This window comes from Python bivittatus, unplaced genomic scaffold (genome assembly GCF_059951505.1).
Source record: "Python bivittatus isolate LINGU-HERP-01145 unplaced genomic scaffold, Pbiv_v1 ctg000810_np1212, whole genome shotgun sequence".
Lineage (NCBI taxonomy): Eukaryota > Metazoa > Chordata > Lepidosauria > Squamata > Pythonidae > Python > Python bivittatus.
The window spans coordinates 1,657,447-1,797,541 of NW_028277111.1; the positions used below are offsets into that span (position 1 = coordinate 1,657,447).

Sequence of the window (140,095 nt, forward strand, 5' to 3'; positions counted from 1 at the left end):
GGCTTGCTTACTTCGCTTTCTACTGCTGCTGTGGAAATGCTGCTTGCAGATTGGCAGTCGCTTTTTGGCATGATTTTAACCCCTGCTCAATATGTAATTTGGAATTCGGAGTACGGCAAACAGGCTGCCGTTGCCATAAATGCTGGCCTCCCTCAAAATGTTACTGCTGACGATGTCCTGGGGACTGGCACCGTCAGCACTATCGCACAACAGCAAAACTCCGATAGAGCTGCTTTTCCTATTATTAAAAATTGTGCCTTAGCGGCCTTACGAAAGGTTGATGACAATCAGGGCAAACCTTTGCAAACCTTTTCTAAAATAATTCAATCGCCTACAGAAGACTATTCTTCCTTTATTAGTCGCCTTCAAGTTGCATTAGAACGCCAAATTGACAACGTAGATGCTAGAGGTGAACTGTGTATGAAATTGGCTTATGAAAACGCTAATTCGGACTGTCAAAAGGTGCTCCAGCCCATAGCTAACAAACCTGGCATCACCCTGGCTGATTTTCTCCAAGCATGTTGTATTGTCGGAACCACCAGCCACAAAATGGCTGCGCTGGCCTCCGCCATTACCACAACCTTGCTTCCGCCTTCTTCTTCCTCCCTCGCGCCACAAGACGCACTTCCTGTGTCACGCCCTGCCGGAAATTGCTTCAATTGCGGGAAACCTGGTCATTTCAAATCTCAGTGCAGGGCACCAGGAGGGGGCGCACATCGCAGTTTCTCCCAACAGGCAGTCAAACCTAAGACCGTTTGTCCAAAATGCAAAAAAGGATTTCATTGGGCCAACCAATGCAGGTCCTTTAATCAAAGTCAGCAGAATTCGGGAAACTGATTGTGGGGCATGCAGCCAGCCCCACCCCCAAGGCTGAATTACCCAATGAGGACCCGTCCCCTCACTCTGTAGAGATGACTGTGGACGAGACCGTGACCTATTCTTTACCCGCTCATGTTTATCATCTTTTTATATCGCCTCGCTTGTCTTTGACACTGCCCCCCGAAATGCCGGTGCTTGTTTTCCCTAACTTGGACCTTACCACTCAAGGAGTCATAGCTGCCCCCTTTTTGCGCAGTGCTGACTCCTTTTCTGATCTCGCCTTGGCAATTATGGTTAATTCTCCGGTAACCATCAAACAGGGAGATGTGGTGGCGACAATGATCCCCCTCTATCGAACCAACTCTTCTATCTTTGTTTCTGTCCTTACAACACCTCATTTCTCAAAGGACTCATTCTTTCCATGTTGCACACATTCGTAGTCACCAACCGTTCTCTGGTATCCTCCAGGAAGGGAATGGCGTGGCCGACACTGCGGCCGCGGCTGCATCCTCCTCCCCACTCATTTTTGCCTTTTCCTCTCCCACTCCGTGGGAAAGTCATTCCTATTTCCACCAGAATAAAAAGGCGCTCATTAAGCAGTTCAAAATTTCTGCTACAGAGGCCACCGCAATTTTACAGCAATGCCCCACCTGTAGCAAACAAGCGCACTCTGTGCCCATGGGAGTTAACCCCAGGGGGACAGAGTGCAACCAAATTTGGCAAATGGATGTTACCCAATATGCTTCCTTTTCCCCATGGAAGTACTTATACGTTTCCATTGACACTTACTCGGGGTTCATCATGGCCACCCCTCAAAGGGGTGAAGCCTCTAAACACATTATTAATCATTGTATTCGAACCTTTGCAACGCTGGGACGCCCAAAAGAACTTAAAACAGACAATGGGCCTGGCTATACAGGCAGTGCTTTTGCCGCCTTTTGCCAGAAATGGGGAATCACACACAAATTCGGCATACCATACAACAGCAAAGGTCAAGCCATAATTGAAAGAGCAAATCAGACCTTAAAACATGCTCTTGACAGATATATAGAAACAAAGGGGAAAGGGCCCCCTAGCCTCCCAGCGGTGCAAGACATTCTCAACCTTTGCCTCTATACTCTTAACTTTCTCAACTTGACCGGACTACCTGCCACTTCTGCTGCTTGTCGTCACTTTGCCTCACAACCTGCCGCTGACCACCAACGACCACTTGTCTACTATCGTTGCCTGCCAGACCCCGCCTGGAGAGGGCCTGCGCAACTCATCACCTGGGGTCGAGGTTACGCGGCAATTCAGCTTCCCGATAAGGTTCTGTGGGTCCCTGGTCGCTGCGTCCGTCCTTGTCATCTCCCGCTTTCGCCGGACGCCCAAGACGCCCCTCCTCCTCCCCACATAAGAGGCCTTACTGGTGTCACTCCGGAAGCTGACCCTCAACGTACGGCCGAGGAAGAGGACAGCAGGGACAACAGAAGGTAGACCAAGGGAAGGGCCTCAGTCAAAATGTCACATCTGCCTCAATTGGGAAGAATACTGTGGTTCCCGGTTGCCCTTCAGCTACTGAGCATTGCCCTCTGCGCACCTAACTATGCGCAGCACAATCCCCATCAACCCCAGAACCTAACGTGGGTGGTATTGGACGCACACGCAGACATCCTGAACTCCACTTCATCTATGGCGGTGCCGGGGTCCTGGTTTCCTGACCTGTACTTTGACTTTGGAGTGATGATGGACACCACCACTTCTCCCAACAGACCGGGTATGGTTAGCCACAGATGGATCAAGAGATGGCCCCTTTATGTCTGCCCCGGCCATGTCAGGGCAACAACATACCGGAAGAAGTATGGTGGGGAAAACGATTACTTTTGTGCGGACTGGAGCTGCGTCTCCACGGGAGAAATAACATGGAACCCTCCTTTCAGAGGTGATTTTATTACGCTCAGACGGACTGGTGGGAACGTACGATGTGAGCAAAACCAATTTGGAACATATGTTAATTGTAATCCGGTTAAAATCTCTTTCACCGCTGAGGGAAAACGACACACGGGGTGGCAGTCAGGGGTCACTTGGGTAGGCCGGGTTCATGATAAAACCGGGGAGCCGGGGAATATTTTTACTATACGCCTAACACAAACCCCCATAGAACCCCCGGTACCGGTGGGCCCCAAGACAATACCAGCCAACCGCAGGGAGCCACCCCCACAACCCACCCCCACTCCCGGGAAAAGTTCGCCTACTTCCATCGGCTATTCCTTTTCCCCTTCACAGAGCCGCCCTGGGAACCCTCTTTGGGACATCGTCACAGCCACCTATCACATGGTCAATGACACCAATCCCAACCTTACTACAGCCTGCTGGTTTTGCTACGATGTTCGACCCCCATATTATGAGGCTGTAGGGCTTGTTTCTCCATACAACACTTCCTCGAATGACAAGGCATGCAGATGGAAACATGGCTCACAAACATTGCAGTCAATCTCAGGCAAGGGAACCTGCCTTGGACAGGTACCCACACAGTACGAACAATACTGCAACACAACACATAGTGAGGTTGATACAACACTCTTTTACATACCACCCACAGATGGATGGTGGGCTTGCTCTACAGGCCTCACGGCCTGTGCCCATGGTCATGTAATAAGCACCAAAGGTTTTTGCATCCTTGTCCAGGTCATGCCACGCATATACTACCACACAGAAGAAGAAGTTTACAACATTCACTCAGGGTCAGAACTCACAAGACACAAGCGTGAACCCATTTCCACCCTCACAGTAGCTCTCTTGGTAGGACTTGGCCTAACAGGAGCAGGAACTGGGATAGCATCCTTTGCAAATCAGTATGTCCAATACCACCACCTTAGGGCAGCCATCGATGAAGACTTAGAGAGAATAGAAACTTCGATCTCTCACTTACAAAAATCCCTAACCTCCCTCTCAGAAATGGTCTTGCAGAACAGAAGAGGCCTTGATTTACTTTTTCTAAAAGAGGGGGGGTTATGTGTGGCTTTAAGAGAAGAATGTTGCTTCTATGCAGATCACTCTGGCATAGTGCAGGACTCCATGACCAAACTCAGGGAGGGCCTGGATAAACGTAAAAAGGAGAGGGAGGGTCAGCAAGGATGGTCTCAATCCTGGTTCAACTTTTCCCCATGGTTGACCACCCTGATAGGTACCATAGCAGGACCACTGATATTGCTACTCCTTGCATGTACATTTGGCCCCTGCATTCTATCTCGCCTAACAAAATTTGTGGAAACTAAAATAGGTGCCTTGGAAAATATGGTACTGGAACGCCACCATTACCAACCAATACGGTCTGGAGAAAATATGGAAAAAGCATCCCTCCGCATATTAGACTCTGACGAAGAGTTGGAATCCACCAGTTTTATACAATCACATAGGTCTATGCTCACCCTGGAAGGGAAGGAGTCGGTAGACCACAACCCACAGAACAGCACACCTACTTTTAAAACAAAAACGGAGGAGATGTTGGAATAAAATGCTTGCTTATCAGAAACTTGATTCAGGCTTCTACAGTGTGGCCAGGCCAGTGGCCGACACACGAACCAGAAACCTAGGATGAGGGAAGGTACCATATAATAAAAGCACCTAAAAGCACGATAAGGCGATCACTGCTTGAAAAATACCTGATGCTACGTAAGCAAGTAGGGAAACGTATAACCATGACAGGCTATACAGGAAACATAGAATAAACCAATAGTGTTGCTTAAAGCTGTTGCATGACTATAAAAGGCTATATGCCCCCACAACCTGCCCCCACCACCTGCTTCCTGATTTGTAATACCCAATAAAAGAGTAATTCAAAACACGCTCTGGGCTCACTCACCTCGAGGAAAACCTGCGTGTTTGTCTTCACTCTCGCCTGTCGAGACCCCATGAGTGGCCCACCCTGATGCGGACAGCAAAACCGCACTCAATATGGCACTTCAAGGATAATGACTTTTAAAGTCTACATTAACCTTCAGTTTATCGTACCATAACAAACCATGCCATCCAAACCTCAGGTCGTGCCCTTCTAGTTTTAATATTCTCTTATTTCTCAGCAACACCCACTCTTTCATCTAAACCAAACAGGAGGCTGCAACCTACAATCTCCACTCAGGCAATCCCAATCCTCCTCTTTCCTTTGCGTCTTGAAGAGTTTTAAATTTAATTCTCAGTTTGTTCCCTTGCCATATAAACCTAGATATATCTTCCTGCCATTGCTTAAAGGGTGCATCAGTTGTCAGGATAGGTATTGTTAGAAACAGAAACATCATTCTAGGTAATACATTCATTTTTATCATAGAAATTCTCCCCAACAATGACAGCTGTAATTTTTCCTTTCTTAACATATCCTTCTTGATTTCATTCCACGCCTTCATATAATTATTTTGAAATAACATACAATTCATATTAATCATAACAACATCCAAGTGTTTTACTTTTCTCTCAGTCTTAAAAGCAGTTTTCCCATCAATTCTATTTGGTCTTCAATTTTCATATTTCTTGTTAAATCTTTTAACAAAATCAAAATCCATTAATAATTCTATTCCTTCCAAATTACCACCAAGTGATCAGCAAATGCCCTTAGTTTATCTATTTCTCTTGTCATCTTCACTCTAGCTATTCTCTCATCCTATCTTATATCTCTATTCAATACTTCAAGGGCTAGAATGACGTGTTCAGGAATTTTAAAAAATAAAAATAAATTCAGTTTTTATGTCATCAGTGGGGACTATTGTTCTTCAATCTTTATTCTTCTTTTTGCTGGGTTTTCCTACTCGCTAACATGAGCAGATGTTTGCCCTTTAATTCAGCCCTACATTGATATGGCTTTTCTAATTCCTATCTCCATGTTTATATTTCCTGCTCGTAGAATAACAAAAGAAGGGAATTCATTAAACAACCCACTTCCTGGTGGATAAAAATTTTCATACCCAGCAATTTCAAACCCCGCCACCTGGGGTAAAACAGGAAGAAAAGGGGAACAAAATCACTATTTTAAAAAAATATTCAATGGAGACTTTACAGCATGGACATTGCGCATGTGGTCTTTCTGGTGCAAGGTAGACCCTCCCTGGCTGGAATTTTTGTCCTTTTCCTTAAGCATGTGATCCTGAAGATCTCCTTATCAGGAAAAACGTCTGCCACATTGATAAGGTTATTCTCAAGTGTGAATTCTCTGATGCTGCAAAAGACCACCTGAGAAAAACTCGCTCCAAGAATGGATGGGGCGTCTCTGGTATATGCATTAGACAGCTGGGATTTCTAAGGGATGACTGACAAGCAAATCCTCTCCCACTGTCTAAACATTTGTAATTTTTTCCCCTGTGTGAACTTTCATATGATTTCTAAGAGCTGATCCACTACAAAAAATGTTCCACAGATAGGACTTTTCCTCTGTGTGAGTTTTCTGAAGTTCACAAAGTCCTCCCTTTTGAACAAAACATTTCCCACAATCTACGCATCTCTATGGCTTCACTCCTGTATGGACCCTCTGATGCTTTCCAAGGTGTTGTTTTTGGGAAAAGCATTTCCCACACTCCCCACATTTGTACGGCTTCTCCCCCGTGTGGATCCTCTGATGAATCCGAACCTGCGTTGCTGAGGTAAAACTTTTCTCACACTCTCCACATTTATAGGGTTTTTCTCCCCTGTGCCTCCTGAATTGATGTCTCCGAAGTTCAGAAGACTCCACAAATCGCTTCTCACATTCTGGGCATTCATAGGGTCTGTCTCCAGTGTGAAGTCTCTGATGTCGTACCAGGTGTGCTTTCTTGGAAAAACATCTCCCACATTCTAAGCACTTTTCATTTTTTTCTTTGTTGTGTGTTTTCTTATGCCTCTGAAGTGATGAATTTTGAGCGAAACCTTTCCCACACTGAAGGCATGTATAAGGTTTTATCCCTGTGTGAATCTTCTCATGGGCATGAAGGTGTGAGTTGCAAGTAAAGCACTTCCCACAGTGCCCACACTTGTAAGGTTTCTCTCCTGTGTGAATTCTTCCGTGGTTTCTAAGATATTCCTTGTGAGGAAAAGATTTCCCACACTCCAGACACTGATAAGGTTTTTCTCCAATATGAATTCTTTGATGATTCAAAAGAGTTGCTTTCCCAGAAAAACATTTATTGCACTCCAAGCATTTATAGGGGGTCTCCCCTATATGTGTTAGGTGGCTGTGATTTCTAAGGGAAGATTGAGAAGCAAATGCTCTCCCACAGTCTAAACATTTGTAATTTTTTTCCCCTGTGTGAACTTTCACATGATGTCTGAGGCCTGATCTTGTACGAAAAAATGTTTCACACTCAATGCATTGATAGGGCTTCTCCCCTGTGTGAATTTTCTGATGTTCCCAAAGTCCTCCCTTTTGAGCAAAACATTTCCCACATTCCACACAATTATATGGTTTCTCTCCTGTGTGAATTCGCTGATGAATCAGAATCTGAGCTGGCGAAATAAAACTTTTGCCACACTCCTCACATTTATACGGTTTCTCTGCTCTGTGCCTCATTTGGTGTCTCTGAAGTTGAGAAGAATCCACAAATTGTTTTTCACATTCTGGGCATTCATATGGTGTATCTCTGGTGTGAATTCTCTGATGTCGCACCAGATTTGATTTGGTAGACAAACATTTCCCACATTCTAGGCACTTTTCATTTTTCTCCCCTCTGTGTGTTTTCTCATGGCTCCGAAGATATGAACTTCGAGTGAAACATTTTCCACACTCGAAGCATTTATAAGATTTTTTTCCTGCGTGAAGTTTCTCATGGACCCAAAGCTGCGGATTACCAGCAACGCTCTTTCCACATTGCATGTATTTGTAAGGTTTCTCTCCTGTGTGACGTTTCTCATGGGTCTTAAGGGTCGATTTTTCATTGAATGATTTGCCATACTCCAGACTTTTATAAGGTTGTTCTCTGGTATGGATTTGCTGATGTTTAAGAAACTCTGACATTTGAGAAAAGCACAGCCCACACTGCACACACTTGCAGGGCTTCTCTTCAGTTGGGCTGTTCTGAGGCCTAGAAAGACACCATCTCTCAGGAAAACTTTTGCGGCGCTTCCAGCATTCCTGAGGCCTCTTTTCCCGGTGGATTCGCTGATGGGCTCCAAGGTCCGAGCCTTTAGCAAAACGCTTTCCGCACTCTCTGCATTTGTAGGGCCTTAGTCCGGGGTGGCTCCTGAGATGCTTGGCAAAGCCCCACACTCCAGGAAAGGATTTCCCACACTCCAAACACAGATGCGATCCATTCCCCGTGTGCCCCTTCCGGTGGATCAAAAGGAGGGACCGGTGAGTAAAGGATTTCCCACACTCGGAGCATGTGGCCAGTCTCCGCAGCTTCCCCTGAGGGGACCTTCGGTCGAAGGCTTCCCCCCCCTGCATGGTTTCCGGGGGCTGCTCCCTTGCAGGGCTTTCTAACCAGAGACAATTTGCAAGCAAAACTTTGGCCACAGGTTTTTCCAGGCGGCACCTGTTGGATGAAGGAAAAAGAAGTGAAAAATAGAGGAAGTTTGGTTTTCTAGCTCTAAAAATAGCCCAAACCAAACTAGAAGATACCTTACGTGAGCCACCAAGGTGCCCCTAAACCTCGATTCCCCCCACGTGAGTCAAAGCAATGCTGGGGACCCCCTGAAGCTGACCTGAGATCTCCCCTCCTCATTTCTTAGTAATATTAATAGAGTCCCTGTCATTCCCAATTTGCTTGCCTGAATTGTTATGATCTCCATCTTTTCCTTTCACTCGGTTGGGAGGTAATATAGATTACTTGTGATACACACTGCAAGGACCACTGCAGGACCTGTAAGTGTTAGGGAGGTCCATACATATACATTGTACATCCCACGTAGCCATATGTAGACACAATTCTTTTTGCCACCACAGACTAACATGGCCCTCCTAGAATGGCTTCCTGTTCTTTCTTTATGCTTTAGGGAGGGTGTAAATCTATTCCTCGAGGTCTGCAAAGCTTCGTGTTGGGGGCCAATTCAGCCCTCCATTTTCTGAAAGGCAGGTTCATCGCATCCTTTGACCAAAACCTCCCCGAGATGGTCCTACCTGCCCAGGTCAGGCTTTGGGCTCAGTCCTCAAGCAGTTTCTTTTGGCTTAATTTCTTGCATCCACCCAACCCCTAGAATTGCTCCACCAAGGATGGTAGCTCCACAAATCATGGTTAAACTAATCATGGTTTAGCCGAGGGAGGTATAACTTCCCAGCTGAAAACAGCTCCCAGCCTTGCAGGAGCACACTGGGGCAAAACCCAGTTTTACCATTATTGCCTTTATGTTTTATAAAAATTAAATGTGATTAACGTGGTTTTTCCCCAGGCTCAGATCTCACCATTTCCCCCTCAGTTCCTTTCCTGGGACGCTCTGCAGGTCTCTGGGGCTGTCCCGGGCAAGGCCGCCGACTGCCACGGACCGCCCCCTCCCCTCCTCTTCCTCTGGCTCCCTCCTCCTCCCTCCCCTCCCTCACACCTCAGCTGCTGCTTCCCTCCCTTTCCCCCAGTCTCTCCAGGGCTTCTCCCACCGCTCGCCAGCAGGGCCGGTTTTACTGGCCTGAAAGCGGGGAAATCCTCCCTCTCCGTCCAGACGAGGCGCCGAGGAAGGGGGTCCCGCCCGGGCCCCCGAAGCCCCTCCTCCCCTCCGAGGACCCCCGACGGACATGGGAGGCCCGCAGGGGCCGCCGGGACCCTCCGCTCCGCCCTCCAGCGCCGAGGCCTCCCCCCCTCCCCTCCCCTCCCCTCCCGCGGGCCAGGCTCGCTCGGCGCCCCTCAGAGGCTCCGCGTCCGCCCGGCCCGGGCAGCCCCCCGGCAGGCCTCGCAGCCCCGCAGCCTCCGGGGACGCGGGCCGAGGCGCGGCGCCGCAGCCGCGGTCCTGCCGGCGGGGAAGGCGCTCCGGGCGGGCGGGCGGGCGAGCGGGGCGGGCTGGCGCCGCGGGAGGGGAGCCCTACCTGCCCGCAGCCGGGGCCCAGCGAGCCCTCCGATGGTCCGGCGCCGAGGCGGGGGGCGGGGCTTCGGGGCTGCGCTCGGGCCCCGCCTCCTCTGGCAGCCCCGCCCCTTTGAGGCCTCAGCTCCTTCTCCCCCTCCCCCTTCCCTGCAAGCCCGGCCAGGGTCGAGCGCGCTGGAACATCGCCTGTTCCCCCGGGGCGACCCTGTCGGGTGTTCCTCTGCGCATGGGAAGAGCGTCCTGCTCTGCCCTCCTGCTCCAGTGTCTGCGTGAGTCAGCCGAAGCGCTGCGGATGGCCGATCAACGTTGCGGGAAAGGGTTGTGGGGTCCTGGGTGGGTTCCGCTCGCGAGGCAGACGAGGGGTCTCTTGCCGTCGGCGGACGGGGGGCAGGCTGGGGAAGGGGCCCTTTCCCCAGTGCGAAGCAAAGGTCCGGGCGCAGAGGGGGCTGGAGCCCGGGGAGGCCGCCCCCACCCGGAGACCGCCCACTGCCGGGTCCCGGCCGAGTCCCCTCTCCGGAGGGTGGGCAAGAGAGGCGGGGGGCGCCCCCGGGGCCGGATCCTGACGCAGAGGAAGAGCCTTTGCAAACGCTTGAAATAAAGTTTTACTGCTGATCAACCCAGAAAAAGTTTGTTACGCTTCGTTTCGTACAAGAGCAATTAACACATCCTTGAGATTTTGAAAAGTGTTAAAGGTCTCATCCTCAAGAATGCAACCTTTTGATAATCTAAAGTGAGCTCAACCATACATACAGGAAAGGGAATATTGGCATTCTGCTTTTACTTGGGCCTGCTTTTACTTCATGTTATACAATATATAAAACATCTAAATGTCTTAATATATAAAAATATCTCTAAATGTCTTAATATATAAAAATGTCTACACGTCCCAACCTTCTAACACAGGACTCCCTGGCGCGGGGAGGAAGAAATCCTCCCGACCTCTCGACGTATGTGCAAAGGGCAAGTTTGATTATTTTATTTATTTACTTATTTATACATCACACGGGATAAGGCGTCCACAGCATCACTTACTTCGCCAGGGGCGGAGATGTATACAGTGGTACCTCGGGATACGAACGCATCTGCTTGAGAATTTTTCGGGTTACGACCAGCTCCGGCCCCAAAAATTTACCTCGGTTTGCGAACTCCGCCTCGGGGTACGAACCGGATCGGCGGCCATTTTCCACCGTGACACGTGGTCCGTGGCCATTTTCCGCCCGTGCCATGTGGTCCGCGGCCATTTTCTGCCCGTGCCACGTGGTCCGCGGCTGTTTTTCCGGCCCTGCCGCGTGGTTCGCGGCCGTTTTCGCGCCGCACCGCGCCGCGCTGGGCCGTTTTCGCGCCGCGCCAGGCCGTTTTCGCACCGGGCCGTTTTCCCTTCGCGCCGCGCCGTTTTCCCTTCGCGCCGCGCTGCGCCGCACCCGGCCGTTTTCGCGCCGCACCATGCCGCGCCCGGCCACTTTCCCGCCCGATGCGTGGTCCGTGGACGCCAGAACGGATTAACGGTAATTACATTGAACCTTATGGGAAATTGCCTTGGGTTGCGACCAAATTCGGGCGGAGGGCGGAACGGATTAACCGGATTTACATTGAACCCTATGGGGAAATTTCCTTCGGGTTACGACCAACTCGGGATACGCCCAGAGTCACGGAACGGATTAAGTTCGTATCCCGAGGTACCACTGTAATTGGGTATCATCAGCATAGTGATGATACCTCACCCCATGGCGACGGATGAGCTCATCCAGCGGCCTCATGTAGATGTTAAATAGGAGGGGGGAGAGTACTGAACCCTGTGGCACCCCACGTAATGTCACGTTCGGCCGGCACCGCACCATGCTAACTCCGCTACCGGCTGCAAGCCGAGGAAAAGAGGAACTGAAAGCGCGGTTGATTAATGGGCCACCTGCGTCTAGCCAAACAGGAAAACCGCAAAGTGGAAGCTTTGACTTTACACTGATAAGCGGCGCGAGCTAACAATGAGCGGGGCCGTGGGCAGAGAAGCGAGATCACCGCGCAATCCAGAAGCCTTGGGTTTTGCACGTAACTGGAGGACCCCAAGGGAACCAACCCACGCCGGAGGGGGCAACCAATCAAGGACAATGGGACCCGGCCCGAACCTGCCATTCTGGACACTTAAGGGAGATTATTGGGGTGCTGATAATCCGCAGCGGTAACGCAATCGCGGGGCGAAAACGCAGGAAGGGGAGAAGTATAAATGAGCAATGTAAATGTGCCAAGCCAGTCCTGGCTATGTTTGTAACTGTTGCGTTACGCTTGAGTAAACCTCTTTTGTGAACCACACGTGTCACGGGAGTTTCTCTTGTCGAACGGGGCATTCCTTATACGTAACAGGCCAAGGGCAGGATCTCTCCTCCCCAGCCACCACCGACTGGAATTGGCCCCGGAAGAAGCTGAACCAGCACAACACAGTGCTGCTCGCCCCAATCCTCTGAGCCGATCCAGAAGGATACCACAGTCGATGGTATCGAAAGCTGCCGAGAGGTCAAGGAGGGATGCACAGCCCCCATCCCACCCCCGCCAGAGATCATCCAGAAGTGCGACCAATGCTGTTTCTCTCCCATACCCAGGTCTGAATCCCGACTGAAAGGGATCCAGAGAATCTGCTCCATCCCTCTGACCTCTGAAGCTGTCGCGCAAACGCCTTCTCAACTACCCTACCCAAAAAAGGGAGGTTAGATACTGGATGAAAGTTGTCCGGTATGGTGGGATCTAGCGATGGCTTCTTTAGGGGATGCACCAGAGCCTCTCTAAGGGGGAACTGAACTACCCCTCCCTCAAAGAAGAATTAAGCACTGCTAGAGCCCACTCACCTGACACCCCCCAGGCCGCTTTCACAAGCCGGAGGGGGCATGGAGCCAGGGAGCAGGTGGCTGAGCTCACAGCCCCAAGGACCCTGTCCAGTTCCTCAGGTCCAACAGGTTCAAACTGTTCCCAAATAACAAGGCGAGACTCCTCCCTAGGCACCTCCACTGGACCTGCAGTAAAGCCAGCGTCCAACTGAGGACGAATCCGAGCGATTTTATCCGACAGATGCCGAGAAAATTCCTCCGCACGTCCCTGCAAAAAGTGCTCCGGGCCCCCTTTACCCAAGAGGGCCTGTGTCACTCGAAACAGGGCTGCAAGCGGCAATCTATGGATGCAATAAGGGTGCAGAGTATTGTCGCTTTGGTGCCCTTGCTGCCACCAGGTAGGCCTTAACAGCAGCTCTAACCCATGTCTGGTCAAGCTCATCCTTGGTGGAGCGCCAGCGACGCTCTAGACATCTCTCCTCGTTTCATCTCCCTCAGCTCCTCCATAAACCACGGGGAGTGACGGAATCCATGGGAGGGGAGAGGTTGCACGGATGCGATCCGATCCAAGGCCTCAGCCGCCCTCTTATTCCAAGATTACCTTCCTTGCATTTTATCATTTCCCAGGAACTCCATCTTCAGTCAATGCAGGGGCGCCTCTTCCCGTGTCCATTGTGCTAAAGTGGGAAATTGGGGGGTGAGGTGGGAGCCACAGAGTAGATGGAGCCACGTTACGCATATGCGCAAGGGATTGTTTGGGATGGTGATTGCCCAGTTTTAGAACCTAGGCTATAATTTTCAGCTATTGTCCACCTCAGAATGGCTGGAAACTTCATTCTATAAGCTTTTGCTTTAATCATGGTTTGTTGACCATGCTGTAATTGGTTGGGTTTGTACAATCTGCCAATCCACAAACAAGCAAGCTGCAAAACCCCAAAACTGGTCTTTCACCCAACCTGGAACTTTTCATGAAGTTCATGAAGAAACTTTAAAAACACCGGGATGGTTGCAAAGAAATCCCAATGATAGGACCTGGGAGATGGGGCCTTGCTATCTCACAATCTTTGGATATATGTTAGTCTTCAACTAACAACCATTCGTTTAGTGACTGTTCAAAGTTACAACAGTGCTGAACAAAGGGACCTACAACTGGTCCTCACACTTCCAACCGCCGCAGTGCCCCCACAATCCCATGATCATGATCTGGATGCTTGGCAACCAGCTCACACTTATGATGGTTGCAGTGTCCTGGGGTCGCGATTGCCATTTGCGGCCTTCTCAGCTGGCTTCCAGCAAGCAAAATCAATGGGGAACTGTGCGATTTGCTTAACGACTGCATGATTTGATTAATGGCCGTGATGATTTGCTTAATGATCGCTGCAAAAAAGGTTGTAAAATCAGGCACAACTCACTTAACAGCCACCTCACTTAACAATGAATTTTCCAGTCCCTATTGTGTTTGTTAAGCGAGGACTACCTTTATAGAGACTCCCACCATCATTGGGAGTTTCAAGAAACATTAAGTTGCAAAGATTGGATTTTGCCTCAAATCAGATAAAAAAATCAGGTTGAGAACCGGCAAAACATTTAAGCCCCCTGCTGTGCTTCCTCTAACTCAGGGGTGTGCACCCAATTTTTACATAGTGGCTTATAAACTATTTGTAGGGCCCTGACTAGGCCATTTCTTCTACTCCCCATGACCCTTAATTTTGTTTTAGCCCCCTTAACAACAAAGCATATTTGAACTCAGAAGCTTAACTGATTATTGGGTGTGGCTTTTGATCCCTTCAGAACAGGTTTCCCTGCCTGGGGGCTCTAAAGTTGCTTGATCACAACTCCCATCTAGAGATAATGGGAGTAGAAATCCAACCTAACTCACCTCACCCCAGATTAGAAAAACGACTCACCGCCATTCCCTTTAATTAATGCTAGCCCACCTCCTGGTGGCAAGACAAGCATTGGACATAGGAGGCAAGAAACACAACATTGGCTGCTGTATATAGATAATGTAATTTTATTTACTCAGCAATCCAAAATAATTTTCTTTCTGAGATACAAAAATAATTAGAAGCATTTAGAACAGCAGCCAGGTTTAAAGAACTGGACCGCAAAGCAGGATTGATACAGGTCAATCCAGCGAGAGCGAGGAGATTCCCTCCGGCAACCTTGCCCCAGCTGGTGTCCTCCAGATGTTTGGGACTTCAACTCCCAACACATCTAGAGGACACCAGATTGGGAAAGGCCATTCTGGGGCATAACTGGCCACATTCGGTTGGAAAGCATTGAGTGGGGGACGTGGGACAGGGAGTCGCTTCAGAGAAACCAGTGTTTTTTGACCTTGGCAACTTTAAGAGGTGTGGACTTCAAATCCCAGAATTCCCCAGCCAGCATTCTGGGGAATTCTGGGAGAATGAAGTCCACACCTCTTAAAGTTGCCAAGGTCAAAAAACACCGATAGAAACAGACGAGTTAGTTCTCTGATGAACTATTTGGGAATTGCCGCTCAGCCAGGAGACAGCAGCTCTCCTTGATGGTGGTTCCAACCATGCAGGGTCTTCTTGTTGATGACCTCCCACTTCTGGAACTTTCCACAAAAATGGGTGCAAACTGCCACTGCCCTGTTGGCTTTTCAAGATGCAGATGGCAGGTACGTATATATTACATACATATATTACATTTAAATACCTTGGCCTTTCTAAGGTGCATAAGAGATTGCAGCCCCTCCCCCCGACATTTTATGGTCACAGTCACACAAAGGGCAATTAAGGCTGAAGAACTGTGATGGCCAAGATCAACTAGCTATACTCTAAATTATAAATATATATTTAAGATGAAGAACTTATCTGTCGGCCCCAAATCTCGTCCACATGTTTCTCGGCCAGCTGCTTTCAAACAGTGTTTCTGGAGGGCACCAAGTTGAGAAAGGCAGATCTATAGTGTTAGATATGGTCCCCTTTAAGGGTTTAATTTATTTCCTTTTTTAACTGTAGGATTCAAAACCACTCAGAGAGAGAGTTTTGGCACATAGCAGGAAATAAGATATGAAGGCAAGGAGATGACCATTCTGGAAAACTTGTTTTCTGCCCAAGAAATCTTGATTGTAATTCCTAGAAAAAAATGGAAAATCATGTTTTATTTCTGTTTTATCAGTTCTCAACAACTCATAGCAACATGCCCGGTCTTATCCTTCTATGCTATTCTACCTTCACAACAACCTGCTTAACAGCTGGTGAGAGAAAAAAAAATGTCTGAAAAGTGCTTTAAAAGAGCTTGTAAAAGATTTAAAACCAGGATTGGCTATATTATAGTCCTGTTCACACAACATGCTTAACTGAGCCATGGAAGCAGAAAGTCTTATGAACAGGAAACTCCAGAAGAAGAAAGAAGTGGGAATGCCTGTTAAAAGATGCTGGCTCTTTGGATGATCTGGCTGTGGACTGAAATATAATGGTTTGAATTGCTGTTTGGAATTCTTGTCAATACAATTTTTAAAAGTAGCATTAAAAAAAATGATCTGAAATTGGATGCATCTTTTGAATGGATTTAAATGATGTTAGAAAATGTTTATTATTTAATTGTACATTGTTCATCCTCTGGAGTCTTTAGATTAAATTAATCGATCAGAGCACCACTAGCTGCAAGGTGGATGGACTCAATTAGAGTGTTGATGGGGGCACCGTTGGAAGCTCTGAAGACTCAGGCAGGGGAGTCTTTTTTCATCCTGGAAAAAATCTGTCACTGAGGTCACTAAGTCAACACTGACTTGATGGCACATAATCAAATCAAAATCTGATTAAAATATGGTTTAATTTTTAGGAATACTCATTATTGACTAATTGAGAGTTTGATTGATGTACATGCCATCAAGTTGGTGTTGACTCTTGGTGACCACATAGATTTTCTCCAGGATGATCTGTCCCCAGCCTGGTCCTCCTGGTCTTCCAACGGTGTGCCCATCACCGCTGTAACTGAGTCCATCCCCCTTGCTGCTTGCTGTCCTCTTCTCCTCTTTCCTTCCACCTTTCCCAGCATCAGAGCATTCTCCAGAGAGCTGGTTCCTCGCATCATGTGTCCAAAGTAGGATAATTTGAGCCTGGTCCAGTGTTGTCCAAACTTGGCCACTTTAAGATGAGTGGACTTCAACTCCCAGAATTCCTCAGCCAGCCATTCCCAGAATTCTGGGAGTTGAAGTCCACTCATCTTAAAGTGGCCAAATTTGGACAACACTGGCCTGGTCCTTTGTGCCTTGCCTGAGGAACTCTGGGTTCGTTTGTTTGATGTCTTGGCTGCCCAGGGTATTCCCTGGAATCTTCTCCAACACCAAAGTTCAAAGGCGTCAATATTCTTCCTATTCAGCTTCTTCAAAGTCCAGCTTTCACTTCCACAAGGTGTCACAGGGAATACCATCACCTGCACAGATCTGATCTTTGTAGGTACTGACACATCACGGCATCTGAATCTCTTTTCCAAGGCCTTCATGACCGCTCTGCCAAGCGGTAGTCTGTGGTGTATTTCTTGACATTTTGTTCCTTTACTGTTGACATTATGGGCTAAATCCATCCTTTAAAAATGATTTATGTTACTTCTTTGAGAGAACAATGATTGGGGTCCTGGGGAATCAAAAAAGGAACTTACCCAAACTTAGTGTCTCGGTGTAGACAATGCAGCTCTATACAGTAGTTTGTACGAGGAATAAGTTCCCATCCACACTTATCTGAAAGAATAAAAATCAGAATAAGAGATTTCTGTTGATCATGAAACACAGAGACTTTAATTTGAGCAGAAGAGCCAGTGATTTGACTCAACCAACCAATTTAACACCTATTAGGAACATAAAGCATAACCTAAGCGGTGTCCTGCTGGATCAGACCCCTGGCCCATCTACTCCAGCAGCCTGTTCTCCAAAGGAGGCCCACTGGTCTCCCAGCAGATGGCCTTCAGAGGCAGCCACCCTGCCATCCAGGCCAATAGCCATGGGTTCCCAGGACTTCCATGAACTGGTCCAAGCCTTTTTTGAAGCCACCAAGCTGGTGGCCAGCACAAACCAAAGTAAACCTTAAGCCTTTGGGGTCAGTCAGAAAACACCAGTGGGCATAGCATTAACCATGGGATCCTCAGTTCAACTCTTTTAAATGACTGCTGTTTTGTTCCTTTTTTTAATGTGTGCCTTTGAGTCCCTGTTGAATCCTGTCCACTTGGCAAGATTTCGGAAATGCTTTGCCATTGCCTGCTTCCTAGGGCTGAGAGAGAGGGACTGGCCCAGGGTCACCCAGCTGGCTTCGTGCCCAAGGCAGGACTGGGACTCACGGTCCCCCAGTTTTTATCCTGGTGCCGTCACCACTACACCAAACTGGCTCCTTTTTGCACGAGATCCTGCCAAAATCTTTTAAGACCTGCCAGATTTCAGACATTTATTGACGTAGGAAATGTATACACTGCCTCAGCCCAATTGGACTCTAGGGAGCTTTGTAGGTAATATAGTAAAGTACAACGACAATAATAATCATCCTGATATCAATTTATTCAATAAAGTAAAACTAAATCTTAAATTGATGACTCCCTAATCCAGTGGTTCTCAACCTTGGCCACTTGAAGATGTGTGGGCTTCAACTCCCAGAATTCTTTAGCTTTTAAACCTAAACCTGGACAGTATTATGAACATCAACCTTTTTTTCTCTCTCCCACGCTTAGTCCCTACATTTTCAGTGCATTCGAATGCAACTGTGATGGAATGGAATTATGAAGGCCAGGCTCAGAGAGATAAACATTTTCTTAGATCGTCAGAAAAGGGTGGGAGGAACAAGAGGATGAGACTGGCACCTCCCTGAGGAATTCACACTGTTGTGGCTGGCTGACTTTGGGAGCTGGGGTTTCAGTCTGGGAAGATTCTTGCTGGAGGTTGTAGCTAATAAACATAGCTGGACTGAATTTGCATTGTCTCTTGGAGTTCCTTGGGCTAGGCCTGACATCAATCTTCCCAGACTCAAACCCCAACTCCCAAAGTCAGCCAGCCACAACAGTGTGAATTCCTTAGGGAGGTGCCAGTCTCATCCTTTTGTTCCTCCCACGCTCTTCTGAGGAGCTAAGAAAATGTTTATCTCCCTGAGCCTGGCCTTCATAATTCCATTCCATCACAGCAACTGAAGGATCCCCTCATGCCATGCCATGCCATGCCATGCCATGCCATGCCATGCCATGCCATGCCATGCCATCTGAATACCCCCCAATTCCGGCACAGTCTAGGTGGCTCACAGTCTACATTGTAAAATATAAAACATGAAGGAAAAGGAGAGGGGAAAAAAAGGGATAGAAAAATCCATAAAGGGATCGATCCAAAAAACAAAAAAACAAAACCCACATTAAACCAGCCTAAATACAGGTACTCTGAACAGATACTGGAGTCTTCCTGATGGATTTACTTTTGCCCCAAAGAAAATGGTTTCGTTCTTACCACAGCTGTGCTAATGGCTTCCATAGAAAGTTCGGTCAGTTCTGTAGGTTCAGCCGTTTCCACCAGCAATTCTGAAAATTTGGGGACAGTGCACAGGGTGGGTGGATGGGAAGAGAAGAGATGGATTTGTCAAAAGATGAAAAGCCGAAGAGAATATTATATATCTAGAGCAGTGTCTCTCAAACTTGGCCACTTTAAGACATGTGGACTTTAACTCCCAGAATTCCCCAGCCAGCATGGCTGGCTGGGGAATTCTGGGAGTTAAAGTCCACATGTCTTAAAGTGGCCAGGTTTGAGACACACTGATTTAGAGCATTCAGCTGTTCATAACTGAGGTTTGCAAGCTGTTATGCCTTGTGATCCATGAGGACGCAAGAAAAATCTTTAGGCCCAGAAACAGAGCAAGCCACTTTCTACGGAGGGAAGCGTCTACAGCACAGACTGGCATGGGCTCACTGAACTTTCCAATGGATTGTTTTTCCTGACGATAGCTGGGGCTTCCACACACCAAGGCTGCATCCCAGCTGCTGGACTGGGAATTCAAGGTGTTCCAGTCCCAACACTCCAGATTGGAGAAGGAAAACAAGCTTTACGTAGACAAGTTGAAGGGATGAGGGATGAAAAGAAAGGTCAAAAAGGGCGAGTTAGGACTTTTCCCCAAAGATCTTAACGTTCTTAGCAGAGGGCAACGCTTCTGGACTAGATTACATCTCAGAAGGGGAGACTTGTGAGTGAATAAGGGGTGAATAAGAGGAGAACGTTTTTAACAGGATGAGAAGCTTATCTGGAGAACCAATTACCTAAAGAGGTGGTGGGCTCTTCTTCAGTGAAGATCTTCACCTCTTGGGGAGGGTCTATCTCTGGATTTCCTGCAAGGAATAGAAGTTTAAACAGGATGGCCCACCGACCCTCCACTTTCCATTCATATTATCCCAAAGGTTTTCCTCTCTCCCCATATTCCATTTCTCAACCATGGTCTACCAAATGCCTCCAGGAATTTCAGAAGTTGGTGTTGAAGTCAACAGCCTTTTTCCTGTGGCACTTCTATGGGGGATCCCAGTTCTCCCAAAGGCAAAAGTGTGTAACTTTGTCGGGGGGGGGTCTGAGCATTGTACTTTGTTTCTGAATTGTGTCCTTGGGGACCGAATTCCAAACTGCGTAAGGCTAGGACAGAGAAGGCGGCAATCCATCTCAAAAACATACATTCGGTTTCATTTAATGCAGATGCAGTTAACATTTAAGAGAGTTTGCCTTATTACTCCGTTTGCAAAAGGGGCAGGATTTGGGTTGAGCTGTCTGATACGCACATTCTGTCATTTGGCTTTCTTGGGGTATGAACATGAGCTCTAGACACCCATAAAAATTGTCTGGTTTTTAATTGGAATTCTTGCTTGGTTTTCTTTGGTCTGTCCTAAGCTGCCAGGAGTTGAACGCTGGAGTTGGGGGGCCATATACAGTCATCAAGTGATGATAAAAAAAACAGACGCCACCTCACGACGTCTACTCTTCCCCAAGAGACACAGAGGGAACCTGCGTCCACCTTGGCTCCCCGCAGCCCCTCACCTGCATGTGCCTTTTCATGCCTCCGCAGCTGAGAGCGTCGGATGAACCTTTTCTCGCACTGGGAGCAGGCGTAGGGTTTCTCCCCCGTGTGAGTCCTCTGGTGGGTGAGGAGCGACATTTTCAGCTTGAATGTTTTGCCGCAGTCGGCGCAGGAGAAGGGGTTCTCCTTGCTGTGCGTGGCTTTATGAGCTTCCAAGGAAGCCTTCTGGATGAAACTCTTCCCGCACTCTGGGCACGCAAAGGGCTTTTCCCCCGTGTGGATCCGCTGGTGCCGGGCCAGGTTGCTTTTATTGTGAAAACTTTTCCCGCACTCTGTACACAAAGAGGGTTTCTCGCCGGTGTGGACTCGCTGGTGCGTGTTGAGGGAGGACTGTTGGCTGAAGCTTTTCCCGCACTCTGGGCACTGATATGGCTTCTCCCCCGTGTGGGTCCTTTGGTGCATGATGAGATGACATCTCGAGTGGAAACTTTTCCCGCATTCCAGGCACGGATGGCATCTCTCCTTCGCCGGGGTCTTGCCGTCTGCAGCCGAGGGATCTCCGCCATTGATGCTCTTCTTGGTGGAATCTTGCAGCGTCTCCCCTCTGTGCATTCTCAGGTGCAGAAGGAAACCTCTTTTCCGCTTGAACTTCTTCCCACAGTCGGGACAGATGAATGGCTTTTCCTTGCTGTGGGTCGGCTCGTGTTCAATAAGGCATACTTTCTGTATAAAACCTTTCCCGCATATGGGGCAGCTGTAGGGTTTCTCTCCCGTGTGGATCTTCGTGTGCCTGATCAGGTTACCTTTATTGGAGAACCTTCTCCCACAGACGTTGCACAAATATCTCCTCTCTCCTGTATGGACCGTCTTGTGTTTACTAAGGGCCTGCTTCTTAATGAAGCTTTTCCCACATTCAGGGCACTTATAGGGCCTCTCTCCGGTGTGGATCCTCTTGTGAACAATGAGGGACACACGGCTCATGAAACTCTTCCCACATTCCGTGCATTTAAAGGGTTTATCTCCCATGTGGGCCCTCTCGTGCAAGATGAAGCTCCGTCTCCAGCGGAAACTTTTGCCACAAATTGAGCACTGATAGATCCTCTCTCCAACCACCCGTGTCCTCTCATGCGTGTTCCTTTTGTGCTTGGTCAAATTGTTTCTGTAACGGAAGCTTTCGCCACACTCTGAGCACTGATAGGGCATCTCCCCTGTATGCACCCTCTCGTGCAAAATGAGGCGATGTTTCCAGTAGAAGCTTTTGTCGCAGTGTGAACATTTATGGGGTTTCTCTCCTTTGTGGCTTTTCTCGTGACCCGTCAAGGCACATTTGGTTTTGAAGCTCTTGCCACACTCGGGGCACAGATAGGATTTCTGTCCTCCGTGGGTATTTTTGTGGACCACCAGGGCGGCTTTTCCATTGTAGCGTTTGCCACACTCGGAGCATTCGTAAGGCCTCTCATCTGTGTGCATTCGCTCGTGTTCAATGAGAGAATATTTAAAAATGAAGGTTTTGTCACACTGGGAGCAGGCATGTGGTCGCTCCCGGGTGTGAGCCCTCACCCTGTGTGCATTAAGGTATTTTTCAAGAGTAAAACTCTGGTCGCAGTCCGAGCATTTGTACAGTTTTTCAGCCGTGTGGATCCTCTTGTGTATCCTAAGTAAAGACTTCTGATTGAAGGTTTTATCACACACAGGGCACGAGTAGGTCTCTCCAGCGTGAATCTTCTGATGTACTGCCAGAGATGTTTTCCAAGGGTAGCTCTTCCCACATTCCGAGCATTCATAGGGTTTCTCCCCAGTGTGGGTTCTCTGGTGTGTAATGAGAGAGGCTTCCTGCCCAAAAGCCTTGCCACAATCTGAACACCGGTAAGGTTTGTCTCCTGTGTGAGATCTCTCGTGTGCAAGAAGACAAGCTTTCTTATTGAACCTCTTCTCACACATGGAGCATCCGTATCGCCTCTCCCCCGGATGTGATCTTCTGTGTTCGAGAAGAAACGATTTATTGGTGAAACTCTCCCCACACTTGGAGCAACTATAGGGCTTCTCGCCTTCAGGAGACTCCTCTTGTACCGTACAACCCTCTTCTACTACTTCCAAGGAAACCCTCCCAGGATCCACCTCCACCGCTTCTTCCAGCTGGCACTCTTGCTCTTCCTTCTCCTGTTCATGCTTGTCATCTGCTGAATGAAACAAGGGATTATCACCAGGGCTGGATGGACTCCATTGCTGATAAGAGAAAAAAGTTTAAAAGAAATGAAATCTTTTGACAAAGCACTCCAAATTGGGCATCACAGCGGAAGTCAGGGATTTGCTGGAAGGAAGAGAAAAGATGGATGCCAATAAAATTTCCATCCAGCGAAGGAACCATTAGACAAGTAATTTGTCCCCTATTCGAAGGTTGCTCAAAGAACTCCCATGAGATCTGGAAACAAACAAACAAACATTTATGCCTCTTTCAGTGTCAGGGTTTCAGGCAGTTTACTAAATTAAAACCCAACAAAAATGTGCCAGCTCCTATATACAAGATTTAGTTCTTCTTGCACTATGATCTGATAGCAACAGAACTCTATTTACACCGCTGACACCAGTTGCCTCTCAGCTTCTGGGCTTCCTTTCCAGCTGCCAATCAGAACAATAATATACAGCTTTTAAAAACCTGTAACCAGGGTTTGTTGTTTTTCTCTGTCTCTCTCCTCTCTGGGCTTTGGGTATTTTATGCAATTGTGGTCCAGCTTGGCGTGTTTTCAGCCAAGTCAAGCTTGCTCAATTGAGCCAAGCTGTCGTGAAGCGTCAGGAGATCAGGCTGGGAAGCGTGATAAGAAACTACAAATGAAGAAAGGCAACCATTTTAAAAAAGAGGGCATTTCAGAAGCTCCATAAAGTTATTGATGGCTTTTAGATGTTCTGATTATAAAGCAGCCATCCTTAGGCTGATACCCTCCAAAAATTGGGGTAACCGTTTCCCATAACTCCAGCGATCATAGGCAGTGTTAATATTCTTTAGTGCAGTTCCCTTTAATAAATTATTATTATTGTTCTTCTTATGAAGGTGGCTAGCAAAGAAATAATTCAGACGAAGATAAAAGAGACAATACCTATCTGAAACAAAGTATTTAACGCGGTGTTGTCCAAACTTGGTCACTTTAAGATGAGTGCAGGCTGGGGAATTCTGGGAGTTGAAGTCCACTCATCTTAAAGTGGCCAAGTTTGGACAACACTGATTTAACAAATGCTCAGTCAGATTGGAGCTGTTTCTAAATGCTGTAACGTATGTGTGTGCGTGTTTGCAGGTGTTATGTGTATCAGCCCTTAAATACTGTTCACTGGGGAAATCAGTGTTTAGCTTGTGAGCAACACTGTGTATGATTCATCTTTTGGAGAACACAGAGTTCAGTGTTCTGCGAGAAGAGCTTTTTATTAGCATAAAAATGTCCAGTGATCAGTGTAAAACAAATAAATAAATACAGTGGAACCTCGAGTTATGAATTTAATCCGTTCCGTGACTCTGGTTGCAACTCGAATTCGTCGCAACACGAGGCAAATTTTCCCATAAGGTTCAATGTAATTACCGTTAATCTGTTCCGGCGTCCGCGGACCACGCATCAGGGCGGAAAAATGGCTGCGGACCACGTGTCGGGGAGGAAAAATGGCCACGGACCACGTGTCAGGGGCGGAAAAATGGCCACGGACCACGTGGAATGGGTGGAAAATGGCCGCGGACCATGTGGCATGGGCGGAAAAATGGCTGCGGACCACGTGGAATGGGCGAAAAATGGCCGCGGATCCGGTTCGTAAGTCGAGTCGAGTTTGCAAGTCGAGGTAAATTTTTGGGGCCGGAGCTGGTCGTATCTCGAAAAATTCATAAGGAGGGGCGTTTGTAACTAGTTTGTAACTAGTTTGTAACTTTATACTGTATGTATAAAAAATAATCACACATAAAAGTAAAAAAGTCTTTCAAAGCTTTTTCTAAAATTGATTTATGTTGTTTCTAATTTTGGTTGTGGTTTACCCTGTTTTTATTCTATTTGAACTGTTAGCTGCCCAGAGTCACGCATATGAGATGGGCAGCCAAATAAAGAAGAGAAAAAGGAGGGGAGGGAGAGGAGGGAGGGAATTTGGGAAATCCTTCATGCGCCCCCAGGAGAGAATGCCACAATTTGATGTCACAGTTGGACAGGTTCTAAAAACGGTCTTACCCTCCACCTTCCTGAGGGAGAGTGAGCCCACCTTGATAGTCATTTATTTATTTAGTTATCCGTAGGAAAGTGGGATAAAGAATTTTAATAGCGGATAGATAACTACATATATAAAAAAATACAGTAATACCACGGTTCACGAACGCTTCTGTTCACGAACAATTCAGTTCGCGAACAGCACTGTTCGCAAAATTTTGCTTCCGTTCGCGAACTCCGCATTGGGTGACGAACACGACCCGTGGCCATCTTCCCTGCTCTGACACGTGGTCGTGGCTTCCTGTAGGCGAGGGGGACTCTCCCTCCAAACAATAACCGCCTCCCCACCCGCCTTCCTGTCCTCTACGCCTCAAGCAAGGTTAGCGTTCTCTCTCTTCATACTGTACTGGACTGTACTTTGTGTCTTATTTTTGTGGTTTAAAAAAAAAACATATGGTTCAGAATGGATTAACCGTATTTACATTGAACCTTATGGGAAAATTTGATTCGGTTCGTGACCAGAGTCGTGAAACGAATTAAGTTCGTGAACCGAAGTACCACTGTACATAGATATATAGATACATGCATGTGCAAACACACATACACATGGAATGAAAATCCTCCAGGAGGCTTCTGGGCTGATTGTGGCAGCACAATCCTGGGCAGCCTCCAGTAATGTTTGGCAGCCAGAGTTGAGCCTGCTGTCCAGTCCAGTCCCTTGGAGAGGGCCTGCTGACGGCCCCCCACTCCCCTCCCCTTGAGGTCCGTGAGTTGTGGATCAGACCTCTTGGGGAGGGGAGGGTGCCCAGAATACAACACACTCTTTTGTGTGCATGCTATATGTTCCACTGCAGAATAGAGAGGAGGTATGACTTCCCTTGATCCCTCCAATACTGTGGAGGCAGCCAAGGATCGTATTTGCTCTTTCGTACAGCTGCGTCACACTGCTGGCTCGTGTGTGACTGTGTCTGTCTTCAAGTCAGTGATGACTCCTGGTGACTATCTGGTCTAGTCCCTGCAGTTTTTTATCACAATTTCAGAAGTAGTTTGCCATTGGCTCCTTCCTAGGGCTGAGAGAGAGGGACTGGCCCAAGGTCACCCAGCTGGTTTTGTGCCTAAGGCAGGACCAGAACTCACAGTCTCCCGGTTTCTAGCCTGATGCCTTCACCACTACACCAAACTGGCTCTGAATGTAATATACAATATATAAAATAATTCATAATTATTTTATATTATATATAGTTTATTAAAATTAATACTTTAAAATACTTTAATAGAATATATAAAATATAAAACAATATGGAATAATATAAAATATAGAATTGTGGATATACAAAATATAAAATAGTGAGATAATATACAAAGTGAACAATAAATAAAATACAAACAAAAAAATAATAATATAATGCACATTTTCATACCATTCTAAATAACTGTCTACAAGACCCGGGAAGAATGTCTTCCTTCCTGCAGGAACCAGCATCAGCCAAGGCCGAAATAATTCTATATATTATAGAATATACTGAGTTGGCTTTAGGTATTATAGAAAGGCATGAAAGCTAGCTGGGTCACTGTCTCAGCCCAACCCACCTTCACAGGGTTGTTGTTGTGGGGAAAATAGGAGGAGGAAGGAGTATTATGTATGTTCACCACCTTGAGTTTTGGGAAGGGAAGGGAAGGGAAGGGAAGGGAAGGGAAGGGAAGGGAAGGGAAGGGAAGGGAAGGGAAGGGGTTAGTTTTGTGTCTATCTAGTGAATTAAAGTTAGTATCACTTCTTTTTTTTAGATACGAGGTTATTTTCAATCTGGAAACCGTTTATGGTTTGTAATTCCGCATACAGCCTCCTGCCACATTGGAAGTTTGGGTTTCTTCTAACAGGAGGTTTTTAAAACACCAGATTTTATCCCACTGGTCCTAAAATTAAGAATGGCCTGCTTCACGGTGGTTAGAAAAACATACTATTTTTGCACTTTTTGTCAGCCTCTGATTCAATTGCAACAGTCATTCTTAATGTGCTCCAGCGGCCACGTGATTATCTTTGCTCCAACCTAATATGATTTATAAAAATAGTTGTGAGCATTTCCTTCTTTCTTTCAATATTTTGTAAACGTTTCGTGTCATTTTCCTATTTTGTAAACCCTTGTTGCATTTTCGTTTCCTCTCTTTCTTTTCTTACCCTTTCGGTATCTTGAGAAATAGCATTCTAAAAATTATTCACTTAGCCACAGCAAACAAGCAAACAAGCAAAGACCGCCCCCAGCCACCGGTTCCCCATCGTCCACTACCTGCCAGGCCCTCCTGAGTGGCTTCGCTGCCTTCCGGATTCCCGGGGTTTTCTTGCCCCTCCCCACCGTCGCCTGCGGTGGCCCCGATCGGGCAAGGGCTGGGCTGGTCCTGGCTCTCCCCCGTGGCTCCCGCTAAGTTCACCAAAAGATAAGATGGGAATCAAGATCTTTTTCAGCACTTGGATCTTCTCTTTGGCCCTGCTATTTTGTCCCTCCTGCGGCAAGGTTCAGCAGAGAGGGAGTGCTGTGATTCATACCTCACGCTAAACTTGGGCTTGCTTGATCGTGGTTTATTTCAGAAAGCATTATCATTATTATCATCATCATCATCACCATCAGTTAGATTTAATATAGCTGGGCCTGCACGATCCACTAAGCCTGAACCAAACACAGAATGGCTGAAAGTGACGTGCAATCCAGGTCAAAGATTGTCCAAATCTCCAGTTCCGACATCCCAAAAGAAAGGGACTCCAGCACTCCTGGCTGGGGGACTCTGGGAAGTCCACAGATCTTACAACTACTGAGGTTCAGAAACACCGTTCTAAAGCAGTGTTTCTCAACCTCAGCTACTTTAAGATTTGTGGACTTCAACTCCCAGAATTCCCCAGCCAGCATGGTGGGCTGGGGGATTCTGGGAATTGAAGTCCACATATCTTAAAGTTGCTAAGATTGAGAAGCACCATTCTAAAGTAAGTCTTCTAAGTGAAGTGGAGTTTACTCTCAGCTTTGGAGATGTAGCACAATTGTAGCCATTAGAGTTCTTCTTAAAGAAAATATAAACTTTAGAAAAGAACAGCAATGAACCATATATTTAGGCCTTTTATTTCTGTTTCTTAGTTACTGAGGCCCTCTTGGGATGGTCATTCATCTTTTAGTCCCCTTTTCCCCTTCTGAGACAGAGCCTTCCTTCTGGATATTTTCCATCTGCTTCTCTTTCCCATTCCCATCTTCTAGAAGGTAAATTAGAAAAAACAGAAACAATTCTGAAAAGAACGGGGCCTTTCCCAGAAAGAAATGAAATAACTGAGGAGTTAGATGGGGAGGTGATTTCAAAACAAACCGAGCCTTTTCCAAAGAGCCTCATTTACAGATCCTAAAGGCTGTGTGGGTATTAATAAAGTAAATATGGAGACAAGGATTAATTCATGAATTAAGGACTAATTCATTAATTCATTAATTAAGCCTCAGCATATCCACCAGCTGACTGAAGAGCCAGAATTGAAGGTTCTTCTCGGATGTAGAGATGATCTTGGGGAAGAAATGAATGAGCAATTAATGGTAACTCAGTCTTGGGGAAGAGGAACGTGTGAGAAAGGAACTCAAGATAACCCCACCTTGATCCTGTTTGCATAAGATGGGGCAGAAAGAAACTCTGGCAAGCTTTTAAGATTCTGATATTATGCCCTAGAGCAGTCTTTCTCAACCTTAGCAACTTGAAGATGTGTGGACTTCAACTCCCAGAATTCCCCAGCCAGCCATGCTGGCTGGGGAATTCTGGGAGTTGAAGTCCACACATCTTCAAGTTGCCAAAGTTGAGAATCACTGCCCTAGAGTAATCAAATAGCATTCCTAGAATGCTTTCAATGTCTGTTTCTTTACCCAGGCTACCTCGAAGGGCTGACACTACATACTAGAATGGGGGCATAAGACGTTCTTACTCAGCAAGATGTCATCCTCCTTCTTGGTGACCTTCCTGTGCCCTGATGTACGCCGGGTTTGTGAAGGAGTCCTCTTTGTTTTGGAGAAATCAGCTGCCCTCTTCTGAAACAGGAAAGGGGGCAGGGAAGAACACGTTAGCGGGAATAACAGAGCACAGAAAGGGAGAAATTCTTGTTTAACAGCCCTGTATCTCTCTCACCAGCTATTGTTACAACCACAGAGCTGAGGAGGATGCTAGAGAACATCCAGTCTGACCCCTTAGCCAATCTACCTTCCCAAAAGACGGCAATCCAGGTTCTGCTTAAAAGCCCTAACTTTCAGCAAAGAATCTTTGTTGCTATCATCCAAGGCTCTTCCATCCATTGTCCTCCGCAGGCCGTGAATTCTTTCCATTACAAACACTTATCCTGAGAGGTATTATAGGTGATCGTCATATTTCAAAGGCCACTGGTCATAGCTTTTTCACGAGGCATCAGGGCGGGGATGTTACAGGAACCCATTTAATGCACGGCTGCTTTATGAATTTGTTATAGGGTGCCTTAGTTTTCCTCGTTTCAATGATTTGGCTATGGGGTTATAGCTCTTTTTACATTATTTTTCCTGTAACCTGGTTATTAGCTCCCCAGAGTTAAGTCTTTAAGATGGGCAGCCATATACAGTTCCTAAATAATGAAGTCAATGATGGCCTGATTGATCAATCGAAAACCGCATCTCCCCAGGTTTAAGCTCACCCTCTCATTTCAAATGCAGAAAAACGGAAGCCAAGAGCGAATGACAGTTTATAGCTTTATTGTCTATATTTATCAAACATTTCCCAGAGCAATGATTAGGATAATTCCCATGTATATAGAGCAGTGTTTCTCAACCTTGGCAGCTTTAAGACGGGCAGACTTCAACTCCCAGAATTCCCCAGCCAACCTTGCTGGCTGGGGAATTCTGGGAGTTGAAGTCCGCCCGTCTTAAAGCTGCCAAGGTTGAGAAACACTGATAAAGAGAAAAATTATGCCCACCTCTTCCTCCTGCTGACACTTTAGAAATTCCTCAGCCAGGCTTACAGCATGGTCACAATTAGAAGGTTCCCGTTCCTTGACAAAGTCCTGCATCTTCTGGGGCAGGATGGCCTGGAACTGCTCCAGGATCACCAATTCCAGCATCTGCAATTTTGTATGTCTTCCAGGCTTCAGCCACTGATGGCAGAGATCCCACAGCCGGCAGCAAGCATAGCGGGGCCCCTCCATCTCCTGGTAGCAGAAGTCTCGGAAATGCCGGCGCTGGATGTCCGAGTTGACCACCGGCTCCTCGGAAGCATTTTGTCTCATCTCTTCCATGAGTTCCCTTCTTGTTCTGGCCTGGCGGAGGCGAAGGCGAAGGCTCTTCCTTCCTTGGGGTTCTACAGCGCCTTGGTCTCCTGTGGAGGCTACCCGGAGGTCCAGGGAAGAAGCAGCTGAAGAGGACAAATGACATTGAGGTCTTTAGTTGAAGTTCTGCTCCGTGTCTCCTCCAAGCTGGAAGGCTAGCAGCAATAACTTGGCACGGGTCTATTTTGTGTGCGAGTTGCGCCCTTTCCTTGACCAGGAGGCCCTTCGGATGGTCACTCATGCCCTAGTCGCCTCATGATGGACTACTGCAATGCACTCTACGTGGGGCTGCCCTTGAAGACTATCCAGAAGCTACAGCTGGTTCAAAATGCAGCAATGCAGGATGGGCACTTCTCGTTACGCCCATGTATCATTGCTGCTTCCTCAGCTGCACGGGTTACCAAACAACTTCCGGGTGCAATTCAAGGTGTGGTGGTCACCTATAACGCACCTCATGGCAGGGGGGCTGGATTATTTGAGGGATCACCTGCCTCTGATTTTTTCTGCCCGTCTGGTACGTTCGGACAGAGCAGGTGCACTACAGCCATGCCCACTTAGAAGATTTGGTGAGTTTTAGTGCTTCAGCGGGGGTCAGGGTTAGGATCCTACAAATCAGCCTAAGCAGACTGTACAGTGCATCAGTAGCGCTAAAGACGTGAAATAGTTTGCTAGAACAAATTATTATCTCATCTAATCTGAGTTGGAATGCTTCTCTGTACTAATAATTTTTTTTTCTGAAAAAAAGTAGCACATCAGGATTCAGACCAACATTCTATCTAAAACTGTCTGCTGTTTCCCATAATAATCAACCATATATTGATGCCCCCAAGCAGGATATTTATTTATTTAACTCAACCTAGGGGCTGCCTGGTTCCAAATTAACTCTGGCCCGCTCACAATATAATAAAACATAAGAATGCAATACAAAACAAAACAAGATGGGATCAGTTTTTTCCATACAAACATAGCCAAAAGAACATCCAGCAAGGGGCCCCATCCATCTCCCCCCAAGGACTAGGAGGTCTTCATGGCCTTAGGAGAAGAAAAAACAAGCAATTTCTGTAGGCAATCTCTCCTGTGCCTGACCCATTCCTCCCTGCCCCCCACAGAGTGGAGAGATTGGAGCGAAAGGGATTACAAGAGAGTAAGCAGGCACACAATAGGGCAGTGTTGTCCAAACTTGGCCGCTTTAAGATGAGTGGACTTCAACTCCCAGGATTCCCCAGCCAGCCATGCTGGCTGGGGAATTCTGGGAGTTGAAGTCCACTCATCTTAAAGCGGCCAAGTTTGGACAACACTGCAATAGGGAATACACTGGGCTGTTTGCATAATGCACTCATAGCTGCCTGAGCCAGCACAATTCTTTCGACATCTATTCCCATTATGTGCTTACTGCTTACTCTCTTGTAATCCCTTCCTCTCCAATCTCTCTGCTCTGCAAGGGGGGGAAAAAGAAAAACAACAGGTCAGGCACAGGACAACACATACTGACTGTAATGGCAATCACGTGACTGAGGGACCCTGTGAAGGTCGTAAATGCAGACGTTGGTCATTACGTTATTTTTTCAGCACTGTTGTAACTTTGAATGGTCGCTGAATGAGGTACCTGCTAGAACAGAGCATGTCTTTATTCGGGCAATGACCCGCAAAGAGGTAGCCGCTAAGCAAGGACTATGTGTAAAAGGCAAAAGGATGGGTTCTAAGCCACAAACCATGGCTTGCAAACCACCACGGTTTGAGCTAATGCATCACTGAAGCAATGAGCATGAAACTGAGAAATCTGTATGCGGGCCAAGAAGCAACAGTTAGAACTGGTCATGGAACAACCAATTGGTTCAAAATAGGGAAAGGTGTACGACAAGGCTGTATACTGTCACCCTGCTTATTTAACCTATATGCAGAGTACATCATGAGAAATGCCAGGCTGGAAGAATCACAAGCCGGAATTAAGATTGCAGGGAGAATCATCAACAACCTCAGATATGCGGACGATACCACCCTAATGGCAGAAAGTGAAGAAGAACTAAAGAGCCTCTTGATGAGGGTGAAAGAGGAGAGTGCAAAAGCTGGCTTGAAACTCAACATTAAAAAAACTAAGATCATGGCATCTGGACCCATCAATTCCTGGCAAATAGAAGGGGTAGAAATGGAAGCAGTAACAGACTTCATTTATCTAGGCTCCAAGATCACTGCAGACGGAGACTGCAGCCATGAAATTAAAAGACGCTTGCTCCTTGGGAGGAAAGCTATGGCAAACCTAGACAGCATATTAAAAAGCAGAGACGTCACCTTGCCGACAAAGATCCGCATAGTCAAAGCTATGGTTTTTCCAGTAGTAATGTATGGCTGTGAGAGCTGGACATAAAGAAGGCTGCGCACCGAAGAACTGATGCCTTTGAACTGTGGTGCTGGAGAAGGCTCTTAAGAGTCCCCTGGACTGCTAGGAGGTCAAACCAGTCAATCTTAAAGGAAATCAACCCTGATTGCTCATCGGAAGGATCGATACTGAAGCTCAAGCTCAGATACTTTGGCCACCTAATGCGAAGAGAGGACTCTTTGGAGAAGACCCTGATGCTGGGAAAGATTGAAGGCAAAAGGAGAAGAGGACGGCAGAGGATGAGATGGTTAGATAGCATCACTGAAGCAAAGAACATGAAACTGAGCAAACTCAGGGAGGCGGTGAAGGACAGGAAGGCCTGGCGCAATATGGTTCATGGGGTCATGAGGAGTCGGACACGACTTAACGACTGAACAACAACAACAATGCGAAAGACCAAACTCCATGGTGGTCTCTGTCATGTACATAACTTCTTTATTTATTATATCAATTAATACAGCCACCGTCTTGCAACTGTGACTCTGGGTGGCAAACGTAAGATTAAAAAACACAGACAGGCAAACCACTACTTATAACGTAATAACTGATAGCAATAATCTACTCCAACCACAGAAACAACGAATCACATTGATGAGCTCACCTCAGTTCTGGACCCCACATCTGGGAGAATAATCAGGTCCTCAAGGATTTAGGAAATGCTAGCAGGGTCGGAGCTAAGCAAATCTCAGCGGGTACGGTATTCCAAAAGGCAGGCATTGAGACAGAGAAGGCACGCCTCCTGGGCTCTACCAGATGGCACTGTTTAATAGACAGGACCCAGAGCAAGCCCACTCTGTCAGATCTAGTGGGGCAAGCAGGCGATCGGAGAGAAGTATTCCCGCAAATAATCTGGCGGCATGCCACAAAAGGCATTATACCCCAAATTGCACCAGGAAGCCTACCGGAAGCCTGTGCAGCTGACGGATCAGTGGCAAAGCACGGGTGCAAGGAAGTACACCCATAACTGTCTGGGCCATCACATGTCTCACGTAGAGCACATTGCAAATTAAGCCATTTCGGTCATGCGACATCATTTGCGCACCACCATGGCACCCTCTTTGAATTATTGAGCTTTGGGGTATCCCACATGAATTATTCTGTTAAAATAAGATTTTGCTGTATAATAAACTGACCAAGTCTTGACCTTTGAGCCTTTCTTGAACCCCCACCCCACCCCACCCCATTCCCCCAACATGCCCACGCTGACCACCATTATCACTGCGCTGCTAACACTCAGCATCTTTAGCGGTTTCTGCCATTTAATTATAAATGTCATGAAATTCACTTGCTTGCTTTACTTGGACTCCCCGGAACAGAGTAGGAATGTTCTAGGATCACAATATCGTTCTTGGAGGACAAGACTTCCGCGTCGCTCTCGCCGACCTCTGAAGGAGCGCCTGGCTGTGGGCTGGGTGGATTACATTGGACGAGGGGTTGCCTGTCTTCTGCACTTTCTTTTTCAGTCCTCTGCAAAGGAAAGTGGGGGGAAAGACATTTCCTTACATAGAGAGAATATTAATATCCACAGTTTAGAGTTATTTTACAACGGTCAGCTGGAGGCCTTTCTTATGAAATTCTCAGAGGACTTTGGGGTTACAGCTCTGTCGTCGTGCACTGTTGCAAAATCCCAACAAATTGAAGGGATTCCCACTTTGTAAGTAACTGTTTATTTAATTTGATTCCAATAAAATATCTGGATTAGAAATGGAGATGATTAAATGTTAAAGAAGGTAACTGGGGAATTCTGGGAGTTGAAGTTCACATGTCTTAAAGTGGCCACGGTTGAGAAACCCCAATCTAAGGTGATTAACCCAAATAAACTCCAGCAGAGAGAAAAAGCAAACAAATCAAAATACCTTGGCAAAATTTAATCTTTTCGAACGGCCAGAGGTATTAAAGATAGTTGGGACCGCTCCTGGCTTTAAATTCCTTCTCCCAGAAGCCATGCTTCCCCAAAAATCCGTCTTTCTGAAATGTTCCGAACACACGACGTCGTTGTAAGAGGGTGTGAAGTTCGGACGACCGATGTTTTTGATCCACTTTTTTAACTGGCTTTCCTTTGTGAGAGGAAACCTGCAGTAACAATTGAAAAACTGTATTAAAAAAGAAAACAGCCTTAACAAAGGACGTTCACACAATTAGTTACAAAGGGATTTAATTCTCTGTTTGGGGAAAGGGTTGGATCGAAAGGCAGCAACCTCGTGGGATGGGCCCAAGGATAAATCTGGCTTTGCAACTGGTTTCTTGGTGTGGCAAAACGAAGCTCACAGATGACCCCAGAGGACCAACCATCTCTAATCCCTTTTTGCTGTTCTGTGCTCATGTGGTAGTGAAGCTGGGCCAAATAATTTAGAGCAGTGTTTCTCAACCTTGGCAGCTTGAAGAGGTGTGGACTTCAATTCCCAGAATTTCCCAGCCAGCCTTGCTGGCTGGGGAATTCTGGGAATTGAAGTCCACACCTCTTCAAGCTGCCAAGGCTGAGAAACTGATTTAGAGGGCTTCATTAAAATGGAAAGAAGGGAAATTTTCATGATAGGACAAGTAGAAAGGAACAGTAGAATTAACTGTAAAGAAAAAACACCCCATTATCCAGTTCAGACAGAGCTTCCTCTATTCTCACCACCACTTTGAAGTCAAGGGTTATATTTGCTTCACTTGCCAAAATCATGGTGCTGTATTTCATCTAAATCTGGATCAGGGAGATGTTACTCTCCCTGCTGGCCTCCAGACACAGAGACAGGAGGCAGGAGTAGCCATAAACGGGGGGCACACCAGCTGCATCTCTACTGCTCCCTGTTTACTTCAATCCACCTCCCGCTTCCAGCATATGTAAATGGGGAGTAAAATGGTGATACCAATGAGATGAACGGAGGTTCAAGGTCACCCACTTACCTGTGAAAGGTGACATGGGCCCCACGCCACCGGCGGTTTTTGCAGTTGGCCACTGAGCAACAACTTGCCATGTTTGCACGGGAGACCCCTTGTGAGGTTGGGCCAAAGCTCCTGACTTTCTGTTGTTACCCTACGTTAAATCCAGCGGCGGGATGCTTTGGAATTACAAGCGAGAAAGCTGAAACCCCCCCCAAAACACAGCTCTTCCTGGTAGCATGCTAGTTCCTCAGTGAAGCTTGCCCACATCAAATTTCAGAATCAGCCCAGTAAAACAGTGTGTGTAAGACTACCAGTTGAAGCCTCTCTAGGACTTTGACAGTTCACATCTTTGTGCCCCAGACATCTCCAACGGAACCAGCAAGAAAAAGAAGAATATCTCCTGGCAACACCTGGAAGAGATAAACAATAAAGGCATTAAATTAACTACATTTCCCACCCATTCCCATCTCCATCCCTGATGGATAATTGCAGGTAGAAAATATTTTGCATTTATAGAGGTCTACTATAGCTTCCATTTCAGAGATATTGTGAAAGGCAGTATAATAACCACTCTGTAAGACAGATGGTGTCCATTCTTTGGGGAAGGTGCTTAAACTGTGGTCAGATCTGAATGTCGCGCAGATCCTTCTTATGCACAGAACACAAACTATGTCCCCTAAAGGTAGCCCTGGACTCATCAAGATCCAAAAGAGGAGACCTCCCAGTCTTCCAGTCGTTTTGGGTTTCTATTCTGCTTATTTCCAGCTCAAAAACTCAGGCAGGCTGGGGATTACAGAATCAGAGAGTGGGAAGAACTCTCGGAGGTCAGCTGGTGCAACCCCTTGTTCAGTCCAGAATCTAAAGCTGAAGAAGTCTAATATATCTAGAGAAGGCTGAACTACTCTGTGGATCAGAGCCTCTGATTCCAATTTTGTTTCTTCTGCAAAGCCACCAGGCTCTTAGACAGGCAGTATCTTCTCACGCCTTGATCCCTGTCAACCAGTTGGCAACACTTACCCACCTTACAAAGTTGTGCACCTGACAAGTCCACTTTTTGGAACCTTTTTTGAATACCTATAAATCCTATACAGGGATAGCAAACTCATCAACCTGTTGCTCATGTGATCAGAATAAGATCAATCAAACAGAATCAGTAGACTTTAGAGAACCCCAACCTTTGCGGAAACGTGAGAAGAAAAAAAAAAACAGATCGAGTCCAAAGACGACTGACCCTCCTTAAGAAAAAAATAAGACATGAAATATAATATAATAAATAAATACGACCCTTGGTTTGGAAGTCTGTAACATGCTTTATCTTCACTGATTATTTAAGCACTGGCTGGCTTCACACGACACCCTAACCTTCAATCAGGTGAGCAAAACACAGCTTCTGTATTCTCAAAAACATAGAATATCCAAAGAAACAAGGAGGGGAACCTGAGCCACACAAGCTATTAGAACCGTAAGGTTTTTCTAGCCCAGAATCTATAAGTCCAAATGAGACTCTAGACCGAGGTATTTCCAAAGAAAGTTCAGCTTTTATTGTTGGCCAAGAGAAAAGCGGGGTGAACCACTCTCTGTCCGGCTGGCAGAGAAAAGACAGAGAACAGCCACACCCAGAACAGTTTACAACAGCTTTTATACCTTTTTGTCATCAGGAAGCATCCAGGAGGAGGGACACACACACAAGCGCACCCGCCTTCCAAGGTTGGCAAAACATTAGCTGAAGCAGCATAAACCAATAGTTAAGTTTCTAGTCCTCATTTGCTCCAGGGGTTCCTCATATAAGGCATTGTTATCTAACTTGCCCAAATCGTGCAGAGGATGTGGTTGCATGGTGTGGTTACAACGATGGCTGTGTTCCCAGGACACACCAAAATGCAACCGACCCACCTCCGGGTTAGCCACGCCTGGCAACACTGGATGAACCCAAGATCCCTTCCAAAGGAGAGCAGAGTTTAAAGAGTGTTGTTTTGAAAAAGACAGTGTATCCAGTTGCCCCGCCCCTGCCAGCCCTACCAAATTTCATGGGATGTCTCGGTCAGTGAATGTTTAGAGGCCCTAGGCAAGTTAGGTACAACTGTGCTGGTGGACCAAAAAATGAAGATAAAGCAGTGTTTCTCAACCTTGGCAGCTTGAAGATGTGTGGACTTCAACTCCCAGAATTCCCCAGCCAGCATGGCTGGCTGGGGAATTCTGGGAGTTGAAGTCCACACATCTTCAAGCTGCCAAGGTTGAGAAACACTGGGATAAAGAGAGAAAAAAAACTTGACTGGTTTATACATGTATGTGTGAGAGAGGCCCATTTTGTTAAGCAGAAAGTTGGGTCAGAAGAAACTGCATCTTCAGCTCCCATCAGCCGAGATCACAGTGGTGGGAAACAGAATCTTACTCTGGAGAAATCTTAGTTGTAATTTAGTGGCCTGACTTTGGCCCGAGGGCAAAGTGATTTAGCAGGATCACAAGTGAAAATACGTCGAGTTCTGTACAGTGCTCTTCCTAGGAAATAAAGCCCCTGCCATGGAGCCATAGATGTAAAAATCTAGAAGGATGCCTAATTGCTCAGTTTCCGATTTGACTTGGAAGTGTCCTTATCACACGCACCCCTTGGGCACCCACGTGAAAGGTGTGCACGCCTTTGGCATCGAATTAAATCTTGGTCCGATGGGGAACTGGAGGGTCAGATGGACAAACCATTGTTAAAACCATCAGAGGCTTTTCAACAGAGGGGTTTTTCTTATGGCTCACTTAACAGAAACTCACCTATTGTATATTGAAAGGGACACCAACTTTTCCGTAGTATTTAAAAGCATAACCGAACCGCCACGAAAGCTCCAAAACCGGGTGTGAAGCGCTGGGGCACCTTCGCCTGATTTTTGCAACCGGTTTTCTCTGCGCTGTTCCCAAGAGGAGAAAATGCCAAATTCTCTCCCTTCCTCCATGCAAACACAAGGTTGGCTCCTCCCCAGAGCAGCTAGCGCGATCCATTTCACGCCCACCTCCTACAGGTTGGAGTCTGCGTTTCCAAGCCATCGCAGCGATACTCATTCACGAACGGGCAGCTCAGAGAAGTGGTAAAAGCAGGCGGTTGCTGCGTAATACCTACTCCTGGCATTCACGAGGAATGCGAAGCCGCGGCACGATTAAGCCACAACGGACTAGCTGCGCGAGGCCCAAACAAGCGAGCCACGTTCCGGCTTAGCGTGCGGGGGAAACGCCACCTCTCTCCACAAACGACACCGGTGAACTCCCCAACGTTTTCTCGGCCTCCCCTCGGCTTGCCGCCCAACCAGCGGCCCAAAGCACAGGGTGGTTGTGCAGGGCTCCAGCCCGCCGCTCATCCCGCGCGTTTTGCAAAGGAGTGCAAATCACTCAGCCGGGCTTGTCCAGCCCCGGCCTGACACACACGGTCAGCATTTAACCCCCCGCTTAAAACGGGTTTAAACGTGGACGTTCTTGCGCGGGTGCGCGTCTTCCTAAGTTTCCAAACTCCGGATGCCAGTAACCCGAAGACGAACGGATTTCGCTAAGCGGACCACCGTTGGCGTCGGCATTAAGACCCGTGTTGGGGAAGGGGGTCGCCTTCGGCCCCGGGGCTACCGGATCGGCGAAAATCCGGGCCAGCGCGAGAGAGCAGGGAAGGACGAGCCTTTGCGGCATTCGCCTGCTGCAACGCACGTGTCCGGATCGGGTAGCCCCCTTCCTCCCTCCCTCCCTCCCCCACCCCATCCACAGCGATGGCGAACTGTCAAGGCTTTTCCCCCTGTTCTTTTTTCCCACCGGCCGCGGCTGAGCTCACACTTCCGCGCCAGCTGGAGGAAAACAAGGAGGGGGGGAAAACCCAAAATGGCTCCCCGCGCAATTGCAAAGCGTCCCCTCCTCAGACAATGGGAGCTCTCAGTCTAGCCTTTTCCATAAGTCTACGGTTGAGAGACGCGCACCAGCCACCCGGGCTCCGTGCGCCTCGGGAACGCGCCGCGCCGCCCTCCCAGCCGCCCGCGCACCGGCCTCTTTCCAAGGAAGCTCACCGCGGGCCCGCTTCTCCTTCGCCCTCGCGCCTCTTCCCTTCTTGCCAGCGGGCGACGCGCGAGAGGCCCGGTTCACAAGAGCGCAGGAGCTTCCCGCACGGGAGAGAAAACTAAAACCAGGCACGGGGTTCCTCCGCGCTGAGGATCCGATGCTGTGCCGGCGTCATTTATCCCAAAAGTCCAGGGCTGATTAAGGCCCGGGGCTCCTCTCTTCCCCCCCCGAGAAGATGGTGACATGGTTCGTTCCACTTCGAGGCGGGGAGGTGCCTTTTTTTTTTCCCGGCTGCCCCTGGCTGCGGCGCTGCCGTGCCCCGCGCGCCTCGCGGGGAGCTCTGCGGGGGGCGCAGCGGGCTCGGTCGGCCGGGCTCGCGGCCTCATTGGCAAGGTCGCAGCGTTTCAAGGGGCGACGGTGCAGCGGTGCCCTCCCGGCGGGGCTGACATGGTGCCGCCCGCTCCGCCGCCGCCGCTTTCCGCCGCGCGTTTCGATCCGCCCCGAATAAAAGGGTCCAAAACTTGGGCGCGCGCTGAGCGACTTCTCCGGGAACCGAACGGCGCCCCTTTGATTCTGCAGCTTAATTTCTGGGTTGCATGAATTCGCGCCGTCTCATTCGCCAGCTGCAAAGGGCGCTCTTACTTCGGATTTAACGGAGGGAAGGGGGCGCGGGCGCGTCTAGGATCGCTTCGTTTTGACTCGAGACCCCGCGGTGCAGAGCCGTTCGCGGCCGGCGCTGCTTCCTTGCTGCAAGGGGGACTCGCGCGCCAAAGCGGAGCCCCAGGGCTAGCTCGGTGAGAACGCCAAAGCAATGCAGAGGAATTAAACTCCGAGGAGAGGAGGGTTGCACCCCGATCCCATCAGCCCCTGCCAACATAGGTAGCAGCCAGGATCGATGGAGAGCGCCATAGGCTCCAGATCCTGCCCGGTCACCGAGATTTTGCTCCTTCCCTGGAGGTAGAAATGAGCCATAGGAGAGCCGGAAGTGAGGGCCTATCTTGCACCGCTAATCTTTCTATCTCTATGGGGAAGGCGGTGGTGGGGCAAGGATGGGGGGGTTCACTGCAGGGAGTCCGAAGTTGGACATCCACGAATCCGGGAGATGCAAGAAGCGCACAGAATAGTTGAACTCGACTTAAGTCTGGGGACCTTCGTGGCCGTGTTGTTTCCCTGACAGCATCATGGAAGGGGTGGGCTCCCCCCCAGATGTCGCTTTCAACATCTGTCTAGGCCAGTGTTTCTCAACCTTGGCGACTTTAAGATGCGTGGACTTCAACTCCCTGAATTCCCCAGCCAGCATGGCTGGCTAGGGAATTCTGGGAGTTGAAGTCCACGCATCTTAAAAGTTGCCATGGTTGAGAAACACTGCTAAGGGTTGAACTCAGCTAGGTAAGAGAGAGAGTGTGTGTGTGTGTGAGAGAGAGAGAGAGAGATCTACCTACCTATTTCCAGCTCTGGAATTCACAGAGAGAAATTCAATTCAATTCCCTTTCCTTCTTCCTGAAAATATGCATCAAATCAGCTGGATTTCCAAGGGCTGTTTTCACAGGTAACAAAAACATATGCCAGGTCAGAAGAAATCTTTTAACATTTGTGCCTCCTATGCCTTTGTCTTCAAAGAAAAAAAAAAAACTACTGATGCCGATTATTTTTTTCTAGGTAACATCACCGCCCAAGCCTGCTTTGGGGTACCGAGAGGAAACCCCATTCTTTTTTAATATGGGGTTTCCCTCCAGGCAACGGGGTTGAAAGACTTCTTGCAGCTCCGGCCATTCCGATTTCTGTCCGCTTTCCCAACCTGGCGCCCTCCGAAGCGTGGGAGGTCACCCACTCCCATCCTCCCCAGCGACGGCAGGCTGGGGATTAGGGGAAACGGCTCCCCAGGCATTTGGAGGGCGCCCCTTTCGGCGAGCCCGCTCTACTCCAACCCCCTCCCTTTACACTACACCAAGTCTGAAATCAGAAAGACGGCGGGGGACACTTACCAACCTTTTTGCTATTCCAAACGCCCCCTTCCTCTCTCGCCCCCCACCGCCCGCAACGTCTCAACCCGCAGGATTCTGAGTCGGTTGCATTCTCACGTGTGTCATCTTTTTTCAAACAAAACGCGTGTTCCGTGGGCGGCGTGGGCTGCTCCGAGTCTCCGGCGGCCCACGGCGCCCGTGCAACAGTCCTCGCCCCGGGCGCTTCGGCTTCGACGGGCGCCCTCCTAGCCACGCGGCGCGGCTCCCTGCCCGCGGGAAGCAACCGGCGCGCGCCCTCGGTGCTGTAACGGTTAAGAGAGCGACGGCGGGCCGCTTCCTAGAGAGGAAAAGCGGCGGGGGAAGCCTTTGACGGGTGGATGCACGAGGGGAAGACATTGCTCGGGCGCCTTCCGGTCCGGGTTGCCTGGCCCCGGGGTGGCGTGTCGCGGCCGGGGCGCGGAGCAAGCGGGCGGCGGCTTGCCAAGCGGCTGTTCTGCAGACGAGCTTTGCGGCGGGGGGACCGCGGCGGGCCAGGCCGAGCTGTCACGCCGGGGATCCTCGGGTCAGATGTCGCCGCTCGGCCCTTAAGGAGCCCGCGGGCCCGTTCGGCCTTTTTCCTGGGGGCCCGCTTCGGAGACGGGCGGGGCGAGCCAGCGAAGCCCGCCGACGGGCTCTGGGAGGAAGAGGGAGGTACGTCGGACGCTGTGCGAGGAATCAGCTCTCTGGAGGAGGCTCTGAGGCTGGGGAAGGCGGAAGGAAGGAGGAGGAGAGGGGGCCAGCAGCAAGGGGGGTGGGCTCAGCTACAGAGGCGAGGGGGCACCATTGGGGGGCCTGAAGGACCAGTTTGGGGGCAGAAGATCATGGAGAGAATCAATCTATAGCAGTGTTTCTCAACCTTGGCAACTTTAAGATGTGTGGACTTCAACTCCCAGAATTCCCCAGCCAGCGTTCCCAATTCTGGGAGTTGAAGTCCACACATCTTAAAGTTGCCAAGGTTGAGGAACACTGATCTACAGGGTTCCTAGGAGTCGACATTGACTTGATGGCTCATCATCAATCCATCTTACAAGACTCATAGACCGAATCACTCCCGACACAGGCTCAAATGATCCTACTTCAGGCACATGGTGCGAGGAACCAGCTGTCTGGAGGAAGCTCTGAGGCTGGGAAGGTGGAAGGAGAGAAGAGAAGAGGAGGACCAGCAGCAAGTGGGGTGGACTTGGTTACAGTGGTGATGGGGGCACCGTTGGAAGGCCTGAAGGTTGGGGATAGGTCCTCCTGGAGGAAACCCATCTATGTGGTCGCTAAGAATCAACACCGACTTGATGGTACGCAGTTTGCAAGAGAAGTGCCTCCCTAAAGAGGGAGATTGGACGCATCTTTAAAGCTGACAGTTTTGTTATTCGCATTAGCAATTGTAATTGATGCCCCCATTGCCACCGTAACTGAGTCCACCCCCTTGGCGCTGGTCCTCCTCTCCTCCTCTTTCCTTCCTTTCTCCCCAGCATCAGAGCCTCCTCCAGAGAGTGAGCGCTTCCCATAATGGGTCCTAAGTAGGATCATTATAATTCAGTGGGGTAGAATGAAAGGCGAGACACATCTTTCTTTGCAAAAAGTTAGTAATTCGTTGGCTCTTGTGGGAGGGAAGATGTGTCCGATGCACGCACGGGGCGTGCGCGCAGCAGTATGTTTCTTAGCAGGGATGCGTGCTTGCGTGTTCATTTCTGTTTGTAGAGCCAAGTATTAGGGAGCTGAAATAGATGTTGAGTTGTTATTCCTCGTGCCTTGCTCTTTACTTTATGCTAAGCTGTAAAGTGGTGTGATATTTGATGTTCTTAGTGCGTTGTGTAAACCCAAACAATCAATGCTTGCTTTCGTCACTTAAAAATGAATTCCTGTTTTTCTGGCCACTGGTGACGTACAAAATTTAAAAATGAAAGGTAAAAGTCAGTATAGTATAACAGTTAAAAGTCATATGCTGCTATATATTTTTAAGTCCTTTCCTAGAGGGTGGGGGGGCAGCCTGCTCTTCAGGGGCAACCATTTTAAACCATGGTTAAGCAAACCGTGGTTTCACAAAATATATAAACCTGATCACAGTGCAGAATCTGAGTCTCCCTTTCTCTGTATAGATTTTCTTCCATCCATGAAGGAGAAAGAATAACAGCAATCAATAACAATAATCTGCTGACTGACCTTTGAACTCCCTGAAGAGGTAATGCAGTAGTTCAAGGCTACAGATGTGGCTGTTTTCTAGATATGTGAAATCTCCCGTTCAATGATCTCCAATCGTTTATTGCTTTTTCCGTTGGGGGCAAGAAGTGCAGAAAAATCATGGCAAACTTAGAAAAATGAATGGTTTGGAATAGTATTTTTTAAAAAACAGAGGGAAACGTGCAGCAGTAGCATAGCGAAGACTGAGTGTGCTTGCTGACCAGGAAATGCCGACAGGTTTGGGGGTGTTTAGAAGAATTGCAGGCAGAAGGGCCCTTCTAGATTAGCTGAGTGTGTGAGTGAGGGACGTTGCTGGGGGCACATGGCTGTCAGCGGGAACACATTTTTCTGGCACGTTTCGTTAGTTTCTCTTCTTTTACCTTCCACAGTTGGTGGGATTCTGGGTGTGCCCAGTCATGGTGAAATCATGTTGCGCAATAAACTGCAATAACAAATTTTCACTCGGCAACAATATCTCCTTCCACAGGTAAGTTGGTTGTGGGGGCGGTGGGAGTCACAAATCTTAGGAGTGCGAGCTGTTCTGAAGCCTTTGGCTTTGTGTGGCTTTGTGCTGGACACGGTCCCTGAATTTGGAACGCTATCCCATAAGGAGAGCAAGAGTGAGTAGCCTTGTTGTGGTGGTTGCTGCAGAGTAGCTACCTTTATTAATGATGCTGATCGTGAGGTACATGTGACTGGTTTCATCCTTATTAGTAATCATCAGTGGGAGGAGGAGGAGGAGGAAAAATAAGGATGAAACCAATAGAAGAGAGTATCTGTAGCTCAGGGTTGAACGGTGGCATTCTTGGTGTTCTCTGGGCTTAGTAGTTTTCCTGCAGACGTTTCATTACCCAACTAGGTAACATCAGCACGAGGGAGAGTGGAGTTTGCTGCCTGTTTATATATATAGGAGGTTGCCCTACCAGTTTTGGTGGGGGTGTGGTTTCCTCCTTGGTGGTTCCTTGATTAGAGTACAGTATTAAATGAAACCAGCCATGTAGATGTTTCATATAGGATGAAACCAGCCATGTACAGGTAGTCCTCATTTAACGTCCAATCATTCAGCGACCATTTGAAGTTACGGCGGTGCTGAATGAGGGGGACTTACGACGCATCTTCATAGTTGTGGCTGCTGCAGCGTCCCACAGTCACATAATCATTCACTGCCAGCTTTTGACAAAGTCATTGGGGAAGCCAGCAGGAGGTCACAAATAACAATCCCATGACGTTGCGCCTAACGACTGCGGGATTCGCCTAATGACGGCAACTGGGACTGCCGGAACTGCCTTAGTAAGTCAGCGCAGTCACATGATGTCACTGTCAGGTTCAGCCAGCGCAGCACGGCTAGGAACTTGCCCAGCCGCGCTTTAGTCAGTTTTACCGCTCGAGCGCTAGTGCAGAAAGAGGAAGTGCGAAACCGCAAACTAATGAATGGGCCCCCTGGCGCCGCCTTACTAAACTGCTAGCAGATGCGTTGTGTTAACGCCGGATGGCCGCAGGCGCTATGGACAAAGGGGAGAGCCGAGGATCGAGGAAGAGCAATCAGTTCCCCGGCTTTGCGCAAAGACCCAACGAAGGCAATGACCACGCCAGCGGCTAACAACAATCAAAGAAGAACAGAACTGGGCTGAACCCGACATTAGAGTAAAAGGGGGGATTACAGTGGGCAATCTGTAATCTGCAACATGTACTATGTAACCTAGCAACGGGGCTAGCGGGGGATTGGGACGACTATAAATTGTGTGGGAAGTTGTGCCAAGCCAGTCCTGGCTTTGTTTGTAACTGTTGCGTTACGCTTGAGTAAACCTCTTTTATGAACCACACGTGTGACGGGAGTTTCTCTTGACGAACGGGGCATTCCTTCACAGTCACACCTTACGACTGTGTCACTTAGCATCGGAGTTCCTGGACCCAATTACCGTTGGTAAGTGAGGAACAATTACCATTGTTAAGTGAAGTGTAGTGCCTCCTGTTGGCTAATATAATTGAAAACACTAAACAGGTAAAAGTAGGGAATTCTTTCCCCCAGGAGCGGTGGAGGTCATCTAGAATCTCATACATGGGGGGACGACATAATGTAACCTCTGTATCTCTGTCTGAGGATTGAAGGGACTGTATACAGTATACCATTCTGATTGATTCCCTTTAATACCATATATACTGGCGGATAAGCCGACCCTTGAATTTTTAATCAAAATTCCATGAAAAAATGCTACCCGCAGATAAGCTGATGCTCAAAATGTTTGTATGTTTTAATTTTCACAATTGGTTTATCTGTGGGTGATGTAGTTTTCATGGTGTTTTGGTTAAAAATTCGAGGGCCATCTTATCCATGGATGGATTTATCGGTGAGTACATACCGGTACTTTAAAAAAGTATTACCATATCTATTTGTGGATAAGCTCATCTGCCGAGAAGCCAAACCCAATTTTGGGAGTGTATTTTGGGATCTAAATTCTCAGATTATCCACAAGTATATACAGTGATGTAATATTTGCACCTGTTCATACAGTTCATTTCCATTCTGTTTGTTATGCTGTGTGTCTCCAGACAGGGTGCAATAATTAAAATTATGTGCATGCCATTTACATTAAAATAATTTAATTTACTTTTAATGTATTTTTATTTAATAAAATAATTTAAATTGGTTGGTTTTTTTTGAAATAAGAGTATATTACAACATATAATTCACTAAATTGTGGTGCAAGAACCAATCCTTCGCTTCGGTGAATACTTACTCGTACTTCTAACTCTAGCTTCCTTATCATTAGTTATCTAAATTTTATTTATTTATCATATTTATCTATGAATATCATCATATTCATCCCATATTTATATATATATGTGCAAGACAGTCCTGGCTCAGCTGTGGGTGGCCAGCCCTGGAATGAAAAGACGGTCATCCTTCCCTTAAGCTTGGCTGAGGTGGAAAACAGGAAATGTTGCGAAGTAGTTGGAGGGGAGGAGGACAGGTTTTGGAGCTGTAAGGTTTTCCTTGGGCTACACAAGGCAGAAAAATACAGGGAAAAAGCCATTTTATACAGAAGCACCCAGTGCACCCCCTAATTCTCCTCCCTTCCCCATTGCGGTCGTCCTCAGCAGTAGCAGGACCCTGCAACCTCTTCTGCAACTTCTTCTTGTTACGGTTGGAGCTGTTGTTAAGTCGTTACTTGCTGTCCCTGTCCTTGTTATGCTTCTGATGTAGTTATTTGCCCATAGGTTTCCTCTTGGGAAAAAAGATGTATTGAAAAAGTGGGTTTGGAACATCCGACGGAAGAATTTCACTCCTACGCGGCACCATGTGATCTGCTCGGAGCATTTTTGCGAGACGGATTACCTAGAAAATGTGGCTTCCGGTCGGCGATACCTCAAGCCCGAGGCGATTCCGACCATTTTTAATATACCTGAGCGGCAGAGGAAGGTAAAGTTGCTGGGGCCGGTTCTGCCACATTGTTGGAAGTAACCCGACGTTGTTTCACACACACCTTTCCCAAAACGCTTTCTTGGAAAAGCGTCTTATAAACCTTGCTGTGTTTCAAAACTGAGTAAGAAAAGGTTGGTCTGTTGAATTGCATGTACTACATCCATCCGTTGCCATGTTGCAATTTTGGTTTCTAAGGAGAAAATGACATTTTAGGCCTTTGAAACCTGGTGTGGGAAAGTTTTCAGGCCCACAATTCAAATTGTGTCAGATTTTATTATTAATTTTATTTTATTATTAATTTTATTATTAGCCTGGCGTTGCTGCCTTGAACCATCGGGCTCCTGGACTTTTTCCTTTATTTTTTCTAATTGTGATTATAGGCTTTTAATAGTATATTTATTTATTGTTTTTAATGAGTTGGGAGCCGCCCAGAGCCCCCATTTGGGGGAGATGGGCGGGGACAAATTTAATAAATAAAAAAAATAAAAAAAATAAACTTAGACATTCATGGGACCTCAAATAGGGAAATGGTTATCTTGCGAAGAGCTTTGACTTTATATGGCAAAGAAGATAATCCTGGGTAACTGGAAAGAAAGTCACTTTCCTGATTTTAGGAAAGGGATGCAGGATATGAGTTTATTATTTATTTTAGAAAAGCCTTTGAAGATGTGTGGACCAACTCCCAGAATTCTGGGAGTTGAAGTCCACACATCTTCAAGCAGCCAAGGTTGAGAAACACTGATCTAAACAACTGAATACCATATGCATATTTGTAGATACGATATGAGTCTTCTCTTTCTGTTAATTTTTTGCTGACATTTTGCTTATTCAACGGTTACAATATATTTAGGGTTTTTTCCTTCACTGTATTATCATTGTTCGCATGGACCTCTTTCTTTTGCATTTTGCTCTTTTCAGATAAAGGAATGAAATACAAAATAATCATTTTATTATGAAATAATATATTATTATTATTATTTTTAAATAAAGTCATTAATGGATCCGGATCCAGAAACATATCTTGGAATCACAGTGGCCAGTTCAGGATAAATGTTGGTTCATTTGTGTGGCTGCTGAAGCGAAAAAGAAAGGCAAATGCTTAGATTCATGTTCAATCAAATGCCAACTTTGTAATTCCCTTTGTAACCTTGTAATAAGGCTTTGTAATAAGACTCATAGGAGATTGCATTGGAAGACTGTGTACTCTTTTTGGGAAGCACAAACAAAGGAACTGGAAAAGAGTACAAAAATGGGCCATTCTTCTAATCCTTCTTAGAGAGCTGAAAGTAGTGTCTTAGCGAGGCAAGATTGCAGCACCTATGGTTTTCAGCTTGATTTGAGGCAGGTGAAAGAAACACGATAGCAATGTACAGAACAGGTAGTCCTCACTTACCAATGGTAATTGGGACCGGGAACTCCGTCGCTAAGCGACATGATTGTAAGGTATGACATCACATGACTGCACCAGCTTAATGACGGCAGTTCCAGCACTCCCAGTTGCCGTCCTTAGGCAAATCCTGCATGGTTGCAGCATCCCACAGTCACATGATCACCATTTGCGACCTCCTGCCAGCTTTCCCATTGACTTGGCTTGTGGGAAGCTGGCAAGGAAGGTCCCAAATGGTGATCGCATGACCGTGAGACGCTGCGTCCATCATAATTATGAGCCAGTTGCCGAGCCCCCAAATTGCAATCATGCAACCATGGGGATGCTGCAATGGCTGCAACTACGAGGACCCATCATAAGTATCCCTCATTCAGCGCCGTCGTAATTTCAAACAGTTGCTGAATGAGTGGATGTTGAGCAAGGACTACCTGTATATGATTATGTCTCGCAGAGGGGCTCAGGGGGGTTAAAAAAAAACACTGATCTTGACTGTGTGATCGAAGCTCTGCCCTTTTTTACTTGGATCGTGTGATACACATGAAAATGGGTAGGGCTCGGATTGTAGGGTGGCAACCACTGTCTTCTTTGACCTTACCCCACAGGCATAACAGTTGTCTGTTATGGCAAATGAGGGCAGAGGGAAGTTTTTTTCCCCCTTTCTCATGATGGAGTCCTTGGGGTTCTCTGAGCTTGGCTGTTTGCTTGCAGAAGTTTCATTGCTCAACTAGGTAACATAATCAGTGCCAGTGAGCGTGGGGTTTGCTCCCTGTTTATATACAGTAGCTTGCCCTGTCAGTGTCGGGTGGTGTTTTCTCCTTGGCAGTTCCTTGATTAGGGTATTGTTTACTGCTTGATTGTTTGTCTGGTGTTAATCCCTGCTTATCTGGGTGTTGATTGCTGGCCAGGAGGTGTTCTGGTCTTCTGGTTTCCTTTTTAGCTTTTTTAATTGTCTCTTTTGAATGCTGTGTAAACGTTTATGTGCCTGTTGATGGTTGAGTTGTCCGAATACCAAGTTTCCAGGAATTCCCTCGTGTTTTTGGATTTAGCTTGGTCTAGGATGCTGACAGTTTCCAAGTTGAAACTATGGTTGAGTCTGTCCATGGGTTGTGGATTTAAGGAGTTTTCATCGTGCCTTCTGACTGCTAGTTGTGTTCGTGGATGTGCTCTGCTAGTCAGTCAAGCTCAGAGAACACCAAGGACTCCACAGTTCAACCTCAGCTATATATATTCCCTTCTACTGGCTTTCTCACAGTGTTAGGAGAAAATGAAGCGTGTGGCAATTCAGGACTGCTAAAAGCAAGTTTCCCTTTACAGCAGGGTTCCTCAACCTTGGCAACTTTAAGATGGGTGGACTTCAACTCCCAGAATTCCCCTGGGCTGGCTGGGGAATTCTGGGAGTTGAAGTCCACCCGTCTTAAAGTTGCCAAGGTTGAGGAACCCTGCTTTACAGAGTCCTGAGTTAGGGATGCCCTTTTTGAGGTGGTTTTCAAAATTCACGGAGGCTGTCGATGGGGAGTGCCATCTCCAAAAACATAGCGGCGGGTCTTGAAGATTGTGAACCAGAATGAGATCCGTTGCCTCTTCTTTCCATGCGTGAACTTCCTAACCCCCCGGTTGGCAGCTGTGTAACACAGCCAGCTGGATTCGCTTGATCCCTTCTCAGAGTTTGTCTCATCTCATCTCTTCTACAGGGCACCAAAAGAAGACGGCCGCTTCTCCGCCGTAAGCCCCCCGATACCCAGCCAAGGAATCTGTTGAAAGTGGAAAGCGAGGCCAACGCGCCCTCTCCCGGGAGTGACGTTGTGGGTCTGGAGCATTCCTACTCTCTTCCTGCCAGCCCAGGTAGCCAGCACCCAGGTTGCCTTCCCAGCCTGAGTCTCTGAAGGAAGGGAACACCCTCCTTCCCTTGATTATGTCACCAGGCAGGAAAAACTCATTTAACGCATGAAAGAATCAAGCCAAATTCAGGAATGAGACAGGAGAGCAGGGGAGCGGCAGGAGATGGTCAGAAAAGTCAAAAAGATGGCAACGATGGTGCAATCATCCACATAGTTTATCTAAGATGTAAAAAATAGGTACGGCTTCAGTCACGCCATTTGCAGTCGCCATCTTGACTTTTGTGACCACACCCCTATAGTCTGGAAATATCTTCATTTAAAAGTCACTTGGTTGGAAGCCTTTTAAAGTAGAATTAGACTAAGAGATACCCAGGCTGGCCTGGGCTTTTGATCGAACTTTGATAGACTTTGATAGACCCCAGAGACTTTTAACTGCCTGAATTCATACCTTTACAATTATCAAATTGTAAATCGTGAAGAAAGGGAAATACATATGTCAGGTGTAGAAGTGAGCAGTGCAGCTAGTCCTCGTTTAGCGACTACATTTGGGACCGGCAATTTAGTCATTAAGCAAAGCAGTCACTAAGTAAAACTGTGACTGTGGTTACGATTTTACTTCAGCTTTCCTTTGCTTTACAGACCTGTGAAGGTCGTAAATGCGAGGATTGGTCAGAAAGTTACTTTTTCATCACTGTTGTAACTGCGAACAGTTGGTAAACGAGAGAATCACTAAAGGAGGACTACCTCTGTTTGGATCCCATGTGATCAAAGGGACTTTGGGCCTGATGTGGGCAAACCTCACTGTATCTGTCAGTAGTTCCTTCAAGAAGCTGTGCCTTTTCTTCCTGTGCAGCAAGCAGGTGGGTGTAGGAAAATGCTTACTTGAGTTCAGGAGGAGATGCGTCCTCAACTCCAAACATGTATTTTTGTGAGTTCACACGGTAGTCCGCAAGTAAAGCAAGAGTATCCATTCCGGATCCAAAGCTCCTTTGTCCACTTCAGATCTGACTTCTGCACCCTCTAATAATAATAATTTCAGCATTGAATATAAAATGCCTGTATTTGGATGTGCACGTGTGGATTTATTTATTGATGAAGCTGTTTTATAGCACCACATTGGAAACAACTCCCAGCAGTTTGCAATACAAGCATCAAAACATAGAAAGTTTAATAAAGACCAATAAAACCGGGAACCAACCCAGCATCTGGAGTTAAGAGCAACTGCTCCTACAGAGCCTCTGGAGTTATGCTCTCTTGAAAGCTTCTTCCTAAATGCAAGCTGGGAAGTGGGGGTGAGCCGTATCTCTTGGAGGAGGTTATTCCAAGGGAGTGGGATGGCAACAGAAGAGCATGGATTTCCATTGAGGGCTGTGCTGTGCTTTGGATTTGGAAGGAAAAATATGCTTCTGGGCATGGCTGGACACTCTCATAGCATCTATCAGTCACTCTTTAAAGCAGCTGCATCCTTTCCTGGGGTCATGTGACTGACCTCTGCAGCATGATCCTGGGAAAAGTTTGGCTTAAGGAGTTGCAGTCAGGGCGTGCTCCAGAACACCTCTTCTGCTGTCAGACTCATAGCTTAATTAAAATGACACCTTTATCCTGATTCCTCCCGGGAAAGGGCTGTGCATTCCTGGAGATTAGCCTAGAACAGTGTTTCTCAATCTTGGCAACCTTGGGATGCATGGAGTTCAATTCCCAGAATTCCCCAGCAAGTATGGCTGGCTGGGGAATTCTGGGAATTGAAGTCCACACATCTTAAAGTTGCCAAGTTTGAGAAACACTGGGCTAGAGATAGCAATTAGCCACCATAGCTTTTTTGTTTGTTTGTTTGTTTCAGTAAAGTTAATCCTTGATTGTCCCTTTTTTATCCCTTTAGCCCTGGACCCACAGCTGGCATCCATTCGGGACCAAGATCTGGCAAAATCTGCAGCAGGGAAAGGCCCTCCTGTTATCCAGACGAGGCCTTGGAGAGAGTGCAGGGACAGAAGCAGGCCAAACGCCCCGGAGGAGCCTCTAGTCAACTCAGAGCTGGAGCGCCAGCGTTTCCGTGATTTCTGCTACCAGGAGAATGAAGGACCCCGTAAAGTTTGCAAGCAGCTCTGGGATCTCTGCCATCAGTGGTTAAAACCGGGAAGATACACTAAATTGCAGATTCTGGAGCTGGTGATCCTGGAACAGTTCCTGGCCATCCTGCCTCAGGAGATGCAGGAGTGCCTCAAGGAACAGGGACCCTCAACTTGTAACCAGGCCATCTCTCTGGCAGAGGATTTTCTAGAGAATCAGCCATTGGGGGCGGTGAGTGCTCACCTCTGGGCACTGACATGCAATGGGTGAACATTCCCATTTGTGCCCAGGGCCAGGTCCTAAGAGAATGAGACATTTTTCTGCTAAGGCGAAAAAAGGCAAGGCTTGAGCCAGAAATCCTGCAGAGATGAAACTGAGACCCTCATAAGATGATTGGGGCTATCCAGTCCAGGATCTCATTTTCTATGCAGGGTACCTCTGGGAATTTGCCAGACTGTGATGGAATGGAATTATGAAAGCCAGGCTCAGGGAGATAAACATTTTCTTAGCTCCCCAGAAGAGCGTGGGAGGAACAAGAGTATGAGACTGGCACTTCCCTCAGGAAGTCACACTGTTGTGGCTGGAGGACTTTGGGGACTGGGGTTTCAATCTGGGAAGATTCTTGCTAGAGGTTGTAGCTAATAAACATAGCTGGACTGAATTTGCATTGTCTCTTGGAGTTCCTTGGGCTAGGCCTGACATCAATCTTCCCAGACTCAAACCCCAACTCCCAAAGTCAGCCAGCCACAACAGTGTGAATTCCTTAGGGAGGTGCCAGTCTCATCCTCTTGTTCCTCCCATGCTCTTCTGGGGAGCTAAGAAAATGTTTATCTCTCTGAGCCTGGCCTTCATAATTCCATTCCATCACAGCAACTGAAGGATCCCCTCATGCCATGCCATGCCATCTTGAATACCTCCAGCAAGAATCTTCCCAGACTCAAACCCCAACTCCCAAAGTCCTCCAGCCACAACAGGGTGAATTCCTCAGGGAGGTGCCAGTCTCATCCTCTTGTTCCTCCCACGCTCTTCTGGGGAGCTAAGAAAATGTTTATCTCCCTGAGCCTGGCCTTCATAATTCCATTCCATCACACAGACAGAACAAAAGGCCAGTGTCTTGCGCCCACTTACTTTTCCTACTGCCTGCAGAGAATAGTTCTGATTCTTTGATTAAACCATGAACTTCTTTTTACCTGTTTCGGGTGGTGTGCCCTGAGGGCAGTGGGAGCTCGTCTGGTACCAGTGCTATACGGCAGCACCAGCTGGAGGACAGTCTTGAGAAGCAGAAGATTCTGCATCTGTCTTGGGCCCGATGTTTTTCTCAGGGTCTTGCTCAGAATGCCTCCTTTCTCTTGCAGATTATTAGCTTGGTGCAGGCTCGTCCCACCGTTTGCAGCTGGGGCAGGCCCACCAGCCAGTTTGGGGTCTCATGGAGTTGAGGCAGTTTATGTCAGCCCCACTAGGTAGCTAAACCAAGAAATCAACTCTGCAGGAAAGCTAAAATGATTTTTATTGAGATTAGCTCTAATAAGTCTGATTGGGCTGGACCTCCTCCCCCTTCTTATACTCCAGTGAATCAGGGAGGTGTCTGCCTAAGCTGCTTCCGAATGTTCTGGACTTTAAAAATGCTTCAGCCCCTTTTGCCTACGTAGCGGTTCTTGGAGATTTCCATCAAGTTCATGGTTCTGACTCTGTTAGCAAAATTTGAGAGTTTCTGACTCTCCCCAATTAGGATTTAGTCCGGCAGAAAATCAGACACGAAAACACCAGCTGAGCTTTTAAAGTTTTATTGAAAGCAAGCCAATAGAGTCAGCTGGGGTCTCCCCTTAAGGCGGAGAAGCACCCTGATCACACTCAAAGAAGATTTTATACATGTTTCTTACAGAGATACAGCAATTAACAAATTGATTGGCTCAAATTGGCATAAATTTGGGATCTTATTATTAGGGGAAACTTATCTCCCCGATGACTCATTGGTTGCCAGCAAGTTCGGGGCACCCCCTTTGATCTTCTGATATTTATTGTTTCATGGACTGCAGAGGCATCACCAGAACAGCTGAAGGGTGTTCTGAAGGCTATCAGATCGGGGTCACTTCCTCCCTTATCTTTATGGCCTCAACACTTAAGGAGACAGGATGTCTGCCCAATGTCTTTCAACAATAACAGAAATGAGAGAAATGTGTGAAGGTTCATGAACATTTGTTTCCTTGTCATCCCTTGGCTCCCCAAATCTAAGGAAATAAAGATGAGAGAAACTGAGAGCCCTTTTTCATAAGGTTTCAACTCTACAGTCCAGTTCACCTTCGATGTCTATGTTTCTTACTTTCACCTCTGTTCCAGGTGGATCGGCCACTCAGAGAGCGAGCTTCTAACTTTCCTGCATCAAAGGAAGCTCGGTCAGATAGCCAGCACGCGACGAAGTTCAAGAAAATCACTAAGAAAGACAAAAGGTCCCCTATTTTGGGTAAGGACTTCTCACGCCTCTGCTGACCACAAGGGGATCCTCAGAAAGTGGGTCAGAAAATTCGACATGACAGCCACAACTGTAAAATCAAAGACCTGTCCCCTTCTTCCATGCTTCGGTCTTTGATTGCATGATTGTGATCACCATGTTGACTTTTTTGACCTCCACTGCAGATGTCTCTGGCTGACCAGATACTCTGCCCTCCTGAGAACCCATTTCCACTCACCTTCCCTTCCTTTTTCCAGACCTCCCATTTTGAGGCCTGCTTGTATAATCCCCTGGTCCTGTGTGAGATGATCTCAGCCACAGTGCATTTATTAAAAAGTGGGGTTTTTTTTGTTTATTTCTTCCGTTCACATATGGCTCCCAGCTAAGATAACAAGAATCATGTTGCAGGGTCTCCAGTCAGAATTTAAGAGGGAGCCTTTTTAACCATTAGCTAGATCAAATGTGTTGAAAAGATTCCCGTCTGCCAACGAGGTTACCCCTGTAATGATATTTATCTGGAAACTGGGAAATATATTTTACTGTATTGTAATTTCTACAAAAGTTTTCAGATGGATATAAACTGGCCTAATTTTAAAACCAAGGTCAGGAGGCATTATTTCTGAATATGTTAAAAAGTTACTTTCAGATAAAAATTCTAAAATTACAGCAGCCACAGGCAAATATTTAACTGTGGCAATAAAAACAGGATATTTATTAATAAATTAATAAGTGAATTTTTAAAAGTCTGTCTTTTTGTCAGAATTTTTTGTCTTTCTGTCATGTCTGTCAACTTATTTTATCTGTGAAACTGTTTTGTTTGATGCTAAATCTTTTGATGATATCTCTACTTTGCGGTTGGGGTCTTTTGGCCTTAATAAACAATACATTCTTAGACCATCTTTGCCTCCATTGAAAACGAATCAAAACTGGATTTGTCTTTGTCCTTGTTGGGCGAGGGACATGTCCCAATAATTTGTTTTCCTCCTGGCACAATTAATTGTTCCAATTTATCTTCCAGAAGACAGGACGGTGAAAGAGAGCATTCAGAAGGATGATCTGTCCAAGGAGAACGTGTCCTCGGAGGTTGAAGTAGTTGAAAGTGGGTACCTGTTGGAAATGTTGTGGTTGGGGAGGAAGAGAGAGAGAGTCGGGAAAAAGGAACGAGAGCACCCTAGATATTCTGCTCTGAGACCAGGTTCACTCATTGCATCCAGCATTGATTTGCTTCCCTGCGGCTTCTGGAATAATGGCTGGGCTTGCGTTACAGATGTTGCTAGTTGCAGCTCCAGCCAGTAGTGGTGGATTCAGGGAGAGGTATGTCCTGTGCCAGACAACGCAGAACAGAACAGCAGGCAAGTCCAAGTGTGAAACCATTGCTGCCTGTTGAGAGGAACCGGGGGAGCTGGGACTCGCCTTGACATGGAGCTGAGGCAGAGATAAAACCATGGTTTGTGGCAGTCCAAGGCTTGGGCACCAGGGAGCTGATCCATATGTCAAGCCAGGGGTCTGAATGGGGGAGTAAGGCAGAAGAGCGACAAGAAGCAGGCCTGGAGTTGGGCTTGCAGGCTGGCCTTCTGTATCCCCAGGGCTGATGTGACTTAGTTAGGGGCATGCCCTCTCCTCTCAAGGAGATGTGCTGATTGCCTTCGCTCTGCTCCATAGTGGCCAGCCTGTTCTTGGATTAGGCACCCTTCCAGAATCTGGACCCGTGTTATCTGTATTGTAATGGTACGTGGGAAAGACCTTGGGAGTCTGGACGAAGAGACGCTGCCAAGGGAACGGTCAGATAAGAGACAGCATAGCCCGCAGCTGGATGGTGGGTGAGGCAAGAGGCTCAGAAGGGACCCTCCCTAATTTCTCAGGCTGTAAAGTGGGGAGCATTGCACTTTCAGACTTGCAAGATTGATGTCAGCCTCATGGAGTAAACCAGATAGGAATCACAACCAGATGAGCTAGTTCTACTTTTTTGTAAAGCTTCATTGACAGAATCTTGCAAATCTGAAAGTACAGCCCGAGAAACTAGGGAGGGTCTTTTCTGAGTCTCTTGCCTCACTCACTATCCAGCTATGGGCTATGCTGTCTCTTATCTGACCATTCTCTCGGCAGCATCTCTGGGCCCAGTCTCCCAGGATCTTTCCCACATACCGTTACATGTATCAGGTTCCTTCTGCTTAGGTTTTTTGTCTCCTGAAGCTGCCTCGGCTGTCTGAATTCCTGGGGGCCCTTCAGGATGTTTGTCTGTCAAGGCTGCTGCTCCAACCTCTGACTCAGAGGGGACCATAACAGTGTAGTCATTCATCAAGATGTAGATTAAGATCAAGGAGACCCAGGTTCTAGTCACCCCTGGAAGACTCTGGACCAGTCCCTCTCTCTTAGCTGCAGAGTCAGGGTGTGGTAGTGGGAAAGGTGTCAGACTAGGATTGGAGAGACCCAGGTTCTGGTCCCCTCTCTGCCATGGGAACTCCCAGGGGCACTTTGGGCCAGCCCCTGCCTCTTAGCCCCAGAGCCAGAGTGGGGTAATAGAGAAGGTCTGGACTAGAAGTTAGAGAGGCCCATTATTAATAGCATTCTTAATGGTAAATTGGAGGAATTGTATTTTGTTTCAGCTTTCCTGCCAAAGGTGAATTTGAGGCTGAGGTTTCTGTGTTTTTGGTCATTCCAGCCAGAGACACATGGCAGAGTAATGAGGATGGGGTCCCCTGTGAGGCATCCTGGGAAGGGAGAAACAGGGAGGAGGCAGAAGAAAATTCTGAGCATCTGGATGATGCCAACGCCCAAGAACAGAAAGAAACAGCTGAGAAAAGGAAAGACACCGCAGCAGGTAATCTCTTTGGCATCTGTGGCTGTTAATCAGATTTTTTTTTCACAAGTTCATTGCCAAGATTTCTATTTTTTTCTGGGGAACATATCTCCCCTTTCAGCTCTGTATTATCCACTTGCAGCTCCCTCAGTTTCTCGCTTTTCTCAAGAAGCATGCAGAGAGGGTGAAATTGTGGAAAGAAGTGCCACCGGATTGGTGCCCCCCCCCAGTAAAACTGAATTGATGGGGGGGGGGAAATGATGCTGTAAGCAGAGGGGCATCTCTTCTGTCAGATGGGGCTAGGGAAAACATCTTTTCAGACAGAGGCTTTGATTCCCAAGAGGGAGGTAGTGGTAGACCTTGAAACCTGCTCTTGCTATTGGTTGGCTTGCTGTGATGTCATAGAAGCCCTGACATTGAGCAGAAAGAACCTGACAGGTCATAGATCTCCATCTTATCAAGACAGAAAGTGACTACGTGGATTAAAAGTAAGAGTGCCTCTGGTTACGTGCAGAATACCTCCCTTCATCAGGTCTTCAATACTGTTGAGTTCAGCTGCTCTCATATTATTCCCCCTGAGAGACAAAGAGTTCAAGCAGATTTCAGTTTGAATCCAGAATAGCCAGTTTTACGAAGGAGAAAGCAACTCTTGTGGGAAGCCCTGCAATGCGGTCTTAGTAGTAACTGTGGTTTGTTTTTTGTTTTTTTTAATGTTCTTATGACTGGGAAATCCAAATGGGGATTCTCTCCATTCTAGAGCTCTTTGAAAAGCATAAGAGAAAGTCACAATGGCGTCTGCTTTTCTTTGACTCAGAACAGAATCCAGAGACACAGAACGCATCACATTAGCCAAAATGCCAATCAAGGTGTTCACAAAATCTGAATCCAAAAAATGAAGTTAAAACATCTTGCTTTCCCCTCAGTTTAATGATTTAAAGCAAAGCACACCAAGGAAAATGTCTGACCCCGTGCTATAATCAGAACAGAGATTGAGGACCCACTCATAACTCAAGCCCGATAAAATAATATAACAATAGTCCTAACTGTAATACATAATTTGGTATGCTGAATTTCCTAAGTTTGATTCCTGCCCTACACAGGTCGAGTTGGAAAAATACCAGCCTGAAATCCAGAGAAAAAGCTTGTTGAATTAGATAGGATTTTGGCTGACACCCATATTTCTTTTCTTATTTCCCTCTGTGAGTTGTTTTCCCATCCAAAGGACCAGAAAGTTTCTGAGTATAGAAACCAATCCAGATTTCTCATAGTGGTCTCCAAATCCCTTTTTCTCTGGATCAAAGGGGAGCCTATTGGGCACTTATCTCGAGGTCTTCTGAAATGTTTTCCAAAACATCCAAACATCTTGTAAGATCCCAAATTCTGTTTTGATTAGCTATCTTAAAGTTCTACAGACAGCTGTAATGTTTTAGCATTTGATTTCATACTGTAAGTCCAGCCCACATCCATAAGCAGCGAGGCCGAAAAAGCCCCCCACAATTGAAACCCTGACCTTTTTTTAATGTGGGATCCATATTAAAAAGGGAGCGAGGTTTCAATTGTGCTGCGTAGCACACAAGTTTACAAATATATTCCAAGGATGCGTGACACGCGGAGTTGTAGTTTAAGTGGAAGGCATCACTGTTCCCCTATGTACATGTGTGTGGAGAGTGAGCGATTGAGACGGAAGCCTGTGTAAAGAATTAGCGCTTCAAAGAGCCATTAATTCTAGAAATTATTTCACACTTAACAACATGGGGACATAATTTTGGAAGGCAGATGTTATTTCCCCTAGTAGAAACCAGCATCTTTTACAACAGTTGATAACTGAAAAAATTCTCCTAGAGAGACTCACGCCTGAAATACCTTCTAAAGTGCCTCCAAGCTGACAAGATCCAGGAAAAAGAATTTGGCAGAATAGAGAGAAAAGAGATTTAAACAGCCCCCCACCCCCAGCCGGCACTGGATACAGCTCTCCAAGGGGCTGAACTGCAAAATCATATATGCATGGCCAGGCCAGTCTTTGATCTGCTCGATGTCATCAACACATGAGCAGTAACGGAAAGAATGTGGGGGTCTTCTTTTTGTGTAATGGTTTTATTTTGGGAAAATGGAGAAATAGGGAAACAATGCAGCAACAGATTCAAGAGCTTGAGATCAGCAACGGCGTTGGGGTAGACTGAGAACGGGAAGCCTTTTCAGCAGCACCAAAGAACGAAACGACTGGATGCTCCTTTGTGTCGTGTGCATCACTGAAGAAAAGAGACCAATCTTAATGCTCTTTTTTTTATAGTGCATTTCGAAGAAGAGAGTCAGATTGGCAGCAAAGGTCCCAAGTTTCTTGGGGATTCAGTTGGATGCAAGGTTTGCATGCTTGGATAAAGGAAGAATGCTAGAGACTTGCAAAGAAGGAGCATCCTAAATTTTGACACTGGATAAAGCTTAAAGATTAAACTCTGAAGCTCAGAGCTGGTGTTAATGTTTCAGGGTGTCATATATGTAATGGTGGATAATGTTGATTGGGACCTTGTAGGAGAAGAGCCAGAAGTTGGTGGGGGTTGCTCAGGTTTCAGAACCTTTAAGGTCCAGGCATACTGGAACTCTCCAGTTTTGCGGGATCGCAGCCCCCAGGACTCTGGTTCTGTATGCTCAAGAGTGAGAGATGTTGGACATTTTGGTTGAACATCTGGAGGCCACCTGCTACAAGAGTTCATGGTTCCAGTTCAGCTAATTAGTTACCAGCAATGCCAGATGTCTCAGAAAACCTGCTAAGTGTTGAAGAAAACCTGGAAACAAGGAAATATTTTTTCCCCTTGGAGGAGTGCTCCCCCTAACAGCAGTGGTCTTAGTATTGGGGTGTGACCTTCAGCATACACATTTTCTGCCCATGCAAAAGAAAAATGAAAGACTTATTCCCAGAATCTCAGAGAGGGCAATGATTATGGAAACAAGGAGAACACTGTCCAATACTTTCTTAAACCACTTTTGCACCACTGTACCACATCCCTGGTTTTTCATGGGCCAGTCATCCACGGCAGCTTTGTGGGAAATGGTGTCCAACGTGCAGAAGCCCACCGCTGTCTGGAAACTGGTTACGTGATTATTGCAAGAACACGGATAGGTTCCCGCCTTATATTGGAAGAAAGTGTTGTTTTGCCAATTTTCTGGCCCGGTCCAGCCACAGCAAGACAGTTGGAACTGGGTGTAATCCCATGCAATCTCTTTGGCCTGATTGATCTCATCAGTTGGGTTATAGGTCTGGATGAGGCTGATGACGTCCTTGGAGATGTTTTCTTGAATTATCTTCTGTTTGAGGTAGATGAGGATGCCAGGAAATGCGTGGAGGATACAAATGAGTATCAGGAGGGGGATATAGAGGAGCAAAACAAATCGCACTCCATAGAAGAATCCCAGGGCACCCCATAAGGCAAGAAACATGGTGCAAGCCCCAACTGCAATGAAAATGTACACCATGCTGTTGAAGGAGGATATCAGAGACTGCAGAACAGGAATGAAGACCTTTTCGCTGGTCAAAACCCAGATTCCTATACCGACCATTGCGGCTCCCACCATAAAGAAAAAGATGTTGAAGCAACAGAATAAGCACATGAGGATTCGGGAGCAGCATTTTCTCATCGTTGCTTTTTCACAGAACCTTTTGTTTCTTTTCAGAACTCAGAACCTTCAGCGTCAAAGGAAATACACACAGACAAAATAGAATAGCTCAGCTGTATCTCCTGGTGGGCCTGAGCCATAGAACAGCCGCCCTAGACAATGATAGGGTTGTCTCCCAAGGACACTCTAGCCATATCCAGTCTTTATGATCCATCCTTTAGACTCCAACAGAACCCTGTATGGCTGTTGGCTTCAGGAATGTCTCTAGCAGAAAACTAGCGTCTAGATCTTCCTAATGGCATCTTGTGCCTTTCGATTTCTTACTTCAGTCAAAATACCTTATTTTCCCAGATATTGTAACACCCTTTGAGTTCCTAAGTCAGCTTTAAGCCTCTCTCTTAAGGTTCTATGGATGCCTTTGGTACTTAGCGCTTGATTTGGTAATCCTTAAGCCATGTAGAAGACACTACTGTTGAGCAGAGTAGAAAAGTAGGTAAAAAAACACACGCTGTAAAATGAATTGTGGGTTTTTATAGCACGTAATTACAATTTCAGGTTATTAAAAATGAAAACCCTCCCTTATTCTCCTCCTCCTGAGATTAGACTTGTCCCAATCCTGCTGGCCTTTTGCAAGGCATAAAAAAATTGGCTTTGCCATCTAGCCTGGGGCCTTGACAGTATGGATGACCCATTTTGTGGTGGGTTCGAATGTAGTATGTTATGAATGTTCTTGGCTGCTATTTTATGCTACTGATATTGTTTTTTAAATGTCGGTCTTTTTTACTCTGGTTTTATTTTGTTTTTAATTATTAGCCACCCAGAGTCATGTATGCAAGATGGGTGGCCTTATTTATTTATTTATATTTCAAATTTAGATACTGCCCATCTCTCAAAAAAGTGACTCTGAGTGGTTCACCATAAAACAACAATAAATATTAATTAAAATACAATAAAAACAATATAAAATACAGTAAAAATGGACTAAAACCAAACACATACGCAAATAATAATATCGTCCAAGATGTTGATGGTCAGTAAGTAGTTAACATATGGGAGCATCTTCAAGGTGCTAGCCACCCCTAGGGTTAGTTGCCCCTTTTCTCACCCCATGCCAGTTGGCAGAGCCAGGTCTTGACTGTTTTCCAGAAGGTCAAGAGAGTTGGGGCCTGCCTCACCTCTGGGGGGAGAGTATTCCATAGGGTGGGGGTCACGGCAGAGAAGGCTCTCTTTCTGGGCCCTGCCAGTTGACCTTCTTTCATCGATGGGGTCCGCAGCATACCCTCCCTGCCTGACCAGGTGGGACAGGTGGATATAATGGGGGTGAGATGGTCCCTCAGGTAACCCAGTCCCATGCCATGTAGGGCTGTAAAGGTGATAACCAACACCTTGAATTGGACCTGGAAGCAAACTGGGACCCAATGCAGCTCACGCAGCAAAGGTATAATGTGCCATCTTTTGGGCACCCAAAATTGCCCGTGTGGCTTCATTTTGAACCAGCTGAAGCTTGCAGATACTTTTCAAGGGTAGCCCCATGTGGAGTGCATTGCAATAGTCTATGTATTAAATAAATAAATAAATAAATAAATAAATAAAGCAAGCAAGCTAGTAATGAGATTATTTGCCCTGAAGGTCCATCCATTCTAGAAAATCTTCCCCTCTCTTAGACTGGGTACCCGATAACATAAGTTTATCCTAGACAAAAATGGTACCAATTATTACATCTTTATAACCAAAGTTGATCACCCAAGAAGAAAATCTGGTGATCCTGACAGCCATGTAGTTTCTGAAAGAAGCCTCTGCTAACACACCTTTGAGGTATGTGCTGTCTCTTCAAGTGGACTTCTGGGGAAGAAATGGTGAACTGAAGACAACAGCAGAATGAAGAGCTGGTGAGTAGACCAGCTCTTCGTAATTCCTCTTCAAGAAGAGGACTAGAGGCCGCCCACAAGTGCGCCAGACAGTTGCTCCTCGTGAAGACAAGGAGACAAGACAGTGGTCTCCAGCAGGTTTAGAGCTCTGGGAGACGAGGGATTAGCCATCTTGCTCAAACCACGGTCAGTGCCTTTAAGGACACTGGGTTTGCATTCTTCCTTTTCTAATCATTTTCAGAAATTGCTGGTTAACCTTTGGATCGACAAGTCAAGTTTCCTTCAATCCTTAGCGAAAGAAGTTTTAAATCAAATTTAAGGAGTTAAAGAAAAATGGGGGGGAATAAACAGCAAAACGGTGATTAGAACTTTGATTTTGGAAAGTTACAAATGGACAATGGGTCCAAATGGATTTGAAATAAGATTTTGGTATTAATTATCAGAATCCTTCCCATGGAAAAATGCTTTTGTTTTGAATTTTTTTTAAAAAAACATAGGATGAGACTTTGAAGGTTGGACACTAGAAGGAACCAGAAGAAACTAAAGATTACAATTAAAGGAGAACACTTAAATTTGACTTACTAATACAGAATGGAGCAAAATATTTTAACATTGGACATATTGAAGGATATTTTTGAGCAATGGACCCAAAAGTTAATTTTAAGAGTGTCTGCCTCTATAGCTAGAGTGTGTTTAAAAGAAGTTATAGAAGAGAAACAAATTTTACCTGACAAGATTAGATTGATCTGAAAATGGATTTAAAAATGACAGGCTACAATATGGAAAAGATGCTACACTGGACATACAAAAAAAACTGGCTGATGTCTTAATAATTGAAAGGGATATATAAATAACAAACCAAGAGAGTGACCTGGATAATTTTCCTATATTGGATTTACAAAAGAGGCTTGTTAAAGCTTTGAAGAATTTTGTGAGAAGGGACAAAGAAAAAAATGAAAAGAAATCAAATTCTAGGACATTATTTTAAGGGACTAAAGATCAAGATTGTTAAAAGTAAAAGGAAAGAATGTAAAGTTGGTTTATTTGATCAAGATTAAAATGTATATGTCATTATCTCTGGTAACCCTTCATGGACTTTTGCTGACTAGGACTGAAAGACAAGGCTTTAAGGATTTGTTTATAGATAAGAGATGAGATATGGAGAGAAGAGATCATTTGTTGTATTTTAAGAAAAGATGATAAGTTACTAAAATTGTTTATACTTGTTGTGATGAAGGGGAAAGTCTTTTCTTTATATATTTTTCTTTTTCTTTACTATATTCTTATTTTTTCTTTTCTATTTTTTTCTTTTCTGCACTATTTTTTCTTTTTATTCCTGCATTTAGTTTATTAGTTTTTATCTTTTTAATTGTAATTTTTAATACAATTACTATTAAAAAATAAACTGCCTTCAAGGGAACAAGAATCAGGAAAAGGAGCCTAGCAGAGCTGAGAAGGAAGAAAAAAATGAAACTTCAGACACTTCCACCCTGTGATCCAAGGCCATCCTTTGAAGCTGACCCAACCTTTGATCTGATGGCTATCCCCAAAGACCAAACAGGAAGGGAAACAAATTTGTGCTGTTGTTACTTTATTTTTAAGAGGTTGGAGAAATATGGCAAATGATACAATCCCAGATTGAAGAAACTTTCCAGGAGATTTGAGAAGTCAGGCTTCAGCAGTGACTGAATAAATGGAGAAGGGGTGAGCCTGTCTCTGGCAGCAGGACTTCCAGAAGAAGCCCACCAGCCTAATCCCCCAAATTGCATTGAAGGAAGGGGTGATGAACAGAGCTAAAGGGGAGTCAGAAAGGGGCAAAGAGCATCCTAAATCTTATTCTGGTGGTGAATAACACCTAAATGCAATGCCATTTGGCACCTTTGTATCCATTTGCAGTATTGGCTGTAAAGGTGGAAGAAGCACGATGAGTAGAGGAAGACTTGTCTGGCTAGATGCTCCAACAGGGACTGCCAAGAACCATCTGGAATAAGGAAACCAGTCGCCCCTTTCCTTGTGGGTAGCATCCAGGCTCCAAGGTTCCTACACTTGGGTGTCGTCCTCAGCACTGGCATATTTTGCCTTTGCAGAGGCAAATAGAAAGCCCTATTCCCAATAACTCCGTGATAGCAACTCCTATGCAGACCCCAAGAAAGATGTCAAAGTTATCCTGTAACCAGTTCTCCACAACTGTCTGGCACCCCTGCTTCTTAACGGGCCAGTCAGCCACTGTGGTCGTGTTAGAATCAGTATCCAAAATGCAGAAGCCTGTCCCTATCAAGGCGTCCGCTGTCTCGTTGCTGCAAGAACACGGATAGAACGCCAGCTTTCTGTTCCAGAGGATTTTGTTGAGTTGCCAGTTTTCTGGCCCGGTCCAGCCGCAGCATGACAGCTGGGACTGAACGAAGTCCCAAGCAGTCTCGAGGGTCTGATTAACTTCATCACTAGGATCGTACGTCTGGAAGAGATCAGCGACCGCTTGAGGCATTCTTGCTTTTAGCGAGCTTTGTTGGAAGGAGATAATCAGGCCAGCGGCGATCTGGGCTGCGAGAATGAGCACCAGGCCTGTGACGTATAAGCCAAGGACACACTGGATGCCACAGAGGGCCCCTAAGCAGCCCAGCAAGCCCAGCACCATTGTGATGGCGCCGACTCCAATGAAGACGCAGACCCCAGCCTGGAACGTTGGCACTGAGTTCTGCAGAATGGGCATGAAGGACTTTCGGTCAACCAAAATCCAGGTTCCAAACCCAACCATCAGCGCACCCAAGATGAAGAAAAGGTGGTTGAAGAAGAAAAACAAGTACATGGTGACTTTCACACAGCAAAATCCCATCTTCCATCTTCTCCTTTTTAACAGAACCTTGGGCTTTCTGTTCAGAACTTGGAACGTTCAAGAGAAGAAAAAGAAGTCCACACACACAATGGAAGAATGGTACTTCACCAGCTGTGGAGCATCTGCCTTCAGCCTAGTGGGCTTAATTCCTTTTCTTTCTTTCTCTCTTTTTTATGTGTGTGCCTGAATCCATGTTGACTCCTGATGACTGCCTGGGCAAGTCCCTCAGTTTTCCTGGCAGTATTTTTGGAAGCGGGTTGCCCTGGCCTTCTCCTTCCTAGGGATGAGAGAGAGTGAGTCAACCAGTTTTGTGCCTAAGGCAAAACTAGAACTCATGATCTCCCAGCTTCTAGGCTGGTGCCTTTAACCACTACACTAAACTGACTCTCCCTCTTCCTCTCTTATTATCTGTTTAATTCTTTTATGGTCTAGTTAAGTCACTCCAATAATTTCCTATTTTTATCATCTTGCCCTGCATGCAGTGCATCATAGTGACATCTTTAAGAATGGTGTTCTTGCCCCATCATATAATGTGGGATAATCTTTTCCCCCAGTTTAATATACCAGCCTTTTATATTTCAGTCATTTAAGAAACGATTGCTGTTTGCAATTCAGTCTGCTGATGTTCATAATAATATGGGTAACTCCAAGAATAATAATGAAAGCATGGTTTTGTTTGGTATTTTAGACAGGGAACTGCTCTGCAATTAATTTTCAGTCAGAGGCCCCATCTTAAAGCAAACAGCATTGCTTCATTCCCATAATACTTTGTAGAATTTTGAATAAAGCCATTTGCACATTGCTGGAATCCATTGTGGTTGAAGCAAAAGCATTTTTAGCAAAGCTTTTGTCTACAGTAGTGTTTCTCAACCTTGACCGCTTGAAGATGTGTGGACTTCAACTCCCAGAATTCCCCAGCCAGCAAGGTCCACACATCTTCAAGCGGCCAAGGTTGAAGTCCACACATCTTCAAGCGGCCAAGGTTGAGAAACACTGACTTAGACAAAGACGATGTCCTTTGAACAAAAGTTACTGATGATATAACACTTTGCTACGTGTTACCTCTAAGCCCCTTGCTTTCAAGCACTGTTTCTGTCTCCTAGGGTTTTAATCATCATTTGTCTAAATGTTTCTTCGGTTGGGCTGACAATTTATTTTCTCTGGGAAAGGGGATTTGAGGTGAGAGTACCTGCTTCTTTAACCCCCCCTCTTTTTTTTTGCTACATAGGAAAATAACCATTAACTTGCCCATCTATTTTAGCAGCTCCAAAGTTGCAGTCTTGATAAGAGTCTTGACAAAAATTAGAACAACTTTGTGTACACAGTTTCAGTTCCAACAGCCATGGGGTGTCTAATCTGTCAACTGTTGCCAACCAGAGCAGCAAATTTGGGGAGGGAAGGAATAGAAGATTTCTGATCTGGATATATATTGACACCAGGACCTCCATTTTGAGAAATATTATAGATATTACCTATAATCTACAGCAATTGCCACTCTTTGGAGTATTTCATCTACACTGTTTTATAAGCACTATATTGACTATTCTTTTTATTCAGACCAGAACAAAGAATCAAAAGCCAGACTATGCTTATATTCCCCTTTTGCTAGTTATGCTGATAAATATATGTCCTTGGTGATGAACTCCAGCCTTCATGGATTTAGAATTAATTTCTTTTTGCAGTCCTGATGACTGATACTTTGAAAATTAATCCCCTCTGTATTCAGTAACAATCCAGCTTGGTTCCAGGGTTTGTTTCCTCTCCCCTCCCATTGTGGTATATTTTTGTACTAACTTTAATATTCAATCAATGTATTGTTTATTAATAATATTATAAGAAATCTCTGAGTGTGGTTGCCTATGCAAGTAAAGCAATAGCATTCGCATCAAGGAGAGATACTCACAAGCTTGCTGATACACAAAATAACATACATAAAATAAGATGAGCAAAATTTCTTCTGTTCCGTGTTCTTTGCTTCTATGATAATGATGTTGTGTACTGGGGGAACAGAATGGATAGGCCTCTTAATGCCAACATTTTTTAATTAAGTATACTTTCTCCGATTTGTTTGATAGTGGTTCCCAGCTGAGGCTAAAGAGATCAAATCTCCTTTCCATTCAAGCCTGACCCCTGGAGATTGGTGAAAACTGGGTTTAAAGAATGCTCAGCTCAGTAGATGTTGCTGAGAGTCCAGTTTTAAGTCTTGTTTTGTTCCAACAGGCCATGATCGATCACAAGAAAAAGAAGCGCGCGCTCAGCTGGAAAAGTCTACCCAGGAAGAAGAAGAACCAACGCTAAGAAAAGTTGGAGAAGAATCTCTGCAAGATGCAACCCCGGATGAGACTTTGGAGGGAGACGATAGGGCAGATAGTGTCCAGGGACCTCTCCAAGGGAAGAAAGCAAAAGAGAATCCGTACAAATGTGCACAATGTGGGGAAAGTTTCCACAAGTGGTCCCAGTTGATAATACACGAGAGGGGTCACAGCAGAGAGAGACTGTACAGCTGTCCCCAGTGTGACCAGAGTTTTTCCTCCCGTCACGCTCTTCTCAGCCACGAGGTGAGCCACACGAGTGAGAAGCCCTATCAGTGCTCAGACTGTGGGAAAAGCTTCCGTGAGAAAGCGTATCTCCTTCAACACAAGAGAATCCACACCGGGGAGAGGCCGTACGCTTGCTCGGAGTGTGGGAAAAGCTTCTTCCGCAAGGGGTCCCTTATTCTGCACGAGAGAATCCATACAGGGGAGAAGCTGTACAGATGCCCAGACTGTGGGAAGAGCTTCAACCGTAAGCCGCACCTTGCTGTACATAGGAGAATCCACACGGGAGAAAAGCCATATGAATGCTCAGATTGCGGGAAGAACTTCACCGTGAAATCGGCTCTTAATGTACACATGAGAACTCATTCGGAAGAGAAGCCATATCAGTGCTCCGACTGTGGGAAGAGTTTCCGTGAGAAAGGAACTCTCAACATACATAAGCAGAGCCACACAGCAGAGAAACCTTACCAGTGTGCCGAATGTGGGAAATGCTTCAGTTACACAGCGTCATTTAGGAGACATAAGAAAACCCACACAGTTGGATCAGCTCTCAAATCATACGAGTGCCCTGAATGTGGGAAAAGCTTCGGCCGCAAGGATTATTTAATCACGCACCGGAGAATCCACACAGGCGAGAAACCTTACATGTGCTCAGTATGTGGGAAGAGCTTCAATCATGGAGCAACTCTTGTTACACATAAGAGGACCCATACGGGGGAGAAGCCTTATGAATGCTCTGAATGCGAGAAAAGCTTCAAACAGATTTCTGGCCTTATTACACACCGGAGGACACACACAGGCGAGAAACCCTATGAATGTTCTGACTGTGGGAAACGCTTCATTCTGAAAGCGTACCTTGATGTACACAAGAGAATTCATACAGGAGAGCGGCCGTATCAATGCTCACATTGCGGGAAAGGGTTCTCCTGCTCCTCTTACCTTTTAAGGCATGAGAAAACCCACACAGGGGAACGGTCCCACACTTGCTCTGACTGTGGCCAAAGCTTCTATTGGAAACGTTCCCTGATCATGCACATGAGGAAACATACGGGGGAGCAGAATCTACATGAGTGCAAAATCTGTGGCAAAGGCTTCAACTGGACATCAGCTCTGAATATACACATGAGGACCCATACCGGGGAGAAACCTTACATGTGCTCAGAGTGTGGGAAAACTTTCAGCGGGAAATGGATCCTCATCCAACACAAGAGAATTCATACAGGTGAGAGACCCTACAAGTGTCCTGAGTGTGGGAAGAGCTTCCATGCAAAGTCATCACTCTTTGCCCACAAACGGACCCACACAGGGGAGAAGCCACACGAATGTGCCGAGTGTGGAAAAAGCTACAGCGTGAAAGCCAACTTTGTGGCACACATGAGGACTCACACGGGGGAGAAGCCCTATGAGTGCTCTGAGTGCGGGAAGAGGTTCTACAAGAAAGACCGTCTCATGACGCACAAGAGGACGCACACTGGAGAAAAGCCGTACCAGTGTTCTGAGTGCGGGAAAGGGTTCAACTGGAAGGTGGGCCTGATCAACCACACACGAATCCACACCGGTGAGAAACCGTACCCGTGTGCCGAGTGCGGGAAGTGCTTCCATAAAAAAGACCACCTGGCTCGACATGAGATCATCCACACGGGAGAGAAGCCTTATGCCTGCTTTGACTGCGGGAAAAGCTTTAATCAGAAAGTTGCCCTGATTGTGCACAAGCGGACTCACACGGGAGAGAAACCCTATAAATGTTCTGAGTGTGGGAAGAGCTTCAGCTGGAAGAAGTCCCTCCTCACCCACCGGGCGGCCCACACAGGCAAGAAGCCCTACCAGTGTTCTGAGTGCACGGAAAGCTTCAGTCAGCGGTCTCTTCTTGCAGAGCACGAAAGGACCCATGCAGGTGAGACACTATGGGAAGCGTGGTTGAAAAGGAAGTCTTTTCCTTTCTTGGGGAGAAAGGAAGTTGCCCTTGAGGAAGCATGTGCGCTTTCAGAAGATCTTGAGATCAGTTCCTGGCGTTCCAGTTAACAGGTTTTCTAAGCGCCCCAGGGTTGGTGGCAACTGAATCTCATGCTTGCTTTAAAAATTGCCAGTGCTGGTGTCCTCAGCCTGGACAGACTTCAGGTGCCCAAATCTGGCTGCTGCTGAAAATTCGCCCAGAGCCCTAGCATTTTTTTTTTTTTTGGTAATAACTATATTAAGTTTTTAAAAAGGAACAGTAAAAACTAACAAAAACTAATATTGAGAGAAAGCAGAAGAAAAAGAAATTGAAAAAAAAAAGAAAATAGTAAAGATCAAAAGTGCAGAAAAGAAACAAAAGAAAAAAGATTGATTTCCAACCCTTCTTGCAACAGATGTAAGTAACAATATACATCAAGCACTTACTCTAAATTTAAAACATAACTTCCATTATTTCCATTAACCCGTATTATTTCTAATCATCAAATCCATACAACATAATTTCTTTTTTTTTTGGTTTCCCTCAAAAAGTCCAAAAAAGGTTTCCAGTTAGCATTAAAATTACATTAGCATTAAAATTACATAGAGCCCTAGCATTGTGCTGGGGCACGGTGGGAAATTAAGATTGGAGCTACAAGCATCCAAGTTGCTTGGATCCATCAATAGCAGGATGTCACAATTTCCTTGACCAGAATCCCCTTCCAAGATGGAGGGTAAAAAAAGTTAGGAAAGATTTCTGCCTCAAGATCCTGAAGGCGCCAAGTAACACTTGGCTTGTGAGATCTGAGGCTGTATAAAAAAGTATTTATAATAGAGGTTTTTTTTAAAAGGACTTAAAAATGGTAAACAAGATGGAAAGAGTTTAACAGAGAAAAAAGGGGAGACTTCAGGAGTTCAGTGTGGTTTCAAGATGGTTTAAGTGGAGCTCACTGGAGGGGCTGTTCCTAGGCCATCTTCTCCTCCCCTATATAAAAAGCTATTTTGGGCTCATATCTTACTCCAAAGGCAGAAGTGCTATAGAAAAGGAAGGGGAACGACTCAAATCTCATTTCTAAAGAGGCTGCTAACCATAGTAAAAGGAAATCAGTTGTCTTTAAAGAACAGAATTCCAGCCTCCCAGCCTACTCACTCACTGCGTGGAATTTATACTCACTTCTGGTTTTACAATACCCCATCGGATAAAAGGCTGAATTTAACAGCTGTTTTTATTAAACACTATCAAACCTACAGAGATCCTTTGTGAATCGGTCTGGTTCTCCTTTTAGAGATGTTGAATCTAAGCCGCGATTCATAGAATTTAATTCTGTGCTGTGCAAAGAAGTATTTTCTTTTTTTTATTTACTATTCTACCGGTCTCATCCAGTTGACCCCAAGTTCTAGGGTCCCATGAACAGAAGAGGAATTTATTTGTTTATTTAAAAGATCTATACGACTGCCTATCTTATACAGCCTAACTCTGGGTGGCTTACGACAACTGACAAAAACAACAAAACACCCAAAATAAATCTATTTCACGCAAGAGAGGAGCCATAACATTCCTGTCCGAAGTATACGTGAGCTGGATTTGCTGGTCATTGACCAAAATAAAGCTGCTCTCTCTTGAGGAAGATGCCGGTCTCTGTGGCCTTCCAGGTCTCTGGAGAGGCTGTTCCGTAGGGCAGGCACCACTGTAGAGAAGGCCCACCTCCCAGGTCCCACCAGATGGCATTGTTTAAAAGAGGGGACCAGGGGTCCACTCACCCTGTCTGATCTGGTGGGACAGGCAGGTATCCTCAGCCCTGTGTAACAGGCACCTCTTCCAATTCTTCCCATTTTCACCGACTCAGAAGTCCTTTAAACTTTTAAATCATCCCACTGAATTAACTTTCTGCATCCTCAGATTTCGTTGCCGGCCCTCCCGAACTCTCCATGGAAGAAATCACCACCGCTGTGGTAAGTGAAAAAAATCCTCTTCCGGTTTCTCCCTACCTGAACCCTCCCAGCTGCCTCAGAAATAACTCTGTGAAAATTGATCAACTACATAGTATTCTGGGGCTACTCAGAGACGTTGGGTGGGCTTCAGCAGTTGTGTGCTACTGTGCCAAAGCAACATCTGCTGAAATTGAGACTCACACTGAGACCCAAAGCTGGTCAGACGGGACACTTAACTGTGTTGCGTGTCTCCAGCCGCGCTTGTTTGACGTCGGAGGGGTTCTGCACCCGCGGGTTTTCCGATATGGGTTTTCTTTTTTAACCAGAGATTTGTATTTTCTGGCTCCCCTCCAGATGAGCCTGGACTGCAGCACAATTATTTTGACCACCGCCGTATAGCACAAGATCATCGGGAAGGTAATCGAAGTCAAGAGAAACAAGGGTGGGATGGGGCCATTAGTGTCCTGGACTAGGAGAGGGAATAATTGGTTTGTGCACCGGCGGGGAGTAGTGTTATTTGTACCCCACACTTTCCTTTTCTTTCATTGATTCATTGATTTGATTTGTACATCGCTGGCATCTGCTAGGTTCTCAGCGGTTGATGGTGAGGACACAGCTACACCGATGGGGGATGTCAGCCTCTTTGGCATCTGCCTAAAACTTGGAAGTGATTTTTTTCCCAAGCATCCATTCTCAGAGTCTTTGTTGAGCAGAAAGGGATATCTTACAGAAATTCCAGCAACTGGACTATTTCTCACATGCAACCCAAATATTCCAAAGCACGTTACGACCAAGACTTCTTAATCTCCATTCTAACAGTTTTCCTGTGGTCTGAAGAGGAGGCAGATCTGTGTGCAGATAATGGAGGAATTTGCAGCTGGTGGTTTATATCACAGCCTCCTGAACCTTTATCATCTAGGTACTGGAACCAACTTGAGAATTTCTGTGTCTCTCTCTAAATGCCACCCAGGCCCTTGGATGAAATTCCTTTTAATATTTTCCTCCTTAGAAAATATTCTGGCATTGGTTCATTTCTTGTGAAAAACTCTAGAGGGGTTTTGGGGACCCAGGAGAGAGAGTAGTCTAACTGTTCTGCGTCAGGCACAGGGTAGGTTTTATTCCATCTTTTCTTAGGTAGAGGCTCAGATGCTTCCAGCTTCCTCTAAGCCAGCATTTCTCAACCTTAGTGACTTTAAGGTGTGTGGACTTTAATTCCCAGAATTCCTCAGTCAGCATGCTGGCTAGGGAATTCTGGGGGCTGAAGTCCACACCTCTTAGTTGCCAAGGTTGAGAAACCCTGCTCTAACCCATAGAATTGAATGGTTCACGTGGACCATTCAGCCCACTCTGGGTTCAATCCTTGGGTCGTCCCAGTTGTATTGGAAGAGAGGGTTGAGTTTATACAACAGGCTGAACTCTGAATGTGGGCTAACAAAACGCAATTCCTCGCATACATACATTACAATCATCTCATTTGTAGAAATGATGCTTGCAAATAATCCTTTTAGTGTAATGGAAGGTCTGTAGAATTCTCTATATAGCAGATCTTTATAATCCACCAATGATCTTATTTTGATTCTTTTTAAGGATCCTGGACTCCTGCTAGTTTGCTAAACCACACAGAAAACTCGTCCATAGGCCCTTCCAAAAGCTTTTCGCTCAAGGTTGTCAAGAACTCTGTGAAACTCATCTTTTTCCTTCCGAGGACATCAAGATGACTGCGGTTCCTCCAAAACCAATTCCTCTCTTCATGTTTTTCAGTACAAGCCCTTACTGGATGTGGTGTGGCTATCCCTAAACGTTATCATGCTGACTGTTTCTCTTTGCTTGCGTTCTCCGAACAATGTAGATCTGAATGAAATTCTGTAAAATAAAGTGACTCTATTGAGTTGTGCACTTTCCTTGCAGAGATTTTTCCCCCTCATCTCTGAAGGCTGTGGTATTAGATATCTGAGTTCACATAGCACACTTAACGGCAAGAGATTGAACCCATTTTCTGGATAAGAACAATATACCGAATGATGAACTAAGTGGGCTTGGTTCACGCAACATGCTAAATGTAAAGAAAGAAAGAAAAAACCAAAGGAAAAGCTGGCCAACTTTATAGGAATATTGGAAGGTAGGGGGGAATCAAAGAAGTAAAAATGGTGGCTGCAACCGCTTCATACACCCCTCTTTTTAAAAATCTATCCTTAATTAATTATCATTATACTTTCAGGAAAAAAGGAAAAGAAGTAATGCTGATGCAAATACACAATTAAAGGAATATAGAAAGCATAAGGAAGGAGGAAAAAAAAACAAAATACAGCTGGATAACCAACAAATCTCAAATCATCCAATCTCAACTATCATACGGTTAATGTAGTCTAATCATTAAGAACCTAAGAGCCCTGTAAGACGTTCCATACCCAATCTGTGATCAATTTCTGTTAAACTGTAAAAATACTTCGTGAGCACAACTGAAATCAGTAAGAGAAAAAAGAAAAGGTGCAAATAATAAATAATACATTGTAAGAATACTATAAGACATTAAAATATAAACTTCTTCTTGTTGTTTAGTCGTTAAGTCGTGTCCGACTCTTCGTGACCCCATGAACCATATTGCGCCAGGCCTTCCTGTCCTTCACTGCCTCCCTGAGTTTGCTCAGTTTCATGCTCATTGCTTCAGTGATGCTATCTAACCATCTCATCCTCTGCCGTCCTCTTCTCCTTTTGCCTTCAATCTTTCCCAGCATCAGGGTCTTCTCCAAAGAGATCTCTCTTCGCATTAGGTGACCAAAATATCTGAGCTTGAGCTTCATTATCGATCCTTCCAATGAGCAATCAAGGTTGATTTCCTTTAAGATTGACTGGTTTGACCTCCTAGCAGTCCAGGGGACTCTCAAGAGTCTTCTCCAGCACCACAGTTCAAAGGCATCAATTCTTCGGCGCTCGGCCTTTTTTATGGTCCAGCTCTCACAGCCATACATTACTACTGGAAAAACCATAGCTTTGACTATGCGGATCTTTGTCGGCAAGGTGACGTCTCTGCTTTTTAATATGCTATGTAGGTTTGCCATAGCTTTCCTCCCAAGGAGCAAGCGTCTTTTAATTTCATGGCTGCAGTCTCCGTCTGCGGTGATCTTGGAGCCCAAATAAATGAAGTCTGTTACTGCTTCCATTTCTACCCCTTCTATTTGCCAGGAATTGATGGGTCCAGATGCCATGATCTTAGTTTTTTTAATGTTGAGTTTCAAGCCAGCTTTTGCACTCTCCTCTTTCACCCTCATCAAGAGACTCTTTAGTTCTTCTTCACTTTCTGCCATTAGGGTGGTATCGTCCGCATATCTGAGGTTGTTGATGATTCTCCCTGCAATCTTGATTCCGGCTTGTGATTCTTCCAGCCTGGCATTTCTCATGATGTACTCTGCATATAGGTTAAATAAGCAGGGTGACAGTATACAGCCTTGTCGTACACCTTTCCCTATTTTGAACCAATCGGTTGTTCCATGACCGGTTCTAACTGTTGCTTCTTGGCCCGCATACAGATTTCTCAGGAGACAGGTAAGGTGGTCTGGTACTCCCATCTCTTTAAGAATTTGCCACAGTTTGTTGTGATCCACACAATCAAAGGCTTTTGCATAGTCAAGTAAGCAGAAGTAGATATTTTTCTGGAACTCTCGTGCTTTCTCCATGATCCAGCGAATGTTGGCGATTTGATCTCTAGTTCCTCTGCCTCTTCGAAACCCAGCTTGTACATCCGGTAGTTCTCGGTTCATGTATTGCTGAAGCCTAGCTTGTAGGATTTTGAGCATAACCTTGCTAGCATGTGAAATGAGTGCAATTGTGCGATAGTTTGAGCATTCTTTGGCGTTGCCCTTCTTTGGAATTGGAACGTAAACTGACCTTTTCCAATCCCGTGGCCACTGTTGCGTTTTCCAAACTTGCTGGCATATTGAGTGCAGCACTTTAACACCATCATCTTTTAGTATTTTAAATAACTCAGCTGGAATACTGTCATCTCCACTAGCTTTGTTGTTAGCAATGCTTCCTAAGGCCCACTTGACTTCACTCTCTAGGACGTCTGGCTCAAGGTCAGTGATCACACCAGCGTGGACATCAGGGACATTAAGATCTTTCTTGTATAGTTCTTCTGTGTATTCTTGCCACCTCTTCTTAATCTCTTCTGCTTCTGTTAGGTCCCTGCCTTTTTTGTCCTTTATCATGCCCATCTTTGCACTAAACGTTCCTTTCATATCTCCAATTTTCTTGAAGAGATCTCTAGTCTTCCCCATTCTATTGTTTTCCTCAATTTCTTTGCATTGTTCATTTAAGAAGGCTTTCTTATCTCTCCTTGCTATTCTCTGGAAATCTGCATTCAGTTGCTTATATCTTTCCCTTTCACCCTTGCTTTTCGCATTCCTTCTTTCCACAGCTATTTGTAAAGCCTCATCAGACAGCCATTTTGCTTTCTTGCATTTCTTTTTCTTTGGGATGGTTTTAGTTGCTGCCTCCTGTACAATGTTACGGACCTCCGTCCATAGTTCTTCAGGCACTCTGTCTACCAAATCTAATCCTCTAAATCTATTCATCACCTTCACTGTGTACTCACAAGGAATATGATCTAAGTCATACCTGAGTGGTCTAGTGGTTTTCCCTACATTCTTCAATTTAAGCCTAAATTTTGCAGTAAGAAGCTCATGATCTGAGCCACAGTCAGCTCCTGGTCTTGTTTTTGCTGTCTGTATAGAGCTTCTCCATCTTTGGCTGCAAAGTATGTAATCAATCTGGTTTTGGTATTGACCATCTGGTGATGTCCATGTGTAGAGTCGTCTCTTGTGTTGTTGGAAAAGAGTGTTTGCTATGACTAGCTTGTTCTCTTGACAGAACTCTATTAGCCTTTGCCCTGCTTCATTTTGTACTCCAAGGCCAAACTTGCCTGTTATTCCGATTACTCCTTGACTTCCTACTTTAGCATTCCAATCCCCTATGATGAAAAGGACATCTTTTTTTGGTGCTAGTTCTAGAAGGTGTTGTAGGTCTTCATAGAAGCGGTCACCTTCAGCTTCTTCAGCATCAGTGGTTGGGGCATAGACTTGGATGACTGTGATGTTGAATGGTTTGCCTTGGATACGCACTGAGATCATTCTGTCGTTTTTGAGGTTGTACCCCATTACTGCCTTTCCCACTCTCTTATTCACTATGAGTGCAACTCCATTTCTTCTAAGGGTTTCTTGCCCACAGTAGTAGATATAATGGTCACCCGAATTAAATTCACCCATTCCCGTCCATTTCAGTTCGCTGATTCCCAAGATGTCGACGTTCAATCTTGTCATCTCATGTTTGACCACATCCAGCTTGCCTTGGTTCATAGTTCTTACATTCCAGGTACCTATACAATATTGTTCTTTACAGCATCGGACCTTCTTTTCGCTTTCAGATACATCCACAGCTGAACGTCCTTTCGGCTTTGGCCCAGCCGCTTCACTCTTTCTGGAGCTACTTGGAATTGCCCTCCGCTCTTCCCCAGTAGCATATTGGACACCTTCCGACCTGAGGGGCTCATCTTCCGGCGTCATATCTTTTAGCCTTTTGACATTGTCCATGGGGTTTTCTTGGCAAGGATACCAGAGTGGGTTGCCATTTCCTTCTCCAGTGGACCCCATTTTGTCAGAACTCTCTGTCATGACCTGTCCGTCTTGGGTGGCCCTGCACGGTATAGCTCATGGCTTCACTGAGTTACGCAAGCCCCTTCGCCACGACAAGGCAGTGATCCATGAAGGGGAAAATATAAACTGCAGAACCCAAATTGTATGCCAGTGGCTGGGGAATTCTGGGAGTCGAAGTCTACACGTTTGAAAGTCGTTGAGATTGAAAAACACTGCTCTTCAGTTGCGTAGCTGCTTCTCTCCTTTGGATCCTTATACTCCTGCATGGATTTTCTGGATATTTTCCAAGAGTCAGAGAGGGCTGGTAAGGTAGTGTGAGATCCCACCTTCTGCTCACATGAAAGTCTTTATCCCGTGGTATCTTTTTATCTTTTAAGAAGTTTGACTGAAACTTTTTGCACAATCCATACGCTTGTTTGGCTTTTCACCCGGGTGGGTTCGTCGGTGGGGGATGAGGTAACCCCGATCATTGAACCTTTTCCCACCTCCGGAGCATTTATTTAAATTTTCTCCCGTGAGTTCTCTGTAACGCAGGACCCTTTCTGATGGAAACGTTTCCTGCAATCTGAGCTGCTGTGTGGTTTTCCTCCTACGTGGATCTTCTTACAGGGCGAGAACCATTTCCCACATGGGGAACACTTACACGGCTTTTCTCCAGTGGGGGTCTTCTCATGCCCAAAGAGGTGTGCCCTGTGGTGAAAGGTTTTCCCACACTCGGAGCACTCATACAGTTTTTCTCCCGTGACACACCAGCTGAGAGTTGGTGCAAAAGCTCTTCCTGCAGCCCACACACTCACAGAGCAGAGACCTCTGGTTTGCATTCCCTGACTCAATTCTGCATTTCCTGGAGCTGAAGAAAGAAGGCTGCCCTTTGCCTGGGCTACAAAAGAGATTCGATCTCACTAAGCACCTTTTTTTCCCCCTTTTCATAGCAGTGCTGATTTCTTCCATGGAGGGCTCAGGAAGGCCAGCAACAAACGCTGGAGCCTGTTCCTCCGTGTCCTGCCACCAAACATTGCCTTGTACCCCCTTCAGTGCCATTGAGCAACAAACAGGCCCTCCTGCCTGCCACACAGGGCCCGCACCTGCACTGCCTTGCAATCTCCGGAGCGCACCGCACTTTTGGTTCAATTGCATTCTCAACCGCCTGACCTCACTTCTTTTTAATGAATTGGATTTGATTTTAACGCAATCTGATTTTTTTTTTTCACTTTTGGTTTTTTCCCCCAGCTCTTGCAGCATCCTCACGGTGGCGTGATTGCGATCCAAGCGCCCAGCTTGCAATTACGCTGTGGTGAGCCGCAGTCATGTGATCAATGATTTCTGATGTTCCCTACCAGCTTCCCACAAGCAAAATCAATGGGAAAGCTGGAAGTCGCAATCACAGGAGGACCTCACTTAACAACCCACCTGGTCCTCGGGTTATGATGGCAACCAGGATTGCCGCAATTGCTGTTGCTAAGTGACATGGTCACATGACATTCCACTTTACGACCACATTGCTTAGTGACAGAAATTCCGGTCCCAATTGCCATCATAATCCAAGGACTACCTGTAGAGAGGGGGCAGCATTTTGCCATGAAGACATCACGCAGACTGAGTTTTGATTCAGCTACACCATGGTTCACACCATAATATATTTGTGGTTTTCGTGAGGGAGACAAAAGGAACACTAAACCATTCTCAGAGGAAGGTAAATGACTGTGACTCTAAGACTTTAGGAGACCCAAGTCCCAGATATACTTTCAAAAATCTAGGCATCTCCAGTAATGAATAACTGAATGGCTCATGACTGAATTGAATCACATAAAGAGATTTTTTAATATGGAGTTTACCTCAGACCACCTGGGCCAAAGAGAGCACGAGGCTAAGGATACATTTTAAAAAATATTAGTCCAAATCTGATACAATTATATTGGAGTTGTGATACGTAACTTACTTTTTTTTTTTTTTTTTAATATAACCAGCTTATGTGGAGCTATTTAGGTCCGATTCCTCACATGATATGCACTGCCAATATTGATCAATCTACCAAAGGGAAACAGTCTGTTACAAACCCCTCAGACATCTATTATTATAATTACGATTATGATTCCGGAATGATTCCACTAAAGAACTCCAGTTGAGGGTTTTGGATAAAGTCCCTTACGTAGCTGCATACAAATTAAGCCCATTCACATCCTCCAAGTCCATTTTATTGAAGAAAAAGTGGAAATCCAAATTTGGTTTATTAAAACAAACCCAGTCAGCACCCAAAGTCTCCAGCCAGGAAAGCGGCGACCGCGTCACGTACTTTCTCGCCTCCTTTGGCATCCCCGTCATCAGAAAGGCAGTCCCGTTCACTGGGTTCATGCCACAGGACAGGGCTGGGCACTTCCAAACCCTCCTGCAGCACGTGCCCCTTCATCTCACAGATATTGTGCAGCACGACACACGCCGTGACCACCGCCACCACGTTCTCCTCTGCGACAGGGAGCCGACCAGTGAGGCACTGCCATCTTGCTTTCAGCCTGCCGAAAGCTTGCTCGACAACACTGTGGCAACACCTGAACGTTTTGTTGTAGGCACGCTTCCTCCGGTCAAGATGGCCCTCGTAGGGTTTCAGGAGCCATTTCCGCAAAGGGTCGGCGCCGGTAGTTAATATTAATGGTGGTATCTCCACACCTCCAAGGCTGAGTGTAGGGTTTTCCGGGACAAAAGTACCCTCGTCCATAGCCTTACACAAGGCAGACTTACCAAAGATCCAGGAATCACGGTTGTTCCCACTCCAAGCAACTTCGATATCAATAAATCGGCCTAGGTAGTCAGTGGTTCCTTGAAGCAAGATGGAGCAGAATTTCTTGCGGCTAGCAGGATCTTCAGCTTGAGCTGTAGGAGAAACTACGGGCAAATGCGTCCTGTCCATGACACCAATGCAGTGTGGGAATCCCATCTTCTGAAAACCATCCATGATCTGCAAGGGAGACAAAAGGAAGTATAGAAAAGGGCATCTCGTTTTCTTCCTGCAGTTCCAAGACAGGCCAAAGGCACGCTGATCTCTTCCAGATGGATCTATCGTATTCCCTGCCATCATGGCAACATGGCTGCCTCATGGATTATGAGATTTAGAAGGTGGACAGGTCAACAAAGTTTTACATAGGACACCAGCAAAGTGGGAAGGGGCACCCATCCTGGTTAAAATGGCACCTGCCAAGTTACATATGGATGTATTTAAAAATCTCAAGCTACAATGTGAGGCTGAGAGAAAACATGTGCATGCGCACTAGAAAACACAAGAGGGGGGAATCCAGGGGCTTCAGGAAATGTGCAACTCTTGCCAGTGACACAAATATTTTTTCACCCTTGCAAGGCAAATGTCAGCCATGCCCTTCTTCACATGCATCTCTACTAACAGAAAAAGGGTCAGCATGTGAACAAAATCACAATTCTTAATTTGAAAATAATAATTTTAAGCATTTTTATAGGCATGGAAAACGTTCTGTTGATGCAATCTGGCTCTATCTGTTCTGTTATGGGGAGGGGGGCATATCCCCTACTTCCAGAAGGGGATTGTCTGGAAAATCCCTGGTTTTCCCCAGAATGGGTCTATCAGCTTTACTACTTCAAGGAATTGGAGTATCTGGAATGGGAAGCATATAGCATTTCAGATCCACCACAAACTCAGTATCTTAAGAGACATAAATGAATACAGGTAGTCCTCATTTAGCAATCACAATTGGGACTGCAACTGCAACTCAGTCGTTAAGCAAAGCGGTTGCTAAGTGAAACTACAACTGTGCTTATGATCTTACTTCAACTTTCCTTTACCTTACAGACCTGCAAAGGTTGTAAATGTGACAATTGGTCGCCAAGTTATTTTTTCATCACTGTCGTAACTGCAAACAGTTGCTAAATGAGGCCTACCCATAGTTAGCAATGAGGAATACTCAATACACATCTCCAAACCTTTTACAAATGCAGCAATGGCGGGGGGGGCGGGGAATATCAACAGAATGGCAAGACTTCTCGCTTCACACCTCTCTTTGGAGGGGTATAAAATGTCCCCAACACATACCTGCTGATAATCCCCCAAATATATTGTGCGGTGGGCCAGCTGGTGCTCGATGGCGAAGCACACCTCAAGGACAATCTCTCCCACAGTGGACCTCCCAACACCAAACTGCACAGCCACCTCTCGGTAGCACTCCAGATTAGAAAGCCACCAGACCGCGATAGCCACACGCTTCTCGACCGAGATGGCTTCCCGCATGATTGTTCTCTGCCGATGCAGCTGGGGCCGGAGCAGCTCTGCTATCTCAAAGAGGGTCCCCTTGCTCATCCGGAAATGCTCGATCCATTTTTCATCCTCCAGGTTCTCCAGCACAAAGTTCTCCCACCAATGGCGACTGGTGGCGGGCGACACCCACCAGCGCCGCGAGATGGTCTCCCCGCTCAACAGTGCAAGGAGAGCAGCAATCCCCCTTTCTCTTCTCCTCCGGGATGCACAGCTCTCCTCTTGGAGGCTCAAAAGGTACTCTCGGAAAGCTCGGCCGAGCATGTCTCTGCGTCTTTGCTGCCGGCTGATGCTCAGCAGATAGGCGTTACATTGGTTGATTACCGACTGAAGAACTGGAAGCAGTGCGTGCATGTAGGATTTCAGGAGGAGGAGAAATGATGGAGGCACCGTCTTGGGCAAGGCGTGGGGCTGGAAGTCGCAGGAACGGGACTTCGGTATTTCGGAAGCGCACGAGTCTGCTGTTAAAAGGAAAGCCAACAGTCAACATGCAATAGGCTTACTTCCCCTTCTTTTATGTTTCCCTATAGCAGGGGTTGGTAATATTTTTCAGCTGGGAATTTCTCCTTGTTCTTTAAGCCTTCAGAAGCTACAAAGACTGCAGACTTTTTCCATAAAAATGAAAAAAAATGAACTTGTGATGTATGGTTTTGATGATCAGACAGGATAGATCATAGAAAGAAGAGTATTTTGATGTAATTTTAGAGAGAGAGGTTAAAATATAATTGTACTTATAACTGCTGTGAAGAATATTGGAAGCCACTGTTTTGTAACTTTTTGCTTTCTTTTCTATTTTTAACTTTTTTCTTTTCTTGTACTTTTTGCTTTCTCTTTGCTTTTTTACTTTTTCTCTTTTCTTCTTTACTTTATATTAGTTTTTATTCTCTTCTTTAAAAGTTTTAATAAAATTATACAAAAAAAGCTACAAAGACTATGTCCGGTGAAGTTGAAAATGTCAGGCTATATTTTTTTTCTACAAGGGGTGGTGCTCAGAGAGACTAAATGCAAAATAGGAGCATTTAATCTTAATTTTGCACCTGTTTTGAGCAAACCAGGTAGAAATTGTGCTCCCCAAAACTGGTAATTTCCTCACTGAATCTCGCAGCAAAATGTAGGCGTGTAACATGAAAGTATAGGCACAACACACATTCTATAAGCTCACACTTATAAAAATAAACTTTGCTGTAGATACCAGAAATGCAGAATGTTCCAACCGTTCCAGAAATCTTCTGAACCTGAGATGGCCCCATTCCAAACACTGGTCACTTCTGGGTTTATCAGAGCAATGGGTTTCCAATTCAAAACACTCTGAGTACAAAACTTTCCCAATTTGGGAGTATCCCACACTGCTCGCTAAAGAATAGTAGTAGTTGTTGAGCAAATACGACTATTGTTTTGGGTATCCAATTTTCAGCATTTTATTTCGCTGCCAAAGAAATATGAAACAATTGCTAGAATAGAAAGTGCAGAGAGGCAATGTGGGGTAGGAGTGAAGGGGTAGGACTTGCAGCAGGGAGACCCAGATTCTGGTCTTCCTCAACCAGGGGAGCACCCTGGAGGACTCTGGGCCAGTCCCTCCCTCTCAGCCTAAGAGCGAAGGTAGGGTAGCGATGGATTAGGAAGGTGGAGATCCAGATTCTGGCCCCTCTAAGCCACAGCAGCTTTATTCTGGCAGATTTTGGGCCAGTCCCTGCCTCTCAGCCCAAAATCCAGCATGGGGTTGTAGTGAAGATGCTGGACTAGAAGTGGGGAGACCCAGGCTCTGATCCCCCCTTAACCACAGAAGTTCCCTGGGTGTAAATGCATTTAAAGCTGACTTCGAGGAAGGTATGAGAGAGTCATTAAGGAGGGACATGGATAAGAGATCACACAATCCAGGAACAGTATAAGAAAGAAACTCAAAAGAACCCCTCCTTGATGCTGTTTAGTATAAGATGGCACAGCGGGCTTTCAAGGTTCTGTTACGATACCCTGCAACAATAAAGTAGCATTTCAGGAATCCCCGCAGGGCCTATTTGCTAACCTGGCTGACCCCAAGGGATCTTCCTGCGAGATTTCAATCAGAAATCTTTCCCAGCAAAACAAGAACTGAATGAGGGAAAGGATGGAAAAATGTGGGAATGCCAGGCAAATGAAGCAAGCGCTCCCACATTTCCACCCCCTTTGTTTAGCATGCAAGCCAAAAGGGAGCTCGCCATCCTGTTAAACAAAGCCGCTCTTCCTGCTATCCTCAAAACCTGTTAGTTTACAGATTACAATTCCCATAACACCCGCCCTGTATCCATGCAAGCTGCACATACATTCTTAGAAGCATTTATACTGACTGCAGAAAGTTTATACACTCCTTTCAACTTAGCTTACCAAGAAGTACAGACTGGTTCCAAATCAAAATTCCTATGGTTTTCTCTATTTTTTTCAGACTGAGATAAATTCCTATGAAATTGTACACTCCTTGTTTTGTTATGTGTGTTCTCTGTTTTAAGCTCAGTGAGTTAACTGACCAGAGTCAACTGAAGGGAGATCTATACAAGTAGTCCTCACTTAATGAGCATTCATTTAACCACAGTCTGAAGTAATGACAACCTTGGAAAAAGTGCTTTATAACCTGTACTTACACTTACAACCATCGCAAACTGTTGCACCACCACCCCACGGTCACATGATTGCAATTTCGTGACCTTTTTATGATGGTTGTTAAGCAAATCACTACAGCCATTAAGCAAATCACGTGATCATTAAGTGAATTCCAGCAAAAATGTCAATTGGTATGACCATGATTCATTTAACAACCATGTGATTTGCTTAATGACCACAGTGATTTACTTAACAACCATCATAAAAGGTCATCATGTGGTGACTCACTTAATGACCGCTTCACTCAACCACCAATTTTCTGGGCCCTATTGTGGTCGTTAAGTGAGGACTACCTGTAATTGTGCACATCTTCTCCTCACAGCACAGCATCAAGTGGCATGAAGTTCTGGAGGCTGATGTACTTTTAACCATTCCCCCATCTCTTCCTCATTGTTTCCTATAATGGATTAATCATCAGTACTCACTCCCACCACTCTCAGTTAGGAAGGAACTGTTTTCTTGGATCATTCTTGGAAGGGATTCATCACTATCTTCTTCAGAGGTTGAGCTTTCCAGCTGAAAATCCTCCCAACTGATATTTCTCACAGGTCCATCATCTGAGAATAAAGGGGAAGGAAGGAAATCCTTAAAATTCTGCTTATAGTAGCAGAAACAGTGTCAGATAATACAACAGAAAAAGGAAATTGGACCAAAGTAGCTTTGGATGGTGGGAAACTGAACTCCAACACAAAGGGAGAAGAGGGATATATACAAAACAAAATAAAATTTTTGTTTCAAGCTCTGAGCAAAACAGTCCCATTCAGAATGTTCAGCTGGAATATTTCAGTGCTACATGTTCTAACAGGATAAAATTTAAAATATGTCCAGAGTTCTGTTATACAATGATAATTTCAACCAAGGACCACAAAAGGACACAGAGCAATAATCTGTTCTGACTGCTACCCAACTTAGAGAAATTTTGGCCAAGAGGATGATTTAAAAAAAAAAAACTGAATTCCTGTGCAAGACAAAAAAACATCACCCTGCTTCATATTTCTGTAGTTTGGGGGTAGGTAGCACTGAATATGGATTATCATGCTACCTAGGTTTATATCCTAGAACAAAAACCACAAGTCAATAAAGGCTTGTTTCGATTTCCAATTGTTACATATGGTTTAATATTCCAAGCCTATTTTGTCCCAACTCAAGTCCAAGCATTGGAAGAGAGGCCTATTCAACCCAAGATCAGGACATTCTCAATGGCTGTTTTATACTTGGATATTTTTGGAACATCCTGAAAGAACTCTTCAGCTTTCTGCTCCCATTGCAGCCTTGAAGAGGAAAAAGAAATCTGAAGCTCTGATTTCTAAAATCCTCACAGAGAATTCTAAAGAAATAAAACTGAAGTTTGGAGTTTCTGGGCAAAGAGAAACGGAAATGGGAAAACAATGAAACCATTGCACTGCACTTAGCCAGAAAAAAATGGCCCAATTTTGAAAGGGATAGGGGGCATTTTTAAGGGGCAAAATGGGGATCTTAAACCGGGGGGGCGGGGGGGACTGCAGGCAGAGGGATGTGTAGGTTGTAGGTTGTCAATCCCTGCTATGGACGAATAATTTACTCAACTGAAGGTGGCCAAAATGGGAAACACCTTCAATTCCCCAATTAAGGTTCACGATTGTGCCGTGTCTCTAAAATCTACCTGCTAATCTTTCCTCTTCACAGCCTTGAACAAAGAGCTCTTTTTCTACATCTTCTTCCAACCAGGAGATGAGATCTGGTCGCAAACGCAGGTGTCCTTCTGAAAAGCAACCCATATGAATATTTATGAATTGCGCGCAGCTCAGTTAAGGGTCTACTGCCTTGATCGGTGTCAGCAGGTAGACCAGACCTGGTCTTACCAGGTAGACCAGACAGGAAGCACGATCAGATCAGCTAATTCTACTTTATTGTAAAGCTACATTGACAGAATCTTGCAAGTCTGAAAGTACAATTCTCCCTCCCCCATCATCTCCTATACAGTCCAAGGAACTAGGGAGGGTCCCTTCTGAGCCTCTTGCCCCGCCCACTATCCAGGTGTGGGCTATGCCGTCTCTTATCTGACTGTTCCCTTGGCAGCATCTCTTTGCCCCATCTCCCAAGGTCTTTCCCACATACCATTACACCACCCAGAATCACTTTTATGCGACACGGGCAGCTATATAAATACGATAAATAAAAATAAATAAATTATACAGGTAGTCTCTTCTCAGCCAACTGACAGGCCCATCCTCTTTTCCTCTCGTTTCTGGCTCCGCCCATCCCACACAGCGCCAATAGGCTGCCAGAGAGAAATGCCCTATTACTGTCCCTCCCCCCTTTCACCTGGCCATTCTTTTAAAATCTGGGAAAATCCCTACAAGGAAAAGCAGATGGGGCAACGTGGACGAAATCCAGCGGAGTAAAACGATGCTTACAAGCGACCAGCGTCGCTCTCGGTGCCTCAACGAACTGGTTGTTCTAGAAAGGGCACTCCAAGAAGCAAAGTGGGAGGAAGTTGACAAGAAGGTGCAAAGCAAAGCGAACAGAAATCCACGGTCATAAGATACTTCTTGCCAGGAGCTCAACACAATAGTTTAATGTACATCTCTCACCATTTCACCTCAACTACATCTAGCGTATGGAGGAACTCCAATGACCGACTGCCCGTGGATGCTTGCGAAGAATGCAAGTGACAAAATATTTTAAATGCTCCCAAGTTCTTTCTGACCCATGACAGCGTGAAGCAGCCATCTTTTCAGCCTGTAAACACCGTAAAATGAAAAACTGCCCAAATCTCATGAGATGTCGTTGAACTCACTTCTGAGATCTCATGAGAAGACTCCTGAATCTTGCAATACGACAGTCCTTTTTTTAAAAAAATGATCATTTCATTTGGGGGTTCTGTGGTGGCCAATTAGGAGTGTGCTGAGGATTTGGGGCAGTTGCAGACGCTGGCTTCTGAATCCTAAGTTAAGCATTAGGAAGATTTTGGTGGCTTATCCTCTACTCTGGTTCTCAATTGACTCCCCCGATTCAGACACTAGGAAACTTCAGAAAGAGGTCAGAGAAATAGAGCAGTGATTCTCAACCTTGGCAGCTTGAAGATGTGTGGACTTCAACTCCCAGAATTGAATGCTGGCTGGGGAATTCTGGGGGTTGAAGTCCACACATCTTCAAGCTGCCAAGGTTGAGAAACTGTGACATAGACACCCCACTGGATTTCTCCGTAAATGGCCTTGAAAGGGTACCACCAGTAAAAGCTACAATGGCTGCCTAATTTAAAGACAGGGGCTCACCCAAGGCAGTCACCAGCTCGTAATTCTCCAGCATGACTTCCCTATACAGAGCTCTTTGGCTCGGATCCAGAAAGGCCCATTCGTCATCGGTGAAATACACAGCCACCTCCTCGAACGTCACCAGTCCCTGAAAGAAAAAAAGTTGACCATCCGTGGAGACCGTCTTCACACAGCCTGCAAAACAAAATTCCCCTCTCTATGGTGCCCAAAATCAGAAGGAGCACCTTTTTTGAGTAGCAAATATTAAGAGGAAGATGCTTTCAAGAGCAGTAGCTGAATCTTAGGTCTTTCTTGCAATTTCAGGAGTTGCACAAATGTTGTTAGTTTAGGATTCGGGGTCTTCTATAAACCCAGAAAATGGGTTAATTCAGTGGGTAAGAACCTGGCCCATTTTGGCCACAAGAGTGCAGTCCATTGCGTCAACCTCAAATGGATCGACTTGGTTCCTGAAGTGAGTTGAGCCACTGAACATCTTCACCGGGGCTCTCCTTGGCTAAGGGCCCGTGGCTCCTGTCCTGACTCCTGCTTAAGCAGACCACGATCCACCACTGCCCCCCTTAAGGGCAATCCCGGGAGATTCATCGTCTCTTAGGCATGAAAGCCAGCTGGCTGGGTTTGGGCCCAACCCACCTCACAAGGGTGTCGTGGTGGGGAAAACAGGCAGGAACATTAGGTACGCTGCCTGAAGATGTACAGAAATAAAGGCAGGTTGTAAATCTAATCATAAAATAAATGAAGTTTCTGTCCTTTTAATTGCAGACATCGTAGGAGGAAAGCCGGGTTAATCTACATTAGCTAAAAAGGTAGCACCTTTTCCTACTAACAAATTTCACTTCTGCCTTTTAATAAAATTTATTAGTTGGAAAAGGTGCTACCAGACTCCTCCTGATTTCCCCCTTTTAGTCTGACACGAGATGAGGCCACAAGCCCATTCCCCAGCTGGCTTTCCAAGCAAGGAACCTGCCGTCTTCCTGATCTTGTGGGAACACATTTCCCATCGTCCTTGACCTTTGGCTTTATCAGCTGTGACTGAAGGTTGCTGGAGTCCCACAGATCCTCCCTACATCGTTTAAAGCTGCTTGGGACAAAACTCCTTTGGATCCTGCTTCAACAATACAAAAGAAAGAGGCTAGTCCTCATGAGTCCCCAGTTGTCTTTCTAATACCTGAACTCCTGGCATGGCAATGGTTTCCATTCCAGCAAAGATAGTCGAAGGCCAAGAGTCCTGGCCCAGGGCCTTTCCATTGACTGTTAGGGGAGAAAGCATGATATACAGATGTTTATACATGTATACATATATTGAACATGTTTATACATACTAAGAGCTGTTCATTAGGTCCCAGGCAGCTAAGGAGGGTTTCACAGAGCAGAAGGCTCTTCCATGAAACAAGATTAACCCCACACAGAAAACCTGTGGTTTAGCCAAACCTTCGTATCAAATGCCTAGTTTATTATAGCTGGATTCACACAACAGCCAATCACTGAATTAACTCATGTTTTGCCCAACCCACTAAGCCACAAAAAATAACCAGGATTAAAACTAACTGAGATAAGCATGTCGTGTGGATGCAAACACTAGGATTACAACTGATCTGGTTAAATGTGTTACATGAGTCCAAGTAGAATGTAGGTATATATATGGTTGTCTGAAGTCTCAAATTTGGGTCATAGGCCTGGAACTGGGTCTCTTCTAAATATTATCGTCTAAGATCAAGCAGGAAGAAGCAGGACATTTGTTAGTTAATGTTGGCTTATTTATCTATAAAGGTATTATTCAGATTTCATCATTTAACAGAATACTCCCAAAGTGGTTCGTGCAGGCAAAACAAACAAAAAAAATAGGATAATATAAAATGGCAAGAAATTACAACTTTAAAAATAAAAAAACAATTACAACTTGCAATATTAAAATACCAGCAAAGTAAAAACAAAATGAAAAAACAGTAAATGTAATAGTGTTACATTTACTGTTTTTATTTTAAATTTCATTTTTATCCAAGAACTGGAAGCACAGCAAATGGCAGGAAAAGCAGCTGAGACGATGAAAGGAGTCTTGAGTTCAAATCTCTTCCTCTCAAAGGGATGAGCACCCAAGGACCTTGTTGACAGGCGATCTAAAAACTGATCGATCGATCGATCAAAGACAAAAATACAAGACAGGCCCCCCACATTTGAGACCCTGCCAGTAGGGTCATTTACAACTTAAATCACGAAAATTACCCCTACCGGAAGGATCCACATTTTTCACAGAGGAGAGTAAACTCAAACTTCGTTGCAGGGCAATTCATTACACGCCCAGAGAAAAGCCCTTGGTGGCCCACCCTTCCCGCTGGCCACTGATTCCCACGCACCGAAGACGCGAACACCAAAGTTTGCTTTCTGAAGGCTGCACAGATGCCCCGATGCTCTGCCCCACAATCGCGCCGTTTTCCAAAGAGAAGCGCTCCTCCTTTGCTCAAGGAGCGATTAAAACAAAATCCGATTAAATGCCCTTACCCAGAACTCGCCGACAGAGACTGCCCTGGGCGGCAGGCCGGCAAAGGTGGGGGGGGGCAGCGTCCCCACCTGCCCTGCGAAAGGGGAATCGCGGGGGGGCGGTGCCGGTCTTCTCCAGAGCCGGCCTCCCCTTCCCTGCCATTGGGCGCGTGGCAAAGGTACCGCCCCCGCCCCGCCCCGCTGCAGCCGCCGCGCTCCTCCAAGCCCACGTGGTCTCTGCCTTTTCCAAGGTTCGGAAGGGGCCCGACCGGAAAGAGCGAATTCCTGGCCGGCACTGTGTTTTCCCCCTTTCTCCTCTAGGAACTCATCATCGCTGGTTTTAACGCTTAAAGAGCCTGGTGATAAGGCAGACCCCGGGTTGCTCGCGTGCACACGTCCCGGGTCGCTCCCGCTGGCAGTGTTTGCCCTCAGTAGCCTAACATTAGAGCTGCCGATTTACCGGAAAGGTTGCCGTTTTCTAGTAAAAGGAAACGCAGAGCCCAAAGTTGTGTATATAAGTCAAAGCCCATTATATGGAGGTCCTCGGCTTAGTTGTACAGCATCAGCAGCTTTCTTTCTGCAACCTGGCGCCCTCCAGGCGTTTTAGATTTTAGATTTTTTTTACCCCGCCTTTATTATTTTTATAAATAGCTCAAGGCGGGGAACATAGCTAATACTATCAGGGGATAGGCTTAGAGAAGGTATCTACTAAACCAGTAGATATGCACAGTGGTAAATAACAAGTCAAACACAGCTTTTAGTCCAACAGACTTGTATTTACAGTGAGCAAATATATACAATATAGGCAATGGTCAGTTAAACAATCCAAGGTCATACACTTCAGTCCAATGTAACACTTCAGCAACAGTATTTCCTCTCCAAACAACCCCCCAACAACTTTGCTTGGGATACAGCCTACTGTTATACTTCAGCTATCCAATCACAGCCATCCTTCCTCACCTGAAATGTGTTCTATCATAATGATATACTCCTTAAAGGAAACACTCATGGTGAATACCTAACAAATACTCCTTCCCCCTCCTATTTCCCCACAACAACAACCCTGTGAGGTGGGATGGGCTGAGAGAGAAATTTGGTCCAAAGTCATCCAGCCAGCTTTCATGCCTAAAGACTACAATTCCCAGAAATCCCAGGGAACATGGGTGAGAATTCTGGGAGCTGTAACCCAACAGATGGGGGATCAAATTGGGAAAAGCTGTTGTATATCCTAGTCCTATTTATCTCTTAGAGCCACTACTCCTGTGCTCACTGCGGCACAGCCACAACCACAACGCGTGGTTGGAGTTGAGGGTGCCATGTGGATACTATTGAGGGGCTGAGAAAAAGAAATAACATCTCAAACTTTTCTTGGGAAGAAAATATATTGAGAGATCAACTCAATCGGAAGGCACCTTGGGGTACATATATTTCTGGGCATTTAAGGTGGGAAATAAGAGTTCACGATAGATTTGGTTGCCTGTCTTCACCTGTACCATATTAATAAATAAATAAAACATTACAGAAAGGACTGTAAACTTCCCCTGACCCCCAAAAAGAAAATGCAATTTGTACTGAATGTACTTATTTAATTAATTAATTAATTAATTTCTCCCCCACCCATCTTCCCCCAGTGGGAGACTCTGGGCGACTCACACAAAACATTAAAACCATAAATACATATAAATACATAAAACTTATTTCCATAAGCCAGTGTTTCTCAATCTTGGCAACCTGAAGATGTGCGGACTTCAACTTCCAGAATTCCCCAGCCACTGGCTGGGGAATTCTGGGAGTTGAAGTCCGCACATCTTCAGGCTGCCAAGGTTGAGAAACACTGCTGTAAGCATTATTGGCAATACCAATGTACAGAGCATTCATGCCTCCACCCTGTAGCTGAATTTTTTACTTAAAAACCACAATGGAATGGCAACCAGTAGGAGCAGTTGTATAATAATTTCTTAGAAGTGTGTTTCGGTTCAATTTATTGCATCAACTGGGTCAATTCCGTAAACTTTGCTTCACTTAACCACAGACAAGCCAGTTCTGCAAACAGGCTTTCGCTTCAGCTTTTTAATAATGTGGATTTAGCAGAAAAGGGGCTTCCAGGCTCTTTCAGAGTTTTTGCTATCCTGGACTAACAAGACTCTCCTCCTAAAATGTTCACAGATAGTAAAGATTCAGGAGCCGACTACTTGCAAGCTTCTGTGTTATCTGGGGTGATCCCCTTGTGGGATCTTCAGAAGGCTGTTGAAAAGAAAATTGGCCGTAGTGGATTCCTGATGACTCCATCGATCAAAGCTCTCCAAGCTGACCCATTTCTTGCTCCATCCATCCATCCATCCAATTTATATGTCCACCCATCTCACGAAAGTGACTCTGCATTACCCAATTCTTGCAGCTGTATTTCTGTGGTTTCCTGTACAGGGCAGAGGGAATGGCTTTGAAGGACAGGAGGAAGAGCTACTATCAAGGCAATGGTCAGATAAGAAGGGCTTGAGCCTGGGCCAAGCAAATAATTTCAGAAAACATCTGACCATCCCTTCCCCAGGTCACATGAATATAAAGTAAGGGAGAGGAAGCACATTTAGATTTGCAAGATTCTGTTACTATAGATGTTACAATAAAAGTAGCCCTGGCCTATCTGGAGTTGGTTTCCTAGCTGGTCTGTCTTGTTGGTCTCCCTGGTTGGGCTGACGCTTCCACTGCTGTCTGTCCATATCTTCTTGCCAGCCTCTTCTTCTCCTTCTGACTACCTTGCTCAGCATGATCTTCTTTTCCATAGATGCATCAGCCCTCACGGGGTGCCCAAAGTACGATGGCTTTTGTTTCAGGACGCTTGCTTCCAGAGAGCACTTTGGCTTGATTTCCCAGAGCAAGGAGTCAATCTTCTTCCTCTTGCTCATGGGCAGAGTCTATCCCTCACATTCACACATCATAAAGAGGAAGACTGTTGAGGGGACCATTCTAACTTTGATTGAAATGAGTCGGTCTTTCACGAGTTTGTCTCCATGCCTTTTTGACCACTGTTATTCTTTCCTGAAGCTCTTTTACACAGCCACCATCTTCATCAATTCTGGAGCCTAGAAAATTGTAGCTGTTAATTACTTCTGACATCCCACTGTTTATCTTAAATTCTTCCAGTTTTCCAGTGACATCCTCTAATTTCTTGATATTCAAGGAAAGCCCCGCCATTTTGCTTTACGTTCAGCATGATTATTCTCAGGTCTTCTCTAGTTTCTTAACCATGTTGTATCTCATATCTCAGGTTAATGAAATTCCTTCCATTTATTTTGACTCCTTTAGTTCTTCCAGACCTGTGGTTCATATGATGAATTTTCTGTATAGACCCAACAGCGCATTGCATTACTGCCCTCTCTGACTCCTTTTCCCGTGGTGAACCATTTGGTGTTATCAATTTCCATTCTCACTGTGGCTTTCTGATTATTGTAGAGATTTCTTATCAGAAGAAGCAGATGTTGGGGTATACCCATTGCTCTTGAATGATCAACACTATCCTTTGCCGGTAATTATTTATGACAAGGCAAAGTAAGAATGATCTTGCTCAGGGCACAAGAACATCATCCAAATTTCTATTCTTAATAATTATGATACAGAAGTGAGCAATGGTCTATTAGCAGTGGATAATCCATTTCATAGGCAATGCCATGATGGATTTGTCAATTATAAAGCTTGCCTTGTAACTTTTGTGTGTGTGGGTCTTCAAATAAATCATGATTCCTGGTGAATATATGGACAAGCCTCTGCTATTTCCTTGGCAAGATTTTGGGAAAGAGTTTGCTGTTGCCATCTTCCTCCTAGGGCTGAGAGGGAGGGACTGGCCCAAGGACACCCACCTGGCTCTGTGTCTAAGGCAGGACTAGAACTCAGGGTCTCCTGGTGCCATTAACCACTGCATCGAACTGGCTGTTGCCTTATTACTACTAATTTATAAATAAAATGAAACTGGAGTTCAAAAGCATTCAGCAAAGCAACTCAGTGAATTTGGATTTAAAAAATAATTTTTTTTTCTAGGCAGATTTAGTTCACAAAACTATTAAGTGGCAAGATATGACATGGCAGATCAACCATACAGAAGCTCTAGTAAAGGGAAATAATTGTTTAAAATAAATAAATTATTTATAGCTGTCATACATATTTATGCATGAAGGCCATGTTGGTTGAATGATTTGAAAGTTTTGTGAATGTGAAATGTTTGAGCCTCAAAGATTTGTATCCCAAAAGTTCATCTGTCTTCATTTTTTGCTACAACCATTGGGTTGCAATAAAGTGCAAAGTAAATAAAATATTTGGGCGAGCAAAATTTAATGCAGGGTAAACGCAAGCTAGTTCAGCATCACTAGGTTTATAACCGGCAGGAAACTCAAGAGGTCACTGGGGGAAATTTCAATCAGCAAGGTGTAACACACCCGCTATTTCACTACAGTCCTCAGAAAGGCTGTGTCCAGTTTATTGATTTTTTTTTTCTTTCAGTTTGTATCCTAGCATTTCTCCAGAAGCTCAAGGCATGTGCCCACATGATCCACCCCTGTGAGGTAGGCTGGACTGAAAAAGATTGATGGACCAAAAATTCCTCAGTGAACTTCCAAGGCTGAGGAAGTTAAAGGTGGGTCCCCCTGGTCCTAGCTACACCCCTCACACCCTATCACTCACCGCTGATGCTGTACTTGAAAAAGGGGCCATCAATCTGGAAGAGGTTTGGAGGAGGGCGACCAATGGCAGTTGGGAATATGGAAAACCAAACTTAGGAGGAACATTGGAAAATCCCGGGGATGTTTGGACTGGACCAAACTGGGAATTGAGAGCACTTTCAAGAACAGGACAAAGGTTTGCTCCAGAAAGCAGGATCAGCTCTTCTAGGCTGAAATGAAAGGATGTCCCAGCAGATGAAGGGACTGACCTCCATTTTAAAGAGGCTTCAAGCCAAGCTGGGCCACTATCCCCCAGGGATGCCTCAGTTAAATGGCCTTCAAGGGCTCACCCCCAACCTGGCGCTCCTCAAATGGGCTGGATTCATCCGGTGGGGAATGGGGAAATAGCAAATGGGGCCATCCGGAGGGCAGCTGCTTAGCCTAAAATCTACCTCCTCCATGCGTTGCAAGTCCAGGATTAGGAGAGCTGGAAGCACTGGGAAGAGGATGGATGAAGTATATAAAGGGGGGGGGTGATTTTTTTTTTATTCCAACCCCCTCCCCAGTCTGCGAATTGCAATCCTTCGCTCCCCTTAACTTTCTCCCACCATCCCCCTCCCCAAATGCCCCTTTAGCCCAAGAGCGCCCAACGCCACCAGCCCCACCCTCTTCCCAAAGGCCATTCGTGCATCTCGCGATAAAAAAAGGCGGGAGAGGGGCAGAAATGCATGGACTCTTGGTGACCCGGCCCCCTCCCCGCATTTTTCCCTTTCCCCCAAATCCCTTCTTCTTCCTCTCTAGGCAAGGAGGACTCTCTCGGTTTAACCATTAAAAGGCCACGGTGCCAGGAGAATGGAGTCACAGAGATGCGGCGGCTAGAGAGGAGGAAAAAGCGGGGGATCATAAATCAAAAAAAGGGGGGGTGTCTCTTCCTGTCCTGCCCACTAGGAAAGTGTTAAAGCAAAGTGAGCTTGCTTTGGCTGGCGCGGGGAAGGCGGTCCTGTAAGTCCAGGGGGTGCGGAGCGGAGGGGCGTGTGCGTGGAACTCTAATGCAAATTGAGTAATGCAGATTGATTGATTGATTGATTGATTGATTGATATCCCCTCCCAGTTGTGCGAAGTGTTTTACAACGCGTATGATTGGTGCAGATTCGTTCTTCGGCACCACGTGCATGAAGACAGCATCTTGGGGAAACCCTTTTAAACGACGAAAGCCAAGTCGCTAGTCCTGATGGAGGGGAATGTCGGTTCAGGAGGGTGTGTGCAACGCTTAGGGAGATCTCTGAAGCTGCAGAGCGTGTCTGCGGTGTGCCTGGCTCCGGCGGGTGGGGTTCGGTCATTCTCGGCCCATCACGGAGATATTGTCGTATTTTCTGTAGCTCCTTCTACAGCTTACAGGATTTACGCAAAGCGCGTCAGTTTGAGGAACTTGGTGCAGAATTCACGGATCTGCATTTTAAGGGCACCCCGAATCCTTGGTACAATCTGGGCGAAGCTAAAACAGGTTAAAGTCCCGTTGGATTTGCTTCGTTTCCAACATCATAAAATAGAACTCTTAAGGGAATGGCTGGTACATCCTTTCCCTTTAACTTAAAAGCAGCGGTCATGTTCTGGGGATGATGGGTGTTGTTGTCCAACAGATCTCAGGGGCATCAGGTTCCACTCAGTTGCAGCTTACCCCCTCATTGAAACAACCCTGGTAGACCGCAGAAATAGAGATTTGGCAGGAGTGTTCTTACACACCTCTGCCTTCAAAATCCTGACACGCGTATCTGTGCACCTTTTTAAAAAAAGACTAGGGCAGATCTGGGTTTAAAATGTCTGCTGATGCAATTTGTAAGTTCAACTTCTTTTGGAACGTTTTCCTTATTTAATTAAATTAATGAGTGATTTTTATTCAACCATCTGAAGTTTATAATATCAGAAGCAGGAAATAAAAGATATTACAGATAGATGTTATTTCCTGATATTGTGTGTATGTGTGTGTATTCATAAACAGTTTAAAAAGCTAACCAGTTTTGGGTCTGGTTAGATCTGGGATGAGACACCACCAGGAAATCCCGGGGATGTAAATAACTCATAAGGCAGCATTAAACCACTTCACTATTGTTGCTAAGAAAACTGCATAAATGTGCAGAGGGTCTTGAGCAGGTGCCAACACCTAGCCAGAAAGAAGCAAGGTAGCCCTAATTTGGATTTGGATGGGAGACCACAAGGAAATCCCAGGACTGTAGACTAGACAAGGAAGTTGAAAAAACATTCTGGAAGAAGGCAATCGCAAATCACTTCTATATTTTTACCAAGAAAACTGCACAGATGCAAAGCAATCATTGCTTTTTAATAAATGTTTTTTTCCTGGGTTCTGCGGTTTCTGAACTCTCTTAGTGGGATATTCCCCCCCCCCCCCCGCATCTGAGTTTTTGTTCTAAATATGCTTTTAAGCTTCTGTGAATCTCAAGTTCCTCCCTGCCTATCATTGGAGTGTGCTGGTGGCTTACTCCAATGATGGTTCTGTTTGGGCTCTGATTCTGCTGGTGGTCAGGACCTGGATTTCCTATTAGAGGGAGAGACTTAAAAAATCAACCCTAGGATTAAAATAAAACTGCAAATAGGATCCTCACCATTAAAAAAAAATAACCTCCTCCTTGTGGCTTTTGCTTGGGGAAAGAGATAGATACATTGGAAGGTTAATAGGAATTGCAAAGCACATCTGCAGCATTTTCCTTCCTAGACACGGCCAAAGGTTTTCCAGATGTTGAAAAGACACACAGGTGGTCTTGCAAGAGAAAAGGCAGCACTTTGGGTATCCAAACTCACGGACCTGCTTCTTCTCCTCCCAACAGAAACATCACTTGACAGGTGAGAAAAGATTCTGGTTTCTGTGCAACCCACCTCATTCCAGCTATCAAAAGGCACAAAAGACCCCAAACTCATAGACCCCTTGTCCTCTTGGTGAGAAGTAGCCAGTTCCACCGTTCTAGGGAAGAAAATGTCCACCGAGCAGAAAGCGGTGTCTGCTCCAGATTCAGACGCTCGGTCTCCAGAGCAGAGGGTGACCACAGCCATCAAAGCGGAGAAGCAAGCATCGTCTGGAATTCAGCCGGTGGAGGCTTCCAGCAGGGTGGGGGGCCTTCCACAAGTCATTCAGGTGGGGACCATCGGGGAGTATCTGAAAAAGCCCTCGCCACAGGTGAAGCAGGAGCCAGAGAAGGGGCTGTCGGAGCGCTGGGAGGCTCAGTGGCAGGCGTTCCTGCACACCATGCAGTCCTCGCATTCCGGGTGGGGATACGTGGAGCCATCGGAGGCCGCGCAGCACAACGGTACTCCTGACTTCTTTTCTGCTGAGGAGGGAGAGGACTGCCCAGCAGCCAAAGAGCACGGGACCAAACAGTCGTCCCAGCTTGCTGGGAAGAATCCAGAGGCCTGTGGCCGGGAGGGTGTTGGAAACAGCAGGAGCCTTCAAAAAGAAAGAGAAAAGACTCTGAAGGAGGAGGCAGGGAGCGCGGAGTTGCAGCGCCAACGCTTCCGCCAGTTCTGCTACCAGGAAGCCGAGGGCCCCCGAGAGACCTTTTGCCGACTGTGGTACCTCTGCCATCAGTGGCTGAAGCCGGAGAAGCACACCAAAGAGCAAATCCTGGATCTGCTGATCCTGGAGCACTTCCTGACCATCCTGCCCCCTGAAATGCAGAGCTGGGTGAAGAGGAGCCACCCACAAACTTGCTCCCAAGCAGTCGCCCTGGCGGAGGATTTCCTGCTGAAGCAGCAGGAAAACAAAAGGCAGACGCAGACGGTAAGAGCCAAGGTTCTGTTGCAGCAAACCAGGGAGAGGTCTGTACAGAGTCAGGAAGGTGTAGAGAGTAAAGAGGATGGCCTTGAGGGAGAGACAAAGAGGCAGGAAGGAAAGTGTAGATTAATTCCGGGACATGTAGAAAGTAGGTGCAATCATTTTAGACAGGCACCCTCCCTAATTCACATGAATGCAGATAGTCCTTGTTTAGTGACCACAATTGGGACCAGAAACTCAGTTGTTAAGTGAAGCGGTCACTAAGTGAAACCACAACTGTGCTTACAATCTGACTTCAGCTTTCCTTGGCTTTACAGACCTGCGGAGGACATAAATGTGAGGAATGGGTGTAAAGTTACCTTTTCATCACCATCATAACTGAACGGTTACTAGATAAGGCAGTCACTAAATGAGGGCTATTTGTATAAAAAAGGGAGGAGGGGGAGCACAATCAGGCTTGCAAGATTATGTTACTACATCCAGTCTAACTAAAAGTAATCTTTAGGAGTCCACGGAGTCTGTTTCTTGATCTGGTCTGCCTTGTAGGACTGACAGAAGATGATCTTGATGGAGATGTACAGGTGTTGTTGCCTAGGCAAAAGGGGTTAAAGCATTTTTAAAGCCCAGAGCCCAGGGACCCTCCGTAGTTTCTCCGGCTGTAAAGGAGACGGGGGCTGAGGGGGGAGAATTGTACTTTCAGACTTGCAAGATTGATGTCGGCCTCGCGGGGTAAACCAGATAGGAATCACAACTAGATGTGCTAATTCTACTTTATTGTCAAGCTACAGTGGCAGAAACGTGCAAGTCTGAAAGTACAATCCTCCTGCCCAGGGGTGTCCACAGGAGAAGTCAGAATCTGCAAGATGGCAGTCGCAGTGCTACGGTGGAAGCACTGTCCCTTTCACACGCATGTACCAAAGAGGCGGGCTTCAGTCTCAGCGCCATCACTGCCATCTTTCAGACTTTGACTCCCCCCACAGACAGAAGCCCCTGTGTCTGCCCCTAATTGTCTTTGGCTAAGAACTCAGCAAAGCCTCTTCTTTTCCAGGTCCTGTTCCAAGTGGTGACGGTGAATTTCCCAGTTGGGGAGGAGGAACCTTCTAAAAACCTCCACAGGAACCCAGACAGGGAGGCTAATACAGAAAGAAAAGGACATGTTGCTAACCCTCTGGGTAAAAACTTCACATTGGCTATCCTTGCCTCCCCTTTCATAGTGACTTGATGCATAGGCACACAGAGTCTTTTCTTCAAGGAGCTCAGGGCATAATTTATTTTATTTATTTGTGTATTTATTACATTTATTATCCCACTGCAGTCTCTCTCTGCAGTGTTTGGTTGTGTTCCATTCCATTCCATTCCATTCCATTCCATTGCTCTGTTCTGTTCTGTTCTGTTCTGTTCTGTTCTGTTCCGTTCCATTCCATTCTATTATTCCGTTCCGTTCCATTCCATTCCATTCTATTCTGTTCCATTCTATTGTTCTCTTCTGTTCCGTTCCATTCCTTTGTGTTCTGTAACATCCTGTTCCATTCTGTTCCATTCCATTCTCAAACCCTGTAAGAAAGACTGGACTAACACTTGAGAGAGAGAGGGAGGGAGGGAGAGAGGGAGGGAGGGCAGAACTAGATGATTTCGAAGTTCCCTTTCCTTGTAGAGAATCAGGAAGATGACCTTGACAGAGATATACAGGAACTGGCAAAAGGGGCTGAAGCATTTTTTAAAGTCCAGAACAATGAAATAACATTCAGAAGTGGCTAGGCAGACCCCTCCCTAATGCACCAGGGTATAAGAAGGGGGAGGAGGTTTGATTGCCAATCTCAATAAAGGTAGTTTTAGCCTCCTGTGGAGTGGATTTCTGGTCTGGTCTACCTAGTGAGGCTGACATTCATCCTGCCCATTCTATGACTCAGTTGAGATTGGCCCTTACAACCACAGTTACAGAGGGATGTCTCCCTGCACCATCCCCTTCTCTCACAGACACCCCTTCTGAGGCAGGGAAGACCACAAAACTGAGTAAATCCTTGGAAAGGCATAACATCATTTAAAAACAGAAAGAACACCCATCCACACAAACTCCAAATTCAGCCTTTGGCCACCTGTAAGACACAGCCTCACTCACAGCACCCCTTGCCTTCTCCTAAAATATATAATTTGGCTGCTGGGGCTAAAGAGTTGCCCACCCCAGCTTGAGCCTTCTGGTTCACAGCTCAGTTGGGAAGCTGTTGTCTTGTGTGAACACAATTTTTTTCTTCAGCAGCTGTGGATGCTTGGAGCAGGAAGCCCTGGGGAAGAACCACCCATCAGGAATTCATGACTGAGTTTGCAAATCAGGACCGACGGAATCGCTCAGAGGCCAAACCCGCCGAGAGCCGGCAAGACAGGTCTGCTGCTCAGGGACCTGGGTTCACTCATCCCCCAGAGCCCCTGAGGACCCGGAAGGTGAAAAGCCGGAAGATTTGCAACGTCTGTGGGAAGAGTTTCAGCTACAACTCGAACTTGAAGCGTCACTGGAGGACTCACACAGGCGAGAAGCCGTACGGCTGCTCATACTGCGGGGAACGCTTCAACCAGGCCACGAATCTCATCCGGCATCAGAGGATCCACACGGGAGAGAAGCCGTACAAATGCTCAGATTGCGGGAAGAGCTTCAACCAGAGCCTGCAACTCATTCGGCACCGGAAAACTCGCTTCAATTGCAACTAAAGCAGGCGGCAGAGAAATGGGGCTGTGGTGGGGCTATGAGTCCAGGCAAGCACCGGAGGAACACCTAGCACAGAATTCCCAAGAATTCTGGACCATCTTGGTTTTCCAGTGGGAAGACTGCAACTGTGCCTTGGGCTGCAAAGATTTTTGGTAGGCATAGCATGTGATTTTGGAGAGAAGGGGGCACGACGTTTGCTGGGAGGTGGAGCAGGAAGAGATGGCCTGTCACCTTCCTTTTCCTTCTGCCAATAATGAGCAAAAAAGGGTTCTGAGATCCAGAGGGAGATACGGTTGGCATCCATTGTATGTTTTGGTGTGTGTGTGTTTTTTTAATTTTGCTTTTCCAGGGAGAGGGATTGTTGGCAAAAAGGGGATTGGGGGGGCTGTGGGTCATTTGATGGAAATGCCAACCCAGTGTGAAATTGCTGTTAAAAAAAAAAAAGGCCATCTGAGATGGAGTTCTTTCGGAAAGGAAATTCAAATAAAATTGCCAATAATACCATTTTTTTCTACATTTTGTCTGAAGCAGTCGCACTCAGAATATCTTGCATCTTTGTGTTATACATTTTCCCAAGTGGTTTTCTCATGTACTCCGTAAGGAAAAAGATCAAAGAGTTAGAACTCTGTCTCCCTCTATGAAAATGCCACAGTAATGGGATTTTGTAGATTATAACAAAAAAACATGGAAGTAAAGCTCCATTTACACAAGCCACTTAGCCAGAATTGTTTTATTTATTTCTTACAGGTGTTTTGATAGCACCCAGCTCAAAAGAACAACTAGCAGTTTACAATAGGATTAAAATAAATTAGTACTGAGGCCTACCATCAAAAACAAGCAATTTAATATAACTATTTAAACATCACAATTGAAATTTATGTCACTGTGGTGTAGTGGGTCATTGGGGTGGGGGGCTGTCAAAAAATAAAGATGGCAGCCTTCGAATGTGGGTTGACATCACACACACGTAAAATTGGGCTGGGCTTTGATCTTGTGGTCACCACCGCCATCTTGATTTTGTTGACAGTCCCCTGGGGATGCTGCCGATTAATATCTTAGACTAGGAATGGGGACATCCAGGTTCACGTTTATGAGAGTTGATCTCCTCACTCCTAGTCTTTCCCACTCGCCTTCCCCACTAGCCCACCCTGGCCCAAAGCTGAGAGAGGGACTGGTCCAGAGTCCCAAGGAGCTTTGCCTGAGGAGGAACCTGGACCTGGATCACCCCCATCCTAGTCCAGCCCATTCCCCATTACCCCACACTAGCTCTGGGGCTGAGAAGGAAGGACTGGCCCATGGAGTTTCTGTGGCTAAGAGGGGACCAGAACTTGGGTCTCCCCACTCCTAGTCCAGTGCTTCCCCACTAGTCCACCCTGGCTCTTCCTGGCCACAGGAAATTATCATCTTTGCAAGTTGCTGGGAGGAAGGAAAAGTTCTGAATATTCTGATTTTCCTCCAGTGATCCTTCTGTGCTGACTCATTGGAAGATGGTCAGAGACTGCTCTGGCTTTTAGCTGCGCCTTTCTGGCTCAACTTGCATGGCTTTCATTGACTTACCCTGGTAGGTTTGTCTTGCTCATGGAGGAAAGGAATAGCTCCAGTTGTCTTTGGGTTGATTAGACCCCAGTTCAGCAATCCTGTACGACTCTCTTGATTTGAGCCTGGTCATTTGTGCCTCAAGGGAGAACTCTGGGTTGATTTGCTTTCTTGGCTGTCCATGATATTCTCTGGAGCCTTCTCCAACAGCAATGTTCAAAAGCATCAATACTCTTCCTATCCTGCTGCTTCAAACTTTTGCTTCCATAGAGCATCACGGGGAAGACCATGGCTTGCATGATTCTGATCTTTGTAGGCAGAGACCCATCACGGCATCTGAATATTTTTTCTGAGGGCTTTGTGGCGGCTCTACCAAGTGCTGATCTGTGGCATATTTCTTGACTGCAGGTTCCTCTCTGTCAATATTCAGTGTTAAGCTGAAAGGTCAAAAGTGTCTCAAAGTCGTCCAGTGAGCATCCATGGCTGATACCATGGATCACGTGGAAAGATACATTTGAATCTGGATCTTTTGGCCTTACTCCAACATCTCAACACTGATTGGCTCTTTTTTAATATACAAGAAGTAGAGAATTATTAAATATATTTTGAGAAGTTCACAAAAGTTGAGAACACAAATCGTAACAGCTCAGCTACACTTGTACTTTTAGTATTCTCCAGTCACATAAATTCTAATAGAAGCCTAAGGCCTATATTCAAATTTTAGCTGAGATAGTTCAAATTAACATGCAAACACCATCTTTCCCTTCTCTGATCCATCTCCTGCCCATCTGTGCTCTTTTTAAATTCCTTGTCCCATTTTCTGCCTGAGCCACCCCACCTCCCTAACTCCTTTAGACCAGGGCTGGGGAATTTGAGGCTCTCCAGATGGTGTTGCTGGATCACAACTCCCATCATCCCTGCCCATTTGCCATCCCATTTGGGGTGAAGAGATACGGAATTCCAGTAATATGAAGGGATTTGGAGTTTCAACATCTGTCTCCCATCTCTGCTGCAAGCGTTCAACCCCCCTACTTTTCTAAGAAAGATCTCAGATTTCTTCTTTCCCTTGCTTGTTCCCTAACTCACTTCTTCCAGATTCTTCTCAGATCCTTCCAGATTCTTCCCAGATCTGAACAGCTTAGCCAACAAATGGAGTTTCCTTCTATGAGGCTACAGCTCCTTCGGCAACCAGATGCTGGTGAAATCCACTAGAGATAGCTTCAAGATGGAAACTTCCCCATGGACTCACGTGTCTGTTGGCATATATCTATTTTTTACATTTCTGCAGAGTTTGAAGGAACTCCAAATAGGAACATTCCTACAGTTTCTCATTTACATGATTTTCAGTAAGGCAGGAATCACCTTTGAAGGGTCTTATACGAGTGGACCAGTTTCTCCTCATCTGGATGCATTCGTGTTGTGTCTGGTTATGGCTCTGGCCGAAGGTTCTTCAGCAATATGTACATTTATATGGCATTTCCCCAGTGTGCGGCCTCTGGTGCCAAACAAGTTTGGACTTGCTGAGGACCTTTTTTAATGCAATCGGCACATTTGTAAAGTTTCTCACCAGTGTGGAGCCTCTGATGCTCATGAAGGTTTTTCTGATGAACAAAGGTCTTCCTGCACTCTGCAAATCAATGGATCCCTTCTGCCTGCTGCTGCTTGCATTTATGGTGCTCAAGCTGAGCTTGAAGACTGTATCTGATGCAGCAAACCCCTTCTGTTTCAGCCATAACAATTTTCCCAGTGTATTCTTCTCTGCCTCCCAGAGAACAGATTTGGCCTTTTTTCTCCTTGACACATTCCTTTCCTGCATTGACATTCTTCAGCTTCCCTCCTTTGGTCAGCCAAAGGAGCATTTTCCATCACCTCTCCCAAAATCTTTCCCATTGACTAACACTCGGAAACTGCCCTGAGATTCTCTGTGATCTTCTTGCTCTCTTCCTTTGGGGAGCCGAAAGCAGGAGCATGGTCAAAAAGCACCACATTTTGCAAACCTAAGTGAGAAAAGAAGATCAAAGTCCCACCTAATTGAACTTTGGGTCTCTATAGCAGATCAACCCAATACTTCTGGGATATTTTCTCAGGAGGGAACCTTTGCAGAATCCAGTACTTGCTACGACAATATAATTTCTTGCCAGCAAAAAAATGCAGTAGTCCTCACTGATCACTCGTTCAACGACCATTCAAAGTAACAATGGCGCTGAATGAGGGGGACTTACGACAGGTCCTCAAAGTTGTGGCCATTGCAGCATCCCTGCGGTTGCACGATCATGATTTGGGTACACGTTGCAATATCCCATGGTCATTTGCGACTTTCACTGCTGACTTCCAACAAAGTCAATGGGGAAGCCAGCAGGATGTTGCAAATGGCGATCACGTGACTGCAGGATGCTCCAACCATGCGGGATTCATTTAACAATGGCAACTAAGACTGTTGCAATGGCTGTTGTAAGTTGGCCCAGTCATGTGACGTTGTGCTTTATGACCATATAACTTAGCAACAGAGTTGCCAGTCCCAATTATCATTGCTAAGCAAGGACTACCTATACACATTCTTCAGCTCCTCTGTGGTATATTATGTGGTTTATGACTGGCTGTCAAAAGAGGCTGTCCAAGAGGTGGGCAGGTTAATATTTTGAGGGGCTTGACTAGTTGATGTACTGGTTGATGGATAATGATAATGATGGATATGACGATCATGTAATTCACCCTAAGAAAGGGATCTCCTTCATGTATGTGTTTAATAAGTCCAGGTACTACTTGATTGTAGACATTCATCTCACATTCAAATATTTCTGCTTAATCTGTTTTGTTTTTCCTTCCTGGCAATTGGGGTGGTCTATGGTAAAGAAATAAATAGTCCAGGACCAGAATTGAAAGACCAATCAGGATCACACACCATGCCTATTCCCAAACCCCAGTTAATAAACCACAGTTGCTGGGTTCATATGACACGCTAATCCAAATCAGGTTATAGCTTAGATACCATAGCACTTCAGATTTTGAACTCATCCTCCCCATGTTTGTGAGAGGAAAGTTGTAGCTCAACAAGACACCTTCTTTGATGCAGATGAACTTATGCTTGGCCTAAGTTTTGAACACTTACAACATCTGGTTGAAGATCACACTGCTAAATGGTAATGTTTAAAATACTCCTGTTGTTCCTTATCCCTCCTCAGCCAGCCTTCCCAGTGGCTAAATTCAGGCATTACATTTAATCCTAGATCTGTGTGAACAAACCACTTGTGTTTGTATAACAACAAAAGATTATGGTTTAAGGTAATGTCCTGCTTCCCACAAGCTTAGACAATGACTGATTCCCACCACAAATTAGCTACTTGACCTCGTTCTCGTTGTAGTCCTATCTAGCATGTTCTGCCAGCCCAGCCACAGCTTTTTTCTAATACAGAGACAGCGATCAGACTAAAGCCATTAGCTTTAGATGGCCTTCTCATCCAGGAGCTGGAAAAAGAAATCTGTGGACAAGAACTTTTCCCCCCCAGTGTTTGTTTGATTGTAAGACTGAGTTAGGCTATTTGGCTATGCTGGAGAGGTCCACAATCTTGACAGCAATTGACTGATTGGCCTAGCAGGTCTAGTGGAAAAAAGGGCATGATCATTTAACGTGGAGAACTCTATTCATCCAACCCCACTAAATCTACCTTTACGTTAGCCTTGTCTTTTCCAGGCTTCAAAGAGGCACATGGTAGCTTTGTGAGCAGAAGAAGGTTCAGAGTTTCCTGCTTTTTTATTTGAAACTGGTAATTGTGCACTGTCTTTTCACACACTTATGTGAACCCCCACAAGGAATAAAAGGAATTTTTCAGGTGTACTGCACACACAGCAGAAATATACCACGCTTTCCTACAAAAAAGGGGAATAACTATTCTAAAGAGGGGTGATAATTACTCAAAACAGATTTGAATTAAAGACTGCAAGCATTTATTTTAATACCTGTGTATGAAAAAAAGTGAGAGAAATGCTGATTACATCTAGCAGGCTCTGAACAGATAGACGGAGAAAGGCAAAAACCAGGTAGTAGCTTTCTCTCTAAACTGCTGACAGGAATAGTAGAAAGTGGGAGGAGGTGATAGATTGAGAATTAGAGTTGGACAGATTATGATTTGGCCCATAAATACCCAGTTGATGGTTCTGCAGCTCGTCAAACTACTGTCTTTCCGAAGGCTACAGGATGAAGAACAATCATTCCTCAAGTTCTGGTTGGATCTCCTTCTTCAAGAAGCCTCTTCTATGGAGGACCATCCTCAAGACCCAGATGGTTCCAGCTCTGCTGGCCTTTAGAAAAACACTGAAAACCTGGTTCTTCCCTCAGACGTTGGGCAGAATGGCCCTTGAGCTGTCAGGGTATTAATATATTTCTGGTGAGGTTTGATCCTGGCACTACAGATATTCAGATGTGTTTTCTTCTGTAATTTTTTCCTTTCCTGGATTGTTATTCTTTGCATGTTATTCTTTGCATGCTATGAACCACTCAGAGTCACTTGAGGAGCGGGGTGATCTTATCAATTGAATAAAATAGACCAAGCAACCAAGGAAGAACTGTAAAAGTGAACGTATGGCTCTGGGGGCAAACTTTTGCTCCCTAAATCATCTTGGAAGTAACTAGTGCACACAGGTTAATATGAGTGAATTTGGATCATGCAGCAGATTGATGCTGGAATGTTTCTGTTCTCCATGGAACAGCTTCCCTCTCCCCTCTATCTGCCAGCTGTCACTCCTGGAATTATATGCTGATGGAATTCCAAGTGTATACTGTCTCATAGTTATAGTTAAGATTTTCTTGCTGTTATACAGAAACACTTCAGCCCACCAAGTAAACTTTCAGGTTTAAGCTTCTGCATATATTGCTTCACTCAAGTTTTAAAAGATTAAATATCCCAAAATTAAAACTTTGCAATAACAAAGCTATTACCCAAAGTTGCAACAAAAAGATGACATCCTGTGACTCGAGAAGAAGTGAGGTGGGAATGGAATAGAATCTGTTCATGGTTCGTGTGAGCTCTCTCTCTCTTGTGTATTACGCGCTCCCAAAAGAAATTTGCTCACACTTTATGGCGCTCTGGAGGAATCCTCTTACATGACGTATTTCTAGATTAACATTTCCCTGTGGTCCTAGTATTCCCCGGGATTCCCAACTCAGCCGCAACATATGTTCCCTGAGAATAATGAAGATCTGAATGACAATCAAATCCATCGTTTTCAACTCCTTTATCCACGGTACAGACTTTCTATGCACCCGTCTTTTCCTGCCAGCTGTTCTTCCTACGTTGATGCTCCATATGCATGAACAGTACTATGTTTAATGAGGTAAGACTTCCGAGTGAACTTTTTTCCACAATCCAAGCACTCGTGGGGTCTCTCCCCCGTGTGGATGCTTTCGTGACGCTTAAGATTTGACCTACGACTGAATCTCCGCCCACAATTCAAACAGCTGTATGTTTTTTCTCCTGTGTGGATCTTCTTTTGTTTAATGAAGTTTGATTTATGGTAGAAACTCCTTGCAATAACACTGGAGGTGCTGTATTTCTTACCAGTGGGCATTTTGGGGTGGCTGAGCTCCCGGTAACTTCCTCTACAAGGAACGGCACTATCACTCATCTCCTTGGGAAGAAATTTCTGCTGCCAAATTAGTCTGTCTTGACTTTGGGAAAGGTTTTCCTGCTCACCAAATTGAGCCACTTGCTCTTCTGTTCTCCCAGTGAGCGTCTCATGTGATGCTACGGGCCCAGAATTCTCCAGTGCATATTTCTCCATCTTGTCACTGCATCTACCCGCTTCACCTATGGCGAAATGAGAAAATCCAAAATAGAAATCTAAGCAAAAGCTTTTGGAGCTATTTGGCATCTTAAGGGATGGTAATGGGGAGGGAGCTGAAGAGGGAAAGGGACGGAGTTAAAAATCCACCCAAAGGAATTGGAGCACTGGCTTCAACTCATCCACTTGTATCACTCACCAGGATCTCCAATGTTCCCCTCATGATTAGCCTCCCTGAACAGTTGTCCCTTCCCACAATCCTCTGCAGCATCCCTCACTTCCTTGAATATCTGGAAACAGGAGAAAACATCTGTTTCAACAAGGAGAGGAAAGAGGTAGGGAAGAGGAGCATTGCAAGGTGATGTCCACTGGACAGCCAGGATGGGGTAGTTGGGGAGGTGCTGGACTAGGAATGGGGAGACCCAGGTTCTGTCTTCCCTCAGCCACAGGAATTTACTAGATGACTTTGGGCCAGCCCCTCTCTCTCAACCCAACCTACCTGTAGAGAGTCAGGAAGAGTCAGGAAAATATGCAGGAACCATTCCCTAGGCAAAAGGGGCTGAAGGATTTTTAAAGTCCAGAACAAGATAGCATTCAGAAGCAGCTCAGGCAGACCCCTCCCTAATTCACTGAATTCTAAGAAGCAGGGGGAGGTACAGCAGGCACCCAAGCAGGTATTACCTATATTGAGTCTAGATACTTCCCTGAGAACCTGTAATGGTCTGTGGGAATATCCTTGAGAGACAGGAGGAGGAAGAGCTGCAGCCAGGGCAATGGTCAGATAAGAGACTTCTCAGCCCACAGAAGGAAAGGGGGCGTGGGAAGCATTTCAGAAGGGACCCTCCCTAGTTCCCTGGAAAGTAAAAGCAAGGGGGAAGAGATGTGTTTTTAGACGTGCAAGATTCTGCTACTGTAACCTTACAATAAAGATAGTGTTCAGACTCATGGTTTTGGTTTCTCATCTGGACTACCTCAAAGGGCTGACAGGACCATACCCTGAAACCATGTTAGGTAACTGCAGGTTCTGGGCTCAGCATTCTGCCGGACACTGAATTCTTTTGATGGCATTGCTGTCGGTCCCAAAGGTTGGCTCACATCTCCTGCTTTGCTCAATCTGCAAAGCAGGGAGTCAGCCTTGTGGCCCCCTGCATTGCCCGCACCAACTTGCCTGCTGCTCCTGATGTTGAGCTTCCTCTTGCATTTGCAGAAAATCCTCGGCCAGGGCCACCGCCTGAGGGCAGGACTCTGGGCTATTTCCTCGGACCCAGCTCTGGATATCAGGAGGCAGGATGGCCAAGAACTGCTCCAGGATCAGCAATTCCAGGATCTGCTCCTTGGAGTGGTGCTCAACCTTCAGCCACTGGTGGCAAAGCGCCTGCAGCTGGCTGTAGGCCCCCCGCGGGCCCTCGGCCTCCTGGTAGCAGAAATGCCGGAAGTGCTGGCGCTGCTTCTCCCGGCTCAGGGCATCCCTGTGCAAGATGGCCGCCTTCACTTTCCAATAATCCTCTCGGTCCGGCCTTGCCAGCCCGCGATAAGCTTGCTCGGCTTCTCCTCGGAGGGCAGGCAGCAGCTGGGAGGCCCACTCCTCCCTGGGCCACTGGCAGGCCTCGGCTACCCGCTCAAAGGAGGCCAGGAAGGCCTTGGCATCATCCCATGGCGAGGGCTCCTCCTGGGCCAGTGACACAACCCCCCAGGGCTGCTGGGATTCAGCCATCTTCAAGAAGTCCTGCCACTGGGCTTCCCACTGCTGAGAGAGCAGGTCTGGCTCCTGTTTCACCAGTTGCTCCATTCCCTCAATCCCTCTATAGGCTTTTCTGTCTTCTCCCAATTCCTCGCCTGCTTTGGAGACCACTCGTCCCGGATCCTGTCTTTTGAATCCTGGCTGCATCCATTTCTCCAAAGCAGCTTGCAACTGCAGGCTGAATCCCGTCCTGGGCACCTCTCTGTCCGCCATCAGCTTTGTGGCACCCTGATCTCTCCACCAAGACAAGATCTTCCCTGTCTGGGAAACCTGCAGATGGTTGCAAATGCCTCTCTGGGGTCCTATGAGGACAAGAGACCAGTGCCTCAGTTTCCCAACAGATATATAACACTTCTAACAGCCTCCAACTCTCAAGTCACTCTTCTGTCCTTCCCACAAGAGAGAAACAGGGGGCCAGCTCCTGCAGTACAGAAGCATTTAGGAAGAAAAAATAAAAAAATAAAAAAATAAAATTGGGCTAGCATTCCCTCCTTAGAGAAGAATTCCCCAGGATTTCACACAGTCAGACAAAAGGTATTTTCCACCCCCTACTTTTCAATGCAATTCTTCCCAGCCCCAAACAATGTTGGAAAGAATCTATATAAAGGGGATCAGGGCTCCTCTATCCTGTCCACCAGGAGGATAACTCTCTGGAAACTGTGAATGGAATGGGATCAGATTTGGTACAGCAGGAGAAGCCAGTGAAACAAAGTTTGAGTTCAAAAATAGCTCTGGCCTGGGGTTGCAGAGACAACCCCCCCCCAAAAATCCAGTGCATCCTTATGGGAGAGTTGGTGGGACAGTGGCTCGGAAGGCTACCGATTGCTCCATTCTAAGCCCCCTCCCAATCACTGGTGGAAGAATGAGAATGCATTCCAGAAGCCGTGCCCCATTATTTGAAAACAATGGGCCCTGCCAAGGTTTGCGTGGGGAATTTCTGCAGGCAAAACATATATAGGTAGTCCTTGGCTTACGACCATTTGTTCAGCGACCGTTCAAAGTTACGAGGGCGCCGAACGAGTGGTACTTACAACTAATCCTTGGAGTTCTAACCATTGCAGCATCCTACAGTCACGTGATCATGATTTCCAACGTTCCCTGCCAGCTTCCCACAAGCAAAGTCAATGGGGAAGCAAGCAGGAAGTTGCAATCATGTGGTCCTCGCTTAACAATGGCAGTTGGGACTGCCAGAATTGCTATTGCTAAGCAGTGCGGTCACATGATGTTGCATCACTTAGCAACAGCAATTCCAGTCCCAATTGCCATCATAAGCCTGTATAGAATGCTGGGCTTTTAAAAAAATGCAATATTGAAAGGTGCAAAAAGTAGGATTTGAACTCACAGCTTCATTAGGTGACACCTGAAGGATGGGAAATAGCTGCCACCCTTAGGGAACTTGAATGGTATTTAAACTGGATGGAGATAAATTCTGAGCTGATAGTAGGAAAACGTTTTTCTCCCCAATTTCTGCAGACAATGTTGGTGTTTCTAGAGCTCCAATTACATACACTACGTGCAGTTATTCAGATGTAAAAAATAGGGGTTGTAGTGAAACAGCTCACCAGCACGGGTCTAGGCCGAAGCAGCTGTATTTGCATAACATCTTAACCTTGACAAGTCTTCTGTGCTTGGCATCTCATGCAAAGTATGGGCTGAACCCAGAAGACGGGCTTACTTCCTTATTTTTCTTTAGAAGCTCAAGGTGGCAGAGAACACGCCCCAACCTACAACACCCCTATAAATTAGGCCAAGCTAGGAGGGAGGGACTGGTTCAGATCCCCCCAGGGAACTTCCGTGGCTGAGGGGGGACTAGAACTGGGTCTCCCCACTCCCTCCCCGGCTCTGGGGCTGAGAGGGAGGGAGGGACCGGCCCAGAGGCCCCCAGGCAGCTTCCGTGGCTGAGAGGGAACCAGACTTGGGTCTCCCCCTCCTAGCCCAGCACGCTCCGTGGACGCTTCCCCCCCCCACAAGGCTCAGGGTTGCAGCTCTGTGACGCAACCCCTCCACCTTTGGGCTGCGAGGAAATCCGCCTGCCTGGATTGCAGCTTCAGGCTGCCAGCCCTCGTGGGCTTCCCGGAGACTAAATCCCATTGAAATCAAAGGCGGTTCTTTCCGGGAGGTTTATCACTCACCCGATTCCTCCAAGAGACCCCTGAAAATGAGGAATCTTCAACTCCAAGGAGGTGGAACTTGCTCCAGCGAGTAACATTAAATAAATACAGCTGTTTCCGTGGGAGGGGTCTGAGCAGGAAGGGGTGAGTCCCAAATATTCACACAGTCGTTTAAAATGCGCTTCCCAATTTTACGACTGGCACTTCAGCGGGGTTTTTTTCGTCCTGGTTAAGACTGTGGCAAAGCCCCCACTGACGGGGGCGGGCAGCGTGTAAAGGTGAATCGCTTTTCTTCTTGCACCCCCTCCCTTCGTCGCTATGTCATTTTTCTTTTTCTTTGAAGCCCCTCCTTTGCTCAGGTCGCACTTGCAAAAAAAAGAAAAGAGAAGAAAAGAAAAGAAAAGGAAAGGAAAGGAAAGGAAAGGAAAGGAAAGGAAAAAAGCCTCCAGTGTAAGGTGCCTCTGTTCCTCGCAAGGGCTCCTGGGAAACGTAGTCTTTCGCAGCAAGAAAGCTCCTGGAGATTGTCTACAAGTGTCTTTTTATATTTTTAACAATAAAGTTTTAAAAAATATTATTAAGGAAATATAACAAAGGCAAAAAACAATAACACCACAGTAATGACACAATGAAGGAATTATATATTATAGTGATTAAAATAAACTAAGAGGTAAGAGGGGGAGGGAAACTAAAAAAGAGAAATTCATACAATATAAAACTAGTTCAGCCCTTCTCCAAATGGTTTAACTGGACCAGCGTTTCTCAAACTCAGCAACTTTAAGACATGTGGACTTCAACTCCCAGAATTTCCCAGCATGCTTTCATTAGATTTAGACAATACTTTTTATTTATTTATTTATATTTCAAATTTAGATACCGCCCATCTCACAAAAAGTGACTCTGGGTGGTTCACTGTAAAACAGCAATAAATATTAAAATACAACAAAACAATATAAAATACAGTAAAAAGAGAATAAAAACCAAACACATCCATAAATAACATCTTCCAAAATGTCAATGGTCAGTAAGACATAAGATCTTTATATAGATTCTTTATATAAGATGTAAGATCTTTATATAGATTCTTTCCAGTGAGATATCTGCTTTTATTATATTTAGACAAGTGATACATTTTACTATATACAGTGGTACCTTGGTTCACAAATGCTTCTGTTCAAGAACAATTCGGTTCACGACCAGCACCGTTCACAAAATGTTGCCTCCGTTTGCGAACTCCGCATCGGGTGACGAACACGACCCGCGGCCATTTTCCCTGCTGTGACATGTGGTTGTGGCTTCCTGTAGGGAGGGGGACTCTCCCTCCGAGCAATAACCGCCTCCCCACCCGCCTTCCTGTCCTCCACGCCAGAAGTCGCCTCGAGCAAGGTTAGCGTTCTCTCTCTTTGTGCTGTATTTTGTTTCATATTTTTGCGGTTTAAAAAAAAAATACATATGGTTCAGAACGGATTAACCGTATTTACACTGAACCTTAGGGGGAAATTTGATTCGGGTCACGACCAGGGTCGCGGAATGAATTAAGTTCGTGAACCGAGGTACCACTGTACTAGATGATCCGCAATCCCTTGTCATCGTTTCAGAGATATTTCCTTACCTCAACAGAGAAACAGAATGACCAAGGGCAAAAAAGCAGTGGGAGTGTGAGCGACTTGCGACTTGCTGCCGGCCTCCCCATTGACTTTGCTAGCGGGAGGCTGTCAGAAAGCCTCCCTCCCTCCCTCCCTCCCTCCCTCCCTTTCTTCCTTCCACCTACCTACCTACCTACCTACCTATAATATAGGCTTGCGCCATTTTCCCTCCCCTCACAACTCTCAGGAGAGCCCAGTGAAGCCTCCTCCCCCCTCCCTCCCTCCCCCTCCTCCTTGGGGAGGTGGAACAAAGGGAGCCCCGGACCATGAGGAAAACTGCACCCCCGCTCCCCATTCCGGCGTGTCCCCAGGGCCCCTCCCTCAAGGCAGGCTCACCCGTTGGCCACCAGCATCCCCCAGCCAGGCCTACCTCGCCAGCAGGCATCCGAGTCGCTCCCTCGTCCTTCCCTCACCGCCAACTGCCGTGAAGAGATTTCAAATTTTAGCCTCAGTTCCAAAGCAGCCAATCGCCACTCGCCTGTTGGGCTCTGCCGCCAGACGATTGGGTGCAGGGGACAGAGAGAGGCAGGAAAAGGTCAAGGAGATGCCCACAACGATCATGTGACCTGGGAGGGCCACAGTGGCGCAGCAGCACAGCACTGCTGAAGCAGCCACAAATTCCCCAAATTTCAATCCCACAGGAGTAATGGGTCCCAGATTTTGGATGCATTCTGTAAGTTAGCCCATTGGAGGTACCTTGGTTCAAAAATCGTTGCCCTGTGACGCACTGTTTCACCCAGTTGAAGGTTATAGACACAAGAGTTTTAGTAGTAAGTATGTATGTATGTATGTATGTATGTATGTATGTATGTATGTATGTATATTTTAAAAATCCCCTCTCATCCCTATGGGTGGCATGTATCTTCCTCCATCTCGGGCCCTCTACCAGAGGCCTGGGAGTTTGAGGGTTCTGCACAGTGTCTTAGCTGTTCCTAGTACTGCAGTCTTCCAGACAGAGAGCTCTGATGTTGCTCCTGGGATCTGTTGGAGCCACTCTCCCAGCTTAGGAGTCACAGTCCCGAATGCCCCTACCACCACTGGGACCACTTTGGCCTTCACCTTCCACATCCTCTCTTGTTCCTCCTTTAGGCCCTGGTACTTCTCCAGCCTCTCATACTCTTTCTTCCTGATGTTGTCACTTGGCACCGCTACATCTATCACCACTGCTGTCTTCTGGTCCTTGTCTACTACCACGATGTCTGGTTGATCAGCCAGTAGCTGCCTGTCTGTCTAGATCTGGAAGTCTCACAGGATCTTAGCCCTGTTACTCTCCATGATCTTCTGTGGAATCTCCCATCTGGACTTGAGGGGGTCTAGCCCATATGCTGTGATGTTCCTGTACACAATGCCAGCTAGCTGGTTGTGCCATTCAGTGTATACTATTCCTGTCTGCCTCTTACACCTTGCCACTATGTGTCAGACTGTCTCTGAGGCTTCTCTGCACAGTCTGCACCTTGGGTCCTGTCTAGTGTGGTAGATCCGTTTCTATGGATCTGGTGCTTAGTGCCTGTTCTTGTACCGCTATGATCATTGCCTCAATGCTGTCTTTTAGTTCAGCCCTTTCCCAATGTCAGCCACCTCAGCTATCTGTCGATGGTACATCCCATGCAGGGGCTTGTCTTGCATTGGGACTTCATCTGCTTGAACTTCCTCCCATGTCTGCTGCTGCCTCAGGCATTCTCTCAGCAACTCATCTTTGGGAGCCATCTTAATGATGTACTCCTGGATGCTCCAGATTTCATCCAGGACAGTGGCTTTGACACTCACCAGACCCTGCCTGCCCTCTTTCCAACTGGTGTAGAGTCTCTGGGTGTTGGACTTGGGGTGGAAACCTCCGTACATTGTGAAGAGCTTCTGGGTTTTCATATTGGCAGCCTCCATGTTCTCCTTTGGCCAGCTCACTATACTGGCAGGATATCTGATGACTGGCAGGGCGTACATGTTGATGGCGTGGATTTTGTTCTTCCCATTGAGCTGGCTCTTCAGGACCTGTCTTATCTTTTGGTGATACTTGGATGTTGCTGTCATGCCTCCTCATCGTGGTTCCCATGTGACTGTGGGATACAAAGGTACTTGTAGCTTGTCTGTATCCTTGCTATGTGGCCTGCTGGTAGTTCCACTCCATCAGTCTTGACTACCTTCCTTCTCTTTATTTATCATCCAGCCAGACTTCACCAGTCCAAATGACATCCCAATGTCCTCACTGAAGATCTGTGTCAGGTGGGTCAGCAAGTCAATGTCTTGTTCCCTCTTAGCGTACAGCTTGATGTTATCCATGCAGAGGAGGTGGCTGATGGTAGTTCCACTCTTAAACTTGTACCTGTATCCAGTCCTTGTGATTATCTGGCTGAGGGGTTCAAGCCTATGCACAGCCTATGAACAGCAGCGGGGACAGTGGATCATCTTTGGTGCATGCCACACTTGATGGCCACTTGTGCAAGCTGTCTTGAGTTCACTTCCAGTGTTGTCTTCCACAGTCCCACTGAGTTCTTGAAGAAGTTCCTTAGTGTCCTGTCGACTTTGTATAGTACTAGGCATTCATAGATCCATGTGTGTGGCATGGAGTCGTAGGCTTTTCTGTACTTAATCCAGGCTGTGCTCCCTTACAGAGCATGGCAGCTGATATGAGGCATAAGATCGTGGATAAACTAGCTACAATCAATTCCACCCTTGTTTAGGATTTCTTATTGCCTACAACATTTCTCAACCTTGGCAACTTTTAAGATGTCTGGACTTCAACTGCCAGAATTCTGCAACCAGCATTTAAGAAGTCCAGACATCTTAAAGTTGCCAGGTTTGAAAAATACTGCTCTATGGGAATGTGCCTTTCTCAGCTGAAAAAGGGAGATTCCCCAGTACATCAGCAACAGTCCTGACTGAACCCTAGAGCCCTACTTAACAAATAGGGTCTCACACCCAGTAATCTGTGGGGCAGTGCCCCTGGAAACCTCTGAAGTATCTCGAATGACAACTGCCACCCCCACCCCTACGCTGGAGTCTCAGCTGATGTCACATATGAAACCCAGCTGGGCATATCTCAGGGGGAGACTTCCCCCTCTGGACCAAACCAGGTTTTGGTAATACTTGCCAGGTCACCCCTCTCATCTTTGATTAAGTCACAAATGAAGACAGCCTTGTTACAGACTGACCTGGCATTTAGCAGCAATGGCTGAAAGCCCAGGGCTTGAAGATCTGCCAAACAGGGCCTCGAATTAAGATCAGGGGGCTGGAACACACCACTGAAACCACACACCTCTGGTGCGTTCCTCAAAAGTAGCCTGCCCCATCTCCCTCCCATTTTATCTTCCCCTACCCAACACCGTGATGTTCCAACCTGCCTCCACAGACTTCCCCTGTCCCCTCCCCTCCCAGCCATGTCCAAGTAAATTCCCGCACCAGATCCACACAAAACCACACCTAGAGGCCCTTTGAATCCCAGAGGCGTTTCTGCGGGGGGGCGGGGGGGCAAAGTCCCTAAATGCATTGTGTTATTTTACAAATCACAAAGAAAAATATCTTTTTCTTATGAAATAACATTTTATTTACATATGTTAGAGCACCTTATTGAATCAGGTCCCTGAGATAGCTACATTCCCTGTTTGCTAATCATTGCACTGTTTTTATTTTATATGTTTTATGTTACATTTTATTATATATGTTTATTTTATTCAACTTCTATGGCTGCCCAACTCGCAGAAGCAACGGCTTCTCTTCCTGTTTCTAAGCTGAGTTCATTTCTTTTAAACCTTCATAACTGTTCCCGTCTTTTTCCAGCATCTGGGATCAACTGCATTACTTTATGCAGCCCAGACTGAATGAGTTAATATTGCATATTCCTATTTTCATATCCAGCACCATCTAAAGGCTTTGCATCTTTCCATTCCATCAATCCTATTTGCTTTGCACGTAGGACTACAATTCCCTCTTTTTAAGGTTCAGGTAAGCAAGCCTGGCTTCAAATCAGTGCAACTCACTCACAAGAGGAAGACCACCATTTTGCATTTGTGAACAAAAGAATCAAGGGAAAATAAAAATAAAATAAAAACAAAATGATAGAGATGTGCAAAACAACAGTGACTAAAGGCTGCTGATATGCCCGGGGGCCAGAACAGAAAACCTGGGAAGAAAACAGAATCCAGTGGTTGGAAAATGGAACAGGGTGGAATGATGCCCACTAGAAAATTATTTTGGTAATTAGATTAAATGTGCTATATGAACCCAGCCTCAGAAAATAAAAAGCCATATTCAAAGGACTTTGGTCATTCTAACCCAAACGTAGGCTAAAGGAACAGCATGATTGTTGGTCTCCAAGGGACTCAAGAATCCCACCTGTGATGCAGAAACGCTAGAATCAGCAGGCCCAAAACTTCTGGTCCGTTTTTTCCATTATGGGAAAGAACTTTAAGGGAGTAAATTGGGTGCTTAAGGCTCTCAGAGATCTATTGGATGTCTTTGGCACAAAAATTGCACTTCCCAAAGTGGGTGGGTTGGCCACCACATTTGGCCAGGGTAAAGTTCAAAGAATGGGCGGTGTGCCGTGTATGTCCAAAAATAGCTGAATACTCCTTGCTGTGGTCCAAAGATCTGGGCAGAGAAGTTTTCACCAGTGATTTGAAAACCTTTCAGCTGGAGATGACTTAAGGGCTCCAACCAGGGATGAACAAAAAAGTCAAGATCACCAAAAAAAAAAAAAAAAAAAGGGAGGGGGAGAGGCTTCAATTGCATGGTTGCAGCCCTCATTTTGACATTTTTCTCTCCTTTCTCTTTCGTTCCCCTTAGCTCTTGAGTTTGGCCACCTTAGTTCCTTTCAAGGTTGCCTGAGTTGGTTCTCCCTCATTTTGAACCAGCCATCCATGGCCTGCTGGAATAAAGAGAGGCACGTTAAGGATGGTAGCCATAGATGACGGCAAGTGGAAGATGGATCATAAAACAGAGGTCATGGTGCCATGACCCAAACGAGCAACTTATATGTACAGGGAGTCTCCAATTTAAGAAAGAGTTCTGTTCCCAAGGTCTCTCCTTAAGTCAAATTTGCAGTAAGCCAGAACAGTATTATTGTATAATATTGTATAAGTCAGGGTTTCTCAACCTTAGCAACTTTAAGATGTGTGGACTTCAGCTCCCAGGATTCCCTAGCCAGCATGGCTGGCTGGGGAATCTTGGGAGCTGAACTCCACACATCTTAAAGTTACCAAGGTTGAGAAACACTGGCATAAGTAGTATTGTGTAAGGAACTTGAACCATTGTGTATTTAACTCAAATTTTGCTACAATAGGCTCTGTTCTTAACTAGGGGTCGTCCTTAAGCCGGGTGTTCTTAGCCCGAGGACTACCTGTACTTAAGTCAGTCAGGTTTCCTGGCTGAGTATGGACTTGAAACTGTCTCCCTGGATTTAGTACAACATTCTAACTTTGGACTTTGAACTCTGGAGTGTATCCACATAGGAGGAAGAGATTTGGAAGCCAATCATATGAGCAAACCTGAGAGGGTTAAGAATATAGTATAGTAGAACGTTGGATTAGGACTGGAAAAACGTAGGTTTAGGGCCACCGAATTAATCAAGTATATTTTAGGCTAGCTGGATTGTGGAAACCCAGCTTGGGTTGGCTCAGGGGCCATTCACACCCAGGATGTTGGGTTAATTCCATGAGCTGTTAATTAATAAGCCATTATTAAGCCTGTCATGCAAATACAGGCATTATCTTTCAGCCTAACCTAAGTACAGTAGTGTCATTCTAGACCAGGAGAGCTCCTGGTTCAGGAACTTTACTCCACAGCCTCCAAAAAGGTATTTTCCAGACCAACATGGAAAAACTCAGAAATGAACGTGGGATGTTACAAAGTAGGTCCCAGGGCAAGCATGCAAATCAGATATTTTACCACTGAGATAAATAAATGGATCATTAAACAAATCAACTCAGAGTTCTCACTTGAGGCTCAAATTATCCTACTTTGGACACCTTATGTGAAGACCCAGCTCTCTGGACAAGGCTCTGATGCTGAGAAAGGAGGAAGGGAAGGGAAGAGGAGGAGGACCAGCACCAAGAAGGATGGACTCAGCTAGTGGCAATGGGGGCACCACTGGGAGAGCTGAAGGACCAGGTTAGGGACAGATCCTCCTGGAGAAAATCCATCTATGTGGTTGCTAAGAGTTGACCTCAACATGATGACACATAATCAATCAATCGACCAATCAATCAATCTATCACCACTGAGCTACAGTCCTTTCCTATCTCCTGCTACCCAAGTTCTTTTAATTCAGAGATGGTGGCACTTCCTCCATGGAGTTTCTCTCTGCAGCCTTTAAAGCCTCCTTGATCACTAATTCGATTAACAGAATAAAATCCCTCTTGTGACTTTCACCCATATTTTACAGTTCCCATTTTTGTTGGGAACCCGCTTGCTTTATGTGCGAGCCCCTGCCACATCGTTCAAGGGCCAGATCAATCAAAACAGCTCATGCCCGTTGGATGTCCTTTTGGGACGACACCTGTGCCCATCTTCCCTTTGCATGAGAGGCCATCGCTCACCTGTGTGAACTCGCATGTGCCTGACCAGATTTTCTCGCCGAGTGAAGCTCCGCCCACAAACCATGCACAGGTGGGCCTTTTCCCCTGTGTGGAGTTTATGGTGTCGGAAAAGGTTGGTTTTGCGCGTGAAGGTCTGCCCGCACTCAGTGCATATATGTAGCTTTGGTCCACTGGGGATACTCGGATACTTTTTAGTGGCTAATTTCAGAGAGCGATGCTGCTGAGATACCTTTATCGCCTGTGGCTGAAGGGTTGCAATTTCAGGGTGTTCACCCCAGGAACTCACAACAGATTTTCTCTTCCAGTTTTCCTCAGGAATTTTGACCTGTTTCTCTGGTTCACTTGGATCTCCAAGGCTAACTTCAAACTCTGATCTTCTCACATTTAGCGCATCCACCAGCTCATCGCTTCCTGGAACTAAGGAGGAATATGGGAAAAAATAGAAAAGAAACTCTCCAAAAGAAAAGGAGCTGTTCATCTGCTGAATCAAAATGGGCTCTTATTGGCATGAGGCATAACACAAGACTTGTACAGTTTTCTTCAACTTGCAAATTCCATTGTGGTTGGACTACAGTGCCCATCAACCCCAATCACCACAGCCCAAATAGCAAGGAATCAGTATTACAGTGATCCAAATCTGAGCCCCAACCTCAGATGCAGAAAGGGTGGAAATTGAACCCTTCTGTGGCAACTTTTGATCGTCAACACATCACAAAAAGATGTCATATAAATTATGGAGATTGGAATACTATAGTTGGAAGTCAAATAGCATCTGGAATACCAAGAAAATTGATCTTTGGAATTATCAAAGGAAGCAGAAGAAATGGCAGTAGAGTTCTGCCAAGAAAATTCAATGTTTACAGCAAATGCTTTCTTCTAACAACCTAAGAGATAACTCTATATAGGAGTAACACCAGATGGACCTCACCAAAATCAAATTTACTACGCAAGCAAAGGAGAAGCTCTATTCAATCAGCGGAAAGAAGACGTGGTGCTGACTGTAGCTCAGATTGCAAACTCCTTCTTGCAAGATTACAAGTTAAGCTAAAGAGAACAAACAAAATCACAAGAGCAAGAAGATACATCCTCAGCAATATTCCATAGGAGATTATACAGTGAAGGTAAAGAATAGATGTAGTGGATTAGATTGGACAAATAATGTGCCTGAAAAACTGGACATTTATGTCAATTGTGTCCCTTCCTGGACCGGGAGGCCATGCTCACAGTCACTCATGCCTTGGTCACTTCCCAGTTGGACTACTGCAATGCACTCTACACGGGGCTGCCCTTGAAGACCATCCAGAGTTACAACTGGTCCGAAATGTGGCAGCTCACGCAATATTGGGTGCTTCTTGGTTTGTTGTTACAGCATTGCTGCGTAAGCTAGACATGTTAAACAGGCCCTAGAAAATATCGCTAACAACAAATGATGAAATACCAGCAGAACTGTTAAAAAGCCAGCTGGGGAATTCTGGGAGTTGAAGTCCATGGATATTAAAGTTGTCAATGTTGGGAAACACTGGACAAAGGTCAAACATTCACAGGGATGGTAACTGTAGCCATGAAGGACAGCATCTTGGGGAACAGTCCATAGCTTCAAACCCATAGTAAGAGGATTCTGACAAAGTTTCTCCCAAGGTTCTCTGGAATAGCCAGGTTGGCTTTCCAAAAATCAGTAGGGAGGGAGCCCCTATGACCTTGGGAGGCATGCTGTTCTAGAGAAGGGGGGCAGATCTGAGGAGACTCATCCCCAGGATCCTTGCAGATGTGGGATGGATCTCACTTCCCAGGCCTATTGGGCAAACATAAGCCACTGGAGAAGGTGGTCCCGCAGATAACCAAGTCCTAAGCTACGTAAGACTTTGAAGGTGACAACCAACCCCATGAGTTGCATATGGAAGGAAACTAGTAACCAGAGAAGGTCATGCATTGGAGGTGTTACAAGAGAAAACCTCAAAGCTCCCATCATTTTGGGGCTCGATAGATGCTACCTAGGAAAATCAGCTGTGCCACAGGACCTTGGTTGATATGGTGGTCTCGCCAAAGTTTTCAAGGATGATGTACGGGTCCACCTAAAATAAAAGGTTGGGAACCACCAGCTACAAAATAATTGCCTGAACACAGGGAATACGAGGAAGGGTGATTTCATACTCAACGAGCCAGCAAGCTTGCAGTTCTCCTGCTTGATTTCTCTGTAGACCTCTGAACAAGCATGCTCTGTTCTGCCAAAGCTCATGGCCATGTCTGTGGATGTTCTCAGCATCTAGGACAGCAAAAGGGTTATTGTTAAAGAAATGGCTGGAGCCTAGGGAGACCTATCCCATTTTTATCAAGGTCTCAGGGCCCCTTGGAATGGCATAACTCAGCTCACCTGTTCCTCTCCTTCCTCAACCTTCTGCTGTCCCATCAGGAAATCCTCAGCCAGGGCCACCGCTTGGTAGCAGGACTTGGGGCTACCTTCTTTGACCCAGCTCTGCAGTGCCAGTGGGAGGACAGCCAGGAACTGCTCCAGGACCAGCAACTCCAGGATCTGCTCCTTGGTGCAATTCTCTGGGGTCAGCCACTGGTGGCAAAGCTCCTGGAGTTGGTTATAAGCATCTCGGGGCCCCTTAGCCTCCTGATAGCAGAACAGCCGGAAACGCTGGCGTCGGATCTCGGTGTCAGCTACATCTTTCCTCAGGATTTCTGAAGTTGCTATTCCCTTATCTCCCATCTCCGAAGATTCTTGGTTGGGAAAGGCCTTTGGGACTCCTTCTTCAAGACCCAACCAAGGTTCATCAGCCTCTTCTCCATGGGGCCTTCTGGAAAAATCAGCTGTCGTTTTGGAAGGAACCAGCGAGGACTTGGTGACTTCCCACCGCATGGTTTTCGGCAACTCCTCATTTTCCCAGTTCTCCTGCCACTGGACCTCCCAGGTGTGGGCCAATCCATCCTCAGCTTCTGATCTCATCTGTCCCGGCATAGCCCAACTTGCACACTCCCTGATTGTCCCCAGCGGGGCAGGGCAGAGAGTGCTGCTTCCATTTTTTAACACTTCCTCTTCCACAGGCTCGATATACAGTCCTGCATCAACCTCTGCCTTCTGCTTGGTGGACATTTCTTCTCTCGTGAGAGGCCTATGCCAATTCTGCCCACGTATGCCTAAAACCTTGCTTGCTTTCTGCAGGAGAGCATCAGGACCAATGTCCAGCCTCCAACGGTGCACTGGAATTCATTCCTTTCACCCCACTAATTTCAAAAGGACTGAAGTTCCCCTAGGTGCAGGTGACTTTAGAGAAATTAGTCTTGGCAGAGGATCTGGTAACAAAGTGCCAAAAAGAGGAAGAGGAGGAGGAAGAGGAGACAAAGCCAACATTAACTTTTTTTTAACTTCTTTTTTCATGCTTGCAAATGGGGTTGGGTGGTTTGGTTTTCACTGTGCCACTAATTAATTCCTGTGCAACCCAAATTTGAAGGGCTTTGTGTACGTGATCTGATTGGAAATGGGCATTATGATAATAATTATTATTGTGATTATATTTTTATCCCACCTTTTTTACGTATAACTCAAGGCAGCAAACATACCTAATCCTCCTTCCTCCTCCTATTTTCCCCACCACAACAACCCTGTGAGGTGGAATGGGCTGCGAGAGAGGGACTGGCCCAAAGTCCCCCAGCCGGCTTTCATGCCTAAGGCAGGCCTAGAACTCACCGTCTCCTGCTTTCTAGGCCAGCACCTGAACCACTAGATCAAACTGGGATGGCTAGTTGGAGAATGGCAAAGAGAGAAGATACAAGCTGTGTCCTTGGGACAAAGATGTTGGTGGCTGTGACTTCACTGTCTTGCATGGTCAGTGTCATCACTGCAGTCAAGCTCCCAGTGTTACTCTCTTGCAGTTCCCAGGAGGATGCTCAGAACTGTGGCTGGATGGAAAACCTTACCTCCTATAAGGTAGATCCATATTATTCCCACCCATACTACAGATGTGGACAACTGTGGCTCAGAGCAAATGACTTCCTAAACATATTTCAGTAAGTTCAGGAAAGATGAGATTCAGCCCAGAGACCTCCTGATTCTCGGTTCACAGTGTAAGGAAGTAAGGAAGTACTGTAAGCTTACTTTCTGGGGAAATGTTCAGAATCACAGCTAATTATGCTGCTCTTTTGTAAACGAAGTTGTGCTATGGTTAATGGAAGCTCTCCCCTGACAAGCAGGAAAGAGAGCCAGTTTGGTCTAGCAGTTAGGGCCCCAGGCTAGAAACCAGGAGACTGTGAGTTCTAGGCCTGCCTTAGGCACCAAAGCTGGCTGGGTGACTTTGGCCCAGTCCCTCTCTCTCAGCCCAGCCCACCTCAGAGGGTGGTTGCTGTGGGGAAATTAGGAGGAAGGAGTATTAGGTATGTTTGCTGTTGTTTGAGTTACTTATAAAAATAATAAAGGTGGGATGAAAAAAAGAGGGACAGATCAGAAAAACATGCTGCAGATTTTGCAAAGCAGCTGGTGCATTTGCAAAAATGAAGGAATGCGTGAACACACACACACAGTATAAACACAGTGACCCTACGTCCTTTATTATAAAAGACAGTGCTTTATTTCAGAAAGCTGCCCTCTAGATTAATTTCATTATTTATTTTCTCGGTTTTGCTCTTGAATTTTCCTTTGTAAAGCAAAGTTATAAACAGAAACATTTTTTTTTATCCTTACCAACCTCTTTCAGATTTGCCCCTTTTTCAGGTTTGTCCTTCATTTTTTCCAAGAAAATATGGCCACTGTAACTAGAAAGGAAGCAGTGCATGAATAAATTGAGGAGGGGGAAGGTCAAGAAAGCTGAGCTGTACTAGATGGCAAAATTGACTTGTCTGATTAGGAAAAGGACAATCACTACATTTCTTAGTGACTGGAAATCCCTTATGGACTTTTTACTGAAGAAAGAAAAAAAATGAACTTCTAATTTATGGGTTTGAGGATTAGAAAGGGTAGACTATGGAGAGAAGGAAATTATGATGTAATCTTAGAGAGACAGGATAAAATATAAATGCATTTATAACCGCTGTTAAGAAGATCGGAAGCCGCTTCTCTATCATCTTTTATTTTCTTTCTCTTTCTTTTCACTTTTCTTTCTTATCTATTCACTATTTTTCTTTATTTTCTTTATTTCTTTTCTATACTTTGTACTGTTTTTATCTTGTTAAAGATTTCTTTAATACAAATTATTTAAAAAAAGAAAGCTGAGATGTATGCAATGCTTTCCTTCTCCTCCCCCTAATCTGAACCCGGGAGTTGAGAAAACAGCTGCCTAAATCTTAGAAATTCCCTTTTCCCCTCTCTGCTCAGCCCCAGTTCTCTTTTTCCGGTTTTTTTTCCCTGCGGCCCCTTCCCCCAGCAGATAAGCCTGCTTGTAGCTTACCATTCCCACGTGCGTGCCAGCAAAACATTAATTCCCCTTTTAAGAAATTCAAAGTCCTCTTTCTAGGAAAGGGGAGGAGCTTCGAAGCGGCGTGGAGGACGGGAGGACCATCCTGGCTGCAAAGACCGCCCCCTCCCATTCTTTGACCTTCCTAGGAATTCAGACTCTATCAGTTTAACTCTTAGATTGCCAAAGCCTTGGGACCCTTGTTCTGGATCAATGTTTCTCAACCTCGGCAACTTGACTTCAACTCCCAGAAGCTGGCTGGGGAATTCTGGGAGTTGAAGTCCACACATCTTAAAGTTGCCGATGTTGAGAAACACTGTTCTGGATTGTTTTTACTGTATTTTTCAAAGGAAAAATTTCCATGAGTGATCTAGTTCCTTCTACATTTCCCACTATTCCTTGTAACTAATGGGATAATATTGAATTATAGCAAATTGTAAGTAAAGTACAGCACATCTGATTATAATTGGTGAAAAGGGGAAGCTGTTGGGTGAGGCTCAACACTTGGTGACTTCATGGAGACTCTTCTGAGCAGCAATACGGAAACCATTCCAAGATATTTTGATACCCCAATATAGCCTAGAGCCCTGGGATTTTCTAGTGGTCTCCTTTCCTAATTCTAGCCAAGCCCAATCCTTTAGCTGAGTGTTTCTCAAACTTGGCAACTTTAAGATGTGGCTGGCTGGGGAATTCTGGGAGTTGAAGTCCACACATCTTAAAGTTGCCAAGTTTGAGAACACTGATTTAGCTTATTGAGACCAGCCAATGTCCGTGAGATTTTGCCACCCCAAAAAGATACCCTATGATTGGACATTCACAAGAAGAAAGAATAGCTTTTTCTTGACCGAAAGAAAACAGCAACATCTGAAAACCTGGTTAGGTCTTTGCTAGGCCAACTCAAACCTCCCAAAACATTGTGCAAAGCTTCACATTCTCCAGAGATTTTCATGAATCCATGTGGCCCATAAAGGAAAAGTAGGGAATGGCTCATGCAATCCAGCCAGAGCTATCTTGGAATATTCTGCTAAATCCAAGCGTCTCTGCCATAGTATCCCTCCTTCCATTTCTTTAAACCAAATCTTAAACTTTTGTCCAAGCCCAGAACTGCTGCTCCTTCAGTTTACAGAAACCTGTATTTAAAGATTTTTGTTCCTGTTATTATTTGTTTTACTGTACCAAACTGAGTCACAGGAAAAAAAATGGATCCATTCAACAGTATTAACAATGTAGTTGTCAGGGAGGTTGGGAGATGAATGGAAAAGGGAGCAGACATAAGCAATCAAGAGGCAAGAAGGGGGTCTCTCCCAAATGACAACTCAGCCCTGGTGAGAAGAAAGCTGGGAAGGAGCGTTGCAAATAATTCCGAGAGACTCCACCTTGGTGAACTTGCTAGAAATGGGGCTGAGACATTCCTCTAGCAGTTTCCAAGGTTTTGTATTTCCCCCAGGTGAACAGCAAAGATCCCTTCCTGGAATCTGTGTAGATCTTGCCCAGCAATGTGGGGCTTGACAGTAGTCCAACACCAAAAGTAAGAAAAGGGGAGAAAAAAGATTAGAAGAGAATTTAAGCAGATTTGACAACATTAATTCTATTAGTCAAATATGTTACTGAGACTCACAGCATTCCCTTGATCTACCAGTCTAGTCACTCTGTTTATTTATTTAAAACCTATATATAGGTTTATATATATATAAACAATGAAATCATTTTAAAAACTGAGATCTTGAAGTTTCACAAGACCTCTCATGAAATTTGAGTCATCTCATCCCTCCAAGACCTCATGTGGTTTTTGAAGAGAAGACTCAGATTTCAAGGTATTGATTTTTTCCTTAATTTAAGAAAAAGGGATCCATATATGTGCTGTAAAGATGTTGGGGATGCCTTATCCCTTCTGAGCAGAATGCTCTTGACCTTGGGAACAGTATTCCCTGAAAATCCAGTCTGATCTTAAACGGAAAGTCTTTACTCTTCTGCGTAAGTCCAGATAAATGTATTATTTCTCCACTTCCCCGTGAATGCTAATTAATATTTCTTTGCACAGAAAAAAATGCCATCACAATAATTTGACTGTTGAAGAAAGCAAGAACATTAGAGAAAGTTTTCCTCTTTTTGTTGGAGGAATTCCCGTACTGGACATACTACACAATGGAATCAACATGTTGCCTCTCAGACATGATTCAACGTTCTTATTAGGTTTATTCTAATCAGCTTCTACGAGGGGTAACTAATTTCTACCTTCCCGCTCCATTGGAAAGGATTGTGCCCATAACTTGCAACAGAGAACCAGATCAAAACTATTTGCTGGCAGGGCTTAGTAAAGGGCTGAAAGAATCTAGCGTAACTCAGCAAGAAAGTAGGAATGCAGAGAATGTAAACAGGCATTAGTTTACATTAATGATAATTAGGTAGTCCCTAGTTTAAGAACGAGTTCCATTCTGAAGGTCTGTCCTTAAGTCAAATTTGTATGTAAGCTGCAACAGTATTATTGTATAATACTGTATAAGTAGTGTTGTGTAACGAACTCCAACCACTATGTATTTAACTCGAATTTTGCTACAGTAGACTCCGTTCGTAACTAGGGGACTACCTGTAAACATAACTGAACAAAAGTTAAGTTTGCTATATACTTGATGGCTAGAGTAAGGAATTGCCAAGTAAAAAAATCATTAAGTTTTTACTTAGAGCAGCCAAATCAGTCATTACTTAAAACAATGGAAATGTCTGGGTAATATTTCAGAGAACAAATGGCATGATAAGATCTGGTCTATAGTTTTACTTGAAAAAGTCTCTGATAAAATCCATTGTATGACAAGCCAAAATAGTGAATCATTATTTTAGAATAGTATTTCTCAACCTCAGCAACTTTAAGATGTGTGGACTCCAACTCCCAGAATTCCCAAGCCAGCCAGTTGGAGCCTGTGCATCTTAAAGTTGCTGAAGTTGAGAAACACTGTTTTAGAAGGAATGGTGCAATGTAGTTGTTTATATAAGTGATAAGCATCCGGGAAACAATTTGTATCCAACATGATGGACATGGTACCAGCATATGTAAATTTTTGAAATTCAAATGAGAATTTAAATTTAAAAAAAGGATTAAAAAGCGTTACATGTCAACACAGAAGGAAGCATCTGCAAGATCCGACGCTTGGATGAAAGCCGTGTTGCACCATTGCAGCTCAAGCTGTCCATTTCTTATGTGTATATGTCCAGGCACATGTGCAAAAGGGGTGGAGCTTATGTCACAGTGGCACAATATGTTTTCATCATTTCCCCCTCCACACATACACTATGGATGCCTCTGCATGGACACTATGAGGGTTAGAGGTAAGATAAAAACCTAGTATTTTCTTCTGAGAGCTACATTGCAAGAGAACCCCAAGGGTTTACCTACAACTGGTTATATATTCCAATCATTACCGTTCACTCAAAAACTTGCCAACTCTTTTATATAGGTACCATATTCTGGAATACAGGTAGTCCTCGTTTAGCGACCACAATTGGGACCCGCAGCTCCATCGTTAAGCGAAGTGGTCGCTAAGTGGAAATCATGTAACCATGACAGGGCTTCCCTTTTTCCCTGCCCTTTGGAACGCTCACCCCAGTGCTGGGATAATTAGCAAGAAGGGAATTAAGGTGTGTCTTCACATTCATTGGAGAGGAAGGGATTACAAGAGTGTAAGCAGGCACACAATGGGGAATGCACATCACAAGCAATGCGCTGGCACTGGCAGCCCCAAGCATGCTACGTAAACAGCACTGGGGGGGGGAGGGGGGAGAAAAAAAAACACGATTTCTGTAGGCAAGTTCTGGACCTAACCCAGTGTTGTCCAAACTTGGCCACTTTAAGATGAGTGGACTTCAACAATGCTGGCTGGGGAATTCTGGGAGTTGAAGTCCACTCATCTTAAAGTGGCCAAGTTTGGACAACACTGACCTAACCCGTTTTCTCCCCTTCCCATTCACAGAGCAGAGAGATTGGAGCGGAAGGGATTACAAGAGAGTAACAACGGGGAGTACATTGGCTGCCAGCACCACCGTATTGCTTTCGATGTGTGTTCCCCATCGTGTGCCTGCTTACTCTCTTGCAATCCTCTCCAATCTCTCCGCTCTGTAAGGGGGGAAAAAAGTAAAACAGGTCAGGCACAGGACAACGCGTACTGACTGTAAGGGCTATCACGTGACTGAGGGACACTGCGAAGGTCGTAAATGTAGACATTGGTCATAAAACTATATTTTCAGCACCATTGTAACTTTGAACGGTCGCTGATTGAGGCAGTCAGTAAGCGAGGACTACCTGTACAATTAAGAAGTCGTTTCCCTGCCTTTGGGAAGCTTGGCATCAGCAGTTGTTTCGCAGGGCTGAGCAATTTTGCCAAGGTGGCTGAAAGTCAGCTTCAACTTTTCATCTTTGTCTCCAGCAGAATTGGTGGTCCAAACAGACAGGGCTGTTTTCCCCTCCAACTGAGTTGGGGGAGGAGCTACAGTATTTTAAAGCACTGGCAAGCCTAGTTTAGAACTTAATTTGTGCTTCTTGAGCATTCCCTCTGCAAAATGGCACCCCTCCCCTTGTGACTCGTGGCTGTGGGTTGCCCATTCCTGGTTTAAGTGCTCAGTGCTGTGAATTACAAGGAAACAAAGTGGTGAGGACGCAAAGCAGGAGCTCCAGAGGGGAAAACAATTTCTTAGCTAAAGCTGAAGAGTGCCGTCCTATTTTAGCTGCCACCATTACTGGGGGGCTGAGAAAGGTAAGCTGGTGGTTTCTCTCGTGCGTGCTTTCTCACGAAGTGTTTGATCACATGCGCACGCTGGGTGAAGTTCTTCCGACAGATGGCACATTTGTAAGGCTTCTCTCCCGTATGCATCCGCTGGTGCACCAACAGCCCCGAGGAATGCCGGAAGTTTTTCCCACAGTCGGAGCATTGATATGGCTTCTGCTCGGTGTGGATCACAGTGTGGGTTAGAAGACTCGTCTTCTGATTAAAGCTTTTCCCACAGTCGGAGCACTGATAAGGCTTCTCTCCTGTGTGGATTCTCTGGTGTCGGTTCACACTAGATTGTGTGGCAAAGACCTTCCCACAAATTGGGCAGGGGCTCCTCTGCTTTCCTTTATACACCTTTGATGGGCTGTTAATTTTACTGAGGTCGACATACGGACCTATCATGGCTACGTTTTTCCCTTCTGTGATCTCATGTTCCACCTGCTTTTCCTGTTCCCCCTGAGGACCGAAGACACTTCCTTTCCACTCCCCTTTCAATTGTCCTAGACCATTCCTCTGCTCGTTCAACCATCTGCTTCTCCCCACGTCTGGTCTCTGCCTGAAGCTCTTCTTACAAGAAGCACACCTGTACACCTTCTCTCCAGTGTGGTCTATCTGGTACGCGTTGACACCCCACTTCGGCTTGAAGCTTTTCCCACAGTCCGAACACTGATACGACTTCTCTTTGGCATGTACCATCTCATGGGAAAGAAGATTGGTCTTCCGATTAAAGCTTTTCCCACAGTGAGAACATTTGTAGGGCTTCTCTCCAGTATGAATAATAAGATGTCTATTCAAGCTTGATTTTCGGGTAAACCCTTTCCCACAAAGGAGGCATGTGTTCCTTCCCCCATCTTTGTGCAATCTTGGGGGGGCTGTAAATCTCCAAAGGTTGACCCCATCCTGCTCATTGATAGGTTTCGCCTTCCACTTCTGTGTTTCATTTTCTGCTCGATGGTCCAAAACGCCACCTTTTATCTCTGATGTGCCAAAAGTTGCTTTTTGATGTTCCTCAACATGCTGATACATCTCTCGGTCACTTCCTAGAATAGGGGAAAAAATGTACAATTTTTAAATATTGTTTTATTGTATTATTATAAAACACAAGTAGTGCACTATATTATTTGGGTACAGTCATATTTATACAGTGTTGAGTAAAGATGATTAACACTGATGATTTAGCTAACTCAAAACTTTAAAGATAAAGAAAAAGGATTTATGTCAATATTATTATGATTTCTAAAATGTTAATGTTGAGGAACATAAGGTTGCTTAAAGTTGATATCTAGAGTTGAGTGCATACACTGAACAGCCTACACAAAGCAGGACCGGGTCTTTTTTCTTTCTTTTCCATTTTTCTTTTCCATTTTCTCCCTTTCTTGCACCTTTAGCTTTCTCTTTGATTTCTTTCTTTTTCTTTTCTTTTTCTTACTTTATATTAGTTTGCATTAGTTTTTATCTTCATTTTTAAAAAAAAAAATTATATATATATATATAATTATATATATATATAATATATATAATTTGTGCTTTTTTATATATATATATATATATATATATATATATATAAAAAAAAAAGCACAAAACGGGAACTGGCATCTAAAGTCCTGCATGAATCAGAAGCTCACTATCTGAAATGGCATAAACCAGGAGCTTGGTATCAAAAATTTGGGCCTTGGTAACCGAAAGCCTGCATGCATCAGGATCCTGGGATCTGAAATTTGGATCTTGGTAACCAAATCCTTGCACTCATTGTCATGTTCTACGGGTTTTGAAATCATCAGATGAGCTTCTCTTTTGAACATCCCTGAAATCTGAGGGGTGGACAGTGCATTCATGTGCCTGTAACTTTTTCAGAGATGGACTAAGGGTATCTGCCAAAGGGAGGTCATAGGAGTCAAGATGGTGGCAATAACCACATGATCAAATATTGCAGGTAAAAAAGGGTCAGGGCTTTGATTGTATAGTCATGCCCACCTTATTTATTTATTTATTTATTTATTTATTTATTTATATTTCAAATTTGTCACCACCCATCTCACTGTTGACCTTTTTGACCCCTTCCATGGATGCTCCTGGGTCAAAGGTTATGAAGGTTCTTGGATGGCCTTATGTTTTAAGTGATTTAAATTAATTGATTTTTCTTAAGGAATTTGGACATGATCAAAACAGGACAACCTTAGCTAATCTGTAAAGTTGTGGAAAGTCAAATGCGACTGAACAGATGAAGAGAAACGCTTCTATCAGCCAGTCTTAAAAGTAAAAAGAAAAGGAGGATGGAATTGACTGTCTCACTAGCATTAACAGGACAATCCAAACTATTGGATTTTCGATTTGAAAAATAAGTACCTTGGTCAGTTCTGTAACTTCCTTCCTTTTCTACACCTGGATCCATCATGGTTGGATCTAACAAATTGGTTGTAACAAAATTTTGATGTGTTTTACTCTGCAGAAACATTCATGTTTGCTTTAGAGCGAATTGGAAGGCCTTTTTCACCCCATGGACCTAGACTGGGAAAATTTCTTCTTCCTAGCATATCATACTTCTATAGATATTAAAAGTAACCAAAAGGATAAGCCAGAATTATGTGATATACTGCTGGATTTCCCTGCTTAAGTCCTCCTGCAAGCAAAGGCATTTAAACAAAGCAAAAAACCTCATCATCCTTGCTACTCACTAACCCCATTTTTTTTTCCAGTTCTCAGAGCATCCTTACTGCAGGTCTGAAAAGGGTTTTTTAACAACAACCAAAAAAAGGTAAAAAAAAAAAAAATCTTAAAATACTGCAAAACGGCAGGTGAAAGCGTTATATACCCTGCCCTCAGCTGTACAAAATAAAGGCAGGATATAAATCTAATAAATCAATAAATAAAATATGAAATAAATAACATCCAGGAATTGGAAGCCAAGAATCAAGAACAATTAAACAGGATACTTGTTCAATCCAAGGGTCACCATTCTAAAAAAGATTCTGAAAAAGAATTTGGTCGTCTTATTAACACAGGATCCAGGCCTGAAGGCTGTTATGCAAGAAACAGAAAATCCTGACCTAATAAGGAAACATCTTTATTTTTCTCCGGCTTGATCTCCTTACAGGGTGGTCTCTCTTTGGTCCCTAGTGAAGGCTGCCCGGCTCCAGAGACATCTCCAGCCTGTTCATGAACTGGACTGGGGACCTAAAGCAACAAAAAAATATATTAATAGAAGGTTAGAATTTTAGAGCTGACTGACTTCTTTGATTAGAGAAAGGTCATTACTGACATTCATCAATGACTGGAAACCCCTTATGGACTTTTTGCATAAAAAAGAAAATGATTTGGTGACTTATGGTTTGGATGATTAGAAAGAATATGTTAGAAAAAAAAGGAAATTATGATGAAATCTTAGAGAGAGATGTTTTCTGTTCCTTTATTTTCTTCTTCTTTCCTCCTTTTTTAATCTTCGTTTTCTTTTCACGTTTACTATGTTTTTCTTTTCTTTGAATGCATTTCTTATTATCTATGTACAATCTTTTAATAAAAACTTTTTTTTTTTAAAAGGAAGTTTCTCCTGATATCTAACCTAAACTTCTTGTTTCTAATTTTAACCCACTCCTTCATTTGGAGCAAATGAGTCCACGCCTAACCCTTCAGATATATCTGAAGGCTGTGATCATATCTCCTCTCAATCTTCTCTTCTCCACGTTAAACATATCCAGATCCTTTAACTGCTTCTCACAGGGTTTCCAGACCTCTCACCACCTCCTCTGAACTTGCTCGAGTTTGTCACTATCATTTTTGGGATGGTGGTTCCTAGAACTGGATACAGTACTCCAAGGGGCACCTGACCAGGACAGAAGGAAGTAGAGCAAACATTCCCATGATCTGGACTCTAGGTTCCTGTTAATGCACCCCAAAAGGTTGCAGGATGTGGCCCTTGATCTTTGACCTTTTTAGATCTGAAATGTCAATTCATTTGAGCAAGGTTTTTCAGCATTGCACCTGAAAGGGGACTGTTTATGATGGCTGTTCCTAAGCTTGACGTGTGGACTTCAACTCCCAGAATTCTCAGCAAGGGCCATGTTGGCTAGGGAAATCTGGAAGTTGAAGCTCACACAGCTGGTAGGTATGCTGAATGGGGAAATGGTTGAGTTTGGCCCAAACCCCTTTGCGCAAATGGAAGGGATGGGCACAAGAATGATCAGAAGAAGAAGAGAAAGAGCAGAGGGGCAAGAGAGAGTTGAAAACAAGGAAAATATAGCTGAGAGAATTTGGCAGAATTCCTTTTCCACTTTGGTTTTAAATTCACCCATCACATGTTCTGCTTCATAATCTCTTTCTCATCCCCTTAAGAATGGAGCCCTCCACTTAAGACAAATCCTAGCCCTGGTTTAATTGGGCACGGAGGGACTGCATCTCCAACAGGCAAATCAGGTGAGATTTTGGACATGGACATAGCACATGACCCAGACGTAGTCTTTGAATTAAAGGAATAGTTTAGCTGTGTCCATTCTAGCCAAGAGAGAGTCAAAGTGTTCTTTCGAATTCTTATTTTCCCAGCCCTTATGTTTGCTCTGTACAATCTTTTTAGCAGTTTGCCTTTTCAAGTCTGCAGGAAACCTGGCAAGCATTTCTCCTATTCCATGCATTTTTGTATGACGTTTGCTCAAATACAACCGGACACATTGCAAGCAATTTCTCCTAACATTACACCCTTTTGTGCATTACACCGGTAAATCCCCACTTCTTTTACGCCTTATCTCTGAGTTTGTTGATTTGTTTAATGACGGACAGGCTGAGCTGAAAAATTCAGAACGATAGAAATATCCACCTCTGTTTGCATTGCATGTGAGTTAGGCAAGTGGGCACTGAAATACAAATTGCTTTGATTTCTCTACCTCTTTCCCATCTTCTCTGACCGGCAACAGCTCACGGGCATTCGCATTACAGCCACTGAAGTCAGTGGACAAAATTTGATTCCCAGAAAATGTTTCAGAAATCTGCGCACAGGGGGCAAAAAATAAAATTGTGCTTCCATGATTCCTTGCTGGCAAAAACAACCCAGCCCTGGTCTGCTCTCTGCTAGTTACTGCCTGAGAGCAGGCCAGGCCTGTTCTTTGCCAGCAAGGAGTCATGGAAGCACAACCTTTTCCTTTTTAATCCCCAGCAGAAAACAAGTCAATGGGGTGGGCTGGCCTGTTTTTTGCCTGCAAGCGAAGAACAAGATGTTTGGATAAGGGCAGTGACATCACTAAGGAAGCCCCTCCCTGCAGTGATATTGTTACGTGGGCATGAAAAGCAAGGGCTTGTGCAGTGATGTCATTGAAGTATGGGGTTTACCATAATTGTCCTGTGGGACCCTGGAGGAATTGAACCTGGAACTATTCCACAGGCCAAACGCAACATCTATCCATTCAAAAACAGGCTGCTTAAGATAAGGATGCATTCAATATTCTCACCTGCCCTTCCGGTCGCTCTGCCTCCTCCTGCCTCATCAAGAAATCCTCTGCCAGAGCTACTGCCAGCGAGCACGTCTCTGCTCCATACCCCCTGATTCTTCTCTGGATCTCCAGAGGCAAGATCTCCAGGAACTGCTCCAGGATCACCAGCTCCAGGATCTGGTCTTTGGTGCGTCTTTCCGGTTGCAGCCATCCCCAGCAGAATTTCCTGAGCCGTTTGCAAGCTGTTCTGGGACCTTCAGACGGCTGGTAGCAGAACCCCCTGAAATGTTGGCGATGGGCTTCCTCGTCCAGCGTCACATGACTGGGATTGCCCCCGGGATCAGTTTTTAGATCTCCGCATTTCAGGCTGCTGGAACTCGTTTGTTCATCCTGCTTGAAGGCTGGTGGGACCGTGGCTCTCGTTCTCCCACTGGGATCCTGGTGGCTCTCTGAGACAGGGAAGGAGTCCTTGGCCCCCAGCTGCTGGGTGTTTCCCCACATGGAGCAAGAGGACTCTGCTACCTTCAGGAAATCCTGCCACTGGGCTTCCCAGGATGCCAACTGTCCTTCTGGCTCCAGTTTAATCTGTGGTGGCATCGCTTGGTGCAAACTCTCTCCCACGATCCCAGCCACAACCAGTGGGAGGTTCCCCTCAGATTCAGCAGTGGGGCTGGCTGGGACTTCCTTTTCGGTTTTCATCCTTGGGGTGTCCCTGGGCAGCAAAAGAAGAAATTAGCATGCTGGCTGGGGGATTCTGGGAGTTGAAGTCCACAAGTCTTAAAGTTGCCAGGGTTGAGAAGCACTGTCCTCAGGCAACAGCTGAGTCTGGAACACCAACCGAGGCAGATATGAAAGTTTCCTTCCACTCTGCTCTTCTGCTGGGGATCCCACTGAGATCCCACACTAGGGTCCCTGTGTCTGGCCTGCAAAAATCCAGACTAGAGCTACGTAGGGCAGCAAAAAGATCCAGATTTTCCCTGCCATTAGTGGTCTTCTGGATGCTTGCAGCCCAGGAAGGCTGGTCCTACCACGGTGATCCAGTTTATTAAAGAAGTGAAGCGTGGAGAGATCCGCAAGGAGGAGGGCAGAGGCCTTGCCTGGAGGCCCCAGGAGGCTGCCTCTCCTACCTTCACTGTATTGCAGTGTTTCTCAACCTCTGCAACTTTAAGATGGGCGGACTTAACAACTCCCAGAATTCCCCATGCTGGCTGGGGAAATCCTGGATGGGGAAGTCCACCCATCTTAAAGTGGCCGAGGTTGAGAAACGCTGCAATATTGACTCCATTGCTGATAACAGATACAATAGATGATGGTGTTGAAGTCCAACCCAATCTGCAGACGGGGTTGCCTTGTTTTAAGTCTGTTTATGGTGCTAAGTCACAGATGTTTTTGGTAGATGATGATGATGATATTCAGTCTGTATGCCCAAGTTTTTGGATCCAAAGTACTGCACATCCATAGTTATAATTGATGGAAACTGATTTGGGATACAGAAAGACTAAATCTATCCTCCGGTAAACTTATTAAAGTTTCAGCATGCTTTTGGACAAAACATTTCCAGTTCCCTCATTCCAAAAACAGTAATTAGATTACACACTGTGCTAAATCATATATTATTCCGTCAGTTTGGGCTTAGAGCGTTGCGCGAACCCAGCCGATGGTGGTTCATTTGATAAATCACAGTTGAGCAAATCCAGGCTTTTTGCTTCATCTAGCTCAGTGTTTCTCATCCTCAGCAACTTTAAGGTGTGTGGACTTCAGCTGGCTGGGGAATTCTGGGAGCTGAAGTCCACACATCTTCAAGTTGCTGAGGATGAGAAAGACTGGTCTAACTCAACAGTGGGGAAACTGGGTGCCCATAGCATGTTCTTTGAAGAGACAATTCCATCGTTCCTGGATGCCAGCCAGATGGTTGGAGCTGATGGGGGTGGGAACACCACATCTGGAAGGTCAAAGACTTCTCACTCCTATTGTCACCATTTTATCTTTTTCTCCTTTTTCTGGTGGAAATAAAGAAAAAGATGGAGGAAGTTGTGGGGAAACGTGGGAAGGAAAAATTTTAATGAAGAGCCGGAGACTTAAGTTCAAGGCTACCCCTCCTCCTGGTGGGCCAGGGGGACTATGGGCCAGTCACTGCCTGTGTTTGCACCAAACCATATATAGGAAGGGAGGAGGGAGGAAGGCTCTAAATGCAGTTTGTCTGTTTCATCATAGTTTGTTAACCATAGTTTCTGGTTTCTCATGTGGTGCAAACACAATCACTCTCTCTCAGGCCAATCTACCTCACAAGATTATAGTTATGGAATTTTCTGTCCTCAACCTTGAACTGCTGGAAGAGAGGGAGGGAGGACCTTTCTAGATTTCTGCAAATAGATCCTGGGAATGAAGCAGAATTACAGGATGATGGGTTTTCTGGCTTGTTCCTACTGTGACCGGTTAGTAGAGCAATCCCCCTTGGAAGTTGCTTCCAAACATTTTTTAAATGCTCTTTTTAACGTTTCTTCCCCACTTTGCTTTTGTTGTGCCAAACAAGGATCAGCCTGGATAAATACCTCTTCTGTCTTGAACTGTGCAGAAAAGGAAAAGGAAAGGTCTGCGCAATGAATATAGCACAGATACCCACACATCACCTGCCCTCTCCAACCTTGAACCCCTCCCCTCCCCGCCCACTTCCCACTCCCACATATTTCTTCTCCTTTTTCGCATCCGCCAGTCCCATCCAACCGACAAAGGAGCCTTTGAAACTCACTGCTTGCGAGGGGAAACCAAAGCTCCTGAGTTGAAAAATTCAAAATCCAGAGAGTAAGGAAGAGGAGGAGTTTGGAGCAATGGCTGGGAGGGTGGGGGATCACACACTGCTCATGCTCTCTTTCCATACTTACACACACGCACATGCACGCACGCTCCAATGCCTCTCTAGGAAGCCAACACACTGCACTTTTAACCCTTTGGTTGACCAATGTTTAGCTTTGTCCAAAAAAGTGCCAAATTTCCCCTCCCTTACCCAAGATAAAATCCTTCCTATTACCCTCCAGATGCATTACATGTGGTTAACCCAACATGACACACTATAGCAGCGTTTCTCAACCTTGGGAACTTGAAGATGTGTGGACTTCAACTCCCAGAATTCTGGGAATTGAAGTCCATACATCTTCAAGTTCCCAAGGCTGAGAAACACTGCACTACAGACAAGAGTTGTAGAAGGCTAATCACTGGTTTGCTCCCAACATCATCTTAAAAAAAAAAAAACACCATTCCTTCATTCCTTCATTTCTATAAAATCCATTTGCCCAAATGGATAGAATGCCTCTGTCAACGCAAGGTTCGTTGAGTGATTTGAATTCTCTGCATTGAGTTTAAACAGCATGATCCACCCAGGGGAACAAGCTGGCCGGAAACCCCAAGTTTGTGGAAGGACCAATGATCTTTAGAAAAAGGATCAAGAAACTCCAAAACAGCTTGTCAAGGGGCCAAGCTGCTTCCTGGGCTGCAAAATATGACTCCTAAGAAACATTTCATAGGGAGAGAGCTATGATAGCCAAAAATCAGGAGTCTATTAGCACCTTTTCTGACTAACCAGTTTTATTAAAAGGCAGA

General features: G+C 45.6%; 7 protein-coding genes and 2 pseudogenes across 22 annotated transcripts; 2 read left to right on the forward strand and 7 right to left on the reverse strand.

Annotated features, from left to right (window-relative positions):
- Positions 1-3,847: 3,847 nt before the first annotated feature.
- Positions 3,848-9,278, reverse strand: LOC148213918 (uncharacterized). Its single transcript, XM_088129576.1, has one exon. The coding sequence runs from the start codon at positions 8,201-8,203 to the stop codon at positions 6,290-6,292; it is 1,914 nt and encodes a 637-aa protein (XP_087985702.1). The 5' UTR covers positions 8,204-9,278; the 3' UTR covers positions 3,848-6,289.
- A 5,298-nt stretch (positions 9,279-14,576) lies between these two features.
- LOC103066268 (uncharacterized) lies at positions 14,577-41,553 on the reverse strand. 7 transcript variants are annotated; one of them, XM_088129340.1, is made up of 13 exons: positions 41,396-41,553; positions 40,757-40,851; positions 35,316-35,704; positions 34,280-34,496; positions 33,713-33,890; positions 29,699-30,132; positions 28,688-28,790; positions 27,030-27,161; positions 20,593-22,752; positions 19,830-19,898; positions 19,030-19,100; positions 17,214-17,292; positions 14,577-15,685 (listed from the first exon to the last, which is right to left on the reverse strand). In XM_088129340.1, exons 3-12 carry the CDS (start codon positions 35,384-35,386, stop codon positions 17,248-17,250), a joined length of 3,480 nt encoding a protein of 1,159 aa, XP_087985466.1. In that variant the 5' UTR covers positions 35,387-35,704; positions 40,757-40,851; positions 41,396-41,553; the 3' UTR covers positions 14,577-15,685; positions 17,214-17,247. The 7 variants fall into 7 exon arrangements, with proteins under 7 accessions (XP_087985466.1, XP_087985465.1, XP_087985467.1 ...); XM_088129339.1 differs by lacking the exon at positions 41,396-41,553 and adding an exon at positions 41,300-41,382; XM_088129341.1 differs by lacking the exon at positions 40,757-40,851 and having other exon boundaries at positions 41,396-41,498.
- A 144-nt stretch (positions 41,554-41,697) lies between these two features.
- On the forward strand, positions 41,698-74,067 carry LOC103049051 (uncharacterized). 2 transcript variants are annotated; one of them, XM_088129337.1, is made up of 13 exons: positions 41,698-41,968; positions 43,411-43,493; positions 43,882-43,979; positions 46,712-46,913; positions 49,995-50,145; positions 52,021-52,439; positions 54,546-54,669; positions 55,679-55,756; positions 57,320-57,478; positions 67,991-70,201; positions 72,140-72,192; positions 72,526-72,588; positions 73,759-74,067. In XM_088129337.1, exons 3-12 carry the CDS (start codon positions 43,909-43,911, stop codon positions 72,568-72,570), a joined length of 3,513 nt encoding a protein of 1,170 aa, XP_087985463.1. In that variant the 5' UTR covers positions 41,698-41,968; positions 43,411-43,493; positions 43,882-43,908; the 3' UTR covers positions 72,571-72,588; positions 73,759-74,067. The 2 variants fall into 2 exon arrangements, with proteins under 2 accessions (XP_087985463.1, XP_087985462.1); XM_088129336.1 differs by having other exon boundaries at positions 41,699-41,968; positions 55,676-55,756.
- Positions 60,223-61,209, reverse strand: LOC148213919 (CD82 antigen-like; annotated as a pseudogene).
- LOC112542797 (CD82 antigen pseudogene) lies at positions 64,248-65,958 on the reverse strand (annotated as a pseudogene).
- Positions 74,068-79,592: 5,525 nt separating the features above from the next.
- LOC103049612 (uncharacterized) lies at positions 79,593-90,577 on the reverse strand. 4 transcript variants are annotated; one of them, XM_088129581.1, is made up of 7 exons: positions 90,335-90,399; positions 89,149-89,231; positions 87,984-88,110; positions 86,369-86,467; positions 85,152-85,283; positions 81,874-82,553; positions 79,598-80,772 (listed from the first exon to the last, which is right to left on the reverse strand). In XM_088129581.1, the coding sequence occupies exons 2-7, from the start codon at positions 89,176-89,178 to the stop codon at positions 80,065-80,067; spliced, it is 1,776 nt and encodes a 591-aa protein (XP_087985707.1). In that variant the 5' UTR covers positions 89,179-89,231; positions 90,335-90,399; the 3' UTR covers positions 79,598-80,064. The 4 variants fall into 4 exon arrangements, with proteins under 4 accessions (XP_025032194.2, XP_087985707.1, XP_087985706.1 ...); XM_025176425.2 differs by lacking the exon at positions 90,335-90,399 and adding an exon at positions 90,480-90,577 and having other exon boundaries at positions 79,599-80,772; XM_025176426.2 differs by lacking the exon at positions 90,335-90,399 and having other exon boundaries at positions 79,593-80,772; positions 81,874-82,550; positions 89,149-90,318.
- A 5,477-nt stretch (positions 90,578-96,054) lies between these two features.
- LOC112542776 (zinc finger protein 174-like) lies at positions 96,055-101,982 on the forward strand. Of its 3 annotated transcripts, none has more exons than XM_025176427.2 (4): positions 96,055-96,109; positions 97,951-98,897; positions 99,940-100,063; positions 101,146-101,982. In XM_025176427.2, exons 2-4 carry the CDS (start codon positions 98,097-98,099, stop codon positions 101,592-101,594), a joined length of 1,374 nt encoding a protein of 457 aa, XP_025032195.2. In that variant the 5' UTR covers positions 96,055-96,109; positions 97,951-98,096; the 3' UTR covers positions 101,595-101,982. The 3 variants fall into 3 exon arrangements, with proteins under 3 accessions (XP_025032195.2, XP_025032196.2, XP_087985773.1); XM_025176428.2 differs by having other exon boundaries at positions 101,149-101,977; XM_088129647.1 differs by lacking the exon at positions 96,055-96,109 and having other exon boundaries at positions 97,567-98,897.
- Positions 101,983-102,708: 726 nt separating this feature from the next.
- On the reverse strand, positions 102,709-113,228 carry LOC107326609 (uncharacterized). 2 transcript variants are annotated; one of them, XM_015890958.3, is made up of 4 exons: positions 112,780-113,228; positions 110,075-110,949; positions 109,106-109,196; positions 102,709-108,932 (listed from the first exon to the last, which is right to left on the reverse strand). In XM_015890958.3, exons 2-4 carry the CDS (start codon positions 110,858-110,860, stop codon positions 108,415-108,417), a joined length of 1,395 nt encoding a protein of 464 aa, XP_015746444.1. In that variant the 5' UTR covers positions 110,861-110,949; positions 112,780-113,228; the 3' UTR covers positions 102,709-108,414. The 2 variants fall into 2 exon arrangements, with proteins under 2 accessions (XP_015746444.1, XP_015746443.1); XM_015890957.3 differs by having other exon boundaries at positions 110,075-111,068.
- A 5,853-nt stretch (positions 113,229-119,081) lies between these two features.
- LOC107326416 (zinc finger and SCAN domain-containing protein 23-like) lies at positions 119,082-131,037 on the reverse strand. 3 transcript variants are annotated; one of them, XM_025173844.2, is made up of 5 exons: positions 125,617-131,037; positions 123,303-124,228; positions 123,083-123,194; positions 121,161-121,348; positions 119,082-119,262 (listed from the first exon to the last, which is right to left on the reverse strand). In XM_025173844.2, exons 2-5 carry the CDS (start codon positions 124,026-124,028, stop codon positions 119,209-119,211), a joined length of 1,080 nt encoding a protein of 359 aa, XP_025029612.1. In that variant the 5' UTR covers positions 124,029-124,228; positions 125,617-131,037; the 3' UTR covers positions 119,082-119,208. The 3 variants fall into 3 exon arrangements, with proteins under 3 accessions (XP_025029612.1, XP_025029611.1, XP_025029609.1); XM_025173843.2 differs by having other exon boundaries at positions 119,082-119,259; positions 120,932-121,348; XM_025173841.2 differs by having other exon boundaries at positions 120,932-121,348.
- Between the last annotated feature and the right edge of the window lie 9,058 nt (positions 131,038-140,095).

Bases quoted from the DNA above. Each gene is read 5' to 3' on its own strand.
- LOC148213918 (XM_088129576.1), bottom strand. From the start codon at position 8,203: ATGCAGGGGGGGGAAGCCTTCGACCGAAGGTCCCCTCAGGGGAAGCTG.
- LOC103066268 (XM_088129340.1), bottom strand. From the start codon at position 35,386: ATGGCAAGTTGTTGCTCAGTGGCCAACTGCAAAAACCGCCGGTGGCGT. The intron at 22,753-27,029 runs GTAGTGGACGAT...TGTTTCATTCAG, and splicing joins CACTCAGGAGGGCCTGGCAG to CAGATGACAAGCATGAACAG. The intron at 17,293-19,029 runs GTAAGAACGAAA...TTATTCTTTCAG, and splicing joins AAGCCATTAGCACAGCTGTG to ATAAGTGTGGATGGGAACTT.
- LOC103049051 (XM_088129336.1), top strand. From the start codon at position 43,909: ATGGTGAAATCATGTTGCGCAATAAACTGCAATAACAAATTTTCACTC. The intron at 54,670-55,675 runs GTAAGGACTTCT...TTTATCTTCCAG, and splicing joins CAAAAGGTCCCCTATTTTGG to AAGACAGGACGGTGAAAGAG. The intron at 57,479-67,990 runs GTAATCTCTTTG...TTGTTCCAACAG, and splicing joins AAGGAAAGACACCGCAGCAG to GCCATGATCGATCACAAGAA.
- LOC103049612 (XM_088129580.1), bottom strand. From the start codon at position 89,271: ATGTATAAACATCTGTATATCATGCTTTCTCCCCTAACAGTCAATGGA. The intron at 86,468-87,983 runs GTGAGCCCCTGT...GTTGCTTTTCAG, and splicing joins CGAGCTGGTGACTGCCTTGG to AAGGACACCTGCGTTTGCGA. The intron at 82,554-85,151 runs GTGAGTACTGAT...TCCTTTTAACAG, and splicing joins CCTAACTGAGAGTGGTGGGA to CAGACTCGTGCGCTTCCGAA.
- LOC112542776 (XM_025176427.2), top strand. From the start codon at position 98,097: ATGTCCACCGAGCAGAAAGCGGTGTCTGCTCCAGATTCAGACGCTCGG. The intron at 98,898-99,939 runs GTAAGAGCCAAG...CTTCTTTTCCAG, and splicing joins ACAAAAGGCAGACGCAGACG to GTCCTGTTCCAAGTGGTGAC. The intron at 100,064-101,145 runs GTAAAAACTTCA...TTTTTTCTTCAG, and splicing joins ACATGTTGCTAACCCTCTGG to CAGCTGTGGATGCTTGGAGC.
- LOC107326609 (XM_015890958.3), bottom strand. From the start codon at position 110,860: ATGGCGGACAGAGAGGTGCCCAGGACGGGATTCAGCCTGCAGTTGCAA. The intron at 109,197-110,074 runs GCAAGTTGGTGC...TCCTGTTTCCAG, and splicing joins CTCAACATCAGGAGCAGCAG to ATATTCAAGGAAGTGAGGGA. The intron at 108,933-109,105 runs GTGAGTGATACA...ATTTCGCCATAG, and splicing joins GGGGAACATTGGAGATCCTG to GTGAAGCGGGTAGATGCAGT.
- LOC107326416 (XM_025173841.2), bottom strand. From the start codon at position 124,028: ATGTCCACCAAGCAGAAGGCAGAGGTTGATGCAGGACTGTATATCGAG. The intron at 121,349-123,082 runs GTATGAAATCAC...ATTCCTCCTTAG, and splicing joins CAAGCTTGCTGGCTCGTTGA to TTCCAGGAAGCGATGAGCTG. The intron at 119,263-120,931 runs GTGAGCGATGGC...TCTTTATTCCAG, and splicing joins GCACATGCGAGTTCACACAG to CAGGCCATGGATGGCTGGTT.